We start from the raw sequence: 144,179 nt of genomic DNA on the forward strand, positions 1-144,179 counted from the left end.
AACTTTGCCATTCCATATAGATGAGGACACAAAAGGCAGAACCAAGAGCTTAGAAGGCAGTGCCAAGAACCAAGGAGAATCATTCCCAGGAGTAAAACTGTCCCCATTTTGGGATTTCAAAATTACTAACCCCAGTAACTGCTGTGCATCTAATTCTGTCCCTGTTTGCACTGCACTTATTTTTGGCTCACCATCCTGTGGTGACAGAAAAACGTATCTCTTTAGTTCACAGCTTATCAGATAGAGAAGAACCACATCCTAGGAGCCAAAGAACCCATCCATACCTGGACCTGATTCAGATTATGACCACCTGAGCATGATGACGTAACATGAGAACCTCAGGGGTCACGGAAGGGGCTGAATGTATTTTCTGTGCAGTCGGAGGGCAGGTAAAACACAATAAAGATGACCCTAAGTTCTTTGGTTCTCTCTTCACTGAGTTAGAAGGTATTTGTCTCCTCCCCTTGAATCTAAATGGGCTCTTTGACAGCCTTAGGAAATAGAATATGGCCAAAGTGATGAGATGCAAGTTTCTGGACCTAAGCCTTCAGAGACTAATGTTTCCATTTTCTGTACCTTGAAATACTTACCATTGGAGCCTTTAGTCTCCATGTAAGCAATTCTGCTAGAGGGACTATGTGGAGAGGTCCTGAGACTACATGGAGAGGGAGAAGAGCACAGCTGAATCCAACCTTCCAACCATTCCTGCTAAGGCCAGGCATATGAATGAATCCATTTTGGACCCATCAGCTGAATAACACCGAATGATTCCAGCCAACAACATAGGGAGAAGAACCTCACCATTGAGCTCTGCCTACATTTCTGACCCACCGAATCATGAAATAAAATCATGTTTTGGCTTTTTAGCCACTCAGGTTTTAGCCACTTTGGGATAATTTATTGCATTGCAGTAAATAATTAGAACAATGTTTCAGCATGAGACATCTCAGTCTACAGTTGGTGGGATACAGAAGAAAAGCATTCATATCATTTTCATATGGAGAAGAAGAACAGCTGTTTCCATTGATCTTCTTGGGGTAAGGTTGGTCTCAGGTGTAGGTATTCTCTGTTCCTTATACAATAAATTGGACCAGCACCACCTTTGCTGAGTTAATAAGCTTTCGTGAATTTTAGAGTTTAATAATTGGGGACTATTTAGATGTAATACTCTACGTTTTCCTCCCAAGCTTTATTAATAGATAGTTATGTTTTGGCCACTCCTTGTCTTCCCATATCTTTAGAAGTCAGATGAAGCTAAGGGGGGATATGTTTTCATCCCTCTCTAAAACATTTCTGCCAAGCCCAATTTTCCAAATTTTATTTTATTTCCGATTGGTTTTATTTGCTTTTAAATACAAGTGAGATGGAGGGGAAAGAACTGATTTTTTTTTTTGTCACATTCCATTAACCAACGCAAATAACTTTCCATATGCTCACTGAACAATTTAAATGCATCTCTGCAGTCAACCTGCCTTTAATCTTTTTGCAACATATCTGTTAGCTGGGGAGTTTAGATCTCCATGGCACCTCTCCCTCCTTATGGTTAGAGAGTAAGTAAAACTACAGACTTCAATCCTTACAGTTAATCTGTAAAATTTTTAATGCTCATTTAATTTAAACCATAAAAAAATCCCATTTAATCATATGCTATATCCATAAACAGATACGTTTAAAAGCTGGCCTTAAAAAGACTTGGGAAATCAACTTGCCTTAAAGATGTTCTAAGAATTTTCGTATTCTGCTTCTTGTTAACTCTGGGTGTCCTCTCTGAGCTGGCCATCTGTACAGCTCTTTCTTAGCCTTCTTCACATTTAACTATGATTAGGGCAAACCACACAACCTAGGAAAGCTTCAAATCAAGCTTAATCTTCTCAGATGGAGTAATATTACAAAAGCACTGTTTATCTCACTCAACACTTTTCATTTCTTTACATTTCCTTCAGGGAGACAAAGTCGGCTCCTCCCACCTTCTTTCCCAATCCATCCTGTTTATTCACAGTGACCATCATGCAGATCCAGCCTTGTGATTCTCAGGCTTTCTAACTCCAAACATCTAAGTGGTATTAGGCTCCCCAATATTTCCTATAACTATTAAGTAGGAATCTAGGTATAAGTATAGAATATAAAGTATTCTATAAATAAGAATCTGGATTCTATAGCTATTTCATGGTTAAATTAGAATTATAAATCCCTCAGGTGACTGGATTATTTTTGGGGTTCCATCCAAAGGGACAAGCTGTGTGCTGACAAAATGTCCCTTCCTCTTCCCTCTCATTACTAGTAAAGGAGGGCTCTGTAGCTCTGTAATGTTCTGGTAAGAGCTTCACCATTCTCTCCCCCTGCTACTTTTAATCCTGGTACCCACAGCACCCCCATGATTATTTTCCCTGACACCATTAAGATCGATCTTATTATGGTGTTCATCTTGATTTCCTTCAGTTGCTACAAAAAAGCACATTAAGTTATCCCTCATCTCCCAGACTATAGGGACCAGAAGGCTTGTGAAAATTCCTTTTCTTGCCCATATTCCATCCCTTCCCAATTCCTGAAACTTCCTGCTAAATTCCTTTGAGAATTCACAGTCTTTTGGTGCACCTGAGTGGCCAAAGCTTCTGACTTTGGCTCAGATCATGATCTTGAGATTTGTGGGTTCCAACCCTGCCTTGGGCTCTGTGCTGACAGCTCAGAGTCTGGAGCCTGCTTCGGATTCTGTGTCTCCCACTCTCTCTGCCCTTCCCCCAAGGGCAGTCTTTCAACAGAAAGATCTCCTGTCTCCTTAAGCTGTTCTGTTGCCTTCATGCTCTAACTGAAACTGGATTCTCCCCTGAGGACACTGGTTCCCTTGCAGCCTTCTCAAGAGGAGGCTGTCTCCTTATGTACCTGTCCCTTTCTGCTCAGCCTGGAGGAGGGGTAGTTTCTCTTTCCTCAACATTTCCACTTCAAGATCATTCTCTCTTCTCTCTGTTGGGATATATCTCCTGCCACACCTACTCACTGCATCATTTACAGTGTTCTCTCATTTCCAGAATCCAACTCCTGGCTCACTATCAGTGTCTTCAAATCTATTCCCGCTAAAATTTCAGTGATTTCAATGTACATCCAGCAGATCCTTCCGAAGGACTGGTCCCTTAGTTCCCTGAATTCTTCTCGAAGCTTCTCAATTCTTAACCTCATACACTCCCTCCCATGGTCATATATTAGACCTGGCCCCATTACCAAAAAATGCAACCTCTCCGTATTTCAATTTCAAGAATCCTACACTTCACTTCCTGAACAACTCCTGTCTTTCCATTAACAGGTGAGGGCAAGAGAAAGATTCTTGCTTCAAACTTTGAGCTAATGCAGGCTGGAGAACCTACATTTCATAATACTGCTTGATTACTCTGCTAGGAATTTGAACTGTTTTTCACTATTGTAGAGCATGCTGAGCCAGACATCTTTATGCAAACTGCTGACCATTAGTGAATTTATTTACTTATATGCATTTCTAGGCATTCATAGACTCAGAAGGATGAGCTCTTTTAGTGTTCCTGCTGCATTAGTTGAAAGTGGTTAACTTTCAGAGGAGTTATAATGAGAACTAGAAGATACAAACCTTTCCCCCCCCCTTTATATTTCTGTATAGTTTGAGTTTTAAAATAAGAACCAGCATTTATGAATCAGTGATAGAGCTAAAATCTTTTAGTTTTAAAAATAGTAGATAATACTAACCAGTAATTCACGGAAGATAAAAAGCAAATTGCCAATGAATATGTGAAAAAAAAGTTCCAAAGTTGAACTTTAAGACCAGGATGAGTATTCTCTTATTCTTTGTAAGAAACATAGCTTTTGCCTCTTCATACTTTTAGGATTTTGCTCTTTATCATTCTGTTTTCTTTTTTTTTTTTTAATCTGAGAGTATATTCAAGGTGTTGATTTCATCTCATTTACAGGATATTTAAAAGTGTGAATGTATTCTTGTTGATTCTACCTGAGATATGCTGTCCTCTTCTTCCAATTTTGCTTTTTTTTTTTCATTTATGGTATATATAAAGCCCCCTTTTTCTCATTCATCTCCCTTTTTGTAATGTTTTATTCATCTTTACACCAACCTGTTCTTTCTTTGTGGTTCTTCTGCCATGTTTAATTAATGTGGAAACCTCTTGTGTCACGAGGTAAATAAACATGCTCATATTACATTGCTTAAAGTAATCAATCTCTGGAGTTTCCTCTTTTTCTGAAACTTTATGAATACTTCTATTCTGTTGCTTTATCATACATTTTAATTCCTCTCTTTTAAAATGTACTCATTTTTAAACAAGAACTCTCCTCAAACAGTATTTACCAAATTACATGCAATAAGGAATGAGTTTATGTCCATTGTGTGCCAACTTGGGTGCAATTCCCATTCTTGTGTTGGGACTTTATCCAGAACACTGTTTCAGGAGCATGTGCCGAGCTCATAAGCTCTTTGATTTCTTAGAAGACTTTTATCTATTTCTGTCCTGCAGGAATGAGATGAGCCTTTTCTGTATTCACCACCTGGGTTTTTAACATTCTAAACAGATAATGCACATGGATCTGTAGAACCTCAGTGTGTACTGTGACCAGAGATCTTCCCGACTCCACCCCTGTTTCTAATGCTTTGTTTGTGAGCCTTACACATTGCAGAGGATAGTAAGCCACCACCATCAGTCTTGATTTTGGGTGGCTCCTGGTTCTATCCCACCAGTAGTATGCGAATTTTGGTATCTAATTAGGTGTAGAAAACGTTGAAGTGGGATGTAGATATTGATATTACAAAGTAGACGAATAGCTGTTAATTTTCTATTTGATAGCGATCTTCAAGTTCTGAAACAGGAAGAGAATGGCAGAGAATGGAGGGAGAATGGCTCCTGCTTCTCACAGCTGAGCTGATTGGCTTCTTTTCACTTCCACCAGCCTGGCAGATGGTAGGGAATTTCCCAGCTTCAGACAAGTTTACTCCTGTGGCCACTTTGAGTTGTTCTTGTCTTCTGCTTCTAGAATTGATAATTTGAGTCCGAAGCTGAGTGAGGCAAATTAATTATAGCCATTTTCTTAAAAAGACAAGAGGTCATTAGTCGAACTACTTTTTATTCATGAGATGTAAAAAGGAAACCAAAACAAGCAGGTGGGGAAAAAATACTGTATAAACGATGGATCTGATTTCCAAATAATCCTGAAAACAAAATGCAAATTACTAATACTTTTCTATCATTTACTTTATCTTTTACTAAGAGAAGCATTTAAATACATGCTCTGGGCACAATGAATTGAAACAGAAAGAGTAAATATGTTGTAAAAATCTCATTAGTCCTCTTGATGCAGCCTCATATCATAGAAGTAAGTTCATCTGTTCTGTCTCCACAGCTTTTGAAGAAGATACAATGCTGTCGACCTCAATGAAGAGGCAAGCTTAAAAATCATTAATAAAGATGAGTTTATTCGGGAATAACAGAGGAATTGTAATTCAGGACAGGCAAACTGTAACAAGCTACAAGCAAATCTACTGAGGGTTTGGGGTGGGCTGTATTTATGGGAAGGAGTGTAAAGGGTGGGGGAGGTCAGTTAGAGCCTGATAAAATCAAAACAAATGCAGACCATCCTTTCTTCAAAATTCCCCAGCCAGCCAAAACCGGTCCAGTCATACAGACAAAGCTTAATTTAACTCATTTTGCCAGCCAACCCAACCTGGGTCATTTCTTGTTTAAGACTCTGGAAAAGAAATAAAACTTTCCAAAATCTCTGGTTACTTTCCTATCTTTTAGGAAAATCCAGGGTGCCTGGGTGGGTCAGTAGATTAAGTGACCAACTGCGGCTCAGGTCATGATCTGCGTGGTTCACAAGTTTGAGTCCTGCATTGGGCTCTGAATGTCTGACAGCTCACAGACTGGAGCCTGCTTCAGATTCTGTGTCTCCCTCTCTCTCTTCTCCTCCCCTGCTCACGCTCTGTCTCTCTCAAAAGTGAATACATGTTAAAAAAATTAAAAAAGGAAAATCTGAATATTACTAGTTTTCTACCTGTTAGGTATTCGGGGGAAATCAGTCTCTCTGTCCTTAAGTTTTGCTTTCTTGAGGGCACATCCATGAGGTTTTCCATCTTAAATTCTCTGGTTCTGTTTTAGATTAAAATTCGTTCATAGTGCCTTTGAATCAAGTGGACTAGATATTTGATTTTTCTTACCAATCATTTGAAGATATCATTGTTTACTAGCACTGAAGTCAGTGTGCATTGATTAATAGTTTGATGGCAGGAATATATGCATTTAAGTTGACTTATATGGCTACTTAGGACATTTTCAGAAATTGCCATATGCTAGTTGTCCTAAATTCTCTGTATAACAGATCCTTTAACATTTCTTCAAGAAACTGAGTGTCTGAAATCTATATCCAATCCAAATCAAATATAGAAACATAGCCCATGAAATCTGTACCATTTCTATTCTCAGTTTTATTCATTTGAAAGTGAAAAACAATGATCTATTTCGTATGTTAAGGATAAATGCAACTAAGAATGTCCTAGACACCTTGTAAACATTTAGTAAATATTATTTTTCTTTATGGACTACAAAAATCTAATTCATCATATCTATTGCAAGAATTCTGTTTGTAATCATGAGATGGGACATGGAAATGGACTGATGCTTTTGCCATACAAATACATAAAAGCAAAGCTCTGTTCCACATCAATGAGAAAACACTCAATGCAGAAGCACCAGTTAATAGCTTTCAATATTAATACAAGGATATTCTATTGCTATGTTCAGTTTTCCATATCTCTTTGGTTATGTTTATCCATTGAGTCAGATAATTGATACAATTCTCCAATTTAAGTCATCTGTGTGAGGAAGAATTTTAATATTTTTCATTCTATAGAAAACATGATTAGATGAGGAATATATCTCATTTCCTCAAATTGTTTACCCATTATCTACCTAGTGTAGTCAGATTGTAAGGGATAAATTGCTGCCATGTGACACAGCTGGAAAGCAAGTTAAAATTCTTAACAAGTCCAAGGCAACTATTTGGATATCCCAGAATGCAGTGAAGCGATAGGGATATGACTAGATCATGCAAGTGTTCGCCAGATCACCCTACTTATTCTATAGTTTTACCTGTGCAAAAACAACATTAATGTTTTGACTCATCATGCTCTTTGCTACCATGGATATAACAATAATTAGGTCCCTTACAAAATTCATTTTTGCAACGAGAACTAGGAAAGAGAAAAATTACATCTTACATGTGTCTGAGAGTTGTAATATTATAATCCTACAGCTTTCTGAGAAGATAGATGGCAGTCATGAATATAGACTAATTATATAGAATCACTGACCCTTTTTAGCAGATGTCAAAGGAAGGCTAAGAAAATCCTTCCAGTCCTAGAACTATAGGGCAAACAACAAACTACTACCAGAGAATAGGATGCTTGAGTTCCAATCATCATCACTTACTTTGGGGGGTTGTAAATAACTTTAAACAAAGGTTTTGGTTATTAATCTAGCTAATTCTGAGTAGAGAATTTTTTTTTTGGTCTGAATGATCAAATCCAGAGATTTGATAGAGAGAAACAATTAGTTATCTATCTGTTAAAGAAAATCAAGCTTCACTTCTTAATTCAAGAAGATTTAGACTTTGAGCTTCTAGTAAAACGTACAGAGTCAAGGGCACTCAGTATATTTTCAGACTGACCAGTACATCTCCTTTGACCCTTTGCTATTCTCTCACTATTTTATTTCTCAAAAATATCTCATCCATAATCTCTGTGAATCCTCCCTGTGGTCCATATTCCAGCCCTGAACTCTCTCCTGAATAGCAGTCACTTGTTCCCAAGCACTTACAATGTGCTTTAACTGCAGATATTTGATGTAGTTGATTGTTTGGCAGAACAGAAGGAGAAAAGTGGGGGTTACAGCTCTGCTCCAAAAAAAATGAGTCCTCTTGAGATTCAGCAGAGAATCCTCCTGACTTGTATCTCAAGGGTGCCATGGACAGTTTTAAAATACAATAGATATTTTTTAATCACACAAGTGTTTGTATAGGTATTTGACTCATATCTGATCATTGAGAATGAAAAAATATTATTTCAGCTAACAGAATTTTACATATGGGTCATAAAAGCCAGTTGTCAGTGCCATTAAACAAAACAAACAAAAAGCAAAACCCTTGGTATGTCTCTTTAAACCCTCTAATTTTAATAATTTCTTCTGTTACACAAAACATGATGAATTATGATGATATGTGGCCCAGTGAATTACTTCTTGGAAGATATTTGTATTTGATATTGACAGATCATTTCTTTTCAGAGAAATCATGTTTTTGCAAAATTAGTGGAAAAATACTAACGTCTTTCTAATCAATTTCTCAACAATTTAAAGAAGTTGGAAAATAAAGTTACATAAAAATCATGCTGAAACTGGCTTAATCTATTGTAAGTGAAATGTTTCAAAATGAATTAAGCTTAACAGCTGAAAGTGGTGATTAGGCAGTGTGTTTATTTAGCAAAATACCTTGAGACGCCATTAGAGGGCAATCATTTAGTGGGAAACTAGGAAAAAAAATGCCAGCACTGCATAGAAATGAATAGAATTGTGTGAGAGGGTAAAGAAGGAAAATTGAGAAAAACAGAAAGGAGAGCAAGAGAGAGACAATACAGCTGATCAAAATAGTACGAGACTGGATCCTTTGTTGGTGGAAAGTACCACGAGATAGTGTTTAATACTCAGTTTCAAATTATTTACAATTTCAAATTACTCATCAATGTAATGTCAACCTAAGTCATCCATCCAGATTATCAGTGAAGTCAAGTAGGCCAGTAAAGACCCTGTGTGTGTGTGTGTACATGAGCACACATGCACATGTGTTAAAAATAAAAAAAATAAAAAAAACACTGAGTTCAGTGTTTGAGTTAATAAGGTGTGGAGCAGTATCAATATATTATTTATACTAATTTAGTGGAAGAAGGAATTTGAAGATAAAGATGACTATGGCTATGACTATGTTGGGTATTTCTAGAAATCTTGGGGAGCCCCCTGCATACTTCATAAAACATGGATTTGGGATTTGAATCAGTCTTAACAATCTTAAGTAGTAGAGTTTAACTATCACAAAAGATTTGATATGACACACACATATGTTCACCTTTTTACTGAGTAAAAGATTGGCATGGAGCTTTTAAGTGGTTACCAGTTCATAGTGGCAAATAAAATAGTCTCGGCAGACAGGTATGTATCTGTATCAACATCTATCATCTATCTATCTATCCTATCTATCTATCTATGTACCTACCTATCTGTCTGTCTATCTATCTATCTACCAAAAAAAAGAGATAAAAACCCATAAGGAATCTTGGAAGAAAGAAAAGCAAAGCACGGCCCAAATAATCATTGGATATACTGCTCCCAATAGTAGGATAACAATGAAAGCACTCTAGACCCAGGGTCTGTAGACAGCTAGAGCCAAAGAAGGTGCAGGTGAAACTAACAGTGTGATTTGTTACTTGCAGAAGGATCATCCAGACAGGGTGATCCCCCAGCCCATCCACTGTGAGCTCCTCCTTTGAGCAGCAGCCCTAGGGCCTCTGTCTCCTGGTAGCTCTGGAAGAGGTGGGTCACATCTACCAATGACTTTGTCAACTTTTCTTTGATTCTGTTTCATTTATATTTATATTTTTATGACAGAAAGAAAACTCTAATGTTAATGCATCAGTATTAGTACTAATTCCAATGCTGTGGGCTTGAGAAATAAATTTAATCATAACAGTTTTATGTTACAGAATTCCTAAAATATCTAAAGAGTTGTTAATATAGTTAAAGTATAAGGAGGTCAATATTTCACGAAGCACTAGGTCAATATTTCGTGAAGCATGATACCTAGGCCTTCCCTTAGAAAACTGTTCCTTTAGAATATTAGACCATATCTCTCAAATTTGGGCCAAGGCTCTGTCACCTTGAAACTCACTTTTGGGTTCATTTAATTTTAGTGTTCTGCTGCGTGGGAGGAAATATACACAACTACTTAATGGACCTAGGAAGTAATCTATAAGAGCAGTGTTGGGTATTGAAGAAGTTGGCTGTTGAAGTTGGAAGCTGTTTGCTCTGATAGGCGGCAAGTCTCCCCCTCAAATGGGAAATATCCTGTCCCTGATTGGCTTTTGACCTAAGGGTTAAACCTAATGGATTAAGAGAATGGAAAGCCTGGGGGTATTAGAGGGAAATATGTTGTTCATTCACCTCATGTTTTCATTCCATGGACATTTCCAAATAATTCTTTATAGCCTCTTATCCTATATCTTATTTACTTGACCCTATGGAGGTGTGGAGTTCTTCCTTGAAGAAAACTGTTAATCCATATTTTCTGATTGTATGGACATATTGATAAAAAACTGGAAGTCGTAGGGATTTAACTCCTATCTTCTTCCCCATCTGCCCTGGACTCATGTGAGAAATCACAGTCCTGGGAACATATGTCGGCTCTGCAGAACTAAACTTTTCACCCTTTGGTTGTGTCAGTGTCTACACTCCATAGGAGGCGGTGTTCATAGCTCTTCTAGTTTGTGTTTGTTCTTTTAAAGGCCTTTCTAGTTTGCAGTTTTCTGGTGTATTTCATAGGGTTTTTTTCACCTTGGAATTTTAACCTCTTTTTCATTCAAGGTCAAGGAATGGAAACTGGAAATGCCAATTCTGATTTTAAGTTCCCACTAAGTCCAGCGATGGTCACTAATATAGACTGCAGCTGGTGAGGCCAGGAAGTCAAATCATGTTAAGATACTGCAACAATAAAATGCAAAAAATGCATTAGTAATCAAATGTCAATATACGATTTCCTCATTTTAATATAATCACTGACAATGTTTCCAGGGAGAAATTAACAAAATTAATCTCCTCACAACCTGAAAGAAATGAAAAGGAATTTAAAGTGCCATAGACTGAAATAAAATAATCTTGCCCTTGTGAGTTAAGGCCCCAAAACTCTAAAAATTTTTAAGTTAGAGTCCAAAGAAATTAAAATATTTTGTGGTTTTGTGTTCTTCTCAGTAGCAGCCTGAGCAATTCTCCATGTCTGTTTGAGGCTGGGTTTCCTTTATGGCTACATCTGGGTTCTGCCTCATAGTCTCCATAAGTTTTCCAGATCCAGTAAAAACAACTGGAGACCACTCCCATTGAAGGATTTAATTTGACAATGTGTTTTGTCACATCTGAAGGAAAAGTTCATCTATATACCCATTTCCTTTCTCAGAGATATTTAAAGATTGCTGCCTTATAAAATTTAGGAAATCCCTATGGTGATAGCCCCAGTCTGCAGGTTTTTTGAGGTTTCTTATTTTGGTACGCTCCCAAATATTCAGAAGTTTATCATCTAAATTTCCCCTTTCAACCCTGATTTCTCATTCTTTTTTTTTTTTTTTTTTTTTAATTTTTTTTTTTCAATGTTTATTTATTTTTGGGACAGAGAGAGAGACAGAGTGATTTCTCATTCTTTAAGCCTGCATGGAAAGTAAGAGCTCAGTCCTGCAAGATGTGAAAGAAGAGTTTAAGGACCTCCATTTTGACCTTAGTCTGTACTTTCTCACTGATTAAGTTCTTTCTAGCTTATCTCTTAACTCAGGCAAAAGACCTGGCAGGCAAGGCATCTTGTGATGGGAACCTGACCTACCCAAGCAATAACAACTGCCCTGATTCTAGCAAGACCCCACATGTTTGACCCCAAAACAAGGACCTACCCAACCTTTACTGCCCAGCTGTCTGTACCCACTGACCTTGGTCCCACATTTTCTTATATAAACCTAGAAGTATTTTCAGCATTTTGGAGACAGTCTTTGAGGCTGAGATTGTAGTGTGCTATCTTCCTGGTGTTGACCTCACTGAAATAAATTCCTTTCTTGTTTCTATGCCACCCGTCTCTCTCTGCCTTTGAATTTTGTCAGCAGCGAGTGGCTGAATCCGGTCTATCTGAGACCCCTGGAGACAGGTCTCTTGCACCCTTGGGCCCTGATTACAATACCTCCCTTCAGACACCATTTGCAAGTCTGGGTTATCATCTGACCAACTGGATCTGGATTGGAGGTTCCAACAACTCCTGCCTTGGTTCAATTAATTTGCTAGAGCAGCTCACAGAACTCAGAGAAACACTTCACTTACTAGAGCAGCAGTTTATTGCAAATAATATGTATAACTAAGAGCAGCCAAATAGAGATGCATAGGCAAGGTATGGGAAAATGGTGCAGGGCTCCCATGACCTCTGTGAGCACATCACTTTCCCCAAACTTCCATGTGTTTGCCAACCTGGCAGCTCTCGGAGCCTGTCCTTTTGAGTTTTTATGGAGGCTCCTTGAATGAACATGAACACAATTGATTAAATCATTGACCATCTGCTATTGATTCAGCCTCCAGCCCCTCCTCCTCCTCTGAGTTCAGGGAGGTGGGATTCAAAGGTCCAACTTTCAAATCACAGGGTTGGAGTTTTTGTCACTCAGTCTCTACCCTCAGGTGGGTTCCAAAAGTCACCTCATTAACATCACAAGAGACCCCTTCGTAACTCCTCTCTTAGGAAATTCCAAGGGTTTTCGGAACCCTATCTCAGAAATGAAGTTGAAGACCAAACATTATTTCTTATTGCAAATCACAATATCCAAAGTTGTACCCCAGAGTCATCCCACTGGAGGGTAAGGAGTCTGGGCCATTTATCCTTGGACTTCCATCCCCCATCAGCTAAGAGTTGCCTTGGGCACATTAACTACCCATTCCAGCCTTTCCAGGGCTCTGGAGAATTTGCAGACAGAAAGGAGACTGACTGGCTGGAGGGAGAAAGCTGGGAGCTATGGGACACTGTACTTAGCTGCTAGTGAACTCAGATGGGCCGGGGAAAGGAGTGAAGATTCATCCACAGCATCTGCTACATACTCTAGCCTGAAGTTTTCCTCTGCTATCCCCCTACTACTTCAGCTAAACTCAACAGTTTCTAGAAGTTTCTGATAATTTAACATTGCAGGATAATTATTTTCCTTATGTTAGCCGAACCCCAGTGTTCCTTTCATTTTAGTTTTCTTTTCCTTTCTGGTCCAGTTTTCTTGTTTTGAAAGGCCACCCATAGTAAGATAGATTTATAAAGCATACACAATAAATTCAGAGTCTCTGGGGGAGCCTGGGTGGCTTAGTCGGTTAAGCATCCGACTTCGGCTCAGGTCATGATCTCACGGTCCGTGGGTTCGAGCCCCGCATCGGGCTCTGGGCTGACAGCTCAGAGCCTGGAGCCTGTTTCGGATTCTGTGTCTCCCTCTCTCTCTGCCCCTCCCCTGTTCATGCTCTGTCTCTCTCTGTCTCAAAAATAAATAAACGTTAAAAAAATTAAAAAAAAATTCAGAGTCTCTGAAAAACATCAAGTATACAGCTCTTTCCTACCTGCATCTCATGGAACTGGATTATGTTACCCAAAATGTATTCTCTTATCCGAGCATCTTCTAATCCAAGCTTGGACTCTTGTCTTGGACTCTTTTGCTCAGAGCCCTTCAATATGTATCATTTCTACTGTCCCTTCCCTTCAAAAGCTATTCTCTAACTTCTGGAACATGACTTTAAGGGTCAGGGGAATGCTCTGTCACCTCGACATTCACTTAATAAGGGTGTGTGTATATTATACCGATTTTGTCAGCTTTCCACTTTCACATTTATACAATCCTTTGATATAGCTGTTCCACTTTTTAAAGGATGTGTCACAGTTTGGATTCTCCAGAAAGTAAATTTTGCATGGAGTTTAGTGTGCAAGATGTTTATCAGAGAGACTTGGGATCAACACCAAAGGAGGGAGATGTGAGCAGTAATGGACAGAGGGAGACATGAACGTCCGTTCATAATTAGACCTATCCTGTTTTGGACTGAAATGGCCTGGTCTTTATACCCCAGCCTCAATCACCCTCATTTAATGTAGGCTACTCCAGAGTGCATGCCACTGGGGGTAATGCCATAAAGAAACACAGGACAGGAGAAAGAAAGAAAGAAAGAAAGAAAGAAAGAAAGAAAGAAAGAAAGAAAGAAAGAAAAGAAAAGCACAAAATAAGATGGTATATTTAAACCCAAATACATCAGTAATCACATGATATATGAAAGCTCTAGATAAATGACATTTTCACACCAATTTTTTATTTTTTTATTTTATTTTTTTTCAATATATGAAATTTATTGTCAAATTGGTTTCCATACAACACCCAGTGCTCATCCCAAAAGGTGCCTTCCTCAATACCCTCACACCAATTTTTTAAAAGTCCATCCATCTTCTATTTACAATAAATCAACTAATGGCAAAGGATACTTAAATGTCAGAAGTAATAGAATGGGAAGGTATATACCATGGTAACATAAAGAAAAAAATTGGCAAAAATGTATTAATATCAGGAAATAAAGACTTTAAAGCAAACACTATTATACATGATAAAGTGGGAACTTGAAAACAATAAAAGTTCAATTCATTAGTATGGTATAAATCTAAAATCGTATGTACCTAATATCATCATCAAAATACGTAAAGCAAAAAATTGCCAGAGCTATGAAGAGAAATAGTCACAATTATAGTGAAAGATTTAAATTTTTTTTAATGTTTTATTTATTTTTGAGACAGAGAGAGCATGAGCAGGGGAGGAACAGAGAGAGAGAGACACACACACACAAAATTCGAAGCAGGCTCCAGGCCCTGAGCTGTCAGCACAGAGCCCGATGTGGGGCTTGAACTCACGAACTGTGAGATCATGACCTGAGCCAAAGTCGGATGCTTAGCCAACTGAACCACCCAGGTGCCCCTATAGTGAGAGATTTTAAACAAGTTTACACGTAATATAAAGAAGTAGATATACAAATCAACAAAGGCTTTAGTAAAATTGAACAATGCAAGTATCAATTATAATCAAAAATAATTGATATTGGTGCTCGCTTCGGCAGCACATACAATAATAATTTATATTGATATCAAAATATTGATAATTCATATTTGATATTGATATCAAATGTAACTAATAATTTAATTATTTGACTATTATCTCTATCTCACTCTATATCCATCTATCATCACACCAACAAGAACACCAAACAATTAAGAAAGCTGAACTTTTACTGAGTCATAAAACAAGTCTTTAAAAATTGTAAAGACAGATATCACATATATTAGGGGTTAGTAAATTATGAACTATAGGCCACATTCAGTTTGCTGTTTATTTTTTAAAATAAATATGTATTGTAATAATATAGTCACAACATTGTTGATGGCTGCTTGCATACTGCAATGGGAGACTTGAGTGGTTGTGTTAGAGATCTTTGTTTCTGTTAACTTAGTGATCTCGGTTCCCAATGGAGTAATTCTTGCACTAGAGGACCCAGTAATAAGGTACCATTAAATTGGAATTTGAGACTACCACCTGGCCACTTGGAGCTCCACATGCCAATAAATCAATAGACAAAAAAGGGGGTAAATGTCATGAGTGGGCAATTAATTCTGATAAGCTAGATAAAATGTATTGCTACAACACAAGGGGTATAAGTAGATCTGGAATTTGGGAATTTTCCCTGCTTCTATCCCTTAGTATTCCAAAGTTCACAGCAAATGGGATGTTATTTAAAAAGTGTCCAGCAGATGGTGCCCGAGTAACATGCGTAGTGGAACTGCCGCTCCTGCAGGCTAGTGGCGGATTTGATTTGCATCCACTGGCCCCTGCTTTTCCCCTTGGAAAGGTAAAGTCTGCATTTGCAATTGTTAAAACGCTGGCTAGACAGCCTCCTGCTTCTATATAGGAGCTGAATGCAATTGCTTGTTTTACTTTGGGAGTAGAAAGAATAAAGGTTAAACCAATACCTTCTAGTTTTTATAGACTTACTGATAGAGTTTTTATAGAATCATAAAATATTCTTGAAATTAAAAGTGTGTGGGCATAAAGATAATACTATATAATCATATATCATATATTTTAATGGAAAAGTCATATTTGAAAGGCGTGTTCAATTTTTAATCCATACTATGCATAGGCATACTGTTTTATTCTAGGGTTAGTGTCTAATCCTGAACAAGAGCACTTGTTAAGCTTTATTTGATCTTTTATAGGAATTCCCCCATCAATTGAAATGAGTATTTGAGATTTTATAAGGGATTTCAATTCAAATTTACAAAGCTATAGATAATCAAAAGCACTTGCTCAGCAAAGTTGAAGTTATAGTATATAAAGGATTTAATTATTTGGGGCAAAATGGTAGAAAGTATAGCTCTGGAGACAACCAACCTAGGTTCATACATTTATTTGCTCTGTACAATTTGGAACAAGGTTCTCAGAGTCTCTCTGTGCCTCAGTTTCCTCAGCTTTAAAATGAGAATAATTATAGTTTTTCCTCATAGGTTTCTCTGAGACAACATGAGTACAAATAAAACACTTAGAACATACCTGGCATATAAGAAACGCTAAAAAAACGTTAATATTATCACTATTATTTAAGAAATTTAAATTTCATGAACATGCGTCTAAAATATTAAAATTTTTTTGTGTAATTTGGGCCACTCATGTAGGGTAAATGTGTCCTTATTCTTATTTAAATCTTTTATGTTAATCACATTTCTTTACAAAATGCAATGCTATTATCTTTCATTTAAGTAGAGTATATGTAATTTAATTTAAATGAATTTTGATTAAATCAGGATTTAATTCAGGGACCAGAATTAATTTCCTCATTCTATTTTATAAATGGCATATTCTGGTTCGATATACCAATATTTACATTCTTGATAATTAAACTATAGTTGCAAATTTTGTACTTAAATGTAATAAACAGTTTGGAATGCATATCTTATGTATTTCAAATAATATCCAATTAAATATATTACATTCTGTAGATACAATCAGACACAGTTTTGTTCTAGTTATAGAAGTTTATTCAGGGGACTCTGATGGGAGTCCTGGAAGGTTTCTCTCCCCTAAGTTTCATTTAAGCACATGACTGCACCTGTGTTACATTGAGACCTAGTGACAAAAACTTAACAATTTGACTTTGATTACATTGAAAAAATATCAATACTCCTGAAGTTAACATATACATTTAACACAATCCCACACCATACACTTATTTTGTAACTAAATACATTTTCAGGTAAAAAATAAATTTGCAAAACTATGCAACAATACTGGGAAACAAATGAAAACTATGGGTTTAGTAAGAAAGTATAGCCTACCAAAGAATGTAACATATTTTGATCCAATAGTTACTAAAGTACCCTTGTACAGCCATAAAAATATATCAGTGAAAAAGAATAGAAATTTTAGAAATAGATACAATTGTATATGATAATTCACAATGTAAGGAAGTACATAACACTAAGTGATGGCAAAAGGGATATTTAATAAGCAGTGTTGTGATAAATGAACAATATTTAAAAGAATTATATCCACATATTTTAACATATTAAAAATAAATTCCAGTTATATTAAATAGGTCGATTTAAAAACTCAAGTCTTTAGAAAACCAATCCTTTCAAAAATCCCGTAAGATTTTTAAGTACTAATTGCGTAGTATGACTGGGAAAACTTATTTTAAAGAGATTAAGTAAACTACCCGAGATCACTGAGCTCTCTACTAGAAGAATAATGAATCAAACACAAGTTCATTTGAATATAAAATCTGTAATTTTCCATTACAATTCTATATAAAGTGCTTAGAAAAGTACCTGGCGTATTTTGAATTAGTCAAGTTTATCATTTTAGTGGTGTTGTCATGTCATGATCATTAGTATTCTCAGAGCTAGAGGAGAGTTCAGAACCAGGTGAAATAATGTAAGTTAATAGTCTATACTTCTGGGTAATATTGCCAAAGCTAAAACCAAAGCCATTGAAATGTTTCAACCTCCTGAACTTGGTTCAACGAATAATTCTTGGTAATTCATTTCAAGGAAGTAGTGAAACGAAGTGGACAGAAACACTTTGTGCACAAAGAGGTTATGACTTGAGTCCTTTGTGACAATAAAAATTAGAAAATAATCTAAAATTTGAAGAATCACGATTACTTTATTAATTAAATTATGCTACCTTAGCAATAAAATGTTAGGTAGTTATTTTAAAATGATAATTATAGGGGTGCCTGAGTGGCTCAGCCGGTTAAGTTTCCAACTCTTGTTTTTGGCTCAGGTCATGATTTTACGGTGGGTGAATTTGAGCCCCACACTGGGCTCTGTGCTAATCATGCCCAGCCTGCTTGGGATTCTCTCTCTTCCTCTCTCTGCCCCTCCTGAGAATGTGTATGCTCTCTCCCTCAAAAAATAAATAAATAAACATAAAAAATAAATAAGACAAAATGATAACTATGTAGAAAATGTAGCAAAAGGCAATCCTTGTAGGAAAAGGAAAAACATAAATGTAATCATGGTAAAATTTCAATTAAATGTAGTAATGGTGTTCATAGAGAAAATCAGAACATAGAAAAATCATCCACAGGGTGGCCATCAGAGGAGCATGGAATTTGGGTGATTTTCTTCTTTGCTTTTTTTAAAAATCTTTTTCATGTTTGTTCAGTTCATGAAATTGTAAGATGATACATTCAAGTAATTTGCTTAATATATTCATCATCATAATTATTTCAAATATGAACATAGGTATATTTGACATTTAAATTCAAAATAATGTGAGCTTTAAAGTAGATTGTTTTAGCAATTACAAAGATAATAAATTTATCATATTAAATAATACATACTTTCACTTTCTTTTCCATTTTGTCCAAATTCAGATAAATTTTTCTTCTCTTTAATCCTTAAATTAACTCCCAATTAACAATGAATCACTGGGGGAGAAACCATGTCCAAATTTTTATAGGGGTCTACTGCAGTTAAGGCTGGATAATCACGTTGGTAGTCTTGGAAGAATCTAAAGGTTTTTTGACTTCTCTTTGTTCATTAATGTGCATTTTAACAGCCAAATTAATAAAACTCTTGCTTCTATAGCTCATCCTTATCCCACAAATTCATCTTGTTAATGTTAATGGGAAGATAATTACTACATTCTTGTGTCATACCATCACCTTTCCTTTAATAGCTAAAGATTGATGGTGATTCTAAGTAGGAGAATATTGGTCAAGGAGGGGACAGGAAAAGAGGCAGAAATTGTGCACAGCCTGTCATGACCCCTTTTCAAGCTTTTAAATACACATGATTTTATCATTTCTACTTGAAAGACATTACCTCTGGCACACCTGGGTGGCTCAGTTGGTCAAGCGTCCAACTCTTGGCTTAGGCACAGGTCATGATCTCACGGTTTGTGAGACTGAGTCCTGTGTCAGGCTCTGTGCTGACGGTGTGGAGCCTACTTGGGATTCTCTCTCTCCCTCTCTCTCTGTCCCTCCCCTGCTTATGCATGCTCTTCCTCTCTCAAAATAAATTTAAAAAAAATAAATACATTAGCTTTATTTTAGAAAGTATTTTTTTTAATAAGAAGCCTCCTTTGCAAACTTTTATCCTTGATTAAATTACACCATATGCTGTTCACAATACTGTAATTCACTGGATCTAAGATGTCAATGATTACAGATTTACCATTATTTCATGGGCAACTAAGGAAAAAACTATACTACCAACTAAACTATGAAATAAGGTTTTCTTATCTATCACATGTGTTATTTTATATTTCTAAGAGAATGTTTTTAGATTTTAGAGAGTTTTTTTTATTTATCACTGTTCCACCTGCATGAAAATGATAGAACAGGAATAAACCAAATCAATTCATACATTTCTAAAACGTCCCGGTACTCAGATCCAACTTTTATGAATCCCTCTTCAGATCAGAGTTGTTGTGGTCCTGTTTGTCCGCACCACATTGTCCTCTGTGCCATCAGGAGCCGGTGTAGGTGGACATTCTGAAAAGTGTCCAGTTTTTTCCAAACGGCAGACACCTGTTCTGCAAGTTTTCACGCCAATTTCCTTGGATATTGCCAGACACCACATTCCTTGTTCCTCTTTTCCCACAGGAATTTGCTTAAAAATCCTTTTTCAGAGAGTAAACATTTTGCTGATCACCACGTACAAATTGCCACAACATCACTCATATTTCTTTCCCTCTTTCCCTTACTGTTTTCCCCCACAGTGCACTGACAGCAAAACATTGCTTTATGTATGTATTCACTGTTTGTTCCCCCAGATGTAAAGTTAAGTTTTATGTAGACAGGATTCTACTTCCTTTAAAATTTTTTGTTTTTGTTTTATCCAGCACCTACCACAGTAGTATTTTATCCAGCACCTACCCCATAATAGATACTCAACGAGTAACAGATGAATGACTAAGTGACTATTCACCTGAACTGTGGAAAATTCAGAAAAAAAAAAAAAAAAAAAAGCAAGCACTCCTAGCTTTCAGGAATTGTCCTCCCTTTGAAACGCTGGGGTTATACACTTAGAAAATATGTTTCTCCCTGAACCCTAGTCTATGATAACAACCCCACCCCTTTTTGTTGACACCACCTTTCCCTAGCTGTGTGAATATCACTATACACAATCTTCTATAGTTTTGGGGCTTTCGTAGCATGGTTGGCTACCTTCCATTCTGAATATCTTGATGGTAAAATGCTTCTGGTCAACTCTTGGCTGATCAGCCATATGACTCAAGTTATTTATTTTCTCAAAAATTCCTGGTCGTATGGACTTAGTTAGATTATAAATGTAAATAATATACCAACTAACATAGTAAATGCACTATTAATGTTAACTGTTATTAAGTTTGGATCTTAAAGTCTTCAGGGGTCTGTTTTAGCATCTTACATGAGTTTGATAAAAAAAAAATACTCAGATCTATTAGAATAGATTTGCACTATGCATTATCTACAGAATGTATAGAAGAAAACATGGACAGAGTTGTGTAATGTGGCTCAATACATGTTCATTTAAATAAGATAAATGTGGACTTTGCTCCATAAATGTCTCTCTAGAAACCAAATAATGATTCAGGCAATGTTGGAAAAAGATGGAGAAATAAAGAATACGGTCTGCTGCATGTTTAGCAATACCTAGTCATGGGCAGATTGCCTGTTTTCAAGTAATTTGCATCATAAAAAACATGAAAAAAACACACAAAGAAAAAGTGTGTAGGTTTCTGCCTACCTACAGGTAGTATTTCTCTACCTGAAGTTGTTTGCCTCGTGCTATTGTGGTTGGCTATAGTGTATTCATTATGTTATAACCTGCGACCCTTCCCCAGCTAATTTGGAACGGTGTTCCGTATCTTGATTCACTGTTCTCTAGTATTGCATCTTGTTCATTTTCTTCATATCACTGTACATTTTGTAGTTATTTATTTTCTTGTCGGTCTCTCCCACTAGTGTATAATTCAGTGAAGACAAGAACAATTCACTACAGTCCCAGCACCTACCAGAATGCCTGGCACATAGAAAGTAGTCAGTGCTTGTTAAACACATGATAAAGAGTGGCACCTGGGTGGCTCAGTGGGCTAAGCGCCCAACTCTTGATTTTGGCTCAGGTCATGATCTCACGGTTCATGAGGTGGAGCCCGACATCCAGTTCAGTACTGATAATGTGCAGTTTGCTTAGGATTTTCTCTCCTCCTCTTTCTATGCCCTTGCCCCGCGCTGTCTCTCTCAAAATAAATAAGTAAACTGGAAAAAAAAAAAAAAGAATTAACACATGATAAATAAAGCAGTGAAGATTTGAAGAAATTCTCTGGAAAATATTTGGAAATTTCTCTTGGCTCAATGATGAGCATACAACTTTGGGATCAAAAAAAAACGATCACAAATAAATTGTTACCATAAAAATGAGCAGACTTAGAGCTTCTCTCATACATTCGCAAATCACTAGTTATTTGAGGTAAAAGGAAAGGGTATTATATTGCTATAGTGGAAAAACAAACACAAAGAATCCTGGATTCAAGGCAATCTAATACTTTGCCCTGGTTTTCTTTCTATCTGGAGTCGTAGGAAAGTCATTGAACTTTCCCCTGGCCTCCTGGTCTCCTCCTCTGTGACATAGTGGATTTGGAATAAATCCTTAGAACCTCAAGATCTTTTCTAATATTGCTTTATTTTTAATTTCTCTAGTGTTGATTTTTTAACTTTTGTAATACAGTCTAAAGCAGAGCAACTTGCACTTGCTTTTAATACATGGAATTAATAAGTGACCTTATACTATTTAGACAATTATTTGTGAAAATATATAAAAGAAATTTCATTTAAAATAGAGTCAGAGGGGCGCCTGGGTGGCGCAGTCGGTTAAGCGTCCGACTTCAGCCAGGTCACGATCTCGCGGTCCGTGAGTTCGAGCCCCGCGTCAGGCTCTGGGCTGATGGCTCAGAGCCTGGAGCCTGTTTCGGATTCTGTGTCTCCCTCTCTCTCTGCCCCTCCCCCGTTCATGCTCTGTCTCTCTCTGTCCCAAAAATAAATAAACGTAGAAAAAAAATAAAAATAAAAAATAAAATGGAGTCAGAAAAAATAATAATAATAAAACGGAGTCAGGGGCACTGAAAGGGGTGCTGTCATGCACTATAACTCAATGTAAGAAGGGTACCTCATCCCAAATGGAAGAAATTTACTTTTCATACCGCATCAACAGAAAGAATTTCTCTTTGCCCATCAATAGTCCAGCCAATGAGAAACTGCCGCACTCAGCCAATGAAAAGCCATCACCACCCTGAACACAGCAAAACAGCCCCTCTCAGCTTCCTCCTTTCTTCTATGAAAGCAAGCCCCTCTCTTGTGTTCTCCGGACTTGCCTACGGTTTGCCAAAGTTTGCTTGTCCCGAATTGCAATTCCTCTGCTATTCTTGAATTAACTCATTTGGCTAGTAAAATAACTGGCTCTTTTGTTTTTTAAGGTCAACATGTTCTTCTAACTCCACTTAGCTATTAGGAAGAACGCGGGGCTGAAAAAGTTGGCAATTTTCTCTATACTGTCAGATTCTGAGGTCTGAGGTCTGAGTTTCATAGAGAAAAAACCTGTGCATACTTGATAGAAATAAACCAAGATATTCTAACCTGAAAAACGTTTGATTCTCCCTGTCAAAATCAATACCTGCCCTTTCCTTTTGCTGCTAAATGCCATTGTTGTGATTCGTGTGGAAATTCTGAAGAAATTTGGTTATGCTTACTACTGGGGGAAAAAATAGTAGCCATGTTCAATAAAGAATAAAGCCATCAACTCCAAATGACAGACCTGCATGTGGGGTTCCCTGTAAACCCAGTAGAAGAAAGCCAAGTTCACCTTTAATAGACAGCCGTCTGTTGGCAGAGTCCTTTGGAAAGTTGTTCTATCTGCCCCTCTAAAGTCATGTTTGGAATTGTGATCTGGTGGCTGATTGTTTAAATACAACTTGTCAAGGTTTATACTCTTTGAGATGTGCTGGTCTCCAGTTCCCTCCCACTTTCCTACTCACAGTGACACACTCAAAAGCAGTCTCAATTCTTGCATCTTAATATTTTACAGGTTCTCTTCGTGGAGTAAATCCAATCATTCCTTCAAATACTCTCGTTCCCATGTGGATAAGGAAATCTGGAAAGACAGCCTCATAATTCTGCTCACTGGCTGTGCTTTACATTTCTGGTTTCCCATGTCAGCTGGGCCCTAGCCTTTGGACTTTTTAGATATGGCTGTAAATGTAATGTGATTGCAATGTTTACTGAGTATTTAACCGCATGCTAGGTTCTGTGCCCAACATTTTAATTTAGATTCTAATTCAGATTCTAATTTAGTACTTTTGGTGCCCTGTGAGGTAAAAATTAGGCTGAAAAGCTGAGGCTAAGAAACAAGAAGCTAAGTAACTTGCCTTGTTTCACACAGGTCACAAATGCAAACCGAAATTCTAGCCCAGTTCTCACGCTCAAGCCTTGTTTTCAACCCGGTCCTCAGTAATCTCCTCCTGTCTTATTCTGATAATGAGCCATGAGGTACAAAGCATGTGCTGAAGAATTATATGTCTATTTAAAAACACATCTGCCTAATGGAGAAACATCCCTCATTTAACGTTTATTTTTGTCTACTTTAAAAACTAATGCATGTTTGCTATAGAGAATTTTGAAAATATATAAATATGGACAATAAAAATCTTTCATAATCTCACTATCCCATGGGGACCACTATTAACACTGCTTATTTGCAAACAGCAAATAATTTAACATTTTTAAATGACAATTTAACTAATTACGTATACTTTATAGTTGCTGTCATAGATAGGGGCTATATCCTTTATAAGTTGTATAGTTATATAATTATATTGTTAGCATGTTCAGATGTTAACTTTTATCATAAATATCATGACATAATATTGCATCATGTGGATGTATATATATTAACTCAAAGGTTGTCCTATTGCTATACTTTAATTTTTCCTTGCTCGAAATATATAAATAATGACCCAGTGAAAATATTTATCAATAAAACATTCGATTTCATTGCTGTTTATTCCCTTGGGGTGGAATGTGAATCATTAGGAGATTCTGTTATTTACAATTAAATTTTTTTTAATTTTTTTAACGTTTATTTATTTTTGAGACAGAGAGAGACAGAGCATGAACGGGGGAGGGGCAGAGAGAGAGGGAGACACAGAATCAGAAGCAGGCTCCAGGCTCCGAGCCATCAGCCCAGAGCCCGATGCGGGGCTCGAACTCACGGACTACGAGATTGTGACCTGAGCTGAAGTCTGACGCTTAACCGACTGAGCCACCCAGGCACCCCTAAAATTAAATTTTAAATATAATGTAAATTCTCTTCAGACCTCTCCTGAATGATAGTCTTGCTATGCACCACGGATGAATAATTAGTCTTAGGACCTTGTCTTTTTTCACTTGTCTTCCTCACTTTGTAAATATTTGGACCCATAAGGCAAAAGTAATCCCGGGTAAAACTGCTGGCTCCCCAGGACAAAAGAATGTAGGAAAGCCAAGCCAAGTCCAAGTAGTCACTGCTTTCTTTACCATTGTGTGTCCCAGTAAATTACAGTGTGTGTGTGTACAAATATTAAATCTTGACCCTTGAGTATGTATTTCTAGTATTTTGTGTGATGAAATTCTAAGTCGCACAAAGAACTTCTGCTACATGACAAAGTATGATAGTAGCTTTGAAGAAAAACACTTATACAACGGTCTAAACTGAAGCTGAATTGACACTATATCACAGAACACCATTTTTACATGAAAGAATGATTGAAGACAAACTATGGTTATTCAGACTTGGATACCTGGCAGAATTTGTTCAACAGTAAATAGAGCGAATCTATCATTGCAAGGAATATAACTGACAGTGTTTGTTGCCAATGAAAAATTCAAGGTTTTTAGAGAAAGTTGTATTTTTCCACTACCAGTATTCACCATTACAAGCTTGACAGATTTCCAATACTTAAAAAATTTTTTGCTGAAGTTGGTGATATCAATAAGCTTTTTTGGATATTGCATTATGATATGTGTCAACATTTGCAATATATTCATAACTCAGTTATTCATACTGAGTTATTCATAACTCATCATACAGTTATAAAATCATACAGTTATAAAAGATTCATTCAAAATGCAAGATAGACCAATGAATTTTAATGTAGCACAAAAGGTTTGCTGATAGGGTTTCAGGTTCTACATTGCAACTAACTTTTAAGAAACTAGCAGAGGTTTGCTGTTATTATCAGACAAATATCCGGGACTACCTGAAGAGCAACTAAATTAGTCCACCTCTTCCAACTATAATGTGTGTGAAGTGAGATTTTCTTCATCTACTTCAATCAAAAGCATATATCGTAATAGACTGAATACAGAAGGAGCCATGGGAGTCCCACCATCTTTTACTAAACCAGGCATTAAAATGTAAAACAATGCCAGTATTCCTAGAAAAAAAAAACAAAAAACAAAAAACAACAAAAAAAAACTTTGTTCTTTAAATATAGCTATTTTTCATAAATATCATTAATGAAAACAGGTAATGGGTTATTGTTAGCTTTAAATAAATTAATAGGTCAAAAATTTTAAAGTCTCATTTTAATTTCTAATGTAGTGAATATCCCTAGAGATCCTCCATATACGCAAAAGTTATTTAAGTACTCAGTAATTTTGGAGTATGTAAAGGGTTTCTGAATCCAAAAAGTTAGAGCTCTCTTGATCTAAGAGAAATTCATACACCAGTCCTCCGAGAGAGAGATTCTTCACAGCACTGACCATGGGAGCAAGGAATTGGAGTGAGCCTATAGCTTGTTCACTAGGCAATTAGTTAAGTAATAATCATCACAATAATTTATGTAATATATACCATGTGTTCTTGCTGTTCTAAGTGCTTTACTTATTACACGATTGAATTGTGTAATGCTTACCACGAATCTATGAAGAAGGCATTGTTATTACTTCCATTTTTTAGATGGGAAAGTGAGCTCTGAGATGTTAAATGACTTGCTGTTAAATAGTGGCGCTGGACTTTAACCTGAAGTCTTACCTCACAGTCTACACGCTTAATGACATTCAAGTTCCTGTAAATTGTAGTGTTTACAGAGAACAAAGCGCCATGGAGAAGTCAGGAACAGCAGGTGAGTATTGCACAGCCTCACGTGGGTAGATCCTCTACAAAGAGTAAGTTAAAAAATATGGGGGGAGGGAAGGAATTGTATTGCAATTGTGATGACTTGTAGGAAAATGCCATTTGTATACTTCCATGTTATTCCAGATAAATGACTTATGGTGGCTAATAAATGTACCGGAAAAAGAATCAGTGGGGAAATATCAATGAAACAAAATAAAATAAAAATGGCCCTTCACAAAATGGTGGTAGTATGCCATGAACTGAATAGTATTGTTTATTCAATTTTTAATGGCAAGGTTAAAAAAAGCAATGAAAATAACATCTACTCCATACCACCCCCTCCCCATTAAAACATAAACTATGATTGTCTTGAGGAAAATAATTCTCCCCTGTTGGCCACAGCGCCAAACACTTGCCCAGATAACTATGGGAAACAGGCAGCTCTTTCTTTCAGCCTTATTTCTAATCAGCCTCATTTCTAATCAGCCTCAGAGATTCTGATCCTAATCTATGAAGCTCTCAACAAGAAAGGATAGGTGTGTGCCTAGAGCACTTCTAAAGTAGAACAGAATCCCTGGAAGGAAAAGAACCCGAAAATGAGTCTTTCCAGCAAGCTAAAAAAATTGAATACTATGACATAAAACGTGTCCCACCCATTACTAAATCCATATGCCCTTTTATTCCCTCTCTCTATGATTTTCTTTTTGCTGAAAAGGAAATATTTATTTTATAATTCAGTTAGTGTGAGAGTTCAGTGATAGAATGCTACCTTTGTGGCAATGTTTAGTTTATGTCAAGGTCATTTTTTTCATACTTTCTGTTGCCTAGGTAAATCTAAATATTTTACTGTTTTTTTTTTTAAGTATTGAAGCAATGAAAATTGTCATTCCTTTCTTAAAAACCTCTCATGCCTTCCATCTCATTAGCGCAGTCTTACTGTACATACCTCCTTCAAAATAGAGAATCTTGGCATTAAAATACGATTCTGGGGGCTCCCAGGGATTTTCCCCCAATTCCTTTGAGTGGAGACAGTATTACTCCAGTTTCCCAACACACCTATAGCCCTGATGTTTACTAAATTACCTTGGGGACCTCTCTCCTCCCACTGATCAGTAAACTGTGTGTCTCTATAGAGCTGAGTATGTGTAGAAATCTGTCTGCTTTCAGTTGCTAGAACCAGCTTTTTCTGAGGGGACTGATTCCAAGAAGAGGAAGGAAAACAAACGTTGAATTTAAAGCCTGAGCTATTTTTAGGCCTCTTCTTCCTGGCTTACCTCCTTTATGGCACAGGTCCAAACTTCCTTCTTTCCTTGTATCTGAAAAGCAAGGACCAGCTCTACAAGAAGATCTTGCACATGGAATCCACACAGTGAGCAGTTTCAAAGTACAGATGGAGAAAGGGCCCCTCAGGCTGAGGCTGCTCAATATGAGATATCCCCAGATTGGCACATGAATTTGTGTAAAGTTCTGGAAGAAGTGAGACAAAGTTTCTAAGTCCTGAGCTGCGATCTCACTTCTTCATAGACACATTTGTTTTAAAGTAAAATCTGTCACTTCCTCTTTGCATAGGGCCAGACAAACGTGGTCCAAAGAGAGGAAGAAAGCCAAATAAATCTTTTCTAGACATCTATGACAAATCATTCAGTCTAACCCTTATGTAGAAATTATCTGGTTCCTCACAGTTTGACTCATTCTATGAGCAGACTAAAACTTCCCCCAGGTATCATGTTTGGGCCTTTTTCTCTTGGAAGATGGTTCTCTCCAATGCTAAATCTCATTCTTTCTATTTACCTCTAACATTAATTTCAAGAAGCAGACAGAATTTTCCTTTGTCCTGAAATATAATTACCCATCCTTGTAAAATCATCACACGGCCTTATCTTTACCCCATATTCAGAATGTCTAAAATTTCTTTCTCTTGGGGTGCTTGGCTGGCTTAGCCAGTGAAGCAAGACTGTCTATCGCAAGGTGGTGAGATCGAGCCCTACATGGGGATGGAGCCCGCTTTGAAAAATAAAATAAATAAAAATAAATAAAATTGCTCATTCTTCTGTCGCTTCAGGGTCTAAGTTAATTGAAACGAAATACTTCCTCAGACCAATGACACATCTCAGGGATCAGCAAATCTTCCTCAAAGTATTGCATACACCAGACTTCTTCTTTTTTAAAAATGTTTTATTTTTTTATTTTGAGAGAGCAAGCACAAGTCGAGGAGGGGCAAAGGGAGAGAGGGAGAGAGAGAGAGAGAGAGGGAGAGAGAATTCCAAGCAGGATCCTCCCTGTCAGCGCAGAGCTGACCCTAGGCTCAATCTCACCAACCAGGAGATCATGGCCTGAGACCAGCAAGAGAGTGATGCTTAACTGACTGAGCCACCCAGGTGCCCCTACAGCAGTATGTCTTTATACAAGGCTCCCTGTTCCTTAATAGTTATTGAAACTCAAAATGCATCCTTAACATTATATTCCCTTTTATATGTCTTGTATCTCGTTTAGCTCTTTGCCAGTTCTAGTTACTGGGGAGTTTTTCATTTATTATGTTGCTTTATACTTAATTTGAAGAATAAAATTTGGATTCCATATACTCCTATGGTTTTCTAATAGTAAGGGAAGCATTTCATGTGTTTCTAATTTTAAAACCAGTCCAATAAAATTCACTTCATACAATTCTACTGACACCTGTTGTCCTTAACAGTTTCCTGTAGGGGACAACTGCAATATTCTGTTTACAAACAAAATTTCTCCCCTCATCCCAGGGAGAAATGAGCTTTGTGCTCTATCATGAAGAAACACTGATTTTCTAACAGAGCAATCCTGCAGCTTCAAGAGTGGAGACCTACAAAGTGCAAACTCCCCCGGAGGCAGATCTTAGTACCCTACAGAAGGTCCCGCCTCTCCTTCCGCCCCTACCTCCCACTCCGACCCCCCTGCCTGCTCCACCCCGCGCCCGCCTCCCGCCCCCTGCCGGTCGCCCGGGGCGCGCTCGCGGGAAGGGTCGGGTCCGGGCACGGCGACTGCCAACTAGGTCTGGGCTGAGTGCGCGCGTCCTTCCACCTTGTAGGCGCCGGACTGACCGACCCCAGCGGAGAGAGGTGACAGCCTCCGTGCCTCTCTCCGCCTCCCGTCGTCGCCAGGCGCCCGAGGACCATGTTCTCCGGCCCGCGGAGGTGGGGCGCCCGCGGCGACTACGAGCGGGTCCCCGAGGGGCCTGAGGCGCAGGTAATGCTTATTGGTCCTGCGGGGAGAGGCGGGCGGTCTCCCGGCCACTCTCGATGGGGAAAGGGAGTTGGGGAGGGGAGAGCCTCCTGTTAAGACGCTGAAACGCGAAGTGATGGTTTAGAGCCTTGTTTTAGCCGTAATCACACATGAGACACACACACACACACACACACACGCGAGGGCAGTCTTGAGAGCGGCAGTCGAGGAGGCTGCTGAAGGAGAGAAAGGCATCTTTGTTTGAAGGGATGAATAACTCCCCCGTAGTAAACAGAAACAAGCATTTGAGAAAAGAACGAGTGGACCTGGCATCGCTGAAGGAGTAGAGGTTGGAATTAGAATTCTGCAAGCGGTGGCAGACCCCATTAAAGCCGCAGGAGAGACTCGGGATAAATAATGCTGTGTTAACCGACCGTTTTGGGAGACTGAGGTTGGGGCAACCCAGAAACTGCGGACACTGAACTGTGCCTTACTCTGCCCCCATGATAACACGTGCTTCTTCCACAATAGGAGTCACGTGCTAGGGCAGAAGTACAGGGAAATGAACCCCGCACTTGTGTGTTAGGAGGAATTTCCTTAACAAAAAATTCCACTTGTTTTACTTTTCACCACTATAGGAGACAAGTCTTAGAAATAGCCCCTAACGTAAGTAGTTCTGTAATTCTAAAGAGAAGGAGGAGGAGGAGGAGGAGGAGGAGGAGGAGGAGGGAGATTTCAGATCCAGGTGATCTTGTTCTACTCCTGGTTTTTGTTAGTGACTCCAAGTGTCACTTACATATGACGATACTGTTCTGATTACATATGAAATGAAACTATAAACTTCTTTAAAGGTAAAGCAAATTATATGGAAAGTATTCTTTTAAAAGTTTATAAAACATAAATGTTGAATAAATCGCTTAAAAATATGAAAGAGCTCCACCAGGACAATACACCTTTTTTATTTGTTAGGCTTAAAGTGGGAAACGGGTTTAACATCACTAATACAACTACAGAGGTGGCAGTAAATGACACACTTGTAGGGAGGGAATTTATAAAACAAATAATTCTCTTACCCCAAATTCCAGTCAGTTCTTCCCATAGGATTCCATCAATGTTTATATCTTTGACTATTATTCAGTCTGGATAGCTTTGTGGACCAGGAATCCATTTAGGTAAGATTGAAAATACTAGTTTTAATTGCATTTTCTTTTTGTTATTTCTGTGATGTCAAATTGAAAAAAAAAAAAGTTAAAGGTTTCAAAGCATATTGAAAACCTTTTATGATTAATTACATTCCATTAAAACGACTTGATATTTTTGACATAATAGATCTCAGATAAGAATACTACCTACTTATAAACTAAGAACATGGCTTTGTTTTAATATTTATGTATTTATTTTGAGAGAGAGAGAGAGAGAGAGGAGAGGAGAGGGAGAATCCCAAGCAGGGTCCCTGCTGACAGCGCCAGTGAACAGTGAAATCATGACCTGAGCCAAAAATCGACAGTTGGATGCTTAATTGACTGAGCCACGCAGGCACCCCAAGAATATGACTACCTGATAGAGTCTACGGTTGGCATGGTGACCTACGAATAGAATGCTTCTAAATATTTTTCTTGCAGTGATTAGTGGCCATTCATTCATTCCTCCAAAACATGTTTGTTATGAGGTAGTCTCTGTGCTGAAACTGAAAATATAAAGATAAATCAAATATGGTTTTCTGTCTTTCAGAGCAATTACGTCTAGCAGGAGAGAAAAAACTGTGAGCAGATGATTAGTCAGGAAACAGTGAGGGTAAATTCAGTGAAGACTGAAGCCCTTTAAATCCTTCGTGAAGAATATGTTGAGATTGCTATGGTAACCCAGAACAACAATATAAGCCTTGAAGGCTGGGATGGGAGGAAAGTAATTATCAAAGTAAATCTTTTTCCTTCCTTCTTTCTTTCTTTCTTTCTTTCTTTCTTTCTTTCTTTCTTTCTTTCTTTCTTTCTTTCTTTCTTTCTTTCTTTCTTTCCGAAGGCAATAAATCTTAAATAGGATTGAAGTACAAGTGAGAATTAGCCAGAAGTGAAGTAGAAGGATGTGGGCAGGAGGAAGGGTATCTCTAAGCATCAGCAAAAGCCTGTAACAGGTAGAGTTGAGAGTGTGGAATTATGGCTGGGAGATAGAGTGAACTAAGTAGATTAGATCCAATCGCTTAAACTTCTTAGCTGGAGGATCTTCAGGTAAGTTTCTTAAACTCTAGGTCTTCGTTTTGTCTTCTGTAAAATGGGGATGACAAAAATGGTCTCACCACAAAGACATGTTATAGTTAATGAGATAATATACTTTGTACAGAATCTGGCACATAATAATTGATTAAGAAACCAATTCTTTTTGATTTCTGGATGTATTCCCTCTCCATGAAGCTGTACTTCCACTTCCGCTTAATTTCTTCCACCAATTCCAGAACTCTCCTCCAGTATCTAAAAGAGAGCTCCTGAAGCTAGGGGTTATGAGATATTGTTAAATGTAGCAGTCACACAAACCATATCCTCATTGGCCACATCCGAAGATTGAACCCAAGGAGACTGAAAGCAACACGCTGCATTAATCCTGGACCCTGACTATGCTGTGGTCTCATGGTCTGAATACTTCCTGTTCTTCCATCATAATCCAGAAATAACAGGACCTCTATTTAGTTGAAAATTGCCCTTAAGTCAGAAATGTTAAGGTATGTTTATGGAATTCCTACTATATGCCCAATGGTAGATAAGTACAGTAGATAAGAAAATGGCTTAGAAAACAAAGGCCTGTACTAGGCTTGGGTAGATGAGGAAAATGGGAAAGATTTGGGGTAAATAGATCTGCAGACCAAAAATACTGTCAGAGTGAGAGTAAGTGAGTTAGAAGGACTGAGAAATGCTTAGGAGAGGATAGGAGGAAATCAGAACACTGAAAGATAGTTTTAGAATTGTTCTGTCTTAGTTTTCTATATAGATGTTGCTTTGTGGCAATATATCAATAATGAACTCAGTGAGACCTGTGCTATGAATTCAGTAAGTATTTATTAAAAAGTCATTCATACATTCTTGGTGCTTGGTAAGGCTTATTACCTTCACCAGATATTTTACCTGTTTACTGTTTATTTTCTGGGAGGTAAATATGCTTGGAATTCACTGTGACAAGTTCAGTGTAAGATGCCTGGCCCACATCTAAGGAGTCTGTTTAACAGAGGACTCAAAGGACCTCATAGGAGATGCTTTCCCATGGACAGTGGGCCTAGACAGAAAGTTAAGTCAAATACTGAGTTCTTGGTCTGCTAAAATAACCCTCTCTAGAAGCTTTGTAAGACATGGGTGCTGAAACCAACCACCTTTTTTTTTTTTTTTTTTTTTTTTTTTAATTAGCTCATGATTCTCTGATCAGTTGGATCATGACCTAGTTTGGGTCAGCTTGACTGAACTCTGCTGAACTGTTTTAAGCACTACTGCCAGCTGGAGGGTTGAATGGTGACTGGGTAGTCTACTCATATGTCTGGCAGTTTCCAAGCCAGGATGACAGACAGATGAGCACCTCAGCTCTCTTCTCCGGGGTCTCTCATCCATTAGCAGGCCAGCTTAGGATCAGACACGTGGTGCACTTAGGGTTCTGAGTACACCAAGCCTCTTGGGGCTTAGAATTGGAGCTCTCTTTGTGTCACTCCTGATCAAAATAAGAAGCAACACCAGCTCAGATTCAAGGGGTGGAAAATGGAGTCTACCTCTTGATGGGAAAAGCTGCTAAGAATTTGTAGCCATTTTCAATCTGCCACAGACATACTTGTGTCTTGGATGTGAATAAAATCTTTTCATTGGTGGTAAATGATCAAATTGGCAACTCCCTGTGAAAGAAAATGTGACTTCCAGGTTAATTGAAGAATTTTCAGAACGTTTTCCACGATAATATGTGCACTTATTTTCCAAATGATACATTTGGTAATAGTAGTGATGATGATATCATAGGTCACAGGAGTGAGTGGTTGTTTTGGGCCACAGTGTGATGATGACTGTTTTACATTTGTCATTGCATTTACTTTTGCAACAGTAATATCAAGGTATATAGCAATTGAGTAAATTACACATATCTTCAATGATTTATAGTATGTCATTTGCTACAACTCACAGAGCAGATTTGGAATAAATAATGTTCTCACCTCCATACTCAGGACATTTTGCTGTACAGGATAGAATTTTGGCACTCACTCCTTCTAGGATAAGAATTTTTTAAAAACATGGTAAACACTTTATGTATGAAATCAGAACCGGATTAGAGAGGATGTATGATAAAATTGTTAAATATGGGACAGTTTCTAATAATGAGCTTTACTGTGGTGATCAGTTTTACTTTTTAAAATGTACATTGATGCTGACTCTAAAAATATAAAATGATTACTTTTGAGGCCTTCTTTGTTAAAACTTTCTTTTGATTGAACTCACCAGATCAACAGGAAGGAATTTATGGAAATGTTATAACTTCCCAAAATAATATGCAACGGAGATAAATAGATAATTGTTTATGTATTTATACATTTATACAAAAATATGTAATTAAACACACAGAAGTAAACCAAATGACTATTAGTCTCTTATTTTTCTATTTTCCAGAAAAAGACAAAGCTATCTTTAATTTAGTGGATAAAATATTTTAAATTTAGCTTATATATATATACATATATATATATCTTCATATATATACACAGTCATAGAAATTTGAGGGTATATATATATATACACACACACAGAGAGAATGAGAAGTAGAAATATCAGAAATGATTTTCCTTTCCTACATGGTTTTTTGCTGTGAAAACGAGTCATAATGATAATTTTGGGAGAAATCTTAAAATGCTTGTAGTCTATCCACCATTCTAATATCTTAATTTTATTCCTTAAGGATTACGATATGAACATAGCTGCGACTGTTAGTAAATGAAATTATTTCATGTGTACTTTTCCACCTGCTGACAAAGATATTTCAAATATAAAGTAAAGGCATATTCTTCACAGACTACTTGTTGTATTTTTCTTTCTAGAAATGCAATCCAGAGAAAAGTGCTTCATTCTTCAGTCGGATGACATATTCCTGGTTTAGCAGGTAGGAATTTTACTAATTTGTATGTAACATACTACCCTAAGGAAGATTCCAAGGGAAACGACACCTAAATGTTATTCCTCTAATCTAAGCATGAATATATATTTTTTAATGTTTATTTATTTCTGAGAGAGAGAGAGAGCGAGCAAGCAGGGGAGAAGCAGAGAAAGAGGGAGACACAGAATCTGAAGCAGGTTCCAGGCTCTGAGCTGTCAGCACAGAGCCCTACGCAGGGCTCGAACTCAAAAACCGCAAGATCATGACCTGTGCTGAAGTCGGACACTCAACTTACTGAGCCACCTAGATGTTCCAGCATGAATATTTTTATAGAATGACTTTGTGAAGATTTTTTCGCATAGAAAACATTTTATTATAGGGGCGCCTGGGTGGCTCAGTCGGTTGAGCGTCCGACTTCGGCTCAGGTCAGGATCTCGCAGTTTGTGAGTTTGAACCCTGCGTCGGGCTCTGTGCTGACAGCTCAGAGCCTGGAGCCTGCTTCCGATTCTGTGTCTCCCTCTCTCTCTGCCCCTCCCCCGTTCATGCTCTGTCTCTCTCTGTCTCAAAAATAAATAAACGTTAAAAAAATAAAAAAAAAAGAAAACATTTTATTATAGAGAAACCACAGATAGTATCATAGAAAGTGGTTCACAGAGAAGATTGCTAATAGTCCTGCAATATGGCTGTCCCTTTATAGGATTTGTATTATATTAGCACTGTGGAGGGGCAGAAAGTTGGATTTTTTTTTTATTATCCAGTATATATGTGTATATAATTTCACTTAATTCTCCCCCAAGTCTTATGAGATAGGCATTTACAGATGAGAAAATTGAAAATTGAAACTTAAGGAGGGGAAGTAACTTGTCCATTGATACCCAGGAAGAAGCACACCAACTTGGTGTTAGAAGTCGGATTCTTTGAGTCCATGTTTCATGCTTTTTTTTTTTTCATTTTGTTATTCTACTCTTTACTAGGAATACTCCCACAAATATTTGAGGTCTATCTATCTATATCACAAGCTCAATTTGAGCTTTTATATATGTATATATATCATATATATATTATAAAATATTATATATATTATATATTATAGACATTATATATATATACATTATATATTATAAAATATAACTATTATATAGTTATAATGTATATAACTATTATATAGTTATATATAACTACTATATATATTACTAATTACTTAATTACTATTACTAATTACTAAAACACATACACAGTCATTTTTATAAGACATATAATGTGATTTATCTCACAGAGTAATTCATCTAGAATTCAAACAAGAGCAGAGCTGACTTTTTCTAATTTTATAAATTCAGAAGCTTTCTTTAGAAATGTATTTTTCCCCCATAACAGAAAAGTCATGATCATAGGAAACTAAATTTATTATCTTAACTTTATGCCCCTTGTTCTATAGTTAATAGAAACAAAATTTCCCAATTTGATGTACAAATATGCTCTTATGATTCTCATAGATGAATCCTTAAAGAAACAGAAAAGGTTGATTGTGTGCCAGATACCCTGCATTATGCTAACCTTTAAAAATGCAGAGAAAAGTGACCTAGTTCCTATCATCTAGGAATTTGTAGATTTAGAAAGATTAAAAGGTGCTCTTTCAATTACCCAAAAAGGCAAAAGGCAATATAAGCATTATAAAGAAACACAAATTTCAGGAGCGCCATGTAAGCGCATTTGCACAGTTAGGGAATGTTTTGTAAGTAATTCATGCTTTTAACTCAACATTTGACAATGTGTAAGATGAAGCCAAGTGGCATTCCAAATTGAGCAAATACTGTATGCAAACCAGAGGCAAGAGTGAACTGACCCCTCCCCCATTGCAGCCAGTTGATGTGGCAAGAGATCAAACTGAAAGAACATATCATAAAGAGTTTTCTAGGTCATTCCAAAGATAATGAGAAGCCACTGAAGAATTTTAAATAGAGAGTAATGTATTCGTGTTTGCGCTTCAGAAAATCACCTTTGCAGTTGTGTGGATATGGTATGTACCAGATGAAAATGGAGATAGAGGGAATGGTTAGAAGGTTCTTCAATTATCCTGGTAGATTTATGGCTAAAGTTTGAACTATCGTAATGATAAAGAGGATGAAGAGGAAGGGACAGATTCAAAAGCTAATTAGTAATGTTGATTAGATAAGGAAATTGAAGAACTGGGAAGAATGTTAATCATTTTTTGGCTCAGATAACTGTCAGATTCAGGTGTGACAAAAAACTTTATGTTCAGTTTAGAGAAGCGTCAATTTAAGATGTCTAACTCATTCCCATAAAAAGTATTAAATAGGTGTTTGGATATATAGGCTTTTGATCTATGAATACGGATTTGGGAGTCATTGACTATATGTCAGTAGTGGAAGCCATGAGCGTGAATAAGATCATCCAGAAAGAGAGCTTATTGAACGGGATGAACAAATGGAACATTGAGATTCCTCAGTATTTAAATGGTAAAAGGAGTGGTAATCCAACAAGAAAGCTAAGGAAAGACATTCAGAGTGTAAGAGACAAACAAAAGAAAGAGTGTGTTTGAAAGCTAAGGAAACTGTCAAAAAAGGAGGACAATAAGGTGGTCAGTAGTGCCTAATGCTGAAGAGGGGTAAATTAAAAAAAAAAAAAGAATTGAGTATTCTTTATTGAATTTATCATTGTAAAGTTCATTGGTGATTTTTATGAAAGCAGTGTAAATAGAGAACTGGTATACTTGGTGAGCAAATAATTGGGCAGAAGCATATAATTGGGTTGGGTTATAAGAATTCCAAGTTAACATAAATCTATGAATCACTTAAGGAGGATGGCAAAAATTTTACACCAACATACTACGTTAAATTATACATATATACTATAAAAAAAGAAAGGTTAAATAAGAATTATGTAAATGTGGGCTATTTATACTTAATGATTTTTTGTTCATGTTTATTTTCCAAACCTGAGTTATATTTCATTCGTGTCTTGAGAGAAAGAGTGAGGTCTATTCTGGCTTTAAGTTTCAGACTGTCAGTTTTAAGTCACAGAAAATATCACAGAATTTAAATAATGCAAATAAAATTAATTTTAAGTAACTGTACTTTTAAAACTTAATTATCAAACTATAAAAACTATATGTATTTGTTTTAAATATTATGAATACCATTTTATGAAGCCTAAAATATGAAGCTGAAATTAAACTTAATATGCAGGATAAGGCACAACAAACTGTAAAATATGGCACCTCAATATCTGTCACTATCTTAGATCAATCAAACCAATAAGATGTAATTGTTGAATATAACATTTATTTTCTGTTCAAATTTAACATCTTAGACCTAGATAGGAAATATTTTTATAGCATGCTCCTATCTGGAACTGTCATTGGCATGAATCTAATTTGATTTCTTATCTGGTAATTAAACAGTAGCAGCTGAAACATAGCTATTGTTTAAGAGAATGCCTTTTTGAAGACAGTGGCTAATTGTGTTCTCAGATCTGTTCTTTGAGTTACAGAATAAAATTAGAAATTATTTCCTAGGCCAAATTCAAGCTCCCATAATTATATGAATAATTCAATTAAAATGTGCTCAGATGATACAAATAATTAGGGAATTATATGCTTATGAGCCTTAATTCCTAAGGCAGAATTTGTAGAGTGGTTTTGATGATCAAATAATTATGAAGCCTTTATTAGCAAATATAATCTGTCATCAGTGTATAATAATCATTGTCATAGAATAATCCCCTTGACATACACGGAAAACTCTAGTTAAAGTTTTTACCGGTCACAATTGAATCACTATTTTAACCAGGGATACACTATTCAGTCTGCCCTACCTTTTCCTCACATATTAATAACACTTGTACACTGCCTGACTTTGTCCTATCCTACAACTGTTGGACAGACTGACTTTTTGCCTTCTCCTGTGACACAATCACCGCTTTGCAGAAATATTTAAAAAGGTGATTAACAGTAGTAAACTTGATAATTCGATTGTATATCTATACTTTCCACACTTTCTGGTATTACACATCTACAAAATTTACCTTTCATCTCATCTTCCTGGCCTACTGCTACTGGTTTGCTGCTCTTAACATCAGTTGGATGAGATGTGTACTCACACTTGTTAATGTCAAATATACTCAGAATTCTAAGACAACAATATTGAAAACAGAGTGGAAATATTACACTTAACGGCATTGTCTGCCTATGGTCACGTTAGCACCGGTTTATGTCACATTTAAAAAACTCTGACCAGGCTCTGGAGTTCCTGGTGTTTAACCGCCTGTAAACACGGGAAATTAATACTGCTCTGCCTGCTTCAGAGAGTTGTGAGTATCAAATTCATTGAACTGAATGACCTTTGAAAAGCACTATCAGTGTAAAACATACAAGATGCATGCAGGAACCTTATTACCACTTAGGAATCAAGTCCTTAAGTTTATGGGACCCAGTCCAGGCTACATTCCACTATCGGGAGGGTCAGCTGTTGGTCCTTGTTGCCTCCCTAAGAGCTGCCTCATCATTGGATTTAAAGAAGCACTGCTTTCTCTTTTCCTGGATGCTTATGTGTGGTAGAAAGATGAGCCAGGGTGATGAGCATATTTAAATGTACAGAAGAGAGCAAAAGAGAAGGAAGAAGCACACACCTGGGAAAAGGGAAGTCACGGTGGTTAAACAACTGAGCCATGTGCATCACAATCAATTCAGTGTAAGTGTCACTTTTAGATGCTGCATTATTTGGAGACTCAGCATGAAAGCCAGGGGTCACTTATCCCTGTGCACCAAAACCGCTGAGTTTTGCATGGTTCTAACTCAAAATGCTGAGGCAGTAAATGTTATTAAAATGCTTTTGTGAAAATCAATGCAATCTTATTTTGAAAATGAATATTTATTTTGTGGAATGGAAGAGAAAGGCTTAATATGACTTAAAAGTAGTTTATTGCTTAATATGGTTTTGAAACTGCAGTGCAGGAAAATGTCCAGCATATTTGAGCCAACAGAAACGTGATTACAGAAGGTCCTTTCTTATTACATTTAAACCTTTTTGTTAAATATGAACTGTAATATGATATTATATAGTGTAATAAAAGTAAAAATGAATCCTGTGGAGACTCTGGTTACCACAGAGTTTAAATCCATCTCAGGGTCAATCAATAATAGAGATTGTTCAGTCATAATGACAATGAAGCAGTCCCAATTTGGGATAGTGTAACACCATGTTATGGTTTCTTGGACTAATAAGGTACTTTATAATGGAAAGAACAGAAACTATTGAGTCAGAAGGCCTGAGTTTAAATGTGGGTTTAATTTCTTACTGAACAAATCATGTCACCAAGCTCATAAACTGAGTATATCTGAACTTAGGAACATGTTTTGCCTCAAGCAACACAATAGCCAGATAATTATAGCTTAAACAAATAGGTATTTATTTTTTTATGTTACTGAGAAGAACGCTGGGAATAAGCTGATGAACTACCTCAGAAATGTCACAAAGGGCCCAGAGTTTTTCTTTCTACTTCCCATCCTTATTATTTGGCTTTTCACCCATGGTGAAGAAGATGGCTTCTCTATATCAGAGTATTATGCCTTCAGTGCAGGCAGGAAGGAAGAAGGGGAAGGAAAAAGGAGGCAAGACATTTTCTCCTCTCGAAGTTTGAGCCTTCTTTTGGAAAAGAAAGTTCTCCTCAGCAGACTGAGTTATATTGTTAATGCCAAGCAAAATGTTGTCAGATTACCAGGACTGCTTTAGACTGATCATAATTATGACTCTGGCTGAGATAAGGACTTATCCTGAGTTCAAGAGATTTTCACCTGAATAAGTATCAAGATTCCTGGTAGTAGGAAGATGATGGGGCAGAAGGATGGCTGTGAGGTAAGTATAATTTATTGTCTGCCACAACATCTGTGGTGTAACTAGATCATGCATCCTAGTTTGCCTGGGACAGTTCTAATTTAGACCTGTTGTTCTTGCATAATTTATTCACAGTCTCCCTTGGGGCAAGTTCATTGAATGGGGGAGAGTGGAAGTGCTGAGACTAGCGGTCATTTGTCACACTTCTTTTTTTTTTTTTTTTTTTTTATTTATTTTTGAGATAGAGAGAGACAGAGCATGAACGGGGGAGGGGCAGAGAGAGAGGGAGACACAGAATCGGAAGCAGGCTCCAGGCTCTGAGCCATCAGCCCAGAGCCTGACGCGGGGCTCAAACTCACGGACCGCGAGATCGTGACCTGGCTGAAGTCGGACGCTTAACCGACTGCGCCACCCAGGCGCCCCAATTTGTCACACTTCTTAAGGCATGGGCTCAGAAATGACACTGTCACTTTGGCTCATAGTCTATTGGTCAAAATAGGTCATATGGCCAAGGCTGATGTTTATGGGGCACAAACAGGTACTCCACATCTAGTTGGACAATTTCTAAAGTCAAATGGCAAAGGGTATATATATAATGTCCGGGTGGAATAGGAGAAGTTGCAGATGCAGAGGTTGGATCCATTTCTCCTCTTATTCAAGACTAAAAAGCAGTTAGTTTGGGGTTTTGGAGTGAATACACCTTACTGCGAATGTTAACTATTTAAATTTCAGTAAGGTAGGTAAGTAGTAGGTGACTCCAATATGAAATGAGTAAATTTAGTGTTTCACTAAATAAATGGATGTCCCAATAATTCTAAAAGCTACAAATGATTATTACACATTGTTCAACTGCAGGATAAGTTGTATGACTTTCCAAAATACAGTCTAATCATTCCATCCTGATTAAAAAAATAATTTATAAATCAAAGAATAAAATAAATGCATGAAAAATTATTTTTAAGTTGATTATTAGTTTTGCTGAATTGTTTACCTTACTCTTTCATTTTTAGAATAATTCTTTTAGGATATAAGAAACCTTTGGAAAGAGAAGATCTTTTTGAACTAAATGAAAGTGATTCTTCCTATATTGTGTGTCCCATCTTTGAAAAACAATGGAGGAAGGAAGTTTTAAGGAATCAAGAGAGGCAAGAAATAAAGGTAATTAGTTCTTTTTTTTAATGTTTTTGTTTATTTTTGAGACAGAGAGAGACAGAGCATGAGTGGGTTAGGGACAGAGAGAGAGAGGGAGACACAGAATTGGAAGCAGGCTCCAGGCTCTGAGCTGTCAGCACAGAGCCTGACGTGGGGCTCGAACTCATGGACTGTGAGATCATGACCTGAGCTGAAGTTGGACGCTCAACTGACTAAGCCACCCAGGCGCCCCAAGGTAATTAATTCTTAAATCTTGAGTACCTAATTACTACCTAAAACTAGAAAAAGCTTCTTCCAAATGTGAGATATTATTATTAATTTAGAAAGTTCCTAAAATATGTGAAATGACAAGCCATTTTCATAAGTACAATTGATTTTTATTGCAACTAATTTATGTCATAAAATTATTCAGCATCTCCTCCCTTTAATATCAAGAACAATGTGTTGATATGTTATCTTTGGCTTTTCACCAGTATCTTTTGCTCAACTATCATGGCAGAGATGGTTTCTATATCTCATGGCCTCATATCTATTGGTCCAAGTAAGTAATATGGCAACCATGGCCAAAGTTTATGGTGCAGGGGCAGGTACTCCATATCTTGTATCACATATGCACACATATCTCCTCTTTAGAATTCCCAAAAAGAAAATATAATTTGAAGATAAAACTCTATTTATATTAATTATTTTAATGAAAGTTTCAACATTCACAAAAGTAATAAAATACAACTATTTCTCTTGTGCATTTATACCCCATGATATAAGTAATATCAGGCGTTCTGGAGACATACTTTACCAATGATATAGGTCATATTTTCAAGTTTAACTGAATTTATCCCTTTCTTATTATTTTATTATTTTTGTTTTATTTATTTATTTATTTATTTATTTATTTATTTATTTTTATTTTTTGAGAGGGAGAGAAAGAGAGAGAGCATGAGTGGGGGTGCAGGGGCAGAAGGGGAGGGAAAGAGAATATTAAGCAGGCTCCATGTGGAGCCCCATGCAGGGTTCAATCTCATGACTGTGAAACCACGACTTGAGTTGAAATCAGTAGTCGAACACTTACTGGGTGACTGAGCCACCCAGGTGCCCTTATTTTATTATCTTTGGGTTACATTACTAATTTTATGGTTGGTTTATATATATATTTCATTTTTACTTGTATTTGCTCTATCCAATTTTCTCATGGTTTCTTATTTTCTTTCATTATGTAGGCATCCTTTCATAAAGAGGCACGTGCCAGGAAACCATCTCTGCTCTATGCATTGTGGAACACCTTTAAGTTTGTCCTGATTCAAGTTGCTTTATTCAAAGTGTTTGCTGATATTTTGTCCTTCACTAGCCCACTCATAATGAAGTAAGTTGTAGTCTTTTCTTTTTTTTTTTTTTACTCTCTCTACAGTTAAATGATAAGCAAATGATAAGCAAGTGTTTCATTCTAAGAGTTGTACTAAAAAAGAGTAGGAAAAGACCTTATTGCAAATTTTACTTAGGATATGGACATTCTGTTAACTTTGCCATTCACACAAATGTGAATGATGATAATATAGTCAATATTTACTGAAGCCAACTGTGTACTACACACTGTTCTAAATTCTTTATATTAATTGTCTTATTCAATCTTTACAACCATCCTATGAGATAGGAAGTATTATTACAATCGTTATCATGATGCAGAAACAGAGAGGTTTAAGAAATTTGCCTAACTTCACAGAGCTAGAAAATGCCAGAGTTATGACTAAAATCTAGGAACTCTGTTTTAGATGTATATTCAGAAAATGAAATGATATATATGAAGGAAAAACAAATTTTTTTATTGACCTATAATAATATTTTTGTATTGAATACATTTCCAGGTTGTTGGAGTTTTTAAGAACTATTCAATTCATGAAAACAGAATTAATCCTTAGTTACTTGACTCTTAGATAATGTCCAGGCTTGTATTTTGTCCGGTATTTATTGAGTACTTACTACACGCTACTGTACTTGATTGACCCTAGGGGTAGACAAAAGTCAAAAAGTCCCTGCTCTGATGACACTCAGAGGGGTGAGACAAATAGTAAACAAATGAATAAATATAAATGATATTAAGAAATAATCAGTGTTAAGGACAAAGTATTCAACAAGGAGAAGTAGGAAATGCCTCTCTAGGGAGATCGAAGTGCTATGTTAATTTAAAGAAGTTAGGGAAGATACTAGTGATAAGGTGACATTTGAAAAAAGTCCTGAAGGAAGTTAGAGAGGAAGCCAAGACCATATCTATTGCAAATAGGAAGAACAAGAAGGGCAAGAGCCTTGAGGCAGGTGCATGCTTGGTGTCTTTGAGGACTCATGGGAGATAAGTGAGGCTAGAACAAAGAATTGGAGAAGAAATCAGAGGTAAGAAAGGTCTGGGAATGAACAAGATTTTAAAGGAACTTATGGAATATGATGGGGGAAATAGGCTTTTATTCTGTGTTAAGAGGGAAAACGTTGGAAATTTTGAGCAGGAATTGATATGATTAGACCTAAGTTTTATAGGGATCACTCTGCTGCTATGCAGAAAATAATATAAAAAGGAGGAAAAGTAAAAGTATCACCAGTTGAAATACTGAGATAGTCCAGGCAAAAGTCAGTGGTGGCTTCAGCTAGGTTGTAGCAACGAAGGTGATAAGAAGTAGTTAGATTCTGGCTCTATTTTAAAGGTAGAATCAACATCATATACTGATGGATTGAATGTAAGTTGAGAGAGGGGAGGAATCAAGGATGCCTTCAGAGTTTTTGGTTGAAGTAACAAGGTAAATGAGACACCATTTACTGAGATATAGAAGGCTCAGGAAAGAGTAGAGTAGGGTGTGGGGTTTCCTTTTGGACTTGCTAAGTTTGAAATACATATTAGCCATTTTGCAGGAAAGAATGAACTGACTGACTGCTGTCCTTTGGAAAGCCTGACTGCTATTCTTTGGAAGGTCTGCTTAGAGGGGTGACTTTTGGTAGGCAACTGGAACTTGCATTTCAGGAGGGTTCCTGCTACCATAACTGTTAACAGTGGCTCAGTACGTCCAAACTGCTTAACAATCAATACGATTCATGCTGAATACCTGCTTTCCTTCTGGGAGTCTGGAATTTTGGCATATGTTAGGAAAAGGGTGCCCTGGATACTGAATCTCTAATGAGCTTATCTGGTAGACAACATTTTACATATGCGGCCACAACTAGTTGCCAGGATAATTAAGTGTGTTTTGTGTGACCCTACTGAGAGAAGACTTTTGGAAGCTTATATCTGTTTTCTCCTGGACTTTACTACATGTACCTTTTCTCTTTGCTGATTTTTTGTGTATACTTTCACCATAATAAATCATAATCATTAGTATAACTAGATGCTGACTGCTATATGTCCCTCTAATGGATCATTTAACTAGGGAGTGGCGTTGGGGATCCCTGACAGCCATCTAGCCAATCCAAAAAGATTGAGTAAGCTTAAGTCTGGAGTTAAGAAAGATATTAGCTGAGATAATAAAATTGGGAACTGTTCCAACAAATTAGATTGGGTATGTCAAATCATTTTTCTGGATGAAACCACCTTACCATGGATAAGGAGAAGTAAACATCTCTGTAGATAATCAGCTATTCCAGTGTGTGGAATTAATGAAGATAGGGAAATCCACAAAAGGACAGTGAGAAGGAGTACATAGTGCAAAGAGAGGAGAACCCAGAGAGAATGGTGTTGGGGAATCTAGGGCAAGAAGATATCTCTTTGCCATCAGAAAACTGGTCCTGTCATTTTTCACCCCAAAGTCTGGTTCCCTTGCCTATGGAAATATAATCCAAATGTCTGCTGGGTTAAAATCCCCCGCAGACAAGGTAACATACCTTTCCTTCCCCCTACCTCTGCTGCTCACCCTTATATATCCCGGCTATTTTAAGGAGTTGCCATAGAGTTATCTCATCTTTGGCCAGAAATCTATCAGAAATGTATATGAAACAGCATCTTCCTCTCCTGCCCTGTTCTGGTGATCTGTTGCCGTAGTATTAAGCATGTCAAAATTTATTGGCATAAAACAATGATGATTGTGTTCACAAATATCTGTGAGGCAAACACAATAATCGCTGCGCTACAGAAACAAGGCATAATCTTGTATATTCAGAGAGGGATGGATTTTCTTTGATCCACCATGATGGTGGCTTTAGCTGAGTAGCTTGAATGGCTGGAGAGACCTGTAGCAGCTCAAGTAGAGACAAATTTTGTGGGCCTTGGCTCTGGCTGTTAGCTGGGTTACTTTGGTTCTTTTTTATGTGTACTAGTGCTGGAATGTCCAGGATGGCTTCTTAACTTACATACTGATGCCTGGGCTACGATGGGTGGAAATGGCCTGATATCAATCTTTGTCTGTCTGTCTATCTGTCTCTATCTCTCCATTGCCTCTCCAAATGGTTAGGTTGAACACAGGAGTCTCTGGTAAGTTGAACTTCTCACATGGCAGCTGGATTTTTTCAGAGTGAACATGCCAAGAGGCTCAGACAAGTCTTGTTATGACTTAGGCTTAGAAGAGCCAGAGTGTCACTTCTGCCACATTAGTTTGGTCACAGAAGCCCCTAAATTAGCGCAGAGCCAAGGGGAGGAGAATTAGAATACTTAGGTTTAACTTCTCAGTGAAAGGTGTAGTAAGACATTCCCAGCCATTTTTAGGCATGCTCTGATTCCTATTTTCCAATGACTACTGCTCAAAAACTCATTCTAGAATCTCACTGTGGTTACTGTTTTCTAAAATAGCTATAGGTGATGGCAATTCAGGGTCTCTATCTTCTCCAAATATTTGCAGTCTATAATAGGGTGTTAAAGAATTGCTAACTCCTTGCCTAAGGGTTACACAATGGTGCCCATAATTTTATGACATACTTTTGTAACATTCTAGCTTGACCATACCTGCAAAACAGTAGTGTCAATATTGTATTGAAATGAGTTGATGTGTATTTCTTCCTGCCTAGACTTCCAGCTCCTCCTGGTAAAGGATCATGTGTTACTCAATGTCTGTGTCCTTAGCACCTAGCACAGAGCCTGGCACATAGGACTCAAATACATTTCCTCAATAGAATACTAAATAAATGGGCTTATCCAAAGTTATACTCTTCAAGAATCAAGAGAATCAAGAGATTCTCATTCTAAAGTAGATGAATAGCCTTAATATTTCCGCATTGAGGAATAAATGATCAGAAAAAATTTATGAGTTTAACTATATGTTAACTAACTAGAATGTAAATACAAAGTTGAAACATAAAAAAAGAAAGAATTTTATGACTCTGTATGATCATAATCCGAGCCTGGGGGAGTTAATTTTTTTTAGCTAATTTTGAGATGTCTATTTTTTCTTTTGATAAGGAAAAGTACTAGACAGGACTGTTTGTAAGGATGAAAATATATTGTCCTGTTATCATGACTCATATATGTAATAATCAAACATCTAAAAATAACACTTTCATTAATTTACTGTTAGAAGAAACATGTTTCTTGCTGATTGTTGTGCTTACTATTTTCCCCCTTTCTATGAATTTTATTATGATATTAGTCAAACAAAAAAATGAGTATTCACATCTGATATGATGAATATGGTTTTATGGTCTTCACCATGTATTGATCACAGATTATTTTTAGTACTTCCTGATTTATATGTGTAGACCCACTATGATACTTATTATAGTCATTTAGTTGTTTGATTTTATGAGAAAGGAAAAAGTCTGATAGGTAGATATATCCACAATAAGAAGAATAGTGCACTTCTTTCAGGAAATTTAATTTCCAGACCAAGAAAACATTCAGTAAGTTGCTCTTGTAAAAATAATTTGGTGTCCCAATGGATAGCATCTGATACAGATCCACTGATAAGTACCAAACCTCCTATTATTTTATCTAGGTGGGGTATGGAATAATTTAATAGTGTCATTGAGAATATACAATGCTCCAAATAATTTTCAATGACTAGAGGTTTTAATAGTCATTTTAGAAACACTGGTTGGTATATATTTGATTCCAAAGTACAATTTTAATAAAGTTAATATTTTGAAGTACTTGGTTTATAAAGCAATTTGGTTTATAAAGCAACACAGATTGCTTTTAATTTTTCACCCATATGCTGTCCAAGGTGCGAATAAAATAGATCCAAGCTTAGGCATTAATTTTTTATTTTTTAAAAATGTAAACTTTAAAAATGTAAACTCACATAAAGAATGAATTTTTATTTTTTATTTTTTATTTTTTTAAGTTTATTTTTTATTTATTTTTTTTTTTAATTTTTTTTTTCAACGTTTATTTATTTTTGGGACAGAGAGAGACAGAGCATGAATGGGGGAGGGGCAGAGAGAGAGGGAGACACAGAATCGGAAACCAGGCTCCAGGCTCTGAGCCATCAGCCCAGAGCCCGACGCGGGGCTCGAACTCACGGACCACGAGATCGTGACCTGGCTGAAGTCGGACGCTTAACCGACTGCGCCACCCAGGCGCCCCTTAAGTTTATTTTTGAGAGAGAGAGAGAGAGGGAGAAAGCGAGCAAGCACGGGGGAGGGAGACACAGAATCGGAAGCAGGGTCCAGGCTCTGAACTGTCAGCATAGAGCCTGACATGGGGCTCAAACCTATGAGCTGTGAGATCATGACCTGAGCTGAAGTCAGACGCTTAACCGACTGAGTCACCCAGGCGCCCCTAAACAATGAATTTTTAAATTCAGTGTTCTTAACATAATTTAGGTATAGTCTTACCTAATTACATGTGGTTTCCTGTGAGTATAACCTTAAGTACATTCAAAATGGCTATTCACAATGACAAAGCACATTTCTGTATCTCCAGAACTCAGAGTAAAAAGAGGTATATTTCTAAAACATCTTCTAATATTATACTTTTTACCTATAAAATAACAGGAAATACTTAAATCAAGAACTGAGCCTGCAAAATAAATGACGTATTAATCTGTAGTATCAGAAAGAATATATCCAAGTTGTTTCCACCATTATGTAGAGTATATATAGTCTTTTAAAATTATTATTATTATTAGTCACATAGAGGCAGTTGAAAAAAGGTTAAGAGTACCACTATAATGTTATTAACAATGACATCAGGCATTCTGAGTTTTAACCAGTGTATAGTTGAAGGACAATAAACAACCAAGATCGTTATGATTAGAACCGTCCCCATTGTCTAGCATTGTCCCCAGCATTGACCTGATATCATGGCCCTGCCTTCACCAAACTTAAGAGAAAATAAGGGAAGATAGAATAGAGGGGAATTGGATAGGATAAAAGTAATAATAAGAGGTGAGATATAATTCAGACCTTTGAAAAAAACCTATGTGCCATTTTAAGAGATTCACTACTTAAATTTTAACTGTCATGTTTCCCTATATTTAACAAAATGCATGATTATGATAAAAAAGAAGCTTTAAGTGTCTGTATCTTAACTTTTATGATGAAGTTACACCAGAACAGTTAGTTGATGAGATTACCATATAAAAACTAGAAAATAACCTTGCACTCAAAAGCATCTGAAAGTAACTGTTGATTCTATTAATTTTATTATATAATACTTGAATTAAAAATAAATGGGGGCACTTGTTGTGCTGAGCATTGGATGTTATATTTAAGTAATGAATCACTAAATTCTACAAGTAAGAATAAGAGTGTGTGTGTGTGTGTGTGTTTGACAGTTTGAAAACACTTAACTCTAATTAGCATTTAACTATTAGATGTTTACCATTTCTTCCCCTTTCTCAATTTTTGTATGACATTCAGGCAAATGATTATTTTCTGTGAACATCGCCAAGATTTTGGATGGAGAGGCTATGGTTATGCTTTGGCACTTTTTGTTGTAGTCTTTTTGCAAACCTTGATCCTTCAGCAATATCAACGTTTTAACATGCTCACTTCAGCAAAAATTAAGACAGCTGTAATTGGACTCATCTACAAAAAGGTAAAAAGTTAAGGAATTCTCAATTTCTAAATGGATTCTTTCATTGTATGCTTTGAAATAGCATATAGTATATTAAAAATTCTTAGAGTGCCCGTTGAATATACATTTATTTTGCTTTAAAAAACTTTGACTCATCAATACTGGTTGTATTAATTTCTCTATATGGTTCTCTATAGTCCTTACAGTCCCTGAAACTTCTAGTGAGCCGTAATCCAAGAAACTAGATGATGGTTTTTGTCCACTGTTGTGTCACTGAACTCCTCCTCACAAAGTGAATAGCCTTGAGTATTTTCATGTTTGTCTGTGTTTATGTACGAACATTTCTTCCTTTCATGATCATTTTCTTTCTGCATGCTACTTTTTTCTTCCTGTGCTCACTCTGCTTTCTCATGCAACAAAGCCATCTTTCTCTATGCAGTCATTATCTGCTACTCTTTCATTCTGTGCCTTGCCTCTGCACTGCACCCCCAGAAACGAAACCTGGCTGATTAATTATACTTGTCATAACCCTGAAGTTTAATTTGTTCTTTCTTGAAAATACAGTTTTAAATACCACCTCGTTACCATCCAGGGCCTTTTATTTACATCATAATTAAACTGTTAAAGAGCTTATTTACATCATAATTAAACTATTAAAGAATTTCTTCCTTCCAGTAGTTATCACTTGAATTATTCAATTAAGTGTATTTTGCATTCTTACTCACTACTCTTTTGTAAATTGTGGGCTCTTTAAGATTTGGAATAGAAACCTATTTACCTGTTGTACTTTTATCATCTGGGAGAGTGACTTTTATACATTTTTATAAAAAGCTGGATGTCTGAGTAAATAAATAAACAAGCCACTCCTTCAAGAAATTAGGGGGAATTATTAGCATATATAATTGATGTGTGGAACTAAATGCAGGTTTTATAAGAGGTCAAAAGAACAGGAAATCTACAATGATTGTGTGCGGTTAAGGAAGGTTTCACATAGAAAGGAAGCCTTGAAGTGGTCTTTGGGAAAGGTGTAGAATTTGTATGAGTGGAAGGAAGCATTACAATTTGGACTGAGCTGGGCATTAAGCATTACAGGCCATTTGGCCATATTGGGCCAAAATGGGAGTATGGAATGGTTTTAGCCCAAGTGTTGGGTCATACTGCCACAGTCATAATTCTAGAGGCTATAAATTCTAAGAAATCCTAATAGGGAGGAAAGATGTCAACAAATCTAGGAATCAGTTTAAATGTTAACACTTGTCTTTGATATACAGTCCATATGGAATAGGATTTCATTCAGTGATTAAAGTATTGGAGTTTGAGTGTAGGATTTGGGTGGATTTGCAAATATGAAAGAGGGGAATGTGGTAGAAATTAAAACAAGTTGTCAAATAAAAAGAAGAAAATCAAGCATTGTGGGTGACTCTTACAAGGGCAGAGAGACCTTGGAGATAATAACGTAAAAGGTCACACTGGCTACAGGGAGGAAACCATAGATTCTTTAGAGAGATTGTTTAAGAACAAAGAACACTCAGGATCAAAGGAGTATATCAATCAAGCCAGCTCAGTAGACCTTGCCATAGGGATTATGATTTAATTCCAAGTCCATCAAACAAGCAGCAGAAGACATTACAACCTGTTGTTACAACCTGCATTGATGCACTGAGGTAGCATGTGCACATGCCACTGATTTTATAAGGGTGGCTTTTTTCTGAGTCTCCTATCCTACACCTGCTTTCTAGAGGGAGTCTCTCTCCATGGAACTAATTAAAGTAGTTAAATTTCTCTTCTCTTTATCTTCTTTGTCTCTTTACAGGTTGTAGAATTCTGATTTTCATCATACTTAGATACTCAATGTCCAAAATGTCTCTCATAGTGGCACCAGATACCCATATTAATCTGACATTGGCTCTAGTTCATCAAGGACTTGTTTTAAGAGTGGGGTAAACCTGATCTCAGATCCTGTTCTTGTTGAAGAGGGGAGCTGTTAGGACTTTCTTGTTCTCTGTCCATTCACATGCTGCTCGTTTGGAATAAAGGTCAGGGCATACCAATTTTAAGGTTTGTGGAAAAAGCAGGGGCCTCCTTCCACTTGATCACTTTAGGAGTTCATGAGTCTCAAAGCTCAGATTTTGTTACACCTTAGGTCACAGGTATGGCTCCATGACAATTCTTGAGGTCTAAGAAATGGGATATGCTTCAAAAGCAGCATCAGTTATCCTGGGTTTAATGTGGGCAGTCTGAGAGCATTCCTCTACCAAACACTGTCCAATAGAATCTTTGTGATTTTAAAAATGGGTGAAGATGATCAGAATGTATAAAACTTCTATTTAAAAAATAAATGTCATGGGAATATAATGTGTAGCATGGTGACTATATTTTGTATTTGAAAGCTGCCAAGAGAGTAGTTCTTAAAAGTTCTCATCACAAGAAATTTTGTAATTTTGTACTATGTGTAGTGATGGATGTTTAGACTTGTGATCATTTTGCAATGTATACACATATCGAAGCATTATGTTACACACCTGAAGTTAATGTATGTCAACTAAATATATCTCAATTTTATATTAAAATGTTTTTAATGTTTGTCTATTTTTTAAGTTTATTTTGAGAGAGAGAGAGAGAGAGAGAGAGAGAGAGAGAGAACACAAGCAGTGGAGGGGAAGAGGAGAGAGAGAGAATCCCAAGAAGGCTCCATGCTGTCAGCATGGAGCGCAGTGTGGGGCTTGAGCTCACGAACCGTGAGATCATGACCTGAGCCAAAATCAAGAGTCGGTTGCTTAACGGACTGAGCCACCCAGGCACCCCTTTGTTTATTTTTGAGAGAGAGAGAGAGAGAGGTGGGAGCAGAAAGAGAAGGAGACATAGAATTCAAAGCAGGCTCCAGGCTCCGAGCTGTCAGCATAAAGCCCAATGCGGGGCTTGAACTCATGAACCGTGAGATCATGACCTGAGCCAAAGTTGGACACTTAACCAACTGAGCCACCCAGGCACCCCAATATATCTCAATTTTTACAAGAGGGAGGAGAAAAGGAAAAACAGGAGAGATTTGGGACATGGAGTGCTGACAAAGAGAACAGATTTGAGTTAGAGACCAAAGTTTTGTTTTCCATTGAAGGAATAATATGAGGATTTGAGATATCTGGAAAAAAATAAAGTGAAATAAAATAAAAGTTTCAAAACAATTTTTTTAACTAAAAAAAGTACTACATCCACACTATCTGGTTGGGCAGCCACTAGTAACATATGATTATTGAGCCTTTGAACTATAGCTAGTAAGATTAAGGAGATGAATTTTTAATTTTAATTAAATGTAATAACCACACATAGCTAATGATTACCATATTGGATAGTATTAACAGTGCCTAGACTGTCTACATTTGTACTTTAAAGGTTTATTCTTACCTTAATTGTGATAATTATAAAATGCAAGAAAATTGATAAAATATATATATATTAAATTTTTGTTTATTTATTTTTGAAAGAGAGAGAAAGAGAGCATGGAGGAGGAGTAGAGAGAGGGAGACAGAGGATCTGAAGCAGGCTCTGCGCTGACAGCAGAGAGCCTGACACGGGGCTTGAACTCATGAACTGTGAGATCATGATTTGAGCTGAAGTTGGACGTGTAACCGACTGAGCCACCCAGGTGCCTCAGATATATTTTTTTAAAATAAAGACACTCTACTGTGGTCAGGATTAGGAGAACCAGAATCCATATCATGCACGTAGAGTCAGAAAGATAATTCTGGCATATCGTATTGCATGCAGTGGAATTGAAGAAGAATGCGTTCTTGTAAATGTTACGAGGGTCTACCTTTAGGTACACCTTATGTCATTAGAAGTATAGTAACTTTTGGTTTAGAATCACTGGGTTAGGAATTTTTAGGGCCCTTCCAGCTCTAAATTATGTGATTTCTGTCACTTATAGCAGCGTTGGTCAGGAAAAATGTCCTGGTTAATATTGCATAATATTGCATGACGTAGGTCTGAAGGATGAATTGCATGAGGCAAAGGCTCTACTGTTGGAAATATATAGTGGGAGGGAGTCCACAGATGAATACATGGCTTACTCAGAAAATGATGAGTAGATTAATGTAGCTAGAGATAATATTTTATGAGCACGTTGGTGGGGAGGGTTAGGATGGTAAGAAAGAAGGGATTGCAGCTCATTTTTTTAGAAGCTTGCAAACTACATTGTAAAAATGTACTTTAGTTCTAGAGGAAGTTAGGACTCATTGGAGCCATAGGCCAGATGGATAATCAGGAGAAAGTAATTAAAATAGGTTGGGTTGGAAATAAAGAATATTTTAGAACTATATTAATAGTTCTGGAAGTAAAGATACGAACCAGAGCCATGGCAGTGAGTCTAGAAATGAAAACATACATTAAGAGGGAGAATGTGAAATGGCAAACATATTTCACCATCAGATGATAAAATGAGATACTAGTGAAGTGAGTTCAGTGATAGTCAAGATATCTCCAGTCAATAAGATGTTTTTAAAGGCTGGGGCCATACCTGGCTCATCTGGCTCTTGTTGGAGTATAATTCAATATATGAAATCAATGACGTTTCACAATGTGATGAGTCACCTGCCTGTGCTGTGTGTGTGTAGACTAGATAAAGACAATATTCTACAATATTCTAGAAAAGAAATCTCAAACTTGGATGGAATTTAAAAATAACAGAGCTTTGTGAGTGTGATTATGATTACAATATGACTGTTAAATGAAAATTGGCTAATTTTCATTTTGATTGCAGAGTATTTATAAACTCTCAACTTTTCATATGGTTTTAGATTTTACATTTTTTTCCCTTTTACCTCAGTGTTGCTTTCTCTTTTATAAGGTTAAATACTTTTTACCAGATAATTCTTCAATATGTTGCACCATCCAGTATACTTGTGGTGTCATATTGCAGTATTCTTCCAAATTGTTTCATATAACAAAGAGGCAGTTTAGATTGTGTAATTTAGGAATAAATGGTAACTAAATTCCCCTTCATGCCTTGTGAATTTTGTCCCTCACAGAAATGTAAAAGTTTAGTTGGCAGAAAAAAATATTGAAAGAAAAATCAGTGCTCCTGATGTTAAAAATGCAATGCAGAACAACATCCATTTAGATAGTGCCCTTTAATCTTAATAATTTTGAAAGCAGTTAATTTTTAAAGATAATTTTCTTTTGTATATTGAAGAAAATATGTGTAATGAATAAAATGGGGCAGACAAAATGACAGCAATTCATAATTCCAGATTGCAAAGGTAATCATTGATGTAATTTCTTCTAATTATTTTACATGCATGTATATATATGTGTAATATACTTTTTTATAATCTATTATTTATTTCATAATAGGTCATGACCAAACATGTTGAGAAAATACTTTGTTATATGACACAATTTAAATTCATAGCAGAAACTTTCATATGTATATACACTACACTTTTTCCTACTACTGTCATTTTTTGCCTGATTTACTTGTCACCTTGTTTACCATCTTCACTCATGATACATATGGTTCACTCAATGTATATTGGAGCTCTTTTTCCACACATTCTTATTTTTAAAAATTTTTTTTAACGTTTATTTATTTTTGAGACAGGGAGAGACAGAGCATGAACGGGGGAGGGTCAGAGAGAGAGGGAGACACAGAATCCGAAACAGGCTCCAGGCTCTGAGCTGTCAGCACAGAGCCCGATGCAGGGCTCGAACTCACGGACCGCGAGATCCTGACCTGAGCCGAAGGCGGACGCTTAACCGACTGAGCCACCGAGGCGCCCCTCCACACATTCTTTATAACCATAGCAGTATTGTCTTCTGACTGCAGATTTTACAGCTGCTGCCAACCCCCACCTCTTACCCCACCATTTTCAGATAACCTGTTTTATTTTAATTTTACTGTGTTTGGGTGCTTGTATTTCTTTTTTTTTTAATTTTTTTAAAAATATTTATTTATTTTTGAGAGAAACAGGGAGAAACAGAGCATGGGGGAGGGGCAGAGAGCCTAGAGAGACACAGAATCCAAAGCAGATTCCAGGCTCTGAGCACTCAGCACAGAGCCCAATGTGGGGCTCAAACCCATGAGCTGTGAGATCATGACCTGGGCTGAAGTCGGATGCTCAACCGACTGAGCCACCCAGGTGCCCCATAAGTATATCTTTCTAAGGATAATTTTAACATTATAGAATTTGCAAATTTTACCAGGATAAGAGAAGGTACTGTTTTCTAACTAAATTGACTGGTACTTCCTGATTGCTTTTGGTTTGAAATATTTTCTTCAATCAGAGAGATCGTCTTCTGTTTTATCTTTAATTATTTCTTATTCTTTACTTGTAAAGTAATTGTTATGTATTTATGTGTCTACATATATATATATATATAATATACACACATGTATAGAATAGACACATACAAACATATATGTTGCACTCTGTTTTAAGCACTATTATGTACATAGAAATAGATACATGGTCAGTTATAGATATGGATGTAGCTGTCAATATAATGCTTACATATGTAATATAAGGAAATTTAAAGTCAGAACAATTGAGTAACTTACCCACTGTCAAAGAGTTATGAAATAGTGTTACTGGCTGGCCCTGGAACCCAGGCATTTCACCCTAGAAGTTGGTTATTCATTAATCTATATTTATAAAGAAATATAAATGTATATGTAAATACATATTAATATAAATACATCATATTTATATTAATATGTATTTATATATACATATATATACATATATAATATAAATATGATGTATTTATATTAATATGTATTTACATATTTATAATATATATTTAATATATTCATATAAATATAATACATTTAAAACATATTTATGTAATATATACATATATGTGTGTATATTTATATCCCATGTGTGTATATTTATATCCCATGTATAGATATATCCCATATCTACCTGAAACTACCTGAAACTCCTCCATGCCTTAAATCTTTTTTTTTTAATATTTCATGTTTAAAATATGTTTTCTCTAATATCTGGGAAAAGTTTTTGAACATATCTACTGGTTTAGGAATTCCATTTTTGGGGGCGCCTGGGTGGCTTAAACAGTTAAGGGTCTGGCTTTGGCTCAGGTCATGCTCTCATAGTTCGCGAATTCAAACTCCACATCAGGCTCTCTGCTGTTAGCACAGAGCCTGCTTCAGATCCTCTGTCCCCCTCTCTCTCTGCCCCCTCCCCTGCTGTCTCTCTCTGTCTCTCTCACTCTCAAAAATAAACATAAAATTGAAAAAAAAATCCTTTCTTGTAACATCCATTTGGACTTTTGGTGCCTCCACTGTAATTTTAAACAATTTGACACTTGTATTTTCAATTTAAATTATTCTTTTTTGTTTTTACTCATTTTAAACAGTTATTGTGTTCTTTTGCTATAAGATTAAAAAGGGATATTCATATATTTCTCATGTTTCTTGTGATATATTTTGTTCCAATAGGTCATTTATTTGATTCCTTGGATAATTTAGCTACTTTGAACTATTCAATCTGCTAGTATTTTCATAAATACTAAATACTCTTTAACTTTTCCTTCTATAAGTGTGAGAGAAAATAGTTTATAACTTTTTATAATTATAAGTTGCTGGTGGATTCTATTAGAGATCAATGGTCCTCTCTTAAGAAATGTTATAGACTTAATGAAATGAGAGTTACAGTTCTAGGATTTCCATGGTTTCACTTGGCCAAATTAGGCGATCAGTAACATGTTAGGGGAAGGTTAAAGAGCTGCCTTTGGGGGAGACATGGCTAAAGCTTAATATCATAATGACTAATATGTTTTTCTTTTTTTCCCCCTCTTGTGGCAGTAGTAGTCATTCTGTTTTATCACTAGCACAACTGTTCCCCCATTACTAGTCAGTAATAGAACTGTTTCTAATTTACTGTGTAGAAATGTAAACAAGGATTGAACACTGCAGCAGTCATAAATGTTAGGGGGATTCTGGAACCTTATGATGCTCCCTTATGATATGGATATGGATATGATACAACCTTATGAGGCTGTGCAGACCACCACCCCCCCTGCCCCCAAGAAGGTTGTACCTCCCTCTTACATGAAGCCCTCCTGCTTTAAACTCAGGAATTATAGAAGAGTTCCACTGAAAGTCGTACCTACTTATTTTTAATATGGGCCTTTTCTTTGGCTTTTTATTATTCATTTGTTGAAAAAAATAGACTTTGAGTGCTTCCTATATCCCATTTACTCTTGTTAGCCCCAGCTATCTATCCTGTCCCTCTTTAAATCAGTGCAGTGGACGTTCCTTAAAATTCTTGGCATATGAATGAACTTTTGCCTGGCTTCCAGTACAAATACCAATTCCCCACTACTTTTGCAGTTTATTTTTTCATTCACTGGGAATTTTAAATGAGTGGAGCATTAAATAAATGAATTTCTAACATCAACCTTAGTAAGAGTTACCAATAATTAAACTTGGGAATATTGAATGCAGTATACAAATATTAAAATAATGTGCATAGAGACAAAGTGAGAATTGGGCCTTGGAAGAAAAAATGTATTTCCATCTGCTCCACGAAGCCTTTCCAATATTTTTATCTTTCTAAATTCCCATAGCCCTTCTTAGCTATTTTTATACTTACTATCATTCTGTGTGGGAGGTATATGTGTGTGTGTGGGGGGGTGGTGGTAAGTAGACTCCACAACCAGATTATAATCTTTTTGAGAATTAGGATAGTGTCATTTTTAAATTTTCTAGTTTCAAGCATAATACTATTCATCAGCATGCATTAGATATTTATTGATTCTTTTATGTACTTTGTATTGATAAAATTTAGATGGTTTAGCATTTTAGGGGTGCCAACAATAGAGAAGATCCTCAATGCTAAAAATATAAAATAGATTTTTTTGTGTGTGAATTCTACACCCATTGTGGGGCTTGACCTCATGACCTCAAGATCAACAGTCACATGCTGCACATACTGAGCCAGCCAAGCACCCCTAGAACAGATTTTTTTTTTAAATTTGTAATCAGCAATTTGTAGAGGGTTCTTAGTGAAGGTATTTGCTTGGGAATACAAATGTTACTCTCTACCAATATGCAGTGAATTTTAAAACTATATGTTTTGATCAATAATTGTATCTTCCTCATGTAATAACATTAAAAGTTCTCAATATTTTATAATCCTAATACATAAATAATCTTGTACGTTTTCCTAAATATATTAAAAATTGATATTAAAAGTTACCATTGTTTGATGATAATAATGCCCCAAGTTCTACAGAACTCTTAAATATTTTGCTGCTTCTTCTTTTTTTTTCCTAGGCCCTACTTTTATCTAATGTCTCACGAAAGAGGTTTTCAACTGGGGAAGTTATTAACTTGATGTCAGCAGATGCCCAGCAGCTCATGGACTTGACCGCAAACCTCAATCTCCTTTGGTCAGCCCCTTTACAAATCCTGATGGCCGTATCACTGCTTTGGCAAGAGCTGGGTCCAGCAGTGTTGGCAGGGACAGCAGTCCTGGTGTTGGTTATACCAATAAATGCTTTGGTTGCAACTAGAGTAAAAAAGCTAAAGGTAAGAAAAAGACTGCATCCTGTTACACGTGTCAAACAGAAGCCGCGTTTTCTGACTTGTGTTGACAATAACCATCTAGCAAATTCTGTATATGTGGAAATACCCAACTTTGTCATTCATTCATTCAACCAATATTGATTGGACATCTGTTCTGTGCTGAAGTACTGCAGTGAAGAGAACTGATGAGTTCCAGCTTTCATTGGAGGAGAAGGCATTGAGAAATGAATAAATAACACAATGTCAGATGTTAATTTGTATACGAAGAAATACGAATTAGGCTAGGATGATAGAGTAACAGAGTGCCATTTCATATACAGGGGTAGTGAAGTCCTCAGGAAGGATATGATATATCAGCAGGGTAAGGGAGGAATCCATGTACATATCTGAGAAAAAGATTTACTAAGCAAAAGTAACAGTGTGCACACAGTCTAGAGATAAGGGTGTGCTTGTTTTGTCTGAAGAGTGGCAGGGAGGCTGGTGGGTTACAGTAAGCAAGGAGTGACTACATCCAGAAAGTAGTTGGTAAGTGATTAACTGAAATAATTTTAATATTCTTACTTTACATTCATTCATCTTACTGTTAATACCTTATTTGATGTCTGCCATAGTACCAGACAGTGTGGACTATGCTATACTCTAGAAATAGAGAAACAGGACATAGTTTACTGCACCAAAAAACCACAGTTTAAGGGGAAGGACGAATGGTTTCATGTGTGAAAGTAAACACACACATGCAGGTGTATTGCTTATGACACTTATTTTATTTTTTTAAATGGATAAAAGATTAACACTATCTATGTACTGACATGGAAATGTGTCAATCACATATTAGGGGGTAAAATAAAGAAACCTATGTATGCAGATATATGTGTATATTATGCATACATGTACATATACATAACCCATTTTTTTTTATGTTTTTAACCTTTATTTATTTTTGAGAGAGAGAGCGAGAGAGCATGAGTGGGGGAGGGGAGAGAGAGAGGGAGATATGGAATGCGGAGCAGGCTCCAGGCTCTAAGCTGTCAGCACAGAGCCCGACACCGGGCTCAAACTCAGACCATGAGATCATGACCTGAGCCGAAGTCTGACATCCAACAGACTGAGCCACCCAGGTGCCCCAAATTTTTTAAAATGTGAATATACCTATGACATGGGTGTGATAGAGAATACTAAATGAAATGATACAGATTTAGATATAAATGAATTTTTATAGGCATAGAAATAATCTAGAGATGAAGCACCAGTCTTTTAAGAATCGTTACCTATAGAGTAGAATTAAAATGGAAGGAGGGAGATTTTTCACTAATTACTTGAATACATTTAAGGGATGAGGATTTACACCTTCTTTTATATTTTTCTGAATTTTCTAAATACGGATCAATCACCAAATAATTACTAAAATTACTACCAAATAATTACTAGAAAGATGACTAGTCTTTAGAGATGAAAACTAGAAAATACCATATAACTATGAAATAATTATGAATTACTAACACAATAGTATTTAGAATAACAAGTTTGTATTATAATTAATATTTTTAAACTAGCTTTTAAAAATTCTAGATTTTAAATAATTTAAATTCAAACTTTTATGAATTGAAATACATTTGGGGGAAATTTCAAAGAGAGTACAATATTATGTACAAATATACTAAACAGAAAATATGCCTTTAATCACACAAATAGTATTATGGATAGTAACTTGTAAGTGTGTAGTTTGTTAGATATACAAATACTGTACTTATTATTTACCAAAAAAGAATCAGTATTTGAAAATATCCATTTTAATCACTTTAATTTCCAAAGTATTAATACTCAAGATAGTATACTTATAATATACAGACTTTTATGTTTATTCTGTTATAAATAAATATATATATGTGTATATATATATATATATATATATAATTGATAAAATTTGGAGAATTTAATCCCATTTAAATAGAGTATGGATGGATATTATTTTTTTATTCAATTTTAAACAAATTACATATAAATAAATAAATTTTCTACTATTTTGTAAAGTATGCAGTTTGCTCTTATTCTACTGCTGGCTACTTTTAAGTTTTAAAATATCTACTTATAACTAATTTTTACCTTTACCAATGAAAGAATATATGAATATTTTATGATGGTTTTCAACTAAATATTATATAAAATAGAGGGAAGAGACTGTATTTTTTTAAAAAGCTGTAGCAAAGTAAGTTAAATTATTAGCAACCTTTGTCAAATATGCTATCATTTTCTTCCCATTAAATAGAAAAGCCAAACGAAGAACAAAGATAAACAGATAAAACTACTCAATGAAATCTTACATGGAATTAAGGTAATATAAAAGGAATGTGATTTTAATTTCACTATTTAGAATACAGTAATGTTAGTGAATAAATGAATTTTTTACCATTCTCAATATCAAAGTAATGAAATATGTATATTGAAGGAAAGTAATGAAATATATATATTTATATGTATATATATGCAAAAATACATATGAGTATATCATATAAACATAGGATACACATTATCTACCATTATATCATAGGATATAAACATTCACCATTACTACACTATAAATATTCATCAACACTATCATTATAAACATAGGATATGCCCGTTATATGTACACATTGATTCACATATATAGGTATACACACGCACACACACACACACACACACACACACACATGTAATTGTTGGCAGAGTATTTCAAGTCTCATGTATAGGAATTCTTATTGTTAAAATAGCATTTAAATGAAACCAAATAAAATGCAGGTATTTTCTTTTTGTTTCTCACCCAAGAATTAAACATAAATATCCCCAAAGAGACAACATATAACTTGTTTTAAGGGGTTGTGTGCCTCATGGAATGAGGCAGGCAAGAGTGGCAATGACATTATCATCACGTTGAAGGCAGGTTTATATGGGGAAAGTGATGAAATGTCATTCAGGTTCTTTTAGGTGGAATGGAAATGATCATACAAATGGTATTTTACAAAATGTATGTGTTAAATTATTTATCCCTAAGAAAGCTACCCCCCATTCCACTAATATTTTCTCTATCATAAAAGAGTGCAACCTCATGAACTTTCTAGATAGATAGATAGATAGATAGAATTTCAAATTCTGTTTCACCTAGATTATACCATATCAGATTTTTCTTTTTTTTAATTTTAATGTTTATTTATTTATTTTCTGAGAGAAAGAGAGAGACAGAGAGAGAATGAGAGCAAGCCAGGGAGGAGCAGAGAGAGAGAGAAATCTCAAGCAGGCTCTGCACTGTCAGCACACAGCCTGATGTGGGGCTCAAACTCACAAGCTGTGAGATCATGACCAGAGCCAAGACCAAGAGTCCAGTGCTTAACTACTCAGCCACCCAGGAACCCCTAGATTTTTTTCTAAAGGACAAAATTTGTAAAGCCCACATGGAATTTCCTTCTGGAATTGACAATTGCATAGGAAATTTTCTGTCTTGTGCATTTATCATTACAAACATAGGATATGCCCATTATATGTACACATTGATTCACTTTAGGAATCATTAAAAATTCTGCTCTATTGTACTGTGTAGAACTTTCACAAAATTGAAAACTACTGAAGTGAAAGACATTGTTAAAGATACCTTGAAAAGAGACTGATATGATTCACTTACTTATCTGAATATAAGAGTAGCCTTAAGTAGCTCTGAAATTTAACTCAGATTAAATTACTGAATAGCTGATACTCTGTAATAAGGTCATGCACCCCCAAAGGAATGTGATCCTAATGCATCCAGTACTTCTCAGTGGGTTAATTGATAACCCCTGCATTCATACAAAGTGTAGCAATGTATGTTTATAGGTTGTAAATGCTGATATGGGGGGTGGGGCTGGGTGGCTCAATTGGTTAAGCGTCCGACTCTTGATTTCAGCTCAGGTCATGATCTCACAGTTTATGGGTTTGAGCCCTGCATCGGGCTGTGTGCTGACAACATAGAGCCTGCTTAGAATTCGCTCTCTCTCTCCCTCTCTCTAGCCCCTCCTTCACACTGTCTCTGTCTCTAAATGAATAAATAAATAAACAAAGATTGATCTTCATAAAAGGAAATTTGTATTATCAGTAAGACTGGGACAATGTAGATAAAATAAAAGAACATTTCCTAGATATCTGAGCAAAGTCAAAAATTTGAAATTAGTTCCAGCAGTGAATATACTAGACAACTGGTAGAGGACCAAGTATAGGGAAGTTTAAAGTATAGGATAGTTTGAAGGTGTGGGCAGTCAGCATCCCTGGGGTTTGGGGGAAGAAAACAGATGCGATAGCCTCTCTCTGATAATGATAATAGCTCTCATTTAGTGAACAATTTTTACGTGCCACATGCTGTAATGATCACTTTGGATCTGTTTCTTCATACAATTCTTAGGAACCCCAAGAAAATAACTTCTCATCTTCATTTTCCAAATAAGGAAACAAAGTCTCTGAGAAGTTAAGTGTCATGTCTGAGTTCACAGAGCCAGTGAGAGATTTTTAGGGTTCTCCAGAGAAACAGAGCAATAGGATGTATGTGACTGTATATATTCCAGTTTACAATCTCAAAACACTAGTCACCTTTCAGAAAATGGCTTGAAGTCCCATGCCATCAGTCTTCCAGAAATTGAGAGGCCATAGAAAGGAGCATAGCTATTGGGAAATGGGAGTGGACAGAAGTGAGAGCTGAACCAGCAGGAAGAGTACTAATATTAAGCTAGAGAGAAACACTGTGGGGCTCATGCCCAGAGCTGAGATGTTGCTGAAGTCTGGCTCAGGAATAAGCTATTGGTGGATGAGAAGGACAGAAACCTGGAGAGGTGGTGATTTTCTACTCCCAGCCATCCACCCCCCAAAAACCCATAATAAAAAGAAATACTTTTTTATGTTTATTTTTGAGGGAGAGAAGATAGAGAGCACGAGCAAGGGAGGGGCAAAGGGGGAGGGAGACAGAGAATCTGAAACAGACTCTGTGCTGTCAGCACAAAGCCTGACGTGGAGCTTGAACCCATGAACCGTGAGATCATGATATGAGCCCAAGTCAGATGCTCAACCGACTGACCTACCCAGGAGCCCCAGGAAAAATTTGACCCAGGTGAAAATAGGAGTATTATTTGCTTTATGAGTTTAATGTCTTTTTTAAAAAACCTTTACAGTTGTGTGTATGTTGGGGGCCGGGGGAGTATACTGTGTATATTTGTATGGGTGCAGGTTTTTATTTCTTATATGATATTGATTTATCAAATAGTCATTGTCTGCATCCTTTACAGATCCTCAAACTTTATGCATGGGAACCCTCCTATAAAAAGAAGATTGTTGAAATTCGAGAACAGGAGTTAGAAGTTCAAAAATCAGCTGGGTATCTTGCTGTATTTTCTATGCTGACATTAACTTGCATTCCATTCTTGGTGAGTGTGTATAATATTTCCTGTTTTGATTTTCAAATTTGATCTGCAGATCACCTCCAAATTACCTGGACTTAAGGTGTCCAAAGTGGAGTCTTCTGTATCTGAAATAACATTTTCATGAAATGCAGTCGTTGATTTATGTAGATTAGAGAATGGAAGTTTTAAAGAAGAGGAAAGTATATGCATTCTCATTGGTCTGTATTTTTTACCTATAATACAATTTTGTTTCTTTTTTTTTTTCAACATTTATTTATTTTTTGGGACAGAGAGAGACAGAGCATGAACGGGGGAGGGGCAGAGAGAGAGGGAGACACAGAATCGGAAACAGGCTCCAGGCTCTGAGCCATCAGCCCAGAGCCTGACGCGGGGCTCGAACTCCCAGACCGCGAGATCGTGACCTGGCTGAAGTCGGACGCTTAACCGACTGCGCCACCCAGGCGCCCCTACAATTTTGTTTCTTTACAAATTTCTCACAGATCAACCACTTGCCTTTCTATCCTTAAACAGTATAACCTGCATTTAAGAGTTTCATTTCAGGTATAAAATTCCTTGATTGGTGTGATTAAGCAAGACCCAAAGGCATACTATATGGAGTTGGGAAGGGAATGAAGAATTATTGAGTGCTTCTCCAGCATGCCAGACAAGTTAATAGAGGTTGCCTTGTTTCATTCTTGCAATGATAAGGCATTGCTTTTCTCATTTCACAATAGGAAATGAAAGTCCATTCTACTTTGGTAATATCCTCAAAGTTATAGGATTAATATTCGGAGGCAAATTGATATGAACTGAGGGTGTCTCTTTCTGTCATACCATGTAAGCGTTGGGAATTCCATGCTATTTAAACTAGAATATAAAGTGCCTTGGGGTATAAAGTGATGACTGAAAGCCAAAGGAAGACCAGACCACACAGAGCTGAAGCATCAATGTTAATCAAAGTTACCACTCCTGGTGGTGATGGGGGCCAGGGGAAGTTCCATATGTCTCCCTGGTTGGCAATTTTAAATATTATTATTTTTTATTTAGATAAATATATGAGTATTATGAAAATAAAAGTGATATTTACATTTGGAATTCTTTGGTAAAAATGTCCAAGAAGTATTTGCTTAAGATAAGTCCTATGTACATGATAGCATATTCTCATGCATATATGAACTTTTCTGCCCTTTCTAAATGACACTTACAAAAGTAAATATAAATGTTATGAGCCATGATTTATTCATACTTTCTTCATTTAATTTTGTGACTCACAGAAAGTATAATCATTACATATGAGTCCGGGTGTATACATATACCATTGGAAAATAAATTTACATAATACTCCATCTTAAAAAAAAAGATGTACACATTTTATTTATTTTTTAAAAATTTTTTAAGTATATTTCTTCTGAGAGAGAGAGATTGGACAGGGGAGAGACAGAGAGAGAGAGAGGGAGAGAGAGAGAGAAAGAGAATTCCCAACAGGCTCTGCACAGACAGTGCATTAGTACACATTTTAAATGGGAATAATTCCAGTAGGAACATGATATCTGAAAGAAGGGAATTGGGCCACATGGTCTCAAGGATGCCGTTTTCTAAGATACACAATTGTATTATCTAAATATTATTTTATATTCTTCAGCAATCATACTGAATAGTACTGGATTTTGGTAAACAACAATAAAAAAGGTTTTAACATTTTTTCCCCTATTTTGGGGGACTTTAACTCATACTGTTGTTAGCACTGAATAATTGAAGGAAAGAACATGTCTGTATTTTTTAGGTGTCCCTGGCGACGTTTGGCATCTATTTCTTATTGGATGAAGGAAACTTTTTAACAGCCACTAAAGTGTTCACATCTATGTCTTTGTTTAATATTTTGAAGCTTCCTTTGTTTGATTTACCAATGGTGATCTCAGCTGTGGTCCAGGTACATCCAAAATATGCTTAAACCTTAGAAGAGTCATTCATCTACTGAAGTCTGTGGTTTTGCACATTTTACTTCTGTGTCTTTTTTTTTCGGTATTTCACTTTTTGTTGTTGTTTTACACTGCCTTCAAAATTAATCTCCCCGAATTAATGAGTAATAGGGAACATTAACGAATCGAAGGAATCATGTTTTCTTTGCCTATGCGTTTCTCCTATCAAAATGACTTTTAAGTGTTTCCATATAGGATATTGTTTTCATTGCTAAGTGTTAGTTTATTTTATTTAGCTTTTTAAAAGGTAGTGTTAGACATAATGCCATCAAAAGTCTCATTTTATGTTTTCAGTTGAAAAAATATTTAGCTAGATGCTTTGTATGGAACTTGATATGAATGTTTCTCCAGGGTTCAGCAACATTTCATCTGTACTGAAGGAATAAGACAGGGAAACAAGTGCACTGATAATGTCAGTCTGCCAACAAACCGTGTATGAGGTATCTGCTTCAGCAGATCTTTATTGTAATCTCCAGTCACTGGGGGCTCTTTTAATATTATTATAATGAGTAGAAAGCTGCTAAAACCACAGGGAATGTGGAGAATGATCCCTTTGCGCTTTTTGTGTTAAATTTTTTGAATGTCAGGTTTCGATTTTCTGGGTGGCCTCCATTGAATCCTCTTCCTCAAGTCTGAGTTCATAAGCAAAGTGAAGCTTTGCTAATTGGAACCAGCTCTTTAATCTATGAACTTTGCCTTTAAATTTTTATATGATTTGATGGGTGCCTGGGTGGCTCCATCTGTTAAGCATCTGACTTTGACTCAGGTCATGATCTCTCGGTTAGTGAGTTTGAGCCCTGGTTTAGGTGAGCTCAAGTCCCGCTTCCGGTGAGCCCCACCTCTCTCTCTCTCTCTTTCTCCACTCCCTCTCTGCCTCTCATGAGTTTCTCTCTGTCTGTCCCTCACTCACTTCTGCCCTCTCTCTCTCTCTCAAAAAAATTTTTTTTGTATTATTTAAGTAAATAGTAACTTATAGTTACTAATAGTAACTGTAATGGCAATAATTATATTAAATTATATTAATTATATTAAAATTATAATAGTAATTGTATATTATTTGAATAAATATATAGTGAATACCAAGTAATCCATTTTTGTTTTATCATACCTTTTCTGGTTGTTATTTTACTAATAATGACCAACAGAGGGCATAGAAGTACTATTGATGTGATGCTTCCAGCAACTTGTTTTCATGGCATTCTGAAAAATGCCATTCTTAGAATATTGTTTTGGTTTTGAAATTAGAATCTAGCTAAAGGTCTAGTATCTCAAAGTGTTCTCCAACTCCTAGTGGTACACTACTGCCTTCACTAAATAAATATGGAGAACAGTTGTCAAAAGAAAGGAAAGGAAAGGAGAGGGAGGGAGGAGAGCGGGGGAGAGGGAGGAGGGGGGCAGAGGGGGGAGAGGGGGGAGAGGGAGAGGGAAAGGGAGGACAGGGAGGAGAGGGAAAGGGAGGAGAGGGAGAGAAGAGGGAGAGAAGAGGGAGAGAGAGAGGGAGAGGAGAGGGAGAGGGAGAGGAGAGGGGAAAGGGGAAAGGGAGGGGGAAGGGGAAAGGGAAGGGGAAGGGGAAAGGAAAGAGGAAAGGAGAAAGGGGAAGGGGAAGAGGAAAGGAAAGGGGAAAGAAAGAAAGGAAAGGAGGCATACCTATATGCCGCACTTGGTAAACAAAACCGTGGCCCAGTACATCTTATCCACTAACAATAGATATCTTCTAGCATAGTGTGAATAAAAACATACTAGAGATTTCATGTAAGTCAGTTTCAGGAAAACAAAATTGATTTTATTTATCCTAATTGTAGGTAAGCATTTTATAGCTTTTTTACTAAAACTAAATGTTATTATTGCCAAAACTATCATTTTATACTCAGAAGCAGAACTCATTGAACAATTCTGAAGTTGCTTTTGAAAACTATTCTTTCTATAATTATTAATGAATTAGTCATTATGGCTTTACTAGAGTGTTAAGGAGTAGTTTTTGGCATATATGCCTTCCTGCATATATGATGTTTGTTTTGGTCTTTGATCCTTGAAGCTGTTCTTTCTTTTTAGGAATGAAATTATTTATAAACATTAAAATAATTCAAACTATGCTAACTGAAAATTTATATCAATATCTTCCATTTGCATCAAATATTTTTAATCGTACTGTAAAGTCCCAACAAAATTTTTTTAGTTGAAGCGCTCCTTGACCCCCAAATAAATTCCTTCTGTGTTTATTCTGATAGACAAGAATATCATTGGGTCGGTTGGAAGACTTTCTCAACACTGAGGAGCTTCTTCCTCAAAATATTGAAACAAACTACATAGGAGGTCAGCATTTTCTCTGCCTTCAATATTTATTTGACTTCTGGGTTGAAGATAATTGGCTCTAAAATGCACCATTGTATTTATTTTTCTTCACAGATCATGCCATTGGTTTTACAAATGCTTCCTTCTCCTGGGATAAAACAGGGATTCCAGTACTTAAAAAGTAAGTCATAATTTGGGAAAAATTAAAAACAAAAAATATTTTAGCATTGAATTCTATAATGTTCCATATTTTTATTTCTTGGAGTTAAAAAAAATTTAATGTTTATTCATTTTTGAAAGGCAGAGAGACAGAGCATAAGCAGGGGTGGGGCAGAGAGAGTGGGGGACACAGAATCTGAAGCAGACTCCAGGCTCTGAGCTGTCAGCACAGAGCCCGACGCGGGGCTCGAACTCACGAACTGTGAGATCATGACATGTGCTGGAGTCGGCTGGTCAACTGACTGAGCCACTCAGGTGCCCCATATTTCTTGGAGTTTTTAAAGCAGAAGATGAATATATTGAAATTTACAAGGCTATTTTTTAAATCTCTCACAATACCTTTCATTTTTATAGTTTTTTTTCCCTCTCTTGCTTTCTATTCATTTCCTCTGTTTCCTCTGTAGCATTTGTTGTTCACAGTTTGAAAGGTTGGGTATTCATAGAATAGTGTAGTCTCATATGAATAGAAGCAATTTCAGGGATGATGCTGTAATTTATCTAGGGATATACATTGAAAACTGTAACAAGAACCTCCTATATCACTCTCTCCTTTTTTGTCATGCAGCTTGAACATAAAGATTCCAGAAGGAGCTTTAGTGGCTGTCATAGGGCAAGTTGGATCTGGAAAATCATCTGTGCTTTCTGCCATGCTTGGGGAAATGGAGAAACTTACAGGAGTTGTTCAAAGAAAGGTAGAGCCAACAATACATTCATTCTCTATCTCCTAGTGTAATAGGCCATAGCCAACACATGGTTAGTGTCCTAAGAATTTATCAAATCAAATTGAAGATGCAAGTATGTAATGGGCATTTCTAGTTTGTAACAAACATTTCAATTTCCACAAAAATTGATTAGCTATGGATGGCTTAGTAACAGCATTCTGTCCTCCAAATACTTTAGCAAATCATTTATGAATGTTTATGGTAATTGTTTGATGATATTAACTGAATTGCAACCAATTATAGAGAAACTAATGTGATTTATATTTTAATTTGATTTGCTTTCTAATTATCATCCATTGCAAAGTTCCCTAAGTAATTACAGCCACATTTCTAAGAAGTCTTGTAGTTGCTCATGGGTAGGATTTTTGACCTAGAAAAAAATCAGAAAAATAATAATATTAATAGCTTACTTTTAAATTTCAGCCCTTGGACTAGGGAGAGGACTACTCCAAGCCTTTTGTTTTATTCTTAAAGGTCAATAGGAATAAGAATTCAACAGGTTCTTAATCAGCTGTTTCTTTTTTGAAACATTAGACTATCTAATGAGTTTTTCCTTAGGTTTAACTAGCTCTTGGATAAAATACTAACCTAATACTAACCTACTCCTCACTTCTGATAAGATGGAGAAGTTCTATGGATGTGAGACCAGTTTCTTCACAGTTTTCTCTCTAGGAAGAATCAATTCCAACTCTTTTATTTTTCTTCATAATATGTATTTCCTCATATCCTTTTATCTTTCCTGATTCCAGCCCTCCAATGAATAGTTCTACATTTATTCTTCTCTCTCAGCATTACTGTTACTTATTTTAGGATCAACTATGATGTCTGGGACTTTTTCTGATACAATTATACTGAAATGAATAGCCCTACTTTTTAACCTTAAGTATATTGTGTTTGTAGCCCTGTGCTCTTCATAACAATTGCAGTCAACCTTTTGTCTATAGTTGAAGATGATTGTACTATATCCTAGGCCAATAAGTGTCCTTTAAAAATTATGATTATCATATTGACTTTATTTTCATTTAGTCTCTTCAGCTATTTTTACCAAGCAATTATTGCACACATACTGTGTTCTTGATACTTAGTACAAGCAAAATAACATGAATATGACATACCCTTCTTTTTACAGAGTTCATAGTCCGGTGAGAGAGATACTAAAATTAATTATGACGAGTCTTTAAATCAGACATAAACAAATGGATCAAAGTATAAAAAAACAACAGATTCTGCCTTGAAGAGTTAGAAAAATTATAGAGAGGAGGTAGCCTTTTATTTGATCTTGAAAAATAATTAGGAATTAATCAAGATAACAACAATATCAATTTTGAGTTTCATCTAATGCTTTAATGTGCAAAGACTTAGCCTGGTTCTTGGCAGAGTCAGATAGCTCCCTGTGAATTTTCATGGTTATTGTTATCTTTACTATGATTGTTGAGACTCTCATGGTAAGATTTAAAGATTATTTCTGATACCTTTGAGGGTTTGAAATTAAGAAAATGTTCATGGTTATGCAAGAAACCATAACAATGCTGTTCCTAATTATAAAGCTGAGAGAAAACCCTTTGTTTAAATTAAGCTAAGCTTGTGGAAGAGAGCAGATATTGTCTGTCAGTATAGTTGGCCACTTTGTCCTTCAGAAAGTTCTTTGGTCTGGAGTAGTGGCAGGACATGAGGTGTCATATATGAATTATTTCCCAAAACTTTTTTAATACTAAATTTATAACTATCATTCTTATTATCTCTGATTTAGTAATAATAATCATAACAATAGACGTGACACTTTGTGTTTACAAGGTGCTTTTGTGTTTTATCTTTCTGTTCCTCAAGGTTTCACATGAGAATTTTTTGAGGAATATCATGTTACAATGTTCAACCTCCGGTCTCCTGGTTCTCAGTATCAAAGGTTCACACCAGGCACTATTTATTCAGAGTATTCAGTGTTCGGTGTTGTTTGATGGAACATTACAGATTTGGAAGACCATTTTTGAATTAGCAAATCTTCTATTGTGGTTTTATTATTAAGAATAAAATGAGGGGCGCCTGGGTGGCGCAGTCGGTTGAGCGTCCGACTTCAGCCAGGTCACGATCTCGCGGTCCGGGAGTTCGAGCCCCGCGTCGGGCTCTGGGCTGATGGCTCAGAGCCTGGAGCCTGTTTCCGATTCTGTGTCTCCCTCTCTCTCTGCCCCTCCCCCGTTCATGCTCTGTCTCTCTGTCCCAAAAATGAATAAACGTTGAAAAAAAAAATTAAAAAAAAAAAAAAAGAATAAAATGAAACAAAAACCCATTTTCATTTGTGTATAAAATTAAAATAATAGTATAAAAATTAAAGGAAAAACTTACACCTCTGTGAAAATGGATCAACTCTTCTGTAGTTCCAGTTATACCAGCACATCGAGTCTATACCTGTCAATGCAGTATTTAGTTTCTGTTTTATATTTTGTGCCATTTTTTGCTGTTCTTCAGCCTTTTTCTCCTGTGTTTTTCATCCTCTTTCCCCTTATCTTGCCGAATACATAGCAAGTGTTCAAAATCTTTATCACTTGAGAATTGATTTAATATTATTCCAATTAAAGGTTATTCAAGAGCAATCACCTTTGTGTTCAAGATCAAGTTGGATCAGAATTACATTGTTTTGGATCAAAAGCCACTCCATGTCTTACATGCTCAAAAAAGAAGAATTAAAGTTAATCTTGGATCTTTAAAGTACCTGATAGAAATCAAAATGTTAATAGTTATATACATACACATAAGTTCATAGGTCAAAAAGTACGTTCAGTGTTTTGCATTATTGTACAGCACACAGCAGTCAAAATAAATTCTTTAAAATCAATGTTTGGATAGAGTCCATGGGGTAGATTGAAAGGTAAGTCTCTAGTTCAAATACTGTGGGTCCTTTCTAAGAAAAGAAGGGTTATTTAAAAGGATATTTTATGCAGCAGACTGTCATATATTCAGGAATCATTTTGAGACATAAAATCATCAAAAAATAAACTTAGGAACAGTGAGTATGTGGAAGACACAGATGTGCCACCTAGATCCCCCTTCTAGGAAGGGCTTGCCTCCCAGCTGTGGGAATACATATAGCAAGCCAGCTCATTCAGGGTTGGCCTGGCTAAGGCCCCACTCCTGAAGGTCAGGCCAATTTGGCCTAACACAGAACAACTCTGATGGATAATACTCCTCTATGTCTCTCTGGGGGGTTGGTCAAAACCTTGTGGGATCTGTATAACAGTGTGACTTTTCCATCTACCCAATCCTCCTACCCTGTTTTCTTCCACAAGCACTGATCCCAAGTGAGCAACCTGTACTTCAGGCTTAGTGTTATGGGCCAAACCTCCCGCCCCCAAATAGATATTTGGAAGTCCTAATCCCCAGAATGTGACTGTATTTGGAGAGAGGGTCTTTAAAGAGGCAATTAAATTAAAATAAGGTCAGTAGGGTGGGCCCTATTCCAATATGACTGATGTTCTTACAAGAAGAAATTAAGACACACATACTCACACGGAGAGAAGGCCATGTGAAAACTCAAGAAGGGAATCATCTACAAGCTAGAGATTTAGGCCTCAGGAGAAATCTTGCTGACAGCTTGTCAGACTTTTAGCCTCCAGAATTGTGAGAAAAGAAATTTCTGTTGTTTAAGCAACTTAGTCTGTGGTACCTTATAATGGCTGCTGGAGCTAATACACTCAGCCTCTACTTCCAGAAAACTCCACCAAAGACAGATAACTTTGAGAGGAACTACAGAGAAAGTAAATAAAAAAAGCACAAAAGTAACTCATTTGAAAGGGCCTATAATAAACATATATAAAATTAAAATGCAAATAGGATATATTTATATTTAAGAAATAACCTAGTTCTGTAAAAATTCAGTTTAAAGTTAAAAGAAAACAAAACCATGGACTAAATATGTTTATGTTCCTTTAATGTGGTACATGCAGTGTTTTTTCTTTTCCCTTGTTAGGAGTGTTTTCTTTTATTTCTTTCCTTTTTAGGGTTCCGTGGCTTATGTTGCCCAGCAGGCCTGGATTCAGAATTGCATTTTACAAGAAAACATTCTCTTTGGCTCCACCATGCAGAAGCAATTTTATGAGCAAGTATTGGAAGCCTGTGCTCTCCTTCCTGATTTGGAGCAGTTACCAAATGGAGATCAAACTGAGATTGGAGAAAGAGTAAGGAAAATATAATTCATCACATGCAGGAATAGAATTCCATTCAGCCATGCTAATAACATATTTATAGTCTTTTTTCTGAAGTCTTAAAGAGCTCTATACAACTATAATTTTTAAAAATCATTACAGAATTTCTATGAAAGAGATGGCAATATTAAGGACAAATAATTATCTATAATTGACTATTTGGAAAACAGATTTAAAATCAGCAGGGAATGCTGTCGTTAGTGTCCACATGGGGGAACGAAAGCCTACCAACTGGATCATCAACACTTTGTTTTTAGCTGCTCCCATAATGCTGTTCACTGTCTAATGAGTGAATGATGTTTTGTGTTCTTCCTGTATCTCTTGTGCGCAAAGTCAAGCCTAGGACAGTAGCAACAGAGCACCAGTCTCCAGCGGTGGCACCGAGGCCAGGTTCTAAAAAGACTCAGACAATGCTGTCGTTAACGTGCCTTCTCCATGTTTGCTCATTCTTGCTTAAGAGGATATTGCTTCCCATATTCTTTGTTCTATTTTATTTTCATTGCGTTAATGAATAGTCATTACTCTGCCCAGTGTTTTGGAGTTTAAACAAAACAAAACAAGAGAGCATGAGCCAAAGTATGAACCCTGAGAGATTATCTCTGACCCGTGACTAAACTCTCCATTAATTAAACATGAATGCAAAAGCAGCCTCTGCCTGTGATTCATGTGTGCTGTGAAGATGGGTAAATGATCTTTACCAAGTGCTTTGAATTTCTGAAAAGAGAGTCAGCATAGTGTTGTTAGGCGTTTGTACCCCTGGCCCCAAGTTGTTTAATAGTGCTGTTATATAAATTGATAAATAAAATAACTAGAGAGCAAAAAGATAGAAAGTAGAAATATTTAAGATCTAGAATGAGGCAAAATTTACCTTTCAACGAGACTTATTTTGGCTTTGTTCATAGCCTGTTACTTTGCAGATGTATTTTCTCAAGTTATTAAATAGATTTCATTTTTTTTCCACCACATCTGTGTTGTCGTTTTTTTTTTTTTGTTTTTTGTTTTTTGTTTTTGGTGTCTTTGCTATCCCTTGGCAAAACGACACCATAGCTAAAATGATGCAGAAAAGTGACTTCTTCAAACTTGTTAATACATACTGAATATTATGCTGATAAAGCCAAACTCTAACAATATGAAATGTTGACGGTATGTAAGTAAAAAGAATTTAAAGAGGAAGAAAATGCAAAATGTGAAGTATATATTAAATATAGGCATAAATGTCATCACCATATATAACTTACACTTTTTGTAATTAGATGTCTCCCAATCTGATGATATGCTTTAAAATAAACATGTAATTGACTATTTCAAAAGGAAATCTGTTTACAGCTGTTTATGAGACAACTAAGATAATGGATATAGAATTTTATTCATTTTTGTTCATCTTTTCCTTTGACATTCTTCAATTGACCACAAATATTTTTAAATCTATTATATGCCTTTTTTCTGCTATGGGGTACATAATGGTGAGCAAGGGAACTGTCCCCCTACCTTCAAGAGATTTGCAATCCAGTGTATCTCTGCCAATGATATTATCAGTTGTCCTTATTAATATTTATTAATCACCTAGTGTCAGACACAATCTATGTGCTGGGAGTGTAAGGATAAACTAGATCATAGGCTTGTGAGGGAGACTGATGTGGGTATTGCCATTTCTGGCAATGGGATGAGTAAACTGAGCATCGCAAGACAAGAATGGAAGGAACGAATCACTTTACTTGGAACAGTGGGTGGAAGATTGCTTTGGAAAAAGACTTCTTAGAGTAACTAGATTTTGAATTAAAAGGGAGGATATGGGCTGTAAGTAGAATGAACAGCTTGGGCCAGTCTGGCTGGCAGGCCACCTTCAGGTGAGGACAGTATCAGGAGAATGGTTGAAAGATGAGTCAACACCAGAACGTAATTATTGTAGATTTATACTAAGGAATTTTTTGTTGCTCCTGGATGATGGCAAATGAGATGTGGGCATCCCAGGTTTTTAAACAAAGTGATGACATAATCACAGGATATGCAATGACAAGGCAGAGGATGAATTAGAAGAGTGATTGGGGATAATAGCTAATGTTGATTGTGTCTGTACTTGGTGTTGGATTTGTTGTAAACTTGTAAGTTTTTTAAATTTTTTACAAATATCTTTTGTTTTTTTGTAATTTATTTATTGTAAATATCTTATTAAATGCTCATGACAAACCCATGAGTTGGGGGCTGTTATAATCACACACACACACACACACACTCACACACACATATTATATTATTTTATATATATTTTTGCATGCCTTTCCCCCCTGCTAAACTGTGACCTCCTCATGACAGAGGCTCAGTTTCATTATCTTTGAATCCCAAGTGTTATCTAGCACCCAGAATATGATTATACAAAGGAGGTATTTGTTGAGTAGGCACAAGATGAGAAAGGCAAAAAAGCAATGGCATTTTACAATTAGAGGTAACTGGCTAAGTTCTGTGCTGCAAGGAAAGCTTTTAAGCCAGATCTGTAAACACTAAATATAAAATAAATCAAGTAAATTGGGCCTGGCCCCATAATTCTCTATACAGGGCTGTACATGTCGACTTTAATTCTCACATGGAATGATGGATATTCCTTATTTCTTGCTTCTTAGAGTTGTACTTTTGCCAACAAGACTTGTAGTAATCTTTCTACAGAATAAAATAGGACATGATGATTACTACTTTAGTAATTTAGCTATTATTCTCAATTTTCTGTGTGTCAATTTAAAAATGATCACTGGTGTCAGTATATGGTTAGCAGCCAAAAATCTTATTTAATATATCAGAGGCATGACTTTTCAGAGTTAGGGGATTGGAAATTCTTTTCTCCTTAATTGTTAGTATCTACTTTTGAGAGTAAGCAATTAAGAGAAAGCAGATATGTCTGTTAATTTGCACAAGTTAGTAGCACTTGGAAATAGCGGATGGGGGCTAGGCCTTTTGTATTTTGGAATAAAGAAAGGTTTGAGGGTTAATCTTGAATTGTCATCTGTCCATGCTGCAGAAGAGAAATTGGATGTCACTCTATGTGTTTTGAGATTTACCCATTTTTGGTCATGGTTTTTCTCCTGCTCCATTTTCAGGGTGTGAATATAAGTGGGGGCCAGAAGCATCGAGTGAGTCTGGCCAGAGCTGTGTATAGCAGGGCTGACATCTACCTCCTGGATGATCCCTTTTCTGCAGTTGATGTCCATATTGGAAAGCAACTTTTTGAAAAAGTGATTGGGTCCTCGGGTATTTTGAAAAACAAGGTAGCCATAGTGTCATTTATGCTTTGAGAGGATAAAGGGAAGATAATCTGCATCACAGTGTGCCTAAAATTCCAGTATTTTGTTCATTTGTTGAAGCAAAGTAGTGAAATTTTACGTGAAAGGGGGGTATTACATTAATCTTTTTACAGACAAATTTTCATGAATATTTTTTAAAGTTTTATTTACAAGTTTACTGTGACAACAATTTATGTGATTGTTACTTTATAGACTGATACCACACTCTAAAGGGAATTTGTATGTCAAAATGAGTTGTTTTTAGTTTATTTGATTTTTTTGAAAAATGGTATTTTCATACATAGCAATTTCATAGAAAGTATTATTTTACTGACTATTAATTTGTTACTTAAAATTATGGTATTATTAATAAAGTAATAACAATTCAGTTCTCTTGTGAAAGGGCCAAGAAGGGTATTAATATTTACTGAGTGCATTCCATGTCTGACACTAAATTAGTTCATTTAGTTCTTAAACCAAGTCTCTGAATAGGTATTAACATTATTCCTGTTTTACCTCTGAAGGAACTTGTAGTTCAAAATAGTTTGATATAGGTTGCTTAGCTTAAGAAGAGCAGAGATTTTAATAACATTTAGAATTGTTGAATTATTATGTTATGCACCAGAAACTAACATAATATTGTGTGTCAACTGTACTTTATTCTTTTTTAATTTTTTAAAAATTGTAAATGTTTATTTGAGAGAGAGAGAGAGAGAGAGAGGGAGAGAGAGAGAGATGGAGTGCGAGCTAGGGAAGGGACAGAGAAAGGTGGGGGACAGAGGATCTGAAGGGGGGCTCTGTACTGACACCAGAGAGGCTGATGCGGGGCTCACATACACAAACCTTGAGATCATGACCTGAGCCAAAGGCGATGCTTAACAAACTGAGCCACCCAGGTGCCCTCAACTGTACTTTAATTAAAAAAAAAAAAAAAAAAAAAGAACAGATTTTAAAAAGTCTGTCTGACCACAAAGCCATACTCATTCCTTCATAATATGCATTTATGGATTTGTTAATATAAGCACTCTTGAAACATTAAATAAATGTGTAAAATGGTAAAGTATATATCTAAGTAAATAATAGATAAATACCTTACTTATCAAAATGAACCCAAGATAAAAACTTATGGTTCAATCCTATGTGTGTGTGTACAGTAATATGGAAAGATTTAAAAATGAATAATATGAATTATGACTGTAATCAAACACTTTATTGTAATCCTATAGGGCCTTTAAAAAACTAAGCCATGGATGACAGATATGAAATTTTTAAATTTGTTACGAAATTGATTCATTTTTAATGAATGAAGAATCCCCGAACCAATGGGTTAAAAACGTTTGCAGTCCAGGGCGCCTGGGTGGCTCAGTTGGTTAAGCGTCCGACTTTGGCTCAGGTCATGATCTTAGGGTTTGTGGGTTTGAGCCCCGTGTTGGGCTTTGTGCTGACAGCTCAGAACCTGGAACCTGGTTCGGATTCTGTGTCTCCCTCTCTCCCTGGCCCTCTCCCCCTCGTTTTCTGTCTGTCTCTCTCTTTCTCAAAAATAAATAAACATTTTGCAATCCTTTTTTTGGCCTAGCAGCATATAATCATTCATTGTGAAATATATAAATGCTGCCTTAAACTGATACCAACCAACAATTACACTCTTAAATAGTAAAAAAAAAAAAGAAAAAAAGAAAAAGAAAGTAAGAAAGACTACAGCTTTCCTTAAAATAGATTATTTTTGGGGTGCCTGGGTGGCTCAGTCGGTCAAGCGTCTGACTTTGGCTCAGGTCATGATCTCACGGTCCGTGAGTTCGAGCCCCGCGTCGGGCTCTGTGCTGACAGCGCAGAGCCTGGAGCCTGCTTCAGATTCTGTGTCTCCTGTCTCTGACCCTCCCCCGTTCATGCTGTCTCTCTCTGTCTCAAAAATAAATAAACGTTAAAAAAATAAAAAAAATAAAATAGATTATTTTTGCCATTTTTTACTATAATGCAAGAAATAAAACACTCTGTTTTTCAGACTCGTGTTTTAGTGACACACAACCTCACACTGCTACCACAGATGGATTTGATTGTTGTAATGGAGAGTGGCAGAGTTGCACAAATGGGAACATACCAGGAGCTGCTGTCTAAAACCAGAAACCTCACACATTTGCTTCAGGCCTTCAGTGAACAAGAAAAAGGTGAGACACAATGAAAAATAAGCCTAAGGTGTAGCGTGCCTACCCATTCTGAAAGTCCATTAATTGTGTGATTTCTTACAATGCATTTTTCTTTATTCATCCTGCTTAAGTCAGGAATTGGGCACCTTCCTTTCTCTAGAAAGGAAACAAATACATTGGAACACATCAGCTAAAAATTAACCTCATTTATGATTTTTAAGCAAAATGTCATGCCCCAAGATCTGTTTGTTCATCTATGAAATGAGAGATTAGATGATTTATAAGCTCTACTGCAGGTCTAGAATATAATGGGTCTAAACATTCTACTTTCTTTTAAATTAAGAACAGGGAGCATAAATCTATGTCAAGTAAATAATAAATATTTTAAATGTTGCATGTTGAGGGAGAGAAAAAAAAGAAGGGAAATGATATTTGTCTAACTTTTATTATGAATTAACAATTGAGTTTACTAGTTTTTCTTATTATACTCCTAGCATTTTAACTTAAGATTCATAAATGTTTATGTAAATGAAGTGGTTTGATCCTTACCTAATTAAGGCACAGGGATGTTTGAAATCAAGCATCCGAGGGGTCCATTATTTCCCATCTCTGAAAGTTTAATGCACATCATCTTTTTCTAGCTAGATGGTTTCTTATGCAGACCACTATGATCATTGTCCTGTAACTTCCCAGAATACTACTGAAAAATTACTATAAAATCAGTTAACTATTTCATAATTTTGGGGTAACAGAAGAAATATTGAGCTATGCTTTGTATTTTCTATATGAACTGGGTAGCCACTAATTCACTTTACATTGTGCCTAATTATAAACGTCATAATAATGTGTAACCAGTTTATAACAAGATCAGTGCAATTTATTATTTGAATGTTGTGAAATTAAAAAACAAAGCAATTTTGCTGATGTGTTTCCTTTTTGGACTGCAGCAAATACCAATTAGTTATGCACCACTGTTTTTCTATACCTCGTCTTTATTCTTTCTCAAATTCAAATATTCTATTTGCAGGTGCATTCTGAAATATCTGATGCATCATCAGATGGCTGTGGTCATTCTTAATAAAAGAAGTACCTCCTATTCTCTTAATGGCTAGCGATTTTGGAAATGATCTCTTACTTACTTGGTCAGGCTCAGTAATAGTTTATATTTAGTATAAGTATAGGAAAGAGATGTCTGTGAATGTCTCCAGGACTAGAATGAGAATGTGGTCTGTCATTTTTTTTTTCTTTTCCCAGCACTTAGGTAGTCTCATGCAAGGGAGATTACAGGTACTCAGTAGCTGTTAAGCAGGTGAATCTGCCGGAAGTATGTCTCCTCAGGAATTAATGGGATGATTTAGAATGCTATGAACCAGTGTATTTTTCATGTGGCCATTTATTTTAAAGGCCACATGAAATATAAGTTATATTATTTTGGAAAATAGAGCTCTAAAAGCAGACAATAACTTCAATGTTCCATATTTAATTCACCATAAAATATGAACAGTGTGTCTTTTGAAAGTTGTGGAATTTGCTCTTGTTTAAAACTCCATTTTTGGAAACAAAAATCATGCCCTTTCTGTATTTCTATATACCTTCTTATGTATATGAATCCTCTATGGTAACAAGTGAAAACAGTATTATTCTTGAAGCAGGGCTGACATTAATAGATGTCACTGCCTTACCACCAGAAATATGCCAGAGTTAGAAAAATGTAAATTGAACTTTTTTTTCTTAATGACTGCAGTGTTGTCTTCTCTGTTAGAATTCAGGAAGGTGATGAATAGAGTTATTTTTTGCATTAGAAATATAATACATTTTTAAATGAATATTTCTAGGACTTTGATTTTTTGGATGCTGAATAAAAATGTAAAATGAAGGCTTTTTGAAAGCAGTCATCAAATTACTTTACCCATGATGATACTAGATGTTAGATAGATATTTGTAAAAGGTCAGCTATGTATAGTGCAATTCCCTTAGGGGCCACACAGAGCAAGGCAAAAGTAGTTTTTGGTGACATAAAACACCCCACTAAACAATAGCTTCAAACCAGGTTACATTCAGTGTCAAGTTCTTGCAGTGCTGCCCTTAGACATGGGCCAATGTGACCCAATACTATGCTCCATGCTTTAGAGAGTCCCTGTTTCAGACTTTCCTAGCTGGTTCTCTGACCAAGAGCCCAAGGGATTATTGTGCCCATGAAGGGTCCCCTTCTGATATTCTACCTTTTTTATTGTTTGTATTTTTAAACAATTTTTTTTAAATTTTATTTATTTATTTTTGAGAGACAGAGAGAGTGTGCAGGGGAGGGGAAGAGGGAGAGAGGAAGAAAGAAAATCCCAATCAGGCTCTACACCACCAACATGGAGCCTGATGCGGGGCTCAAACCCATGAACCATGAGATCATGACCCAAGCTGAAATCAAGAGTTGGATGCTCAAATGACTGAACCAGCCAGGTTCAGAAGATGAACCAACCTCATCTTCTACTTTTTTTTCTACTGTTCTGGGTATTTGGGGTTCCAGAATTCTCTGTCGAGATGACATAAACTTGCTCCTCAGTTCTGCCCTCCCAAAGGCAGGCTGATCTACTGGCATTTGCCACTCTTTGGCTTGAGGAATTTTTTTTCTTTCTTGGAAGGGTTAGGGTGAGTACAGCCTAGACATGTAGCCTGAAGTGTCTGTCCACAGACATGGTTCAGGATGGGGCCAGGGTAGGAGAGAAGGGGACAGGAACCTTGACTGAGGCCATGTCACCCATAACTTCCATGTTTTCCAGAGGAACTTTTAGGGTTCCAAATACTCTCACATGGACCTTGCCTTGAATATGGTTGGGGAGGTGGATTGCTAAGGATAAGCAATAGAACATATTTGTGAGTCTGTTAGTTCAATCTGTAACTATTAAATAATTAGCAATATGGCATGTGGGGCCTTCATTTATACTCTTGCCCTGGTTCCCACCAATGTGAGATGCAGGCTTGTCCCTGTGGGGCATTTCTTTTTTTAATTTGCATAAGTAGTAGGGAAAACCCAAACTATATCTGAGAGCATTTTTGTTGGGATTTAGAGGAAAAAGATTGTCTGGACAGGTAGTAAAATTTAAGAAGTATGCTCCTTAGTTTGAAAATACCCTGTGATCTGTCATTTATTTAACTTATCTTCTTTGATCTTGAGTCTGTTCAAGAATTCTTTTAAAAAGAACACAGTCCTTCCATTTTAAAATTTGTGTTAACTTATGTGACACCAGAGTGGGAGTAAATCTCAGCACAACCTGGTGGAAACAACACTGGGCCAATTTTAGGTGCCCCAAGCACCTAACTAGGTGAATCTTCATAAATATGACTTAACTCTTCTGGTTCTTCCCATTTATAAAACATGGGACTTGAACTAGATCCACTCTTCCTGGTGGCTGATGTGGAATTGAACAATGCAGGCTTTTGTCACTCCTTTGCCCTCAAAACTGCTTATGACTCAGCTGCTTTTTCTCCTTTTCTTATCATCCTCGATCTTGCTATTGGGGTTGAGAACAGATAACTTAAAAAAAGTAGTTTTACAGTATGATCTGGGTTTGGATACATCAGACCTTTAAGAATCCACCCAGCTCTGAAAAGTCTATAAATCTCACCTTTTGGAAATATTATATTAGAGAATCAATCAGAGGTAAAAAGAAGGGTCAATGAAGAAAGATATGAGGACTAATGATAAATTTACATGGAATCTCATGTCTCAGAGAGATAGGTGATGTAAGTCAGATTCTTCCATTAAGGGCTATTTGATGTTTATTTCTAGAAATAAGAAAACATAGAATTCATATAAGAGATTGTAGAAATTCCCAACTTCAGTTTCTATCTTTTAAAAATGAGAAGTCTGAAATTCAAGGAGTTTAGGTATCATACTGTAAAAAAAGACAAAACCCAGCCAAGTTCCGAGATGTTTCCCTTCAGATTCAGGTTCAGATAACTCGAACCTCTCAGTGTTGTAGTTCTAGATGCGACACTTGTTTCTGTGACTTGCTTAACTTCTCTGTGCCTCAGTCTTTTTATCCCCAAGATAAAGGGATAATTATACTGTCTTCCTCATAGGGATACTCTTGAGAATTAAGGGAAAAATTTATATATATATATATATATATATATATATATATATATATATGATTTGGAATAGTGCCTGCCACATAGGAAGTTAGTATTAGTGATATTAGTAAGAAGATAACAGAGATTTGGGGGACTTACCATTGTGTTTCATCGATAATCTTCACAATAATCACAATTTTCTGTAAGACTTCATTAAATTACATTTTTCCTTTAAAGACTAGAGTCATATTCCTCTTGGGCAAATAACTAGCCCTTCTGTGGAAGATCCAAAACAAGTTAGAACTCTGATGTCCAAAAAATAATTTCTGTGGACTTATTCATTATGAAATCTCAGTTTTTATGAAGATATTACAAGATATTTCAGGCAAAGGGGAAATTATGGGGCAAATGAAAGGACTCCCTATATTCCTGTGGATCCAGAACACAAAAATTTCTTCAACTGGTATAATCTTTCACCAAATTTCTCACTATTTAATGCATTGTTTGCTTATATGTATATAAAAGCACTCACCATCTTCCTCTCCAGCTCATGCTTTAAAGCGAGTCAGTGTAATCAACTCCAGAACTATACTGAAAGACCAAATCTTGGAGCAAAATGATAGGTGAGTATTAGGATGATACCAAGCTCACTGGGATTATGGACTAATTACAATTTTTTAAACATTTAAAATGCATCCTTTATAAAGGATCTACACATTATAATGGCTACAAAAGTACTTAGTGGTTTCCAAATTTTGAACTATAGGTTAGATGGATGTGTCTCAGTTTTTAAGTGAGATGGATGTGACTTAGTTTGGGGAAGATATGCTCATTAGACTCTCAGTAACTTCTAGACAAATTCTAGTAGAAGAAGTGTGTGGGCTAATTGCCCATCTTTACTGTGTGTGTGTGTGTGTGTGTGTGTGCGCACTAAAAATATCTCCAACCTATAGCATTCATATGCACTGCTGATGTAAATGGGAAAATAAGCTTGAGACATGAAAATTCTACAATGGACTGGGATGATTATCAGGCCAGGATATGTAACCTAGAAATACAGACTTGGTGTAGGAATTGAAGAATCTGTTTGCTAAGACAAAAGGAAGGAAAGAAGGAAGGAAGAAAGAGAGGGAGAAAAGTGGGGAAGGAGGTATGAAGGGAAATAGGGAAGGAGGAAGTGAAAGAAGGATGGGAGAAAGTGAGAGAGAAAGAAAAATAATACAACGTTGACCCTGATTGGATTTTGTTATATTACACTTCTTTTTTTGTAAGTTTCCAAAATGAGCAGTAATTGAAGCTTATTACCCTAATCTGTTATTTGCTCCAAATTTCCCCACAGCAGCTGCAAATAAGAGCCTGAAAGAAGAAAAAGAAATAATAGGAATAAAAAGATTAAAAAGTCAGTGCCAGAATTATAAGGAGCAGTCACTCAGCAAGATTGCTAAAATGGAGAATTGGAATGGGTTATAGGGAAGCAAGCACTTTCGGATCCAATAGCTTAGAAATTTGTAGATTTGACTTTCAATTAAAAAAATGGACCTTAAAATAAATGGAATTTATTTATTTATTTTGAAAAGAGTAGATATCCCTAAGGATGTGTGTATGATGTGAACATTACAGGTTTGAGTTTTGCCTCCGTGACAGATTCAGCTGACTCAATAGATCAACTAAATCATTCTCCCAGATATCATGGCTTGCTCACCCAACTTCTGTAGGTCTTGTTCCAATGTTACCTTATGAATGAAGACTTTAGGTTTAGTCACCCTATTTTAACATAATACTTCCTCCCCTTTCCTGGCTTACTTTTTTTTCCCCATAATTCTTATTAATTTTCAGTATACTGGAAAACTTACTTACTTTTATTTTGCCTTTCATTTCTAGGTTTTAAGCTGTAGGACAGCAGAAATTTTTGTCTATTTGTTCATTGCTTTATTGCCATCTAAACAAGTTTCAACTAAACCCTGAGTAGCATATAAGCTGATGTTCAATAAATATTTTGTTGGATGGGTGAATAAGTAACTGAAGTCTGAAAGAACACTCAGTGATTTTAATCCATCATTTGTTCTATGTTATTTTTTTGAGCATTATAACAATAGCTTTCATTTAAATGAGTGCCAGTTTTTAAGCATCCCTAAGAGAAGCAAATCCAGGAGCACTGAACCAGACTTTGAAATTTATGTGCTGTAGGATCTACACATCTCTGATCATTAGGAGAATTTTCACCTGTGTGTAGTTTCACTGGCAGCCAAATTGTAACTTGTTTAAAAGCTTAAAACTTAAAAATCTATAAGGATTGTTGTAAACTTAATCATACCCTTCTCTCTATAATAAATCAATTTCTCTTATTTATAAAATCACTGTCAGTCATAATATCTAAATTGAACCCCTCATAGTTTTTGTGAGTCACCTTTGGGAAATTTCTACTTAAAATAAGAATCCCAACCCCCATAAAAATACACTTACAGAATTGATTTCTAAACATTTCTCAAGTTGTGGAGACCCAAACTGAAGCCAGCATTCTGAAACTTCCTTCTCCAGTAAGGAGCACATTGAGAAGATGGCCTCAACTCCAGTATGTCATATTCTTATCAACACAGCCCACTATCAAGCTTCCTTTTTAATGACTGTGATAAAAATGTAATTGAAGGTCCATAAATTCCCCCATGCTAATCTTTTCTTGTTTGTCACCATAGTAATTAAATCATTTTTTATTTTGTGTTTGAGAGACCAGAGGCCTATTTTAATTTTTCCAAAATATGTGCATGTTTGGCTACTACCTATGTATTTCCTAGTTTATTATTTTCTGTGCCACTTCCCATTCTTGCTTTCATTTTTTTTTATATGCTTTACTATTTGGTAAGATAATATTACATGGAGAAAATTTCCTGACTTTTCAACCTAATTTTCTATTTTTAAGAATTACCCAAATTTCCATTAGTGCAGCATTAAGATAGACTAGGGGTTGGAAGATACACAGAGGCAGGAACTATACAACAGCAAGAAACTCTCTACAATGGCATGTACAGAGAGAGAATACAGTGAGTCTTCTTCATGGAAGAATTCATGGGGAAAATGGCTAATTGCCCATCGGGAGGTAGGTGAAAAGGAAGCGAGTTGGACTAAATAATGTCTGAGAATCCCTCCCCCCCCCCCTGAAATTTAAGGCCTAGAATCATTTTCTGATGTTAATTCAGATTTCTAATAGGGACTAAAATAATTTGAACTGTCTCCACATTTTTTTCACTTTTTGGTTTAAAGTTACCTGGTATATATTAATTATTTTATTTCTTTAAATATTCCTTAATATCCCCCACAAGTAAATTAAATTAGGAGTGTTATTTCAGTACCTAGACTGCCCCCTTTCTGTCTTTCATGTCAGACTCTTTTCATCACTTTAATCCTCCCATGCACATTCCAGACTTTGCAACTGCATGCTCAGTTCAAGAATAATGGTTTCAGTATGTTAATTTTATATCTTTTATACAAAAATATGCAGACGGGTATTGTGCCAACTTTCCTGAGGGTTTCTGAAGGACAACACGAAACTCATTTTTAAAACTTCTCTACCAGCAAAATAATTCGCTCTTTTAAAATACAGATAGAATCTGTTATTCACAACAAAGTGCCCCAAACTAAATGCAGTATTTTGTGGAAAAAGAATAAATAACATTGTAGTCTGGAAAAGCAATACCCTCCTGTAGAGTGTCCAATAAATTCTTGGTCTTTGTTAGTTGTGTCTAATTATGATGCTTTAATTCCCTTTTAACAGTTGGGTTTCACAGCATTTTATATCCAGCTACATTAAGAATTAATTTTTTGGCTTGATACCAATGCCGAATTTGTTTATCCAAACAGAAGCCATGCCAAGGGCTTGAAAGATGATGACAGTAATTAACCCAAATCATATACCAGGAGTTGTTCCAATGAAAGTGTCTGTTAAATAGTGTATCTTTTCCTGATGGTGAAGCTGATTGTACGGAGGCCATGTATTGCAACGTCCCACAGAATGTTTCTTGACACTAGAGCCAGAGACAGAGAGGGAAGAGCCACCAGACTGATCAAATAAAGCCTTTCTTATTCTGGTAAATAACATGGGAAATGGGGAGAAATGAGGGCACATAGCTCAGTTCAGTATTTCTAGAGGTCAGTTCGATATTAGATAAATCAAATGACCTAGAACTTGGCATACTTCACGCTTCTATGTCCCTACAAGGGACAATGAGATATAGGTAAAAAGCATGACCATTGCAGCAAAAAAGTAGGAAAAAACTGCAGCCACTATAACTACTGATTTTGTTATGTAAATCTTAATATAGTAAAGTGATAAAATATATCATCATAATATAAAATATAATGCTGTTATAGAATAATATTTTAGGTTCATTATATACTGAGCTACAAAGACCATGTATAAAATGGTTTAAAAATTAAAAATCTGTTTTAGAACAACATTTGTATTGTGATACTACACACATGTAGGGAAAAGACTGTGGTAATATTCACAAGCACTTCAGCACCGAATGTCTCTGGAGCATAGGATTATGAATGTTCCTTCTCCTGCTTCTCTCCCTCCTTTGTTTTCCCTCCTCCTTTGCCATTACTTTTCTTCATGCTGTTAGACATTTTCCAAATGTTTCTCCAATAATACAGTTCTAGAGGAATTGACACACACTTGGTGATTGGTTAGAAATGTGCCAAGATTGAGACAGAGGAAGTATTTGTAGCCCTTTACAAAGCCAAGGAAAGCTTTAAAGAAGGTAGGAAAATAACTGATTCAATTTAGGGTGGTGTAGAGATAAACAAGCAATGAGATGAATTGGATGTCGAATAAGCATTTTACTGTATAGATCTGGAGCTCAGGGAAGAAGTATGGACTAGAACAATCAATCTGAGAGTCACCCACAAGGAAGAAAGTTTTTGTAACTGGGAGTGAATGAGATTGCTCAGGAGAGTGTGGAGCATACAAAGGCAATACAGCTGGCCCTTGAACAATGTGAGGGGTTGGGGGCACCGACTCCCCATGCCGTTGAAAATCTGAGTGTAACTTTTGACTCTGCAAAAGCTTAACTACTAATAACCTACTGTTGCTGGGAAGCCTTACTGATAGCAAACAGTCAATTAACACATATTTTGTGTGTATTAACTGAGTCCCAGGCAAACCTATTATTTCTCTCTATTCCCTTCGATATGCAGCCTGTACTCCATAATTACCATCTCATCCAAACGATGGCAGTAATGTGAAGTCTCAGGCTTTGCTTTCTTTCCATTAAACCTTCATGTTAGAACTCACATGTCAGTGCTCATCACACTTGCTTCAAAAGATCATACAGCTGTATAAATTGGTTCCACCGTGAATTAACACCTTTCCTCCACCTGGGCTCTTCATAGTGCCTAGAAATTCTTCCATGACTCTCAGAAGGGGCCCCACATCTTACTTGATGGAGAAAGTAAGGGCAGACAGGAAAGTCAGTCACCAGATCTCTACATTTATCTGCATCTCTACACAGCCTTTTATAGTTCTCTCCTACAGCAAACAAAGGAAATTCTTTATTAATATCCAAGAATAGCCAGATGATCTGAATTCCATTCTGTCCCATTTACTCAAAACACTTTTATTTTTTAATGTTTATTTATTTTGAGAGAGACAGAGAGAGAAAGACAATGTGAGCGAGGAAAGGGCAGAGAGGGACGGAGGGAGTGGGAGAGAGAGAGAGAGAGAGAGAGAATTCCAAGCAGGCTCTATAGTCAGCATGGAGCCTGACGCAGGGCTCCATCTCACGAACAGTGAGATCACAACCTGAGCTGAAAGCAACAGTTGGATATGTTGTGTGTATTATGTACTGTATTCTTACAATAAGATAAGCTAGAGAAAAGAAAATATTATTGAGTAAATCAAAAAGAAAAGAGAATACATTTACAGTACTGTATGTATATTTATTGAAAAAAATCTACATATAACTGGGCCTGTGCACTTCTAGCCTGTGTGGTTCAAGGGTAGACTGTAATGAGTAGATCTGAACCTAAGGAAAAATGAACATTAAATGGAAGACAGAGAAAGAAACCCAAAGAGAAACAAATGGGGGGTGGGGCAGAGAGGAGTGAGAAAATACAAATGCATGGTGGTAGGGAAGTAAAAGGAAATGTCCCTTAAACAAGGGAGCGGTCAGTGGTGATGAATGTCATGGAGAGTTAAAGTGAAATATTTTTTAAAATACTCCATGGATACAACAATAAGTATTTTACTTATTTCATTAAGATGTTGTTGATGGAAACGCTTTCAGCCAGGTGCCAAGTAGTTCAAAAAGGAAAGGTGACTTGGCAGAAAAACATTTAGCTATAAAAAAGTCATGAAGAAGGATAGGAAGTGAAGAGGGATATGGCATTGAGAGTAGAATCATTTTAGTGGCGATGGTATTGGTTTTAAGATAAGAAGAATGTGAGGTGCCTGTGTGGTTCATTCAGTTATGCGTCCGACTTCAGCTCAGGTCCTCTGGCTCTGTGCTGACAGCTCAGAGTCTGGACCCTACTTTGGATTCTGTGTCTCCTTCTCTCTCTGCCTCTCTCTCTCTCTCAAAAATAAGTAAACATTTGGGGTGCCTGGGTGGCTCAGTCGGTTGAGCAGCCGACTTCGGCTCAGGTCATGATCTCCCGGTCCGTGAGTTCGAGCCCCGCGTCGGGCTCTGTGCTGACTGCTCAGAGCCTGGAGCCTGTTTCAGATTCTGTGTCTCCCTCTCTCTCTGACCCTCCCCCGTTCATGCTCTGTCTCTCTCTGTCTCAAAAATAAATAAACATTAAAAAAATTAAAAAAAAATAAGTAAACATTAAAATAATTTTAAAAAGATAAGAAGAATATGTTATTCTCTATAGACTGATGGGAAGGAGTCAGGAGAAGGGAAGAACAAAATGAAGATTAGAAGATTGTGAACAATTCTGGGTTTCTTAGATTTGCCCTAAGATGAAAATCCCTTGGATCATTTATTTGAAAGGCAAGTTTCTAGAGGGGAAATCTTATAATCTGTATTTTTAACAAGCACCATCAAGTGACTCATTGATAGGAAAGTGCGGAAACACTATAATTAATAAATGTGTTTTACAGCACCTGGCTGGCTCAGTTGGTTAGGCATCCAAATGTTGATTTCAGCTCAGGTTGTGATCTCACTGTTCGTGAGATGGAGCCCTGCGTCAGGCTCCATGCTGACTATAGAGCCTGCTTGGGATTCTCTCTCTCTCTCTCTCTCTCTCTCTCTCTCTCTCTCTCTCTCTCCCTCTCCCTCTCTCCCTCTCCCTCTCCCTCCGTCCCTCTCTGCCCTTTCCTCACTCACATTGTCTTTCTCTCTCTGTGTCTCTCAAAATAAATAAACATTGAAAATAAAAGTGTTTTGAGTAAATGGGACAGAATGGAATTCAGATCATCTGGCTATTCTTGGATATTAATAAAGAATTTCCTTTGTTTGCTGTAGGAGAGAACTATAAAAGGCTGTGTAGAGATGCAGATAAATGTAGAGATCTGGTGACTGACTTTCCTGTCTGCCCTTACTTTCTCCATCAAGTAAGATGTGGGGCCCCTTCTGAGAGTCATGGAAGAATTTCTAGGCACTATGAAGAGCCCAGGTGGAGGAAAGGTGTTAATTCACGGTGGAACCAATTTATACAGCTGTATGATCTTTTGAAGCAAGTGTGATGAGCACTGACATGTGAGTTCTAACATGAAGGTTTAATGGAAAGAAAGCAAAGCCTGAGACTTCACATTACTGCCATCATTTGGATGAGATGGTAATCATGGAGTACAGGCTGCATATCGAAGGGAATAGAGAGAAATAATAGGTTTGCATGGGACTGAGAGTTTCCTGGAATGTGGGACAGTTAATGCTAAAACTAAGAATGTCTGGGGAAACCAGAATCATTCGTCATCCTAGAGAGCAAGGATGGTAGAAAGTTGGATTCAGGATCTGGAAGTCTAGATGGAATAAAAACCAAATGTAGTGAGAATAATTTAATGTACAATTTGAAATAGAAAAGGTTATGGCCAGAGATTGAAATGTTTAGAGTTGAGTTTTCCAAGGTGTGTTAGTTTCAGGTTATAAGATTCATGAGTTAAGGACCTGACAATTGATGGTCAAAGTAGAATGCAGATGAAGGACCCTAAATATATGATGGCTCTGAAGTTGAAAAGAGATTGAGTTTAATGAGTTGTCTCTGTAAGCTATGACATCACTCAGGATGGTGGCAGAACAAAGTGGGACGGTGAGCCTGATGCCATTTTTGATAGGCCAGGAGGCAAGTAGATGAGAAGACAATAGATTATGGTACAGATAGGTGGCATTAGCTTAAATAATCTAGGGATTTAGCTCACACTTGAAGGATAATTATCTGTAGAAGAAGAAGGAAAAAATCAGACTTATTCTTCTGACTTTAAAATATATGGGATATCAGAGAATGAACTCTCCATTTGAAGAGATTAAAGGAACAATGCTATATCATCAAGGCAGAGGAATATGCAGCAAAGCATTTGAGAATGTATAATTAAAAAAAAAATGCTTGGTCAATCTAAAACTTACAAAATGTACATTGTCTTGCTTTATCAGGCCCTCATTGGATCAAGGAAAACAATTCTCAATGAAAAAGGAAAAGATCCCTATTGGTGGGGTAAGCACCAGAATAAATATTATTATTTATTATTAATATATATTAATGTATATGATTATATTGCATTATTAATAAATATATATTTGTCATTGAATTTGAGGAGGTTTGTTATATAATAATTCCAAGAACATACATTAAATGGAACTATTGGATATATAGTGTTGTTTAATTAGGATTACATGCTACTTAGCGATATATATTCTTGTTTACTAATGATAGTAACTAATATTATTTGAATATTTATTTTTAACTGCTCCGGACTGTGCCAGCACTTTACATATAACTTATAAGGTGGCTACTATTACTATTCCAAGTTAGAGATGAATACTCTGAGAGATATAGAAGTTAGTAACTTGACTAAGATCACATGCCTCCAGAAATGTCAAGTAGGATTTAAATCTACCTTGTCTCACTTTTAAGTACAGTAACCTAATTTTGTATCAACTTTGCTTTTAGGTGAAGTTCTCAATCATTCTGAAGTACCTCCAAGCCTTTGGCTGGCTCTGGGTGTGGCTGAGTGTGGCCAGTTATGTAGGGCAGAATTTGGTAGGCATTGGGCAGAATCTATGGCTGAGTGCCTGGGCAAAAGAAGCAAAACACATGAATGAGTTCACAGAATGGAAGCAAATAAGAAGCAATAAACTTAATATCTATGGATTATTGGGATTAATGCAAGGTAAAAAAAAAAACAAAGAAACAGCTGCTTCTCTTTTCTCTTTCTGTCCTATTCTAATGCAAGCATATGGCATCATTTTATTTCACATAAAATCTGTGCCATAATTTGCATATATTTTAGAATAATTTAAATGCATATGTTTTTAATTCACCATATTTGAGAAAGTAAACCAAAACTTATGTGTGTCAGCTACATGGCCCACACTAAATAATGTGTTTGTCTCATTTAGTCTTGACAAAAAATTATTTATAAAGGTGTTATTATCCCTATTTTACAGCTGAGGAAACTGAGACTCATCTGCTAAGTCATTCAGAACTCAAAAGTCTTGATTACATGGCTACTCACTATATGTGTTTAAACTAATTTATTAATTTATTTAACATACATTCTAATGAAGGGACTCCTTAAACTTGGGCATCCTACTTAGATAATATGTGTAAAGCTTATAGAAAAATGCTGAGCATAAACCAAGAGTGCAGTAAGTATTGGCCGTTACTTAACACTATACAGAATGAATACTGTGCACGAAATCCTACGGATAGAAAGTTTTAGAGCCAGGATTTGAATTCATGTCTACCTGATTCCCCAAACTTAACCACTAAATTAACATTTCCAAAAGAGTTTTACATGAAACAATAGAGAGGCTCCACAAATATAGGATTCTGTCCTCTAATAGGTCTGCAAAACTGAGAACTGTATTTTTCTGTGCATCTGAAATCTTTTTTCTTTCCTTTTGCTAAAAAGTTTGAGATATTCTTCAATAAACTGACCCATTTAATTATATTTAAACCAGTGTTTCTCAAATCCATTTGACTATAGGGAAAAATTATTTTCTTGTGTTGTCCATTAACATCTTGAGCAACTTGTTTTCCACAGAATACATTTTGGAAAACTCTATACTATTATATGCTCCATTCCAAGTGAAAAGTATAATGTAACAAAATCCAGAAAGAAAAAAAAATAGTCTTTCAAAAAACTTCTTAATAGTTCTAAAATGCTATGGAAACGTTAAGGAGAAAGAAAATTGAGAAAAGTTCTGTGATTATAGTCAAAGATGCATAATCCAGAAAGAGGTAGGAAAAGAATGCAGATTGTAGGTAGTTGAATAATTGATGATTAAGGAGTAGATACATGTTGTCCTTCAAAGAAGTTAGGTGATTTGAAAGAGAAAATTGAAGGATATTCAAAAGTACAGTAGAAATAAAGAGAAGATTTTTTTAAGTATAGACATTTTGTGTGTGTGTTTTATAAGAAGAAAGTAAGGCACCTTGAGGGAGAATGATAGCAAATTCAAATTAGAAAATGATACATGGAAGTCATGCTATCTAAGGATATTCATAAGGGAAAAGACAAAGAGAGGTACATGCATTTGGGAAAATAAAGTAAAGATAAAATAAAAAATACGAAACTAGGGCTTTGCTTCTCTTTTGTCCTTTCCCATCTTTATTGTGTGGCCCGAGTATTTCTTGTAAGTATCTCCATCAAAAAGTAAGCAAATATTGTGAGACAGATTTATGTTTATTTTGTCATTCTGCTAACATAATTCACTGGGGAAAGAGATGTTACATTAATGACTAAAATGAGATATAAGGACTAGCTATAGTATGAAAGATACACTATGTTTGCCTTTGAATCAGTGAGAGTCAAGTTTATTGGCTTGCAGTTTACAATTCATTGAGGAAAAAATGGATATAGCGGTCTAGAATTCTAAGCAGCTAAAGAGGATCCATATATACAAATATCTCTATATCTATGTCTATCACATGTGCATATGAGAGTTAAACTCATATCGATCCAGGAGCTCATGTTACAACTTTCAGGGAAATTCAGTATACTTTGAAGAATATTTTAAGTGAGCAAATATCATTCCCTATACTAGACAAGGTATGCAGGTTTAGTACTCACAATTTTACTTTTGTAAAATGAGAATTTTTTTAAAATTTTTATTTAAATTCCAGTTAGTTAACATACAGTCTAATATTAGTATCAGGTGTAGAGTTTAGTCATTCATCACTTACATATAACACCCAGTGCTCATCACAGTAAGTGCTCTCCTTAATGCCCATCACCCATTTAACATGCTCCCTCACCCTCCCCTTCAGTGACCGTCAATTTGTTCTCTACAGTTAAGAGTCTTTTTCCTGATTTGCCTCTCTTTTTGTTTCCCCCTATATTCATCTGCTTTGTTTCTTAAAGTCCACATATGAGTGAAATTATATAGCATTTTTCTTTCTCTGACTGACTTATTTCCCTTAGCATCATACTCTTTGCTTCATCCATGTCATTACAAATGGCAAGATTTCATCTTTTTTAATGGCTGAGTAATATGCCGTGTGTGTGTGTGTGTGTGTGTGTGTGTGTGTGTACACACCACAATGTTTTTATCCACTCATCAGCAGATGAACATTTGGGCTCTTTCCATAATTTGGCTATTGCAGATAATGCTGCTATAAACATTAGGGTGCATATATCCCTTTGAATTACTATTTTTGTAATCTTTGCATAAATACCTAGTAGTGCAATTGCTAGATCATAGGGCAGTTTTCTTCTTAACTTTTTGAGGAACCTCCATACTGCTTTCCAGAGTGGCTGCACCAGTTTGCATTCCAAACAGTGCAAGGGGGGTTCCCCTTTCTCCACATCCTCACCAATACCTGTTGTTTCTTGTATCGTTGACTTTAGCCATTCTGACAGGTGTGAGGTGATATCTCATTGTGGTTTGATTTGTATTCCCCTAATGATGAGTGATGTTGAATATCTTTTCATGTGTCTCTTGGTCATCTGTCTGTCTTCTTTGGAAAAATGTCTGTTCATGTCTTCTACCCATTTGTTAATTGGACTCTTCACTTTTGGGGGGTTGAATTTTATAAGTTCTTTATAAATTTTGTATACTAACCCTTTATCAGATATGTCATTTGCAGATATCTTCTCCAACTTCATAGGTTGTTGGAATTGTTCATTTTGCTGATTGTTTCCTTCACAGTGCAGAAGCTTTTTTATTTTGATATAGTCCCAATGTTTTATTTTTGCTTTTGTTTCCCTTGCCTCAGGAGACATCTAGTAAGAAGTTGCTATATTTTATATCAAAAGGGTTGCTACCTGTGTGCTCTAGGATTTTGATGGTTTCCTGTCTCACATTTAGGTCTTTCATTCATTTTGAATTTATTTTTGTGTATGGTGTAAGGAAGTGGTACAGTTTCATTCTTTTGCATGTTGCTGTCCAGTTTTCCAAACACCATTTGTTGAAGAGACTGTCTTGTTTTTAATTAACTATCAATAGACACAGGAAATATTTTGTAATGAAGGCAATAGATTATGCACAGCTTAATCAAAAGATTTTTTCTTGATTGGTGTTTTGTGTAGAGTGGTCTTCAGTCATTAAAATGTGAATCTTCTCTGTTTTTTCTTTATTTTTAATTTTTTGCATTAAAAATTAAAATTTTCTGAAGATTTGTTATTAGATGCAATTATAAGTTATCTATAAGTAGGGTGAGCCTAAGAAATGAAAATGCATAATTTCTAATTTTTTTCAGTAGACTATAGCTGCATCTTATGGAATCTTGTCCAATCAAAAGCAGGCTGTATTCACTGACATCATCATAGCTCACAAAATAAAAAAGCTGGTGGGGGCAGAGGGGCGGTTAAAGCATAAACAGCATTGTCATATGTTATTACCACAGGCCTCTTATGAATTATATAAATGTTAACATTCAAAATAAGCTAGAGTTCGAAGCACAATGTTAGATCTATATTTTATAACAATAATAAAACCTCTTACCTTATTTTCTACAAAAGAAATATTTCTGCATATCTTTTTTTTCCTGGGTCCCAGCTATTTGCCTTAGAATCTCTAGGACACTCTGAACATCTCTTATCTATTGTGTTTTATGCCTTACCTTTCTCCAATCCAATGTGAACATATAGGCACCTTATTTTCAAAGTGCAATGTGTTTTTTTTATTTAAATTTTTATTTATTTTTATTTTTTGAGAGAGAGAGAGAGAAAGAGAGAGCTCATGTGCAAGCAGGGTAAGGGGCAGAGGGAGAGAGAGAGAATGAGAGAGAGAGAGAGAGACAGAGAGGGAGAATCCCAAGCAGACTCCATGCCCAGCATGGAGCTCAACTGGGGCTTGATCTCATGACCCTGGGATCATGATCAGAGCTGAAATCAAGAGTCAGACATTCAACCGACTGAGCCAGCCAGACGTCCCCAAAGTGCACTGTTTAGAGTACACTGCTGTTTCTAGTTTAACATGAGTAAGTGGATCATCTACTTTACTTACCTCACAAAATACCACTGAAATGACAGTGAATAAATATAAAGGAAAGACTTCAGAAGATTTCAGAGTGATAAAGTTTTACATAAGCAGTTATTATACTGATAGATAATCAAGGGTAGAGGAACCTGCAGATATGGGAGAAGCTGTAACAGAAGAGGGAGTTGGTCCTTTGAGCAGTGGATAAACACTAAACTCATGGTCATGGGTAGAGAATAGGATTGAATTGCATGGAAATAATCAAAATAATTCACTAGACCATTGTTCTCCTCCCATTAGCCTCTCCTACAACACCCACCACCGTCACCAATGTGCACAGCAACTGTCATTGTAGTAATTTCATTGTAGTGATACAATGAAAACTAGAAAGTTGATATATAAAGAGGAAATGAGGGTTTCTAGTGTGTGTGACATACATAGAAGAAATCCTTAAATGGCTTTTGGAGAAGCTCCAGCCTACGTGTCTATATTCCAGTATTCCAGACTCTCTGTGTCACACCTACCCAATTTTGTGGAATTTGAAGCAATCTCTTCCATTCAGAGGAAAAAAATGTTGGGGGAAATTAATGTGTGCAATAGCAGAAGGAAGCCATCAGGTACCTCTATTAATTAACCATGTGTTTATTTCATATGTTTAAACTGATAATGATGGATGATTTTGCATTTTAATTAAACCAACAGTATAAATAACGGCTAACAAATCAAGCAATGGAGTTTAGTAATGAAACAATCCTATTTGAAATAGAAGCTTAAAATGTCAAATTAGTATCTTCAGAGATTCAAAATACTATATCCACAAAGCCAGTGCAAAAATGTGCTGAAAAAAGTTCAATCATAGACAAAAAATACTTGAAACATTTAAAGAATTTAAAGTGTGAGATATACAAGTGTGAGAAGATATGTTAGAAGACCTTTTCCCAGAAGTACAACATAAAAAATATAAATCGAAATGATAAATAAGAAAATTAAGGGAATAATCCAGGAAGTTCAACATTCATATAATACATCTTTCAATAAATGCAGGTGAAAATGGTCAAATTCACAATATTTAGCATTTCCCAAAACTGAAGAATGCAAGTGTTCTGATCTTGCAACCATTCCAGGTTAGAGTGGAAAGTGAGAGGGTTCCAAAAGAGTAGATGATGCTGCAAAACAGGAGAGGGCTAAATAGGATGAAGGAAATAGAATATCTGATGAGTCTGAATATATTTGGAAAAGATTTGCTGACAATTGAAGTGTTTGGGAATGAATTAGTGCTTGTTGCATAGAAAACTAAGAATATGAAAAAAGAATGGTACAACCATAATAAATTTTGTTAACTTCATACATAATGTATGTTTGGTGGCAATATAAACATTGGATATTTATTTGAGGAAAGAGGGTAACAACCTGTTTTTGAAAGGGAAAGAGGGAAGTATGGGGGAGTGAGGTAGGAAAAAAAAAGAAAATGTATAAAGTTAGAAATCACTTAACAGCAGCATATGATATTATTTAAAATATAAAGGAATTAGTTAAAATAATTTAAGATGATCAGGGTTAACTGCCATTCTTTTGTTTTAAACATACTTCCAAGGGTATAAGAATTATGCTGACATCACACTTTTGTTAGCAATTTCGTGTATTAGAGAGCAGTGGAGCAACTGTGTATCCCCTATGACTCAGAACAAACTAGCATAAGTAACATGGGAATTTATTGACTCCCCAGACAGAAAAGTCTAGGCATAGGTCATTATACACACTACAGATGAAGTGTCCACTATTCTTTACGAACTCTACTTGTTGTCCTCATTGGCTTAATTCTCAGGCTTCACATGATGATGGAAATGTTCTCTTTCAAAGAACTTCCTTTGAAGTTCGTAGAAATTCATAAAATTTTACTCCTTGAAACAATTTGAATCACATATACATCCTTGACCAATCACTGTAACGAAGCATGACTTCTTTTAGCCCTATAAGTTCTCCATTTTGAGAATTATTTGTCCTTTCATTTCCTCTCCCACGTGGATAGCCTTCTATGAGCTTGTCTCTTTCTTGTCATACTTGGTCAGATGCAAGTAACAATAGTCGATAGATAAAGCTAGATGCTTATTATTTATATGTCTGCCTTTTCAGCTGTGGCAAGAACAACTCTTCCACCAACCAAATCTCAGTAGCTTAACAGACCAAAAAAAAAAAAATGTGTTCATTGTGGGTCAAGTAAAGGACTACACTTGTTCTTGTGACCCAAGTTGAAGAAGCAATCCAACCCACCATTATAAATGTTAACAGGCACTGTACAAGGAATAAACGTGAGCAGTTCTGGTACCAGCAATTAAATGCTTTAACCTGGTATTATGTGTTGTTTCTCCCTCAACTTGTTCTTCAGAACCCTTGATATGGTCCCCTACATCACAAGGAGGCCAGAAAGGACAACTCTACCATGGACTAGAAGCTAGGAGAACTGAAATTATTTGACTAGCAGCACCAGTGACTACCATATTGTCCCATGGGACATCACAAATAGGTTGCTAGAATTCTGTGATCCTGGTTGATCTGTTACATTTTGTGCATTACTCTAGAATCTATGCCCATGAATAAGGAGCGTTCTTCTTTGATAGGATTGCAACCCATCAGAGTGTCTGTATTTATTATAAATGCACCATTTACATTTATACTTAGTTTGATCCACAGTCGCACGTTAAGTTTGCTCTTTGAGTTTTCCATTTAAAAAATGCTATGATAAACAACACTTTGAGAATTAAAATATAAAATTCCTTAAAAAGGTTAACATGCCCTTGATAACAATTTGTTTTTAGGTTTCTTTGTCTGCTCTGGAGCCTATATACTCACTCGAGGGTCCCTGGCTGCCTCTCGAACATTGTATGCTCAGCTATTGGATAATGTGCTACACCTCCCGCTCCAGTTTTTTGAAACCAGTCCTATAGGCCAGATAATCAATCGGTTCACCAAGGTTAGTAAAGCTGTACCTTATTGAATAGCATGCTTAAAAATGATGATCCATATTTAATACCTTGCAATAGCATTTTTTAAATTAAAAAAAAAAATTTAGTGTTTATTTTTGAGACAGAGCATGAGTGAGGGAGGGGCAGAGAGAGAGGGAGACACAGAATCTGAAGCAGGCTCCACGCTCTGAACTGTCAGCACAGAGCCTGACATGGGGCCCAAACCCATGAACCGCGAGATTATGACCTGAGTGCAGTTGGACGCTTAAGCAACTGAGCCACCCAGGCACCCCTTTGCAATAGCATTTGTAAAAAAAAAAAAAAAAAAATCACCCTGAAAAGATGGGATTATGTTTAGTATAGATTTTTTTGGTATTTTATTTCTAATTCTTGGGATATTTATAATTGATGTATAGCAGTATCACATCTTACACACATAATCAAAATAACCCTTGAAAATTGCTGGAAGGATCCAAAAAGTATATGTGCTCTGGTGTCTACAACTCCAATTCTTGTATATATTTAGCTTGAGAATCACTAATTTAAGCTGAGAAGGTAAAGAAAATTTAATTCTTTATGGAGACATTTGTATTTTAAGCATTCTGCTTTTAAGTAAACTGTCAACTCACTTATGGTGAATGTGGGAAGGAGTATAGCTTCCCAGAGTGTCTCTGCTTACCTCCAGGATTTTCCCCATTATATTTACTATTTTTTTTCATGTTTATTTATTTATTTTGAGAGAGAGAGCATGAGCAGGGAAAAGGCAGAGAGGGTGAGACAGAGAATCCTAAGCAGGCTCCGTGCTAAGCAGAGCTTGATGCAGGGCTGAATCCCTGGACAATGAGATCATGACCTGAGCCAAAATCAAGAGTTGGTCACTTAGCCAACTGAGCCACCCAGATGCCCTGGGAAGGTGTGTTCTAAAGACAGGCAGGAGGGGCGCCTGGGTGGCTCAGTAGGTTAAGCTTCCGACTTCAGCTCAGGTCATGAACTCATGGTCCGTGAGTTCGAACCCCGCGTCGGGCTCTGTGCTGACAGCTCAGAGCCTGGAGCCTGTTTCAGATTCTGTGTCTCCCTCTCTCTGACCCCCCCCCCCCCCTTCATGCTCTGTCTCTCTCTCTGTCTCAAAAATAAATGAACGTTAAAAAAAATTTTTTTTAATAAAATTAAAAAAAATAAACACAGGCAGGAAACTACATACAGATATGATGCTCTTACCCTATTTGGTTCATGAGATAATCAGGAAAATCCCAAAGCAAGACTTAGAATTAATAAAATTCCACCTCCACTCTTTGTGTCAATTTTGTTATAAACTCATTAGTTGATCCCTTAAGGTTGGATGTCTTCCTATTCCCTGGGATTTCATAGGTCATACCTTATACCATAGATTTGACAACATAAATTTGATTAAGTTATATGTGAATTGATAGATGACCTTCCTATATTCTCTCTCTCTCTCTCTCTCTCTTTTAAAAGTTTATTTTGAGAGAGAGAGAGAGAGAGAGAGGAGGGGAGGGGCAGAGAGAGAAGAGAGAGAAAGGGAGAGAGAGAGAATCCTTAGCAAGCTCCCCACTGTTGTGGGGAGCCCGATGTGGGGCTCAAACTCAAGAACCTGAGCCGAAGTTGGACAATTAACTGACTGAGCCACCCAGAAACCCCCGCTATGTTCTTCTCTCATTCCCATTGTCCACTTCAATCTTTCAGTTTCTAATTTTGTAAATGAAAATTATTTTGTTTTCCTGCCTTTTGTGATGTTGACAGGACCCAGCTAGCCAAGAAGGCCACTGAACGTGTTCTTGATGGATAAGAATGGCCCAGGAGTATTTTACATTTTTTAAGTAGTGACTAGTGCTAGGCCAATGCTCCTGAACACCCAATTACTGGGGTTTGGACTCTTTTTTAAAATCTTTTTAAGCAGAGTCTGACATTAGTCATATAAACTAAGTGCTGTGTATTTGTCACTGGGAAACGCACATTGCTTGATCATAGGCATTTTGTTACTAAATACCCTCTTAACTATTACAACTGACTACAGGGGGAAAATATGTGGGGATAGATTGGGAAGGGCAAAGACCATGTAGTTAGACGTATTCAATCATCATATTGTCACATCCAGGTATTTTTAAAATTTTTACATTGAATGATATATTTCTTCTTCTTCTCATTTTAAACCATGAAAAGTTAAAAATATAGTGACCTGATATCAATTTTTTAGGACATGTTTATAATTGATATGCGTTTCCATTACTACTTACGGACCTGGGTGAATTGTACATTGGATGTTATTGGAACAGTTTTGGTCATTGTAGGAGCTTTACCACTCTTCATTCTGGGGGTTATTCCCTTGGTTTTCCTCTATTTCACTATACAGGTAAGTACATGGACTTTTATGTGTATTAATAACAGAAGTTCACAGTCAATTATAAATTCAAGCCCACTTCAATTGCCTGTTAGTTCAAGTTCTCCAAAAAGTAGATTCCAAGAAAGGATTCCATATAGTAGAGTATGACTAGAGAATGCCTGCAAAAGATAGAGGAGAGGGAGCCAAGGGGTGAGCCCTCAGACAGCAATGCATGTCTGATTCCTGTGAGGGAGAGAAGAGGATTAGGTAGGGAAAATCTTGGATTACAGGACAGTTCCGTGAAAGATTCATCAAATGGATGGGGAAACTACAACCAATGTCACCCATTGGAGTATTCCATGTGTCCCCGAGATGGGCCTGCTCTAGCACCCCTGCCATCCCCACTCATTGCCTGGAAACAACCTGTGGGTAACATGGCCTCCATGCTTAATAGAGTGGTAGATGCCGGGGCAGCAGCCGGACTGACAGTCAGCTGTTCTCCCTGCAGCTGGAGAACTGAGTTGTGCATTTTTATGGTCACCACAAAATCTATATGGTATTTGCATTTTAGCAGAAAGTTAATTTGTCTGTAAATCCAAGAGAGAAACAGATGCTGCCTTTTTGTCCTGTTATCCCTGATATCGGCAAAGTACTCCTAGAAGAACTAAACAGATCTTTCATGACATGATATATATCTTTATATTCCAATTAAAATGTGGTCAACCACATTCCAAAATTATGTCACTGTGAGACTACAGTGTAAAATGAAATTTATTTTTTAATGAGATGTCTTAACACATATTTAATTTAAATACGAAAGTATTTTGAGGCTGTTTACATGAAAGGATGCAGTTCTTGTAGTTCAGTGCTTTCCCAAAACCCAAGTTTTAAAATTTGTATTGGAGTTTAATCTGCCCAAACCAGAATGTTAATCATTTTCTTATTTCTACGCCTTTGTGATTATTATTCCTCCTACTTTCTATGTTTTCCCTATTTTCTCTGCCTGACTGGATGTTACTTACCTTTCATGGCCTAGGTCATATTTCATTTTCTGTGTGAATGAAGTATTCTTTACCAAAATAGTGCAAAGAGATGAGACTCATTCAGGTATTATTGATTTATTATACTACTAGTATTACAGGCTATTTTTAGACCACAAATTATCTCTCCAATGAGATTGTAAGTCTTCTAGGGAAGACAACTACATCTTAGGGCTAAAAGAAACAAATCTAGACCATGAAGGATGGTACTGATGGTATGATTGTACCTGCTTAAAAAAAAAAAACCCTCATATCACAAAAGAAAATTTATGTGATAGTCTTGTGGTTGGTAAACTATAACAGGGTGACCAGGAGTGGAAATGATCTAGAAACCATCTCTTGTTAGGGGACACTGTATGGAGTGAGCCCTGAATATGAATTCAAGAGCCTCAAATTCTAATTACTTTCCTGACTTTTATGTTTGGCACATCACTTCCCTTTCTAGGCTTCATTGATCCCCCCTATAAAACAGGAGTTTTGTTTTATATCAGTGCTACTCAAAGTATGGTCCCTAGACCTATGGGAGATACCCCAGACCTATTGAATCAGAATCTTTGGTTGTACCTCTTTTTTAAAAAATCACATCTTAATGTATACGTATATAATTTTTACTTGGTAATCACATTCTAATAAAACTGGGAGGAAATAAAGAATCTATCATGGTGAGGCCCACAGTCTGTGTTTTAACAAGGCTTTCAGGTGATTTTTATTAAAGTATGAGAAGCATTGATCTAGATCAATAGTTCTTAAACTAAATACTCTAGATAGATTTGTGGAAGAACTCCAGTGCTTTTGCAATTCGTCGAAATTTCCTGCAAATTTATGACAATCTCTTAAGTCCCCTTGCAATCCCAGAACGCCATAATCCTTCCTCTGTGTTCTCCAGGGCACTTAACACAGAGCAGAGCTGGTAGACTGCAAGTTGACAGGCCATATGGAGTTTCCGATATGTTTGTGTCCGGCCTGCTCAGTGTTTTTTACTAAAATGAAGACATTTTAAAATCAGTGATTTTACATAAAACTCCAAGCCCAAAGATTTTTCTTGAAAACATTGCAAAACGTGGTAATTCTTGATTTTCATTTCCGGTGTGTTGTGATTATCTGGGGCTGGTGAATGATGGTCCAGTTAACTAGGACATGCTCCCTCCAGCCCTCCAGTCTCTGCCCATCCCAATTATTCTCAACCAAGTTGGAGGGGAAGTAGCCAATTATACTTGTGGCTGCACTGGAGGGAAGTGCTTGTAGACAAGAAAAATGAATATTTTTTCCATAATTATATTTAGGAACAAAAATAGTATTGTTTGTATACTTGACTAACTTCCTTCACTTAATGGGTTCACTCCCTGGTCACATTTCCAACATGTGACATAGAGCTTTTTCCATAGCAGGTACTCAGTAATGGTTGTTAGAAAAGATTACCAAAGTGGAACCTTACCCACCTCTGTTCTAGTTGTGTTGTCCGGAATCTGGATTTTTTACTGGGTTTTTACTGGGTTTTTTACTGTGCCAAGGGTGTATTCGTTGTTGTTAAAACAACAAAAAAAATTACTCTTTCACAGTTCTGGAGGCCAACAGTCCAAAATCAAGGTGTGCATAGGGTTGGTTCCTTCCGGAGCCTTTGAGGGAGAATTGGTTTCATGCTTCTCTCCTGGTTCTGGTGGCTGTTTGCAATGCTTGGCATTTTCCCTGGTTTATGCACACATTTCTTCAATCTCATCCTCACGTGGCTTCCTCCCTGTGGCTTTGTCTTCTCCTTTTCTGTCTCTTATGAGGACACTCGGAGTTGGGCTTAGGGCCCACCCTAAATCCAGGATGATCTCATCCGGAGATCCTTAATGACATCTGCAAAGATTCCATTCCCAAATAAAGCCACACTCACAGGTACTGGAGACTGAACTTGAACTTCACTTTTTGGGGTCTTGTCATTTTCAAACTATGGAAGCAATTTCTGCTCCATCTTTCCAACTGCCTTTTTCTGTTTTCCGGTTAGAGATACTACGTAGCAAGCTCTCGGCAGATTCGACGATTGGCAGGAGCCTCTCGCTCTCCTATCATTTCCCACTTTAGTGAGACTTTATCAGGGGTGTCCACTATCCGGGCATTTGGACACGAACAGAGGTTTATCCAGCAAAACAAAGAGGTGGTGAATGAGAACTTGGTCTGTTTCTACAATAATGTAATTTCAAACAGGTAAGTGACAGCAATATACCTACCTCAAGACCAGTCTCTTTTAAGATGTCTTGTGCCCTGACTTCTAAACAGAAGGAATGTTTTGCAATGGCATTTCATGAAATTATTAAAAAAAGAAAAAGAAGAAAGCCTTAACTGTTTCTAATATTTAATGGACATTTAAGTTAAAATGTATCTGTTCATATTCATATAAAAGTACACACTACTTTACATGAAAATAAGGTCCCAAGTTTTTTGAAGGTCATATAGGATGCTATTGGAATTTCTAGAGATATGACTCTGTTATATTCTATATTTGTAGAATATGTTCTATTTGCAAGCAATACTTTATAATAGTTTAAATTTGAGATCATCATTTTACATACAGAGGAAAATGAAATATTAAATAATAGCGGGGCACATATAACTTTTGGAGACTAATGTTACCATAGAAAAAAGGATATGTAATCGGAAAGGTGATTGATTTTCTAATAGGATTTTAAAATACGACGCATCATTTTAGCTGGTGTTCTTTTTTGACTTTTTTATTCTGATTAAGTTTTAAAGCAAAGTTCTGCAAAAGTAAAGTGTTTTTATGCAAAGGAATCCTTTAATGTATCATCACTGCAATCGTCCTATTTTGACTGAGTTCTTAGGAAAAGAAAGCAGCTATTGATGTTTATTTTCCATTTCCCAGAGGAGAGTTCAGACCAAGTACACCAAAAATCTTGCATCTCAGTTGAAGAATATTTTCCATTATCACAGGTGGCTGTCTGTTAGACTTGAATTCCTTGGCAACCTAATGGTATTTTTTGCTGCACTGCTTGCTGTGCTGGCTGGCAGTTCGATAGATTCAGCACTAGTTGGCTTGTCCATATCCTATGCCCTAAATGTAAGTAATAATGATTTTGTGGTATATGATATGTTTATAATGCAATTAATTAAACTATCCTCTCCTTTGCCTGTCTGAATTATAGATTGTATTAACTAAGTAATGAGAGACCAATCTGGATTGCCCTGGAGGCTCATTTCTTCCTCTGTTGCTACTAGCAGGAAGCTGGCTCAGCAATACTAAGTCAGCTCACAGAAAGAACAGGCTGAGTGCTAAAAGACCAGGAAACTCCTGCTGTTACACAGTTACCCAGAAGTTTCTTGTTCTCCTACCTTTATGGATTTATAGCATGTAACAGGGGGGGAGGGCCTCTCTCCACTGTGGCCTGCCAATCCAGTTTGCCCAGTCTAACCAAGGAGATAATGCAAACTCTGGGGAGAGTACATGCTCTCCTTCTTTGCTTATAAGTTTTTCCCTAATAAGCCCTATTTTATATTACATTGAAAAGTACTAGTGGTATGAGTGTGTTCTTGCCCTCTTTGTAAAATAGAATATTCCTTAAATTACTTAGTATAATTACATATTATTAGAGGATAAGTCTAGATGATGTGGGTACTTGCCCTTCATCCCTTATCCAAAAACCTTAATTAAGGCCAGTTGCATTTCAGAATTCAGAACTTAGTCTTGTAGAAAGGAAATAATGACACATATACCATAGTCAAGGTCTGGGGCAGAATCCCATAATCAAACTACTTGCTTTGCAGTAAAATAGATGAATGTTTACTCTAAGTGGGTTCAGTAAAGACTTTAAAGAGCCCCATGTCAGTTCAAATCAGGTTGGCCATCAAATGATTTGGCAGCAAACTTAAGGAAAAACTGAACTGACAAGAGTTGTTTGACGTCCAGAATTAGGCTTGAATTACCTCCTGTACTTGTGGGTAGGGTGAGAAGAAAGTAGAGTTTAAAAAAAAAGAGGAGACAAGAGTGGTCAAGAGTTAGGAGATTCCTGCTTCCAGTGAATCCTGCCAAAGGTAATGTTATTCACAACTTTTTTCTCACTTGGGACGTACATTTCTTGAGGCACATCTCATCAGTCTTGGTACCCACCGTTCCTTACACTAAGTATGGACTCCTTCAATACCTGCTGAACTATATTCATTCTTCTGCCAAAAAAACACTGTTTGTATTGATCAGTTTAACATAAAGAAACACTTGTGTGCATGTGTATAAGTATATTTACTTCTAAAGTTGTTCTAAAGTTGTTACTTCTAAAGTTACTTCTAAAAAAACATTGTTTGTATTGATCAGTTTAACATAAAGAAACACTTGTGTGCATGTGTATAAATATATTTACTTCTAAAGTTGGTAAATAATCAGAAGAGAGAAAAGTACATGAAAACTATGAAAAGTGAAAGTGTATAAAGTATGATTAATATTATGTAAAATACTAAAGAACCAGTCAGTAAGCTCTTGGGTTTTTCCCTCCAGATTACTCAATCTCTGAATTTTTGGGTAAGGAAAGCTTGTGAAATTGAAACCAATGCAGTTTCCATTGAAAGAGTTTGTGAATATGAAAATATGGGTAAAGAGGTAAGCACTCCTAAATAACCAATAAATAGATGCAGGATTGAGATATTGTAGTGCACCTTGAATTGACATTTAAAAAAAATTTTGGTTGGCTCACTAGGTTAAGCGTCCAACTTTGGCCCAGCTCACGATCTCAGAGTTTGTGAGTTCAAGCCCTGCGCCAGGGTCTGTGCTGACAGCTTGGGGCCTGGAGCCTGCTTCTGATTCTGTCTCCCTCTCTCTCTTTGCCCACAACCCCTGCCCCACTCACACTATGTCTCTCTCTCTATCTCAAAAATAACTAAATGTTTAAAAAAATTAAATAAAAAAATAAATTTTAAACAAAGCCTACCTTTCCAAATTCATGTTTTAATATTCAGCATTTCAATAAAATTAAAACCCAATGTATTATGGAATACACCATTATTTTATATATCACAAAAATAGAAGAAAAGACCACAGATAACTAAATTAGGATAATACATAAAATGTAAGATACATTTGTAAAATGTAAGATATATAACATTTGTTATGTTATAAAAATGAAATATGATTACTTGTTTTTAGAAGGCACAATGATTTGTCCTCTACCAACGTAGAGTAAAATATGCAATCTAAGATTATAACTTTGTGAGGATTTTATGTTGAGAAAGGTGTCTTAATATAGTGCTCTCATAATTAAAGCCTGTGCAATTTTTAAATTAACTATATATTTATTGCTTATGCCTTCTGTTTCATTTACTCATCATTAGCATCTCCGCGCATGGGAAGGAGGAGGAGAATAAATCAGTCTGTTTTATTTCCTTTAATTAGTTATAATTTAGACAAGAGAAGAATTGGGGGTGCCTGGGTGGCTCTGTCAATTAAGCACCTGACCCTTGATTTCAGCTCAGGTCATGATCTCAAGATTCCTGAGTTTGAGTATTCCAGTATTAGGCTCTGTGCTGGTGGTACAGATCCTGCTTTGGATTCCCTCTCTCTCTCTCTCTCTCTCTCTCTCTCTGCTTCCCCCCCCACTCTCTCTCTCTCAAAAATAAATAAACTTAAGAAAGAAGTAGAAAAATTAACACTCTGTCTCTCTCTCTCTGTCTCTCAAAAATAAATAAACATTAAAAGAAAGTTTTTAAAGGGGGTCCCTGGGTAGCTCAGTCACTTAAGCATCCAACTTCGACCCAGGTCATGATCTCACAGTTTGTGAGTTTGAGCCCTGTATTGGGCTCTGTGCTGACAGCTCAGAGCCTGGAGCCGGCTTCAAACTCTGTGTCTCCTTTTCTCTCTGCCCTTTCCTCTCCTGTTCTCTCTCTCTCTCTCTCTCTCTCTCTCTCTCTCAAAAATAAATAAACATTTAAAAAAAATTTTTGAAGAGTAGAAGAATTAGACTATTGACAGTATAATATTTGAGATATCAGTGTATTTTACTAATCTGATTTACTTCTGTCTCCCAGTTCCATGAATTAACAAGGCAGATGTTATAGTTGACTTGAGTTTCTGTATCTTCTTCAGTCCACCTGTAAAGGTATCTGAATCTTCATGAAACATTCCTCTTTTGCTCATGTCTCTCAGGAAGAGGTGTCCCTCCTCCAAATAGAAAACCTGAGTTTCTACTTGTATTTTTGGTAATATTTGTTCATTTTTTCTCTCAGATGTTGCTTCATTAACCACTTCCTTTAATTCCTACATATCAGTACCCTGACCCCCTTGCCTCTCTTAACCTACAAAGATGCTAAAATATTATCAACAGCCTGGAGCTCCTGGGTGGCTCAGTAGGTTAAGCATCCGGACTCTTGATTTCAGCTCAGGTCATCATCTCACAATTAGAAGCCCCATATTGGACTGGGAACTGACAGTGAGGGGCCTGCTTGGGGTTCTCTCTCTCCCTCTCTCTCTGCCCCTCCCTGCCTCTCTATCTCAAAATAAATAAACTTAAAAAATTTTCATATCTATATCCTCCAACTCTACCTAAACTTTGATTCTTCTCTAGAGTCTTCCTCAGGTCTTAACCTCTTTTTTCACACATGGTTCATGGAAGATTAATCTACCTTCACAACCTCCAATTATCAGTATTCAGTTTGCTCAGCCTATTGCCACTGTATCATTTTATTGTTTTCTGTATTTTCTAAATATTTGTATAAATATTTTTATATGTAAACTTTTTATATGTATAAATGTTATATATATATATATATATATATATTCTTTTCATATTGTAAAAAACAATAAAATGTGTGTGAATACACACATAACACACCCACACCCACACATTTTTAAAACAAAATCATCTTTATGTGGGGTGGTTGGGTGGCTCACCATTAAGCGCCCAACTCTTGGGTTTGTCTCAGGTCATGATCTTACGGTTCCTGGGTTCAAGTCTCGAGTCAGGCTCTGTGCTGACAGTGAGGAGCCTGCTTGGGATTCTCTCTCTTCCTCTCTCTCTGCCCTTTCCCCCACTTGCATGCACTCTTTCTCTCAAAATAAATAAATAGACATTAAAAAAAATCATCTTTATGTGATTTGGTAACTCAAGTTATAAAACCTCTTGACATGCAAGAAGTAAACTGTCCAGATAATTCTGTTTATCTCTCTGTAGCCCACGTTGTCTGCACTTTTTGCAGCAGAATTCTTTGGAATAGCCTGTACTTCTCTCATCCTACTTTGGACTCGCTCCAAACAGGCTTTTAATTCCACCACTTCACTGAACCTGCCCTTGGAGATCACCCGTGGTCTCCTTTCAGGCCTCCCTTGACCTGATCCATCATCTGACACTGGGCATCACTCCCTCTCATGAAAGCACTTCACCTCCCCACCAGACATCACACTCTCCTGCGTGTTCTTCCGCTTCCTCCTGTTCGCCCAACATCCCAGGCAGGCCCTGTCTCAGGACCTCAGCACGTGTTGTTAGGTGCCTGCCAGGAAAGTGATTCAACCCATATCCCAACAGCTTGTTCTCATATCTTGTCCAACCGAGCCTTTCCTAACCACCCTACTTAAAAATCACACCACCACGGGGCGCCTGGGTGGCGCAGTCGGTTAAGCGTCCGGCTTCAGCCAGGTCACGATCTCGCGGTCCGTGAGTTCGAGCCCCGCGTCAGGCTCTGGGCTGATGGCTCGGAGCCTGGAGCCTGTTTCCGATTCTGTGTCTCCCTCTCTCTCTGCCCCTCCCCCGTTCATGCCCTGTCTCTCTCTGTCCCAAAAATAAATAAAAACGTTGAAAAAAAAATTTAAAAAAATCACACCACCTCTAACTTGCCTCTTCCCGTCTCCAAAGAGATCTCCCGTCTTCCAAAGCTTTATCACTGTTTAGCATTTTGCATATGCTATGTGATTCTTTCTGTCCCTTCCCAGCAGGCTGTATGCTCTGTAAAGGCAAGAATTTGTGTCTGTTTTGCTCACTGCTGAATCTTCAGCAACTAAAGCACTGACTAGCATAGTAAATACTCAGTATTTGGGCAATGAATGAATGCCAAACTGTCCTCATCTCAGCTGCAATTTCAAATAGATTACCTTCAGCTCCTTTGTAGGGTTTAAGAAGACTCTTCTTAATAACTGGATAGGGAGTGGGAAGCCTGGTTGCCTCTAAAAATTTATTTCTAAGCTTTCTTATAACTAGATGAAAAGTTTTATGCCGGTAATATTTAAAACTCTACTCAGGAGATCATTATATCCACAAATGTTTTCCATCACTTGTGTTTTTTATGCATGGTAATTATTTTTAGAGGGAAAGGTACTTTTATTGTAGTTATTGTAATCTTTCTTTGTTTCAAGGCACCCTGGATAATGTCTAGAAGGCCTCCAGCACAATGGCCCAACAAAGGAATAGTGGAATTTATTAATTATCAGGCTCGATACCGAGATGATCTTGGTTTAGCATTACAAGATATCACTTTCCAGACTCATGGAGAAGAGAAGGTACCATATACATTTCATAAGTTTCACTCTCCTTTTTATCTGAAAGTATTCATTGTTAAGGTCAAAGTTTAATACGGTACGGAATAGAAGATGGTCTTTTGTTCAAATTTCATATAAAAGTATTAAACTCAACTGTTTGCTATATATAGAATAAAATTTCCTCTTTTAAAAAAGGTATTTTTAGGGGAATCTGAGTGGCTCAGTTGGTTAAGCATCATACTCTTGATTTTAGCTCAGGTCATGATCTCACAGTTTTGTGAGTTCAAGCCCCACATCAAGCTCTTCACTGGCAATGTGGAGCCTGCTTGGGATTCTCTCTCTCTGCCCCTCCCCGACTCATTCTCTCTCTTTCTCAAAATAAATAAATAAACTTTAAAAAAGGTATTTTTAAATTGTGCATACTATATTATGAAACACGATTTTAGTGTATGTTTCCAGCTTTACTGAGTTATAATTAATAAGTAAATAATGTATATATTTAAGCTGTACAAGGTGATGGTTTGATAATGAAATGATTACCACATTCAAAGTAATTAACACATCTATCACCTCACATAATTACAAGGCTTTTTGTTTTTGTTTTATTTATTCATTTATTTTTGCATGTAGTAGGAACACCTAAGATGTACTGTCTTAGCAAATTTCAAGTATACAATACAGTACTCTTAACTATAGTTAGCTCACTGTACTTTACATCCCCAGAACACGTTCTTCTTATGCATCTGAAAGTTTATGCCCTTTGACCAACATCTTCCCATTTAGCCCACTCCTCAGTCCCTGGTATCTACCATTTACCCTGTGGTACTACAAGTTTGACTTGTAGATTCCATGTATAAGCAAGATCATACAGTATTTGTCTTTCTCCATATAGCTTATTCCCCTTAGCATAATGTCCACCAGGTTCATCTATGTTGCCACAAATGGTAAGATTTCCTTTCTTTTTATGGCTGAATAGTATTCCAGTGTGTGTGTGTGTGTGTGTGTGTGTGTGTGTGTGTACATTTTCTTTATCCATTGTTCTATGGACACTTTGGTTGTTTCCATATCTTGGCTATTGGGAATATGAACATGGGAGTGCAGATTTCAATTCAAGATACTAATTTTATTTCCTTTGGATATATACCCAGTAGTAGTGTACTATTATTTTTACTTCCTCTATTAGGTAAAGAGTGATAATAAGACAATAAAATTAAGTTACCTGAAATATAGTAAATTCATAGGAGAGAATATCTGTATAGTCAATGACATGTTTTCCAGCATTACTAGTGAGATGGGAAAATACTTGAGATGTAATTTGATTAATAAAAACTATATACAAAACTGTTGATACTATATCAATTTTCTGTTTTAAAAAAACAAACAGGTAAACACATTAGCAAAAATCCTAGAACAGTTGTAAAACATAAATAGTAGTTCTCTTCAGGTGACAGGATTATAAATAGTTTCTACTTCTATAGTTTTTCCCATAGTTTTTAAAATGTTTTATGAAAACATATTATTTCCCTAGACAGAAAGATTTTACAAATAAGTGAAAGTAAAAAAAAAATGAACAAAAAATTAACAGCAATGGCCCATTTTTTCTTTTACAGACCTGGCTTTTGTAACCCCAGCCATCTCTTTTTCTAAATGTCTAAACCAGGTCCACTGCATAACATCAAGGACAAAAAAATGTCTTTGGAACACATGAAATCATTGTGGAATTTTGATTATGCCAATTAATTTAACGGATTCCTGATTTTTCTGGCATAGAGTGTCAGATTTAAGATCTTTTATCAGGGAAAACCAACCTCCGTAATGTTTTCTCTGCCTTATGTTCCCATTAACACCAAAGTACAAATCAACACCCAGAAGGAATTGCTTCAGTCCTCGTGGTCAAAGGAATATATGCAATCATTTGCTATTTATGACAAGGTGATTATTTTGTCCAGGAATCCAAGATGCTAACATGTTATCTGTGGCCACCTTCTAGAGTTTTAGTGCAGTACCTGTTTTGATACACCAAGGGAATTTGCAGACATTCCTTTGGATTTGCTATCCTTCTGGCAAAGGGATCCTGTTCCCTTTGTTTGTTCCCTTTGTTTGTTTGTCCCTTGGGGGCAAGGAGAGTAGAGAAGCCTCATTTTGAAAGTCCCAAGAAAACCACCCCATTATCAGAGTTATCTTTGGCCACACTCTTAATGGCTAGTCCCAGGATAGGTCAGGGGTGGTCTGCTCCTCCTGGGGCTGCTGGCGTGTTTTGGTTATGTGGTTATTAAATAACTCAAAAGTAGAGAAAATATACATTTTAACCTGAGCCTTTCCCATGAGTAATGAGTGTCTGGGTAAAGACTTATCCTTACAGTCCACATTACATATTCCATGCCAGTCAGGGTTATTCTGGTTGGCAAAATTAAATCCCACTGACCTGACAGTGTATCTGTTGTCAGTGCAAAAGCCCCAGTCCCTTACAAAAAGCACAGTGCAAACTGCCCATGATCATTTTATTGCAGATTGGAATTGTGGGACGGACTGGAGCAGGCAAATCAACACTTTCAAATTGCCTATTTAGAATTGTGGAAAGATCAGGAGGTAAAATTATTATCGATGGAATTGACATATCAACTATCGGACTTCATGACCTTCGGGGCAAACTTAATATTATTCCACAGGTAAAGCCTGTTTTGTCAGTAGACTTTCTTAACTCCCTCTAAATAAACTTTTTCTTCTTTTTTTTTAGTGTGTTCCTTCCAAGCATCTAAATTCATTTTTCAAAGTCAGAGCATTTTAGATGTGTTATGAAATATCACTACATAACTGAATCCTATTAAACATTCTTACTGTAAAGTATTTCTCCTAAATGCATTTATCTATTTGAAAAACTGGCACATTGCTTTACAAGTTCCCTTCATAATAGTAAATGCAAATAAAATTTGAATGAAGTGGATCTCAGACTGAAACACACATTGGTATTTTTTGGAAGAAAAAAAATTACAAAAGCTCTTGCTTAGTTGGTAGAGTGAGTGTAGAATTTTGCCTCTTTTGATTTGAAATTTAAACACATTTTAAAAGATGAAAAGAATAATAATTCAGTTAGATCATTTTTTCAGGTCCTTTGATTTGTCTCTCTGTGGCATCAAAGGAACTTGATCATTAACAAGTATGCAAATTGGCTCAAGAATATGCCCCTGTAGTCAAAGATGACTTATTCAGTTGTTTGAGAGATTTAAGCTGAGCATTTATGAGATATCTTTGTATTACCTTCTAAAAATATCTTAAAATACTTTAATCTCTTTGTCATATTATTTAGACATATGCCTCTATTCATGAATTTACTTCAAAAGCAAATTTGAATGGAATTCTTGCAGGGAAAAAATTAATGAAGAAAAGAGATATTAGTCATTCCTCTCTTAAAAATAAATACAGGTGTAGTAAAATACAGTTTCACCAGGCATGTTGGTAAGTTGGAAAGAGCATGGACTTGTCCTATTTGAATTCTACCCAACCACTTACCTTCTGTGTCTTTGGACAATTTAGACAAGCATTCTTTTGAACCTCCAGGTCACTACCTGTAAAATGGGAGTATGGACTTCCATCTTTCTGGAAGATGATTGATAACATTATGTCCATACTATAGTTTGCATTTATTCAATTCTGTGTTATCTTATATCTCTGACCGAATGGCAGCTGTCATCATCATTATTATTATGGCTAGTATTGACATTGTTAAGGAGAAAGATGATCAGGAAATTGAAAATGATTCAATCTCACTTATAGCTTATTCTGATTCTCTTCTGCTTTTGTTTTCAATATAATGAATTTTATAACTATTTAGGTCAATCATTTTGCTTTTTCCTTGTTTATTTTCTGAATCTAATTTTTTAATGTATCTATGCATCATGTGACAATGAGATTACTGGTGATGATTTTATTCTCTAGGATCCTGTTTTATTTTCTGGAACCCTTCAAATGAACCTGGATCCCTTAGACAAGTATTCTGATTGCCAGCTGTGGGAGGTGCTAGAACTGTGTCACTTAAAAGAGTTTGTGCAGTCCCTTCCCAAGAAGCTGTTGCATGAGATTTCAGAGGGTGGTGAAAACCTCAGGTAAGCTGCTAAGAACAAAGCTTGGTCCGGTTATTCATTCCAAGGCTCCTTAGGAACTTTGAGTTAGCCTCAAAGGGAAGTCGCTCCTGAGTCACCAAAACCCTTCTTTGGTCTATTCGGAGCACACTATTGCTGATTCCTTCTAGGGAAGAGGTACAAGGAATAAAATGGTAGCCACTGGTTGGGAAATGCTGGTGAAAGGAAGAAAGGGTGGGGGCAAGGAACAATACAGTATGAAAAGTCATATTTAATTGACTCTTCTTTGATAAAGACTCCTACTCGAATAACTTTCTTCCTAAAAAATGTTGTAAAGGGCTCCTTTTTTCTTCCTGGCGGTTTGATGACCAATGACAGTCCCTTTCATGTGATCAGAGACATAAGGAAAGAGAACTAGATCCTCTATGTGATCAGAGACATAAGAGAACTAGATCCCCTCAAGCCCTGCACTGCATGACTCAGCCTCTTGGTTGCTCTCTCCCTGCCTCTGTTTCTGCCACACTGGCCCCCTTGCTGTTTCCTTAACATGCCTAGCCAGCCCTTGACTGCCTCAGGGATTTTGCATCTTCTGTTCCCTTTGCCAGGAAAAAGTTTCCACTGGAAATCTGTATGGCTCAGTCTCCCCTTCCTAAGGGTCTCGAAATAAAACGCAACTTCCTCAATCCAGTGAGGGTTTCTTTGGCAGGCCCATCTAATGTTCACCCCATGCCCACTCTCTATACCCTCCCTTCCTGTGTGCTTGAATTCTTCTTATTACTATGCATTTTACTCATTTATCATGTTTATTTTTTGTCTACCCATAAGAATATAAACTCCACATTGAGATTTTTGTCTCTTTTGACAAAATAAATATTTCTTGAATAAATGAATGTGTGGCTTAGAAAGTGAATTGCAATGTAATCAGAATTACAGAATAGGAAGTGTGTAGCCATAAAGTCCACTGTAGAAGTTATTTTACTATTTTTTTAACAGCGTTGGACAACGGCAGCTTGTCTGTCTTGCTCGTGCTTTGCTTCGAAAAACAAAAATTCTCATCTTGGATGAGGCAACAGCTTCCATCGATTTTGAGACTGATAACCTGGTGCAGACCACAGTCAGGAAGGAGTTTTCCGATTGTACCATCCTGACGATTGCTCACAGATTGCATTCTATCATTGATTCTGATAGGTATGCTTTGTTTTCAGAAATAAAACATCTCCATATATCTCTATAGAGATAGCCACTGAATACACTAAACATACTGATTGCCATTAATAATTTTACCTGTGCTGAAAACAGTTGTTTTCTGAAACAACTAGAAGAATATGCTAATCCTGACAGAATATTAGAAAACTGGATATACTTCTTGAGTTCCGTGGTCCCCATATTTTGTAGTGACACAACTCACTAGGTAATCTAAACTTTACTTTATCAAGAAAAAGAAAAAGAAAAAGAAAAAAAGGTGAACTGGAAAACTGATTATAATTACCTGACTGGGTTCTTTTCACATTGCAGGGTACTTGTTCTAGACTCTGGAAGGATTACAGAATTTGGAACACCACAGAATTTGATACGCCAGAAAGGACTTTTCTTTGAAATGCTAACAGAAGCTGGAATAACACAAGATTCAGTGACAAAATAATGATTTTAGCTGTGTATTGGTTACACTCAATAAAAAATAAGTTAGTATTTAAAAAAATGACAAGGAGCAGTGCACAAAGACAGGCCCCTAGCTACATGTTGGCATAAATATCGATAAGCATCATATTTCTAACTTTCCTGGGTTGTACCCAAACTTCTCTGTTCCATTCCTGCCCTCTGGAATATCGGCCTGCTCCACAGCGCCCAATGTGCTACATGCCATTTGTCCTTTAAAATCTCTGAGTTCATCCAGGAGTCACCTTCTCTGTGACATGTCCCCTGATATTCCCCTCTGTTCTCTAGTCTGATCCAGCTGCCCCATTTCTGTGCCCTCACCATCCCCACATGCATACCCATGTACCATGGCAGGGACTCTATTTCATTTATTTTAGTCTGTCTTCCCACTAATGCTACTTAAAGGCGAGTACCTAGTTTCAGTTGTCTTTGTATGTCAAGTTCCTAGCATAGTGATTTTCATACAGTTGATACCCAACAAATGTTTGAAGAATGAATGACTTGGCATTTTCAAGTATATGATACAGGTATTTATAGACATACATAATATATGCTGAGCTACTGGACAGTATATAAAATGATGGAGGAATCACAAAAAATATTAAGAGTTATTCAGTTGATTTTGGAAATAGTGATTGTATATTAACTGAATTTTCTGGTGTACTTTATTTAAAAAAATATTTTTACTATTGACTTTGAATTAAAAAATGGTATTTTCTATGCAACATTATACTTTTGGTTGGGTTAACCTCAGTGACTTATATATCAGATGGTATACATTCACAAGAAGATTGTTGATTTGTAATACTAATCATATTTTGAAGGACTTTTTAATTTAGTAGTTTTATGTAATACAAGCAATATTATTTCTCTGAGTTGCCCTTCAAATTTGAAGTATTTAAATTTTAATGGCATTTTCCTTTCAAGATGGTTTTAATAAAATATTTTAACATGTTTTTGAAAAACCATCAATTATTTCTTTTATTCACTTTTTCTCCTTCCTACAGCCATGTACAACCTAGCTTCATCCCAACAGGTATTTATGAAAATTTGCTTTAAGTTATAAAACCCTAGATTATCTAAAGCCTCCTTCCATTAGAATGGAAGCCACTAGAGGTGTTTTCCTGTCTTTACAATCCCTGAAGAGTCAACCACTATATTTTGTACTCAGTAAACAATGAATAAATATCTGTTGAATTCCATTAAGAAAGTTGATCTAGACTCTTCAACAAATGATGTTGGGAACACTGGATAGCTACCTACAAAAGAATGAAACTGGACTACTTTCTTTCACCATACACAAAAATAAACTCAAAATAGATTAAAGACCTAAATATGAGACCTGAAATCTAATGTTTTCTTAGAAGGAAACATAATAATTTCTTGGACATTGGCCTAGCAACGTTATTCTAGATATGTCTCCTTAACCAGGGAAACAAAAGCAAAAATAAACTATTGGGAGATTTTGCATACTAAAGGAAACCATTAACAAAACATCAGGCAAACTACTGAATGGGAGAGATATTTCCAAATGATATATCTGATAAAGGGTTAATATCTAAAATATGTAAAGAACATATGCAACTCAACACCAAGAAAATGAGTATACTGATTAAAAATGGGCAGAGTACCTGAATAGACATTTTTCCAAAGAGGACATATACATGGCCAACAGAGACATGAAAAGAGGCCCAACATCATTCATTATCAGGGAAATGCAAATCAAAATTATAGTGAGATATGTTACACCTGTCATAATGGCTAAAATCAAAAACACAAGAAATAACAAGGTTGGCAAGAATGTGAAGGAAAAGGAACTCTGTGGTGGGAATGCAAATTGGTGCAGCCGCTGAGGAAAACAGAATGAGGTTCCTCAAAAAATTAAAAATATAATTACCATATCATCCAGTAATTCCATTACTAGAAAACAAAAACACTAATTTGAGAAGATATATGCACCCTTGTGTTTATTGCAGCATTATTTATAATATCCAAGATACAGAAGCAACTGAAGTGCCCATTAATAAATGAATGGATAAAGAAGATACGATATGTATGTATGTGTGTGTGTGTGTATATATATGAAAAGAATATCATTCAGCTATAGAACAATAAATCAGTCTTGTCATGTGCAACAAAATGGATAGATCTAGAAGATAAAATGCTAAGTAAAACAAGTCAGGGAAGAACAAATACCATAAGATTTCACTCATATGTAGAATTTAAGAAACAAAAAAAGGACAAGATTTTAAAACAGTGTTTTTTTTGTTTGTATTTTTGTTTTTTTCTTTTTAAGAGAGAGAGTGCAAGTATGTATGAGAGAGAAGGAATCTTAAGCAGACTCCAGCTCAGGGCGGAGCCTGATGGGTGACTCTATCCCACGCCCCTGTGGGATCATGACCTGAGCCAAAATCAAGAGTCAGACACTCAACTAACTGAGCCTCACAGGGAGCCCCCCAAAAAACATGCTCTTAAATACAGAGAACAAATTGGTGGTTGCCCAAGGGAAGATGGGTAGGGGGATGGGTGAAAGAGGCGAAGAGGATTAAAACTACACATTTTGATGAGCACTGAGTAATGTATAGCATTATTGAATCATTATATTGTACACTTGAAACTAATACAATACTGCATGTTAATTATACTTCAGTTTAAAAAAAGGAGGGGCGTCTGGGTGGCTCAGTCGGTTAAGCGTCCGACTTCAGCTCAGGTCACGATCTCACGGTCTGCGAGTTTGAGCCCCGCATCGGGCTCTGGGCTGATGGCTCAGAGCCTGGAGCCTGCTTCCGATTCTGTGTCTCCCTCTCTCTCTGCCCCTCCCCCGTTCATGCTCTGTCTCTCTCTGTCTCAAAAATAAATAAACATTAAAAAAAAATATTTTTTTAAATAAAAAAAGGAAAGGGAGGGGCGCCTGGGTGGCTCAGTCGGTTGAGTGTCCGACTTCAGCTCAGGTCATGATCTCGCAGTTCCTGAGTTCAAGCCCCGCGTTGGACTCTGTGCTGACAGCTGGGAGACTGGAGCCTGCTTCGGATTCTGTCTCCCTCTCTGCCCCTCCCCCAATCATGCTCTGTCTCCCTCTCTCTCTCTCTCAAAAATAAACATTTTTAAAAAATTCAAAAGGAAAGGAATCTAGATATTTCATTAAGTTAAAAGATTGTTGGGGTGCCTGGGTGGCTCAGTCGGTTAAGCGTCCGACTTCGGCTCAGGTCATGATCTCGCGGTCTGTGGGTTCGAGCCCCGCGTCAGGCTCTGTGCTGACAGCTCGGAGCCTGTAGCCTGTTTCAGATTCTGTGTCTCCCTCTTTCTCTGACCCTCCCCTGTTCATGCTCTCTCTCTCTGTGTCTCAAAAATACATAAATGTAAAAAAAAAAAAATTGTTTTAGCCTCTTTACACCTTTGGTAAATCAACCAGAGACCTTCTGCTATTTATTTGTTCATTCATTCATTCATTCGTTTATTATTTGTGACCCTCTGTAATTTAAAAAACCAAATGGGAAATCAGTAGCCTGAATAAACTGCAGCGCAGTCACACAGTAGGAATGTATACAGCCATGAGCATGAACAACAGCTACAGGCAACAGTAAGGACAAATCTCACAAGTAAGATGTTGAGGGCAAGAAACCAACTGCAAAGGAGTAGTAGTATGTGATTCTATAATTCTGTTTCTACAAAAGTTTTTTAAAAAGGAAAAAGTATACTGCTACTAGAAGTCAGGGTACTGTTTCTTCTTGGTAAAGACAGAGGGGACAAGATTGAAGGGGTACACAAATTGGGCTTGGATAATGGTTATATTCTGTTTCTTGATCTGGGTCTGAGTATTGGTTCAATTTGTGAAAATTCATCAAGCCATATACTTAGGAGTGCAGTTTTATATCTGTATCTATATCTATATCTATAACTATATCTATATCTATATATACACACATATGTATATGTATACACACACATATAACATATAGTATACTTTAAATAAAGAGTAAAAAGAAAGCAAAAGTAAACATAAAATATGACTAAGTCAAAATTACTCAAAAATATTTTTTTCATGTTTTAAGAAATTAGTATTACATTTTCATTTCAATTACGTTCACAAAGCTTATTCAATCACTGAAGTATACGAGAAGCAAAGTGCAAGGTCCTCAGTATGACTGGATTACAGAGAAGTAAGTTCATTTGAATTTTTAAAACAAATGTGTATTCAATGATTGTCTGGTTTGCTTAAAGACTAACTCTGAAACAGATTTAAGAAGATAAGGATTATAATTTCAATATATAGAAATATTTATCTTAGCTTATAGAAGGAAAATCCTAAGCAGCATTAAGTTGAATTTTTTAGGATATTGAGGATATTTATTATTGAAAGCATACCTATGCCAACTAATGTGTGAGGCATTGGAATCATTTGTTACTTCAGTCTTCACTAAGGAATATAAGAAAGGTATTATTATCCACCCTATGTTTCCAAAAATAAGATTTCAAGATCTTGGCCAATAAAATGTAGACTCCAGGTCCATGTGATGAGAAAATTGATTGTCTTTGCAGTGCCTACTAAGATGTCCCATTCCTGGGAGAGCTAGTTAACAAGAGTCTAGTGGTTAAAAATAGAGGAGAAGGACTTAAAACCAATAGTGTTGTAAGCATAGTAAATGGAATTAAAGCTTGGGGGCAGGCTGCTTTTTCAAATTCATTATTAGTTTGAACCATATGAAATAGCCATTTTTGTAGGTCAGAATGGTTTGGTAATGGTAATTTGATATGTTTTCTAGCATAGCTTTGGTATCCAACAGTATTGAGATGTAATGCTGTATTTTAATATACACATAATAGTTATAACTGATCTGTAGAGCCTTCCGCTTAGGAAACATAATCAAGAAAACTAAAAAAGGAAAATACAGTAGTTTTTAAAGCTACTGGATCGTGAGATAGGATGTTCAATTCCACTCTCACCACTTTGTAGTCCTGTACACTGGGGCAAGTTAACTTCTCTGGACTTGGTAGTAACAATTTTATCTACCTCCTAAAGTTTTTGAAAGTTAAATCATGTAACACAAACTCTTAGGACAGTGTCTGGCATATAAAACATTCAATAACATGTTAGCCATTTCAACATCAGCAGTCACAGCTCCTCGCAATTGGTGTCTCCTATTTATAAACCCATCATAGAATGCAGTTAATAAAAAGGGCAAAATTGAGCCAATGTTTATGAAAGTTTCTTTTATACACAGCAACTTTGGGATAACCAGGGATTAAAATAAGATCTAATCCCCATTGCTACACAATATGGCTATATTATTATCAGGTTATGTCACTTGAGGCAGCAGTCAGGAGAGATCTAGTTCCTTCCTGTTTTCCCAACTCCCATCTTTCTGGTTGTCGTTTTCTAAGCAAGTGGGCCATCTCTAGAATACTGAAATCTTGACTTCTGGCTATATTGTGAGCTCTATTTCTCTAAATGTGCTAATGGAGATGAAGACTAGGTAGTTCATGTGGCTGCTGTGCTACTGAATTAGTAAGGCCAAGGTAGTGGGTATGAACGGGGACAAAGCTGACTGGCTTCTCTTGATCTCTGACAAAGGTAACCAGAGTTGCTCACCTGTTTTTTTATGGATTGACCAATCTGAGTACATGGGTAGTTATATAGTTGATCAAAGATAGGCATCTTGTTTATCTCCTGAGCATGGCACAAAGAACAAAATAAACATGAATAGACATATGAGTAAAATGTAAAAATAGGTTATAAATGGAGAAATATTTTATATTTATAAAAAAATATTGTGAAAATCTTGAAAACTATTTGCTCCAAGATGTTAGAAGGGAAGTAACACACATGCATTTTTGTGTGTGTGCTAAGATAAGCAATAAAGGTCAATGTTTGCATTCACATTTATAAAATGTAGCTCATCATTAATATATTTACAATTGGTTTACTGCTGATATATGTAGTAGAAAATGTAATGTGTTCAGAAAGTAAGACTTAAATGATTTGGAATGAGTGACAGTGAAGTGCAAATAGGAATGCAATATACATATTGATAACACTTCAGTCACCATGAATTCCCTCTAAACATCTGCTTTTGGCTTTCTGTTCCGAGCATTTGTGTAAGTCTCCAGGTATTACAAAACAGTCTTCTGCTTTCCCTGCATTGCCATATCTATGATTTTACAGAGGTAATGGACATGAATTAATGTTGACCATGATGTGCAAAGTCCTGTTGTTTCATATATTTCATCTGATATTTAGTTGAATCAGTTCCCTTTCATTCGGTCTTGGCCAGAAGCACAGGGGCAACAAATGACACTTTGGCCAAATGTTTATGTAGTTTTTGTCCAAAGAATAAGATGAACTTTATCAGAAAATTACAAAGTATTAATGAATCAACCAATTATGCAGGATTATTTAACTATAGGTTAATTTAGGTCTTGGCTCCATTATGGTCAAAGGCCATGAATTGGTATTCAGAATACTGGACATACTATTCAGATGGTAAAGGAACTGTCTCTTCTAAATTAGGAAAATACAGAAATTAGAAAAATTAGAAAAGTACAGAAGCAACCCCAGAGTCAGGATGCAGGCAAGTAGGCAACAGCTGCTGAAGTCACATGCCATGAGCATCAGATCAGCTCTATCCCTACCTTCTCTGTCACTTGTCAACCTCAAAAATGTACTCTGGCCTAGTCCTGAATGGAAAATAAAGTACACAGTTTAAAAAACAAACTTCAAAGTGGTATTTATTTACATTAAAATGTGAATTACCTGTACACACACAAATTTAAGAGGCACAATCTGCTATGCACAAGAACTATATAGTTTTCAGTACATGTGATACACAGTAGCATCTGTTAAGTCAGTGGTTTGAGTGAAAACACAGTACCAAAACATTCCTGATACAAAATAAATTACTCATTCACATATTCTAATCATACAACAGTTAATATTTAAAAAGTTATGCACTTCAAAAAACACTAGCTAGATGTACAACCAAAATGTATTAGGTTTGCTTTATGAAAAATGTTTTCAGATTAGGCATAAATATCCCTTTCAGGAAGCATTTTTATCTTTTAAATAAATAAACTACATCGATTTCAAGACCATTTATATATAGCCCCCTAAAATATGATCAAAGACAGACATTACTTCGTATTTTTAAAGGTGTAACTATATTAGAGAATATGCTAAACACTGCCCCCAAATTCCAACACTGCCATTCTATTTTTCAGACACAAATTATTTAAATTCGCTTTTTAGTATATGAGATTAGCTGCCCTTTTTTAACAAATTGTTGCCCTAACACGTTGTCCTAAACTATCTCATGTATTTGATAAAGTCAAGGTTTTTTTAAAAAAAAATGTCAAAATTCTTCAGGTTAAAATTGATATTTTATGTGGAGATTTTGACAGATGGAACACTTTTTTCTTAAAGACCTTTGCAAAAAGATCTTTTCCAATTCTAAAATCTATTACAGATTCATTTCGTCTGAAAGAACACTCAAATATTTTCATAATGCAGTGAAGGATTCATCTTTGGCATTTCTCTGTTAGTTCTAAAATAAAATATGTCAACAAACATTTTTTTCCTACCTACTTGACATTCCGTACACAAACTATTTGATTGAAATTGTGTCTTAACAGCAATCTCATTGCTAACATTATTTTTTTAGATCTGCGAAAAATATTAACATTCAGCTTTTTATTATGAGTAGCTGAATTGTTTTGATGTTGCTGAAATGAGTTTGCTTAGTTCTCTTTTCAGTGATTGGAAATTCAACAGCCTTTAAATTCAACAATGGATATAAAGCAGACATACTTTCCATCAACAAACATGTTGACCAGAGTATAATCTTTGAATATGGTATGAAGCATGCTTGTATTAAGAAAAAAAAAAAAAAATCTTTAAATATGGGCATCTCAGAAACAGAACTGCTTGCTATATTTTCTTTCTTGGTCCCTGTAGCTTTTCTAAACAGAAACAAACAAAAGCAAAACAAAACTGCTACAAATGCTGATTTGTAGAAATTTTTCCACATTGCCTTCCACATTAGATTGCAACATTACTTCCAATATTCACAATTTTTTTTTTTGCTCTCATCACATACTAACCTTAAGGCTAAAAACAGTCCAAGAGTGACTATTGTAAAATGATAGTGGGAAACAGTAATAAGGATTTTACAAATGATCTTCGGTCAAATAACATGGGGTAAAATCTCTGTAGAAACTGAATCAAGTAGGATTTGATAGTTTAAATGCAAGCTACAGTGTCCAGGGCTCACTGAAAATAAAGATACAAAAACAAAAACAAAAACATAAATACTGTAGCTAACTACTGCTAATTACCAAGTCTGCAAACACTGTGGATAACAAAAAAGAGATAGTGATGATGGCTTTATTATGACATTAAGACATGTATCAAATCAAATTAATAATTCCTGTTTTCTAACCAGGCAGAATCATGGAAATCCAAGCAAATAATGTATAACAAATGAAGGAACTACAGTGTAAGTTGGTTACTTTTACTGTCTGGTACTGAAACATTTGAATAAATAACGTAAGTTTGAATTTGTGAAAGCAAATTTATTACATACATGTCAGTTACTGAATATTACATATGCAGCTTATATTAATAATACTGCCTATCTCCCAGCCAATGTAAAAATCTGACACCAATACTGTCCTTCAAGTATAGCTCAAACTAATAGTTACATGTGATGACCAAGTCAATCAATTACCAGCTCCTGCTAATACAATTTAGTGAGAACTGGGAATTGTAAAATTGGCACCAGGCAATGTTTACAGAATACAACGTTAAGTGCATATGGTTATCTACTTCCAGAATCCAAAAAACAAAGCCACCCATGCTCCTTTAAGAGTTTTACCTCAATTCTGTCATTTTAGAAGTATTTGTTGGAATGTGATCTCTCCAAAATCAAATAGGATCAATCTGGTCACATTTCATCCTAAAACAAAATGTTATGTAAAATTTCTGTGTATCTAAATGTTCCCTTTCAGATAAATTTGTGAGATTATTTTACAGATTTTTCTTTATTGGAGGAGGTGGTCTGATAAGGAGGAAGAGATCATGAGACAATCACAAATAATCATCCCTCTATAATTCAGTTGAAGTTGGTCTTCTGTAAATGCTTATTGGGAATTTCTAAAGCACTGACTTGAAGAGGCCAAGAGCCTCCATCGATCCCTGCTTGGATGGCCACTCCTGTCACCACGGCCAGGTCAGGGTCTACAGAAGTGTTGGGATCCTTTCCAAAGAACTCTTGAATGACTTGGCGGATTCGAGGAATACGAGTAGAGCCCCCAACCAAAACCACCTCATCAATCTCAGTCTTTTCCAGGTGGCCTTCTTTTAGTACTTGCTGAATGGGTACAAGTATTTTCTGGAAGAGATCTTCATTAAGGGTGTCAAAGAGCTTCCGTGATATTTCTGTTTCAAATAACACCTGACTTTCTCCACTTTTCTTTTCAGAAAGGCCAGCTCCAAACACACTGTTCACATGGTGGCCATCAGCGGGGGAAAATCTGTCCTTTGGCAGTTCAGTGTCACTACTCTGAGGTTCTTTCTTGTCTTTTTCCTCCACTGTTAGTAATACTGACAACTGAGCAGACTGATGAAGAGTCAGGTTTAATTTGACCATTTCCACAGCTTGTCTTAATCGGTGAATTTCTTCTTTCCTAGAGGGTCGAAAGCCGTATGTTTGATAGATCTGTTTATATAAGTACTGAAGCAATCTTTGATTGAAGTCCTGTCCTCCAAGTTTATTGTTTCCTAAGTTAGAAATAAAAAAGTTCATATTACATTTATGCATTTGTATGTGTATATGCATATACATGTCTGTAGTAGGTATGGAAATGATATTCTAGACATACATCTCTTGCTTAATGTACTTAACTATTAAGATTTTATTCATACAAAAACTGATTAAAAATAATTGGGTTCGGGGCGCCTGGGTGGCGCAGTCGGTTGAGCGTCCGACTTCAGCCAGGTCACGATCTCGCGGTCCGGGAGTTCGAGCCCCGCGTCGGGCTCTGGGCTGATGGCTCGGAGCCTGGAGCCTGTTTCCGATTCTGTGTCTCCCTCTGTCTCTGCCCCTCCCCCGTTCATACTCTGTCTCTCTCTGTCCCAAAAATAAATATAAAAAAAAGTTGAAAAAAAAAAAAATAATTGGGTTAAAAAGATTTTAACTAAAATGTGTTCTATTTAAAAACAGTGCATATCTGGTTAAAATTTTTATTTTTCTTAGTTTTAATTTTTTAAATATAATTTATTTTCAAGTTAGCTAACATATGTACACAGTGTGCTTTTGGCTGCGGGAATAGATTCCCATGATTTATCGCTTACACACAACGCCCAGTGCTCATCCCATCAAGTGCCATCCTCAATGCCCATCACCCATTTTCCCCTCTCCCCTGGCCACCCCAACAACCTTCAGTTTGTTCTCTGTATTTAAGAGTCTCTTGGGGCGCCTGGGTGGCGCAGTCGGTTAAGCGTCCGACTTCAGCCAGGTCACGATCTCACGGTCCGTGAGTTCGAGCCCCGCGTCGGGCTCTGGGCTGATGGCTCAGAGCCTGGAGCCTGTTCCCGATTCTGTGTCTCCCTCTCTCTCTGCCCCTCCCCCGTTCATGCTCTGTCTCTCTCTGTCCCAAAAAAAAAAAATAAATAAATAAATAAACGTTGAAAAAAAAAATAAAAAAATAAAAAAAAAATAAAAAAAAGAGTCTCTTATGGTTTGCCTCCCTCTCTGTTTGAAACTATTTTTTTCCCCTTCCCTTCCCCCATGGTTAAAATTTTTAAATGATAGAAAAGGAAATATTTCTTAATGATATCAAATAATTTTTCAGAAGATAAAGATTGACAACAGATTAGCTTTTAATTGCAATTTAAAAACTGACTGCCATTATTCTCAAAAGAAGAAAGTCCTTATAATTAAAAAGTAGCAGTAGACATTTTGTCTTTTTATAACATGTTTGCTTGCTTAAGAGCTGAAATTAAAAGAAAAAAAAGATGTAAAGGGAAAAGATTAATGTGGTACAAACCCCTGGCACTGAACTTGGTTCTAAAGAATCCAGTTAGGAAAAAGAAAAAAGCAGGAGTTAGACAACCTATAACTGACAACTTCTCTTTCAAGACAGGCTCAGTTCCTTAAATTAAAACAAAACCTTTAAAGAAAGACTTAGAGTGCAAAATCCTCTTATTTCTTAGAGAATACTGTTAATAGTATTAGATTTTCTAAAGACATCTATTTTGTAAAATATATTATCAAATGAAATAAACTGATCACTCTTCATTTTAAAGGGTTTTTCTTGCTTTCTGTCCCCTTCACCACAGCCATCAAGTCCTACTGGCTTAGTGAACTACAACTGGCAGTATATTTATCTACCATGTAGGATACCCATTTTTTTTAGACTTTACTTTTTGCTGTAAAAATACACAAATGGTGGTTATAAAATTACATACATAGATTACCAAAATGAAGTCAAAGTACACTGAAAAAAATTTTTAAATAAACATTTAACACATTAGGTGTGCTAAGGAAAACATTGTGTGAACCTCTTTTAGTCTCCCTGTATTTTTCTTACCAGACATTGCTCGGGTTAGAAACATTCCTCCTTGTTTATTTAGCAACGACACATCTAGAGTTCCTCCGCCCAAATCTATCACCAAGACGTGAAAGACATCAGCCTTGTGGAGGCCATAGGCCATAGCTGCCGCCGTGGGTTCATTTATTACCCTCAAGATCTTCAGTCCTGTAAGATTGGTTGGAAGCAAGAACAATTCATCGGAGGACACCATTATCAAAATTTCTTCCCACTCAACCTCACACAATGTTAGTGTGTTTTCTAAAGCATGAACCCCAATGAGTAACAATGGCTTTTATTAAGGTAAGAAAAAGAAAAGCCCAGATTCAGTAGAATGTATCATTCTAGTCTTTATTAATTAATATTTAATTAAAAAAAACTCTTAGCTTCTTCTAATTTTCATTATTTTACTTGGGAATACATAAGCAATAAAAGCTTAATCATTACGTGCTATAATAAATTGCTGTGGAAATGAAAGCCTGGAGCCTGTTTCAAATTCTGTGTCTCCCTCTCTCTGCCCCTCCCCCGCTTGCACTGTCTCTCTCTCTCTCTCTCTCAAAAATAAATAAAACATCATATATATATCATATGATATATATCATATATGTATGTCATATACATATGTCATATATATGTATATATGATATATATATATATGTATTATATATATATATCATATATACATATATATGACTTTGACAGGGGCTCCTGGGTGGCTCAGTTGGTTAAGCATCTGACTCTTGATTCCGGCTCAGATCATGATCTCAGTTTGTGGCATCGAGCCCCGTGTTGGGCTCTGAGCTTGGGATTCTCTCTCACTCCCTCTCTCTCTGCCCTTCCCCTACTTGCCCTTTGTCTCTCTCAAAATAAAGAAACTTAAAAAAAAAAAAAAGACTCTGATAAAAACAAGCAGATAAATAGATAAAAAATTAGATGAAATATTTCAATAGACACAATGACGCAAAAAGTAGACTTAAAATTTAGGACGCTCAAAAAAAAATTTAGGACCCTCAAATGCAAATCTGAAATATACAGCAATCTGATCTTGAAGATAATGTTAAACATTACAGTGAACAGTGAAAGTTCAGATTTCTTTGTGCAAATTTCTTGCTTTACCCTAAGTGCCACACTTAATGAGTGGTTTAGAAAGCAATATGCTATTATGCATCAGGAACCATAAAAAACTATTCAAACTCTGAAGAATTTATTTAAAAACCTTAACACCATTTCCTTTAGCTCTCTGACTTCATCACTCACTCTGCTCTGGCCACACTACCTACTTCTCATCTTCACATGTGCCAGCAAATTCCCATTTTATGGCTGCTAAATGACTGTTTTCTCTCCTGCAACAGACTTCCTCTGTATATCTGCTTGCCTAACAACCTCACCTCCTTCAAATCTGCTTACATGTCACCTTCTCAAGGAGGCCTACTTGGCCACTGTAAAACCCAAGTCCCCCACCTCCTGACCACTCCCAGCAATTCTCGTCTTATGCTGTTCTGTCTTCCATAGCACATTTCTTTCTGATACACATTTATCAGGGCTCTGCACCAGGGGCAATTCTGGCCCTCAGGGAACACTGGGCAATGCCAGAAGACAGATGACTGCCACGTCCTGGAGAGGCTGGTGCTGCTGGCATCTAGTGAGCAGAGGCTAGGGATGCTACTAACTCTCCTATAATGCATGGGACAGTTCCCCACAAGAGAATTATCTAGGCCCAAATATGCTAGGGGTGAGAAACCCCATAATATACTTATTTTTAATACAGACTTTCTGTTTCTCTCCAATAGAATAGAAGCTCCACGGAAACAGGGATTTATGTTTTGTTTGCCAAGGGACCCAATATTTGCTGAATGGTTTTAAATGAGTTCTCTTCCACCTCAGATTAAAAAAAAAAATATATAAATATTACACTCATCTTAACATTAAAGAAAATTTATAAAAAAAATTCCTCACTGCTATCATGAACCCATGTCCTCAGTCTTTGTCACAGGACTATCTTATTGGCCGTCGTCATAATATGTTGCATTTTACATTGCGCTATAGAATTTTTTTAATTTTTATCTTTAAATGTATATCAAAATCCATCTAATTTACCTCCTTTGGGTTTATTTACATGCCTAGATAATTAGGTGGTTTGCAAAGTGATATACCTTACTACAGAAGATTTTCAAAATAAGAACATTTTGAGAAAAAATGCAACACAGGCAAGGGTGGTATTACCTGCAAGGTTAGCAGCTTCAATTGTTGAATTTCTCTGTTTTAGATCAAATTCTGCTGGTACAGAAATAACCGCATTAGCAACTGGCATTCCGAGATACTCCTCTGCCATTTCCTTTAACTTCAACAGTAGTCTAGAGCCAACATATTCTGGGGAAACGGTGATGGTCTCATTACTTGTCACCGAAAACTCAACCATTCCATTTTTGTTTAAAACCTATGAATAGGATTAGTAAAAAACAAACAAAACAAAAAGGACAGAAAGAAATGTAAAACTGTGTGCGTACACATCCACACACATATACTTAAACACATACATACATACACACTGGACTTATTCAATAAAAATTTAACTTCATAAGGTCATAAAATTTTTTGTAATCTGTCATTTACCAAGATGAGAAGTTATTAAAAGTTATACTTCAAAATCTGTAAAGTGAATTAACACCATAGCTTTCAATAACAGCAGAATAACCAAATTCATCACCAAGCATATAAATGGAACACAGAAGATCTTCAATATATATTTGTTAAACGAATAAAAGAAAAAAGGTGAAATATAAGGAATAAAAGTTGCTGGATCATGTATTTGATCCAGGATCTTCTTTTAATTAACTTGTTTCCAAAAATAATTGATAACTGAACAAATGTTCTGGTACATATTAACACGAATCATTTTAGTAGTTCATTATGTTCTTATCCAAGAATCAAGTATCATTTACATTCTTATTTCCACGAAAACATGTATCATGTATTAGCTCCTTATCCCTGCTAATGTGGTTGTATATTTAAAAAACTAGATGAGGGGCACCTGGGTGGCCCAGTCGGTTAAGCATCTGACTTCTGATTTTGGCTCAGGTCAAGATCTCACGGTTCGTGGGGGATTAAGCTTCTAGTCTGGTTCTTCACTGACAGTGTGGAGCCTGCTTGGGATTCTCTCTCTCCCTCTCCCCTGCTTGTGCATGCATGCTCTCTCTCTCTCAAAATACATAAACTTTAAAAAATAAATTAAATAAAAATAAAGAAATAGATTAATTCTAAAACATACTATTCCACTTTCACCAACAGACTATATTAATATCAATAGTAAAGACAATTAGTCTCTTCTAAGAAATTATAAGAACTTTACTCTCATCGCTCTAGACTGTATAATAGGTTTCAATGAAGAAAACTTGACCATCCACAGACCTATCTGGGAAAAACAAAAACAAGCTACGATTAAAACAGACGTATCTGGGAAAAACAAAAATAAGACACCATACCCTCAGAGCCCAGGTGAAACAAACAACAACAAAAAAATCAAAACACTTAGAAGCTTAACAACAACAACAAAAACTGAAAATAACTCTGTGTTGGAAAACAGTACAGAAGTTCCTCAAAAAACTGAAGCTAGGACTACCATATGATGCAGCAATTCCACTTCTGGGAATATACCCTTGTGTAGCTATCTGCACCCCCACGTTCACAGCAGCATTTACTTACGATAGCCACGCCATGAATACAAACTAAGTGTCTATCAACAGATAAATGGATAATGTTGATATACACACATAATGAAATATTATTCAGCCATGAAAAAGAAAATCCTTCTGTCTGTGACAACATGAATGGACCCTGAGAGTATTACACTAAGTGTCAATAAGTCAGAGAAAGACAAACACTATATGATCTCTCATGTGTAGAATCTAAAACAACAACCAAACTCAGATAAGCTGGTTTATCAGCTGGTTTACCAGCGGTAGGGGATGGGAGCATGGGCAAAATGGATGAAGGTGGTCAAAACAAAAAGGTACAAACTTCCAGTCATAAGGTAAACAAGTACTGGGAACATAATGTTCAACATGATAACCAGAGTTAATACCGCTGTGTGGTATATATGAAAGCTGTTGAGAGAATAAATTCCAAGAGCTCTCACAACAAAGGAAAAAAATTTATTTCTTCTTCTGTATCTATATGAGATGATGGATGTTAACTTATTGTGCTAAACATTTCACAACATATTTAAGTCAAATCATTATGTTGTACACCATAAACTTATACAGGGCTGTATGTCAGTTATATCCTAAAAGTCAGGGAAAAAATAACTTGCATCAATACGTAATACACCCAAAATCATAATTTTGAGGACATGTATAGCTTTATATAATTTAAGCACTGCTTACAAAAGATTTATAAATTAATAAAAGATTCTAAGAATAAAGCTAAAAAAGAACAAAGAAATAAATATAAGAAATACATGGGGTAAATTTATGTTCTCCTTTGTATATGCATAAAAAATCTGAGAATTTTATTCAATAAGCAGCACTGATACAGCTATTAATTTTAAAACCTATTCGTTTAGAATTCCACTTCATAATTACCAAAAAAGAAAGAAAAAGAAACCCTCTATGGAAAGAACATTTAAATATTTAAAAGACATGGGTCGGGGGTATGGATAAAATAAGCGATGGGGATTAAAGAGTACACTTACCATAATGAAAAAAAGAATTAAAATATTTAAAAGAAAAAACATCAAAACACAACCTTACAAATGCTCAAGTGAAAGTATTAGAAAAAAATTCAAATGGATAGGATGGAAAAGGGCATTGTAAGTCTGTAAGAGTCTATAAGCATTTTTTTTTTTTAATTTCAAGATGATTTGCCACATGAAAATTTAACATTTTAAAAAAAAATTTTTTTCAATGTTTATTTATTTTTGAGAGACAGAGAGAGAGACAGAGCATGAGCAGGGAAGGGGCAGAGAGACAGGGAGACACAGAATTCAAAGCAGGCTCCAGGCTCTGAGCTGTCAGCACAGAGCCTGACGCGGGGCTCGAACCCATGAACTGTGAGATCAGACGCTTAACCAACCGAGCCACTCAGGTGTCTTGAAAATTTAACATTCTTGAAAGCTCAAAAGCAAAATTATATAGCATCAGTTAAATAAAAAGAACATCAGAAACAAAAAAAAACACTGAAAACATATCACAAAGGTATTTTATAGTCATAAAAAAACATACACCCCAAAATAGGATTCTAAAGAAAATAAAAATGCCAATGAACATATTAAAAAAAAAAATCTGACCTCACTAAAAATCAAAGGAATGAAAAATTAATATAAGATACCATTTTCACTTATTTATTGGCAAAGATTAAAAAATAGTAACTAGGGAAGACATAAGCATTCTAAAAAAGATAGTTAAGACACACAACCTTTCAGCGCACAATTTGACAATATCAATCAAAGTACTCAGAGAACTCGAATTCTCCTACTTCTACAATTCCAGTTTAGGAAATGATCAAGAAGAACACAAAGATATATGTACAAGGCTACTCAAAGAAGTTACAACATAAGTGGAAAACCAGGGAAAAAATAAAATGTGCACTTATTGAGAATGGACAAATATAGGAATAGCCGTTCCAAGTGTCCATGAAAACAATGTGAACCTATTATCCAACTGTCCAGGTCACATTGTTGAGTTTCAAACAAGTCATAAAACAGCTATGCCTAGTATGATCTCTCTCTCTTTTTTTTAAGTACACAAATGGGTATAACCTAACACACACAAAGCATCTGTCCATCTATCTGGCTATCTGGCCATTGATCCATAGTACATGGGGGCTTCAGCTTTTTCCTACAATGAAACAGAGAGCTAAGTAGACACTCTGAGGATGGCAGAGCAAGGATACAGCTGAGGCTCTGAGTCCATGATAGCACTGTGGAGCCAATGAATCAACTCATTCTGGAATTGCTGTAGGTCTGCTCGTTGTAACATGACTTCCACGCAGATTAGGGCGAAACAGAATGTTGTATAAGGCATCATTTGCAACAATATGCTGAACTAAAATTAAAATAGATTTTAGCCTAATCACTTACCTTAAATGGGTATCTGCCAATCTCAGCCTCCAGCTCTTCTGGGGTAAATATCTTGCCTATGAATCTTTTGGCATCATATATTGTGTTCTGAGGATTTGAATCTGCGAGCTCTAAGCTTTCATAACCCACATACACATCATCGTCAGTAAAGGACACCATGCTGGGTATACTGATATGCCCATTTTCATCTGGAATGACCTTTACTTTTCCTGTGCCGGGAAAAAACACCCCAACCGAACAGTAGGTGGTGCCAAGGTCAATGCCAATCACTTTAGGAGTAGGCAATGGTAAATACTGTTGTGCCAAATAGCCAGCCAACAGGAGAGTCAAAACAGCTGATCCTGAAATACAGGCAAATTAAAAGATAGGTCTTAGTAAACTAGTATGATACGCTAAATTACTATAGCAAACTCCCTTTAATATCACTCTTTGAGATAAGACTAATAATCCACACTCTCAAAATATTTTCTTTTATAGTACTAATGGTAACAATTCTCTCAGGCATCAAGTTTTTCATAATGCAAAGTGATCATAACACAATTAAAATGAAGGAACAACAACAACAACAAAAAACTCCTCTAGTTGTAGGTCTGTGTACTTCACCTTGGTGAATGAGAAGTAAAAACTTTTAATTGTGCTGACGCTGACAGGAAAACCCATTTATCTCTAGCGAAAGCTAGATAAATGTTAAATATACGTGCATTTCAAATTCTTGATCATTTGGTATTTAGATCTTATAGCTTTCTACACAGCTTTAATTATCATTATTAAAAAGAAATTTCATTATTAAAATTTCCACAGCAAAAACTTTGTTATTATCGTTGGGGTAAAACTCTAACCCTTCATCTCCTTTCTCTTTCCAAAAGAATGAACGGGATAAATTGGTAAAATGATTTTGAAAGTTGTTTAAATATTAAACTGTCACTTTACAACAGAACACAGTTAACTTCTTGTATTTAAACAGGAATTAAGGAATACTTCTTGAGGAGTTAATATGTAGGGAAAGAGAACCCTAAATGTGGAACCCTGAAGGCAACATAAAGCGCCTTGAAGGCAGGTTTTGTTCACTGTTGTATCCCCTCCACCAGGAATGGCTCCTAGCAAATAGCAGAGGCTCAACTAATATTAATTGATTAAAACAAAAACAAAAACACACAAATATGAACAAACGCCATGCAGATTGTAAACATAAGTGATGAAGAAAGATGCCACTTTGAAATTACAATTAATCTGTTATTTGTTTTCAGGAGAGAATATCCATACGTGTTACATACGACCCCAAACGTCAATCGGTAGGAGTCTGTTTCACTAACTGTACGCTCATCTTCAACACATAACTCAAAAAAAAAAAAAAAAAAAAGAAAGAAAGAAAGAAAAAAAGGACATCAAGCGCCAACCCCACTTTCCACTTGCTCCTACGTGGGAAACTTCAGAAACATTTCATCGTTTTCCCGTTCGGGGAGGATTAATTGCTAAACTAGATGGGTGGAAAGAGCATCAGACCACACATCCAAGAGGCCTGACCTCTCAAGATGCAGCAGCATCCCAGGACTCTGCAGCTCAGGCTGCTGGTGCTGCTCCTCCCCCTTCCTCTACAAAGAGGTCTTGGGGATTCACGTTCTTGCGGCCTCTCGAAGGCCTCAATTCAACCAATGACTCAAAATCGACGTTCATTTGAAAAGAACTGTTCCTGAGGCCCGATGTCCTTGGGATGTACGCAGAGGGTCGCCGCCGGCCCTGCATGGCCTACTCTGGCCCAGGCCATTCTAGACGCGACCCCCAATTCGGCAACCCGAAGAGCCAAAAACCGACTCTAAGTCATCTTTTCGAAGCCCTTCCCACTGCGCCAATTGGATCCAGGAGGTGACAACCACCCCCGCCTATCCCCGCCTCCCCAAACCGCTCGAGTGCCCGCAACAGCCACAGGGAACCCCTGGTCACTGACCTAAGATCGTCATCTCTCCGGCCATCACAGTCCCGCCGAAGAGGCTTGAGATGACTGTACCAGACGTGAGGTGACGCCCCCACGCCACCCCGCAGCCCCAAGGCCTACTGGGTAATGTAGTTCTTTTTCTCCGACGCAGTCGGAGAAGCTACATATATAACCAGAGAAGGGACTTCATTTACCGTCAGGTCGCAGGACTGAGAACTTCCATTCAACAGCTGCCAGTGACGTCTAAGCCGCCCTCCTACGCCGGGGCTAAGGAACCAATGAGGCTGAGGTGGAGGAGAGCCAAGAAGAGGGACTGGAATTTATAATCAAACCTGAAGCGACTGGAGCCAAGTAGAGGTAAAAACAAACGATTTCTTTAGCGCCGCCCTGCCGCTTTGCATTATGGGGAGTGTAGTTCCGGCCTGCCCCTCTTCGCTGGAGGGAGAGTGAGGACAGTTAGGTTATTGCTTCGTTTGGTCCTGTTCCTAGCGAGGCCCGGGTTCGAGTCTTTGCTTTTTCGTTCTTCCTGCCTTTCAAAGAGTGCTCCTTTGCCTAGATCTAGATTCTGCATGGGGATCCTTTAAGCGCCCCTCACCCCTCCAGCCTTCCTACAACAGCCCCTACAGCAGTGTGGGCACAGAGGCAGGCTGATGGGGCATCGCTGAAACTCCCAATAAAGCTCCTCAGCCCTCTACTTTTGTTTTGGGATAAAAGTATTCAAGCAGTCTTCAGTGAATGTGATTTATTCAAGAGAGCAAGGAAGCATTTTGTCTTGCTAACACCGAAGTGGGCTATTACTAACGAAAACAAAACACTTGAGCTTTCTCTTGAATTAAGTCACAATTGGTAGGAATTGCCTTCATGGACAAGTCCTGTAACATATAATGGCCATTTAGGACACTTGTGAAGTGTTTTCTCAGGTCCGTGTCTATAATATACAACCCCCCCCCCTTTTTTTCTTCTTTTCTTCTTGGTTACTGGGTAGTACTTAATGGCTCTTTTTGAGAGTGTTTTGTCTTTTATTGCTGTTATTAAAGGGCACCAGAACTATGATCCTGGAGAATTGAAATGTTTCCTCACCTTAGATGTAAATCAAGTTGATACCCCTGTTGATAACAAGTCTACCTGCTGGAGTAATACACCACCACTGGCTTTCTAGCTGCTTAAAACACATACATGAAAATATTATGGTTATTGAAGGTGAAGGAAGTATAGTTAATGGGGATTTATTATAATCTCTCCACTTTCGTGCATTGAAAAAAATATTTCACAATGTAAAGCATAAAAAGTATGTGTATGTCTAGGGAGTACTATTGAGTATAATTTCCCTATGAAGAACACATAATTCACTCAATTCATGGATATTATTAAGTATAATGATCATATTAACAAACATCTGTTGACCATAGTGGTAACCACTGGTAACAACAGAAGGATAGACAGAAGGTAAACACATACATGTAATTGATTATGGTATATGCTGTGAAAATAAAGGAAACCTCATCTAAAATGGAGCCCAGAAGTCTTGAATGGGCAATTCTCTGGGACTACCACTGGTTGTCAGTTGCAGACTCCACCAGAAGGAATCATACTTTGCATGCTTAGCAGGAAGAAGCTTAATTTACTGCCCCAGCAGGAGGAAGTAAACTTTTCTCCTTGACCAGCAATAGCGATAGCCAATGAGAAGTTCAAACTCTCACTCAACTCCAACAGACTTTTAAGAAAGAGCTTCACAATTTCATCCTTTCCTCCATAAAAGCAAGCCACTGGACTTTGTGCTCTGGACTTGCCTGTGGTTCACTATAGTTTGCTTGTCCCAAGTTGCAATTCCTCTGCTATTTCTGAATAAACTCACTTTGCTAATAAAATAACTGGCTAGTTTTAGGATTGACAACACCGTATTTGCGGTATGGACAGAGGGCAGAAACAGAATTGAATAAACACTGTAATTTTATCTTGAAGTTGAGAAGACTTAGTGAAAGAGAATATGTCTAAGAAATACTTAGAAGAGTAAAAGGGAGCCAGGAGATGGGTTAATAGAATAATATGAAGCAATTAGTTGAAGGTGTCCCAGAAAGAGGGAACTGAATTACCAAGAGCATATAAACAGAAAATAATCTCATAGGTTAGATGTTCGGGATCATAAAGCAACAGGTGAAAGTCTGAGAGGGAGGACAAGAGATATAAACCAAATCAAGAGGATTAGTCATTTGTGGCAGGCCCTATTAACCCTATTATCCCTGCCACCCACTCCTTCCTCCTTGTTAATAGGATCCTGATATGGTCAAGAAGTAGGTAGAGCTCACATGATCTCATCGTGGAATGCTCTTAATATAGGAGAGAAACTAAAATAGATAGAACTAAACACTTTCCATTTTTCCATTACATTACTGCCTTAACAAATTACCACAAATTTATTATTTTACATTTCTGTAGATCAGAATTTTGGTATGGATCTCACTGGATTAAATCAAAACAGCAGAGGGTTACATTCCTTTCTGGAGAGTCTAGGGGGGGAATTGTTTCCTGCTAGATAGGAATTGCTGGCAGAATTTATTTCCTTGGCGATTGGAGGATCAAGGTTCTTATTTTCTTGCTACCTGTAAACTTAGGCTTATTTCCAGCTTCTAGAGGCCACCCACATTACTTAACAAGAGACTTTCTACCTCTGTGGCAACAGTAGACTCAGAAGACATCATGTGATTAAATTGGACCCACCTGGACAATCCAAGATAATCTCCCCATCTCGAGCCCTGTAACTTAAAAAAAAATCTGTAAAGCCTGTTTTGCCTTGCAAAGTAACATAGTCACAGGTTACAAGAATTAGAATGTGAACTTAAGCCTACCACAATTTGCTCTCTGGTCCCCAAAGATTTGTATCCATCCACATGCAAAGTCTCATCCTACTACAGCATCAACTCAAAGTCCAAGAAACTCTTGTAAACATCATCAGCTCAAAAGTTCTAAATATCATTACCTAAATCTTCTAAAGTGAATGGTAGCTGTGGTCACTTATTCCTTCTTGTCTGCTTATAACCAGAGGAACAATGAAATACTTAGATAAGAATGTTGGTTATACTAATGTTAAGTAGAACTGCAAACCCCAGAGTTGGGAAATAAGGATGAGGGCAGGGATATGGAAAGAAATGTGGATATATCGTTTTCTTCATTTTTCTTAGCAGGGAGTTCATAGATATTTGGAATGGAGAATTTAAGAAATCAAAGCTTAAATAGATAATTCAAGGTTATGAAGGCAACTTTCTGAATGACTAAAAAATGATAAAACATACAGATAAAAGAATAGGTTATAAAGAAGAATAAGTAGGACAAAATTAAAATATATACTTTTTTCAGTTTTTCCTAGAAAAGTGTCAATACGTGTCATTTAAAGTTAAATTTAAAAAATGTATGTACCAAAACATGAAAAAAGGAAGCAATAAACCAAAAAAATTTACCAGATAACAGATTTAGGATCAATTGTTATTGTATGCATAAATATAAATAGGGTGGACTAAAAACTACCAGATTGTCTTTTTTTATTCACAGTTGTAAGTATTTATTAGAGACTTTTAAATAGATAACTAAATGAAGTTCATAGCCAGAAAATAATCTTAGAGGGCATCTGGATACACCCCTTTATTTATAGAGAGAAAAATAGAGGCCAAGAGAAGTCAAGAAAATTATGATCTCAATTAGTGTTCATTCTCTTAATAAATTATACTTCACCTTCAATTTGGTGATTAGAGGTAATCTTTAACAATAGTAGCTGAAGTGAAAAATTGTCTAATTATATATCCTGATATTTCTCATTATTATTTCAGAAATGTGCTCCATTAGGAAAATCACTGCCAAATAATAAAAATCTTACCATATATCAATCTAATTCAGGGGACAAATTGTCCTTGTTGTTGTTTAATTCACACTTATTTCTCTTCCCTCATCTGTATACGAAAAGTTCATTGAATGGAAAATTGATCCAGTTCTCTGCATTTTCATTAAAAGAATAAGTGTATTGAAATTACAATTTAGTTTAAGTTACATTGCTAGATTCTATGAAGCACTATAATATTGGAACATAAAAGATTACTACTATGTTAAAATTATGCCATAATAGGACAGATCTCATGTATTGAGCCAGAGTATTTATACATTTTTTCCTTCTGCTAGACTGTTATGGTTCCATATATTTCTGTTTTCGGGGGATTGAAAATTTATTGCATGAAGATTTTTCATGTAAAGGTATTGGTAGGAAATAAATTTGATTTGTAACTAAAAAGCTGATACTAATGTTTTTGTTTTTTCACAGAATCTCATTATACCTCCAAACTTTCGAAAGATGAATATGTTTGCCTTTTATTTTAAAAATAGCTTATATTTTCATTATTGTCTGTAAGTTTAAATTAATTTAAGTGGAAATGTATATCACATATGTTTACAATAAGAAATGTATGATCAAAGATATATCCCAAACAACAAACCAGCACCAACCTTAGAATTATTACCAGTACAGTTGAAAATGAGATAAGAATACTCATTTACAACTATTATATAAGAGTACTTTGGAATTAGCAGTCTCTGCAAAAAATAAATAGAAAGTATAAATTCGAGAAAAATAGGCAAATCTATCATCATTTTCTAATTATATGATTATTGTATTAGTTCAGGCTACTATAGCAAAATGACATAAGCTAGATAGCTCATAGACAACAGAAATGTAATTCTCATAGTTCTGGAGGCTGTGAAGTCCCTGTTTCCTGGTTCAAGACTGCTGTCCTCATTCTGTGTCTTCACAGGGTGGAAGGAACAAGGGAACTCTCTGGGGTCTTTCATAAGGGTATTAATCACATTCATGAGGATTATACCCTCATGATCTAACTACCTCTCAAAGGTCCCACCTTCTAAAACTATTATATTGGGGATTACGTTTAACATAGATTTAGGGGGTAAGAAGGAATGATTGCCTTAAAGATGTGGTTCCATTGCCATTGTCTTCTATTGTTTCTTTTGGAAAGTCAGTCATAAATCTCATTCTTACTTTCTGAAGTTAATCAAATCTTCTGAAATCTTCTTGTCTTGTCTCTGCCTGATTAAAAAGTTTTTTCTATTTGTTTTTGAGCATTTTACCTATGTTTTGCCATGTATAGTTCCTTTGTATCTATCCTTTTTGGGGTTGACTGAGATTCCTGGATCTCTGATTGATGCCTCTCATAAGGCTTGGAAAAATTCTCATCCATATCTCTTTAAATATTGTTTCTGTCCCTTTTCTCTTCATCTGAGATTCCAGTTACACATACATTAGTTCATGTCTTGTATTAACTTTTTCTCCTATATTCATTTATACTCAGTTCTTTCTGTTCTTTCTATTTTTTTCTCTCTGTGCTTCAGTTTGAATATTTTTCTGTTTTTATGTTTACTAATAGTGTCTTTACTGTGTCGAATCTGGTATTAAACTATTCCATGAATTCTTAAATTCATATATGTATTTTTTCGATCCTAGAATGTTTCATTGGTTTTTACATTGATTCTAATTATATGTTGAAAGTATCAATCTTTTATTCTTTACATAATTTACTTTATTTAAAATTATTGTAATCTTGTTATTTACTTTAAAGCTCTTGTCTGTTTATTCTGATGACATTCATGGAAGGGACGTGGTCTCCTTATATCATCTTATTTTCCCCCATTTCAATTACGTTTTCCTGCTTCTTCCAGTGTCTCATATTTACTTTTGCATGCCAAAGAACCATGAAAAGAGAGGTTGATGTTATTTCCCTCAGCATTTGCCCTTTTCTTTGTTACACACATGGGCTGAGGGCAGATCATCTCAGTTCACAAGGGAATTTAGCTCGGTGGGCACTTAATTGTAACTTAAGATAAATTTAGTACTTCTATGGTTTCATATATTTCAAGTAGAGAAATTTTCTGTGTTTTTGTGGACCCCACCCTCTAAAGGGGCTTTGTCTCCTCAGCTGTGCAAAAAAGCAGGAATTTTTGCACCACCCCAACACTCACATTTGGGCTCCTTTAGATTCTATTGCCGATGACCACCCAAAACTCTGCTGATTTCTCTTTCTGTAGCAAGTTTTTTTTCTTAATTTAAATCAAGCTGGATCTTTAGTATGTACACGGAAGATTTTGCAAATGCTCCCAATGAAGAGAATTGCCACTGGTCTTATCTTGCCCAGGAGGAGCTATTCCATCCCTGGAAACAATTCTTCTAGTCCTCTTTGCTTTCTCACTACTTTCAGGTTTGCCTTTACAAACTTGAGTTACATGCCTTTTTTCTTGCATGCCTTTTTTCTTGTTTATTGAAACAGGGGCTAGAGCTTGCTCCTATGTTCTGCATTCTACTCAGGGGTTTTTATTCATTTTTCTTTATTTATTTTTGAGAGAGAAGGAGAGAGAGAGGGGGAGAGAGAGGGAGAGAGAATGAGAGAGGAGCAGAGAGAGAGGGAGACAGAGAATTCCAAGCAGAATCCCTCTGCCATCAGCTCAGAGCCTGACTCAGGGCTCGAATTCATGAACCGTGAGATCGTGACCTGAGCTGAAATCAAGGGTCTGATTCTTAACCTACTGAGCACCCAGTCACCCCTATATTAAGGGGTTTTAAGTACATAATTTAACTTGTTCATTAACTTTTTTTATGTTTATTTTTGAGACAGAGAAAGGGAGAGAGCAAGAGCCAGAAAGGGGTGGAGAGAGAGGGGGACAGAGGATCCAAAGCACCCTCTGTGCTGACAGCAGCAAGCCCAATGTGGGGCTTGAACTCACGAACCTTGCAATCATGGCCCGCGTGGAAGTCAGATGCTCAACCAACTTGAGTCCCATCTTGCTTGTTAACTTTAAGTGATAAGTCATTGCTGGTGTGAATACTGTGATTCACAGTGTTCACAGTATTCACAGGATTGAAAAGGATTTTGAA

The 144,179-nt window shown here is 36.4% G+C and overlaps 2 protein-coding genes across 5 annotated transcripts; one reads left to right on the forward strand and one right to left on the reverse strand.

Moving 5' to 3' along the window:
- The first annotated feature begins 29,526 nt into the window (after nucleotides 1-29,526).
- LOC115523851 (multidrug resistance-associated protein 1-like) lies at nucleotides 29,527-118,590 on the forward strand. 4 transcript variants are annotated; one of them, XM_030330111.1, is made up of 28 exons: nucleotides 29,528-29,721; nucleotides 34,748-34,809; nucleotides 41,666-41,813; nucleotides 43,025-43,167; nucleotides 49,569-49,746; nucleotides 59,021-59,275; nucleotides 61,539-61,604; nucleotides 64,552-64,689; nucleotides 66,449-66,595; nucleotides 68,873-68,957; nucleotides 69,051-69,117; nucleotides 69,721-69,847; nucleotides 73,870-74,046; nucleotides 77,163-77,330; nucleotides 79,348-79,510; nucleotides 84,105-84,180; nucleotides 92,143-92,203; nucleotides 92,660-92,879; nucleotides 99,951-100,105; nucleotides 102,313-102,468; nucleotides 105,469-105,668; nucleotides 106,413-106,539; nucleotides 107,968-108,069; nucleotides 111,808-111,951; nucleotides 114,441-114,599; nucleotides 115,867-116,033; nucleotides 117,003-117,197; nucleotides 117,525-118,590. In XM_030330111.1, the coding sequence occupies exons 1-28, from the start codon at nucleotides 29,650-29,652 to the stop codon at nucleotides 117,649-117,651; spliced, it is 3,885 nt and encodes a 1,294-aa protein (XP_030185971.1). In that variant the 5' UTR covers nucleotides 29,528-29,649; the 3' UTR covers nucleotides 117,652-118,590. The 4 variants fall into 4 exon arrangements, with proteins under 4 accessions (XP_030185977.1, XP_030185971.1, XP_030185978.1 ...); XM_030330117.1 differs by lacking the exon at nucleotides 114,441-114,599 and having other exon boundaries at nucleotides 29,527-29,721; XM_030330118.1 differs by lacking the exon at nucleotides 117,003-117,197.
- A 5,774-nt stretch (nucleotides 118,591-124,364) lies between these two features.
- HSPA13 (heat shock protein family A (Hsp70) member 13) lies at nucleotides 124,365-137,338 on the reverse strand. The gene is made up of 5 exons (XM_030329748.1): nucleotides 137,270-137,338; nucleotides 135,325-135,665; nucleotides 131,472-131,685; nucleotides 129,249-129,416; nucleotides 124,365-127,437 (listed from the first exon to the last, which is right to left on the reverse strand). The coding sequence occupies exons 1-5, from the start codon at nucleotides 137,292-137,294 to the stop codon at nucleotides 126,770-126,772; spliced, it is 1,416 nt and encodes a 471-aa protein (XP_030185608.1). The 5' UTR covers nucleotides 137,295-137,338; the 3' UTR covers nucleotides 124,365-126,769.
- Between the last annotated feature and the right edge of the window lie 6,841 nt (nucleotides 137,339-144,179).

This window comes from Lynx canadensis, chromosome C2 (assembly GCF_007474595.2).
Source record: "Lynx canadensis isolate LIC74 chromosome C2, mLynCan4.pri.v2, whole genome shotgun sequence".
Taxonomy (NCBI): domain Eukaryota; kingdom Metazoa; phylum Chordata; class Mammalia; order Carnivora; family Felidae; genus Lynx; species Lynx canadensis.

Excerpts from the sequence above, each read along its gene's own strand:
- HSPA13 (XM_030329748.1), bottom strand. The coding sequence starts at position 137,294 with ATGGCCGGAGAGATGACGATCTTAG. Across the intron at positions 131,686-135,324 it reads TTGGCAGATACCCATTTAAG|GTTTTAAACAAAAATGGAAT; the intron begins GTAAGTGATTAG and ends TCCTATTCATAG. Across the intron at positions 129,417-131,471 it reads TGAAGCTGCTAACCTTGCAG|GACTGAAGATCTTGAGGGTA; the intron begins GTAATACCACCC and ends CCAATCTTACAG.
- LOC115523851 (XM_030330111.1), top strand. The coding sequence starts at position 29,650 with ATGTTCTCCGGCCCGCGGAGGTGGGGCGCCCGCGGCGACTACGAGCGG. Across the intron at positions 41,814-43,024 it reads AAGAGAGGCAAGAAATAAAG|GCATCCTTTCATAAAGAGGC; the intron begins GTAATTAGTTCT and ends TTCATTATGTAG. Across the intron at positions 114,600-115,866 it reads AACTTAATATTATTCCACAG|GATCCTGTTTTATTTTCTGG; the intron begins GTAAAGCCTGTT and ends TTTATTCTCTAG.